Source organism: Electrona antarctica, assembly GCF_951216825.1.
Source record: "Electrona antarctica genome assembly, chromosome: 9".
Taxonomy (NCBI): domain Eukaryota; kingdom Metazoa; phylum Chordata; class Actinopteri; order Myctophiformes; family Myctophidae; genus Electrona; species Electrona antarctica.
Window position 1 is genome coordinate 15,718,028 of NC_136790.1, and position 144,179 is coordinate 15,862,206.

The window sequence follows — 144,179 nt, forward strand, 5'->3', positions numbered from 1 at the left end:
CACACACACACACACACACACACACACACACACACACACACACACACACACACACACACACACACACACACACACACACACACACACACACACACAGCCAATCTAAAAGCTCATAGCGCATTGTGATCCAAGATCGGCTATTTGTTTACCGCACAACAAGGCGCACGACCAACTAATCAGGCAGTCCGTAACTTCCTTAGTGTAAACTGGTTAATGGTAATTATGGAGTAATCATTTGATTTCCTGGCTTTGATTACCGTATAACTTTCATTTTGTGTCTTGGATTGGACAACTGATTGCAACAGCTATCCAGACTAGAGATGATTGCTTTGCCTGTTCTATCAATAGTAAGACAATTACATGCAAGTTAGACATCATGTCAAAAAGCCTGTGATTGCTGTATGGCTCAGAAACCATGCAGTGTGTAAAATAGCTCGAACCAGTGCTGATTATTTCGTTAGGACCCGCTACAGTGGTGTTCGATACGAACTTAACCGGGATGTGGAAACCAATACTTCAATGCTCTACGAGTTGCTTAGCCATTAGCCAGTTATTCTGTCTCATCTAGAAGACTCGTACCCAAGGTAATACAAGCCATTCAAGGTATGGGTTGTAAAGCCAGATACCTTGATTCGTATATGTTGACCTGTTGGAGATACCGCGTGCGTTGCCTGGAATCAGGTTTAGAAGCCATGGGAGCCGCCTTTTATGCTGTGCAAGTCTAGTGTTACGATGAGGTCACCACAGTGTATATCCATCTTTGGAGTTTCTACATTAATCTGATGTCAGCGCTGGATATCGCTGTTGTCTCCATATATGGGACTATGGGTTATCCCATATATGGAACTCTAAGTGAAAGCCTTCGCAACACAGTGAGTGGCATTCCCAGGGAGCTTTACTGGCATGAGAAAACATATGTTTACATTAAGAAAGCAAGTGTCAAAATATAATAACGATTGAAATTGTGGGAAGTATAAATACAGCATGGAGGCGGGGGTACAGCATGTGTAAACAGAGCTATGTCACATATACATGTCATCATGTTTTATACAGGGTAATGGGTATATAACGCTATTTTCAAACAAACAGCAGCAAATCTTTTGCAGCCACTTTGGGACAAATAAGCATTTTTTTCCTCAAGACCATTTCATTTAAATAGTATACAAAAAAACTCCTCAGATTTAAGATGTGTTTAACCCGTTTAGACCTGAGGACGATTCTACAAATGTCTTCTAAATCCTGACAGTTTTTTGAAAAACTTACAGTATGTTTCTATGTTAGTCGTTCTCAAACATTTTCATGTCAAGGACCCCCCCCATTAGCAAAGATTTGAGTTAAAAACTTTCACTCAGAAATATTTTTTTCAAAAATAGCAGACTTACAAGCTCGTAGCGCGGCACTCGGTGCCACGCTATGAGCTTGTAGATCTGCTCTTTCTCAATAGCTAAAAGTATAAAATAATGCTTAAAACACCAAAAGGGATTCCCGCCCAGAATGGGTTAAAGGTAGCAGGTAGCTGCCTGTCAACAGTCTGCATATATTGACCACGCATCAGCAAGTCACATGTAGGACTACCCTTTACAGTTCTAGCTTCGGCACCCAGGCTTTCAATTTTTTGTGAGCATTCGGCTTTCTGACAAGCCGTCAACAAAGCTGAAGAGAAGAATAATGGAGCAGTCTTACCAGATGTTGTATAGCGGCCTATCACCATGACAGTGCAATGCCGTGACAAGTTGTTTTGACAGCTTGTACAGTCCGTATCAGATGGCCGCTGTATAAAGAGACTGGCATATTTCAGACATGCATAATTAATTTCAGCTGGTTCTTATAGGGCAATGATTTTAACCCATTCTGGGACGTGAATCCCTTTTTGGTGTTTTTCAAGCATTATGTCGTACTTTAGCTATTGCAAAATAGCAGATCTACAAGCTCGTAGCGTGGCACTCAAGCTTGTAGATCTGCTATTCTTTTTTTTTTTGAGTGGTGCAACCACTCCCTTACGGAGCTGTGTGTGGCTGCTTGGCTGGGTATGAGCACGAAAATAGCATGGTTGTTTTTCACCACCTGTGCGCAACCTAACACACACACACACACAAAGACACACGCACATATTAACTGCATATATGATGATTTCGGGTGTGCCAGTACAGTACGTGACAGTACAGTAGAGGGACCCCCACACGGTAACTCTGTCATTCCTCAACCGTTTCAGACGTGGGGCGGCTCGCCGGAATGGGCCCGGCCCCCTGGGCGTGTTTCTGGATGTTCCGAGGACCCCCCGGGGACCCCAGAGACCCCCACATGGTAACTCATTTCTCTACTGTTTCGGACGTGGGGCGGCTCGCTGGAACCGGGCTGGCACCCAGGCTGTGGTTCTGTGGGTCTAGAACTTCCGGGGATCCCCACACGGAGTTGCACCACTCACTTTTTGAAAAAAAAAAAATGAAAATGTGGTGGAAATCTTTTAATATATATTCTTTCAGAGCAGACATTTTTAACTCAAATCTTTGCTTCTGGGGGGGGGATCTGTTGTTCATCGCAGGGTTTTTTGGGTTCCCGTGCAAAGCAATGCTCTGTGATATAGTTCCCTCAAGGAAAAGATTAAGTTAGATCTCTGACCATGTCATTCAAATTGGTCATCCATGTCTTAGGACATCTGCAGCTTCAATCATTTAGGACTTTCTGGTTCTTAACTTGGACAAAAGGCTGTCATGGTTGTACAGTACCTTTTGGAAGAGGGACAATTTATGGAATGCATACTAGCACACATTCTGAGGAAGAAGATAGACCTCCTGTGGTGGGAAAAGTACCCACATTGCTTTCACTCAAGTAAAAGTATACGTCAATACTGCTAATGTACTGTAGAAACACTGCTACAAGTGAAAGTCCCAAAGTATTGGTATTAAAATGTACTTAAAAGTTCCCAAAGTCGAAAGTACTCGTTGTACAGAATGTCTCATTTCAAGTTTTGAAATGTATAACAATATTTTGAAAATAGCAGATCTACAAGCTGAGCTTGTAGATGGGCAAAAATGTACATAGGGCTTAAGTGGTTAATCATAACGATTGTCTTGTAATAATAACCAATATCTAAAAAGTAACTAAAGTTTTCAAATATATGTAGTGGAGGAAAAAGTACAATATCTAGATCCGAGATGTAGTGGAGTAGAAGTAAAAGTATTGGAAATACTAAAGTAAAGTGCAAATACCTCAAATATTGTACTTAAGTACAGTACTTTAGTAAATGTACTTAGTTACTTTACACCACTGTAGGCCTCCCTCTGTGTTCCAACGATGGGGGTATTCGATCCCATCATATTCACTCGGCCAAACTCACCGTTTCCAAAAGGGAGAGAGAGAAAAAAAGAGGGGGATTTCTTCAATAAGAACACAATCTAAATCCTAGCACACCTGGATCAAACAGTAGCTGTTATTTGCAAATACCTCAAGCTTTAGTTGTGTTACGTGCCAGATGGGTGGGATTTACTAAATTACTATTGTAGGCCACTGTGCTCTTCTGTGACTTCCAACTTAACCTTGGTAGGCTACTACATATTGTTCCCATCAGGCATAACTTGCCTTGTATCTCCATATTCCAAAGTTTGTTTTTTCATAAACCAATGCCTTACAGCAGTGGTTTTCAACCAGTGGTCATGGGGACCACCAGTGGTCCGTGAGGGGGTGCCAGGTGGTTCCCGTAAAATGAAAACATTTCCATACGGGTCCATTTGGTTTCATGTTACGCTCTCAAGAGTTAAATTATTGTTAAACATCAGCATTACTTGATTTACAAGACGACTACATATTAGAAAAAGTGGAAGAATTGTTATTTTGCTTGTTTGCCTGTTATCTCTCCTATGTTGCCACATCAATACAGTGAGGAATGGTTTTGGGTCTGAGAGGCTAAAGGTGGCCTTACACTAGCCGATAATCGGGCATTTTTGACGCTCGGGGGGTGCCCGACCGCTCAAAGCGCGATCGGGATCGGCCCGATCAACATCAAGAATGTTTGATATTTGCTCTGCCCCGTATCCTGTAGTGTGTGGTGCTATCAGATTGAAAAAAATCGGCTAGTGTAAGGCCACCTTAAATCCCATCAAATGGTGGTCTGTGGTTCAAATGCTGAATAAAAAAAAAAAAAACGGGCCTCGATTTGAAAAGGGTTGAAAAAGTGTTGTACAACAGTAGCGAAAAGAGACGATTACATGGGCTCATAGATCTGCCATTTTCACTTTATTTAAAACATTTCAAAAAGTTAATGCCCATGTCTGTGGGCTTAATAAATATTGAACCAATGAAAAGTATTAACAAGAGACTAAATAACGACATTGGCTGCTGCGACTGCATGTATTATCCCATTGGTGGTAAACCCTTCACCAATTTGACACTCCAAGGCCAAGCACACAAACAGAAAATAAAGTACTGCAGCTATTTGAGTTCTGCACAGACACCACGATGCATCAAAGCACCTTCCCAGCTTCGTTCAGCTCATGGAGTGAGTGCTTGTTTAGGCAGAGCAGACCAGGAAAGAAATCATTTTTATTTAATTACCATGGAAAATTGTCAATCTTCCAGTTTGTTTCACTTTTGCCGAGGAGCGAGGCAACCTTATCCGCTTCGATCAAAAGTGTTTTTCCCCCAGAAACCTCTCAATGTTTTTCCGTTCAGTAGTAGACAAATAGGGTGCGGGGTGAGTTCCATCAGAAATTGTTGGAAAATGTGTGTGGATCGTTCCTAGGTCTGGTACCCAAGATAACAGCCTGCTGCTGCTGCCTCCCCGAAGTCCAAGCGTCGTGGATCTTTGAGCCAGGCATCGCACTCTGCTGTGGGTTTGAAACACAGAGTGACATGCCTGCTGTTCCAGCCGGGATAACCCGTTTTGCAGCTGTGTGTGGGGAAGGAAGGAGGCGCAGAAGAAGCGAGGGGTGTGTGTGATGGAATGTGCAAATGTCACGTCACGGTGATGTGTCCAGTGGCGTCTGTGACGCCGCATTGGAAATGCTCTACAACCTTTGACTGGGTGTGGATGGATATAGTCTTTGTCAGCGAGTCTCTGCATTTGGGGGTCAGAGTCACTCAAGTCTCTGCCAGCGCTGCGTGATAGTCCTATTCAGCCTCCAAGGCAAAGCAGGTTTTCAATCACACGTTTGTGCCCGAAAGCGTTCCAATTCACTCTCCCTCACACGCAGATGCAACCCCCTCCCCCTGTTTATTTATTCCCGCTCAGCCTTTATCAGGCCGTTTCTAAGAAACCTATTACTTCCAGTTTATTGAATTAGACCGCCACCCCACAATGTGCGCGAGCACACAGATCGATGGGAGAGCTATAGGGGCTCCGTCAGAATTACAAATTGCCACGTCTGTGTCACAGCTCTGATAATCGGAGGAAGCAGCAAACAAGACACACATGACGCAAACGCCTGAAAGGAGAGGAGTTTATCTGACAGCCAAACACAAAAGGATAAAGGGGTTTTAGTTTGAGTCATTCATACAGCCGCTATTCAAATATCTAGTTTACAGCAACCAATACAAGTCCCAGTGTGGAGCTTTAGCCTTTTTTTCTTTTACCAAATCTTTATCCCACAATTTTTGTAACCCATTTTTTTTTCACACAGGCCCCTTTTCCACCAGTTGGTTCCCAATGGGAACCGGTTCAGTTCTTTTTGGTTTTTAGTCCATGAGCCAGAGTTCCAAAATTGGAACGTTAATTATGAATTGAGTGGGCAAATCCATAACTATATTAGATTGTTATCACCATGAAACTTCCAAAGTTGAGTACTTACACGAACACAATGATTTTTTGTATTACAAATTTTTGAATTTTTGAATATGCAAATGGATCATAAGGGTTATCATGTATTAATTTACTTGTATTGATCCTATAAACAATGTAATATAAGTCTAGTTTTTCCCACCAATTTGGAGCTAATTTGGACTAAGAACCAAAAAGAACTGAACCGGTTCCCATTGGGAACCAACCGGTGGAAAGGGGGTCCCAGTGTCAATTGTCAACTCTAGTGCAATCCTGGGCGCTACACTCCCTCTGCCAACCTGGGGAGAGCAATGGACTGAGCTAAGTACTGACCCATTTTGTTCCTTCCACACGATACGTCCAACCGGGGAAAGTCCCCCCCTGACTTTCCCCGGTTGGGCGTATCGTATGGAAGGAACAAGTTATTCCAACCAGTTCCTTTGCCCTCCATCTGGCCAGGGGGACGCAGTATCGAGACCAGGATTACTGCATGTTTTTTGTGAGGGTACTACCTACCCTAGGGGACACGGGGAGAACATGCAAACTACACACATTACCGTTTTAGCTCAAACATTTGTTTTTGTGCCTCAAGGCTCAGTTGAAGCTGTGAAATGACAGGAGTATGACAAACATTTTTAACAATGACCTGTATTTTTTTTGACTGTATAACAACTGACTGTATAAAACAGAATTTAAAAATGAAAAACCCCACAAAACAAAACAAAATCATTTTGATCTCCTCAGCGGTCTTCTCTTAGAGTCTTGCACTTGCGTTTGAGGGGGATGAGAGGGTCAGCGGCATCTTCCTCTCTGGAGCAAGAAGCCCTCTTTCGGGTCATCATGTTTCTGAAAGGAAATAAACACAGTTGAGAATACTTTTTTTAAATTCCCCCACTGACTCATGTTGATACTGTAATTTATCTCAGTACATTTCTATTCTGCTCCATTACCCACCAGGTCTCAACTGTGGTTTTGTGAATGTATACAGTATGTCAGGCACACAGAATTCACACGACAAAATAAATAAATAAGATTATCCCTCGATTTTGCAACCCATTTGTTCACCCAGTGTCAATTATCTAATGTGCGTGGAAAGAACACGTTATTCCGACCTACCTACCCTAGAGGACACGGGGAGAACATGCAAACGCCACACAGAAAGGGCCTTTCGCCAACCCCGCCTCGGGGCACTGATGGATGAGGAGCGAACACGCCCCCAGCGCCCCCAGCGGGAATCGAACCCAGGGCCTTCTAGCTGTGAGACGACAGCACTACCGACTGTGCCACTGTGCCCCCCCCCCCATCCACGACAGACAAACTTGAACCCCCCAGAGTTTGGTTCTTGCCGATATGATGTGCAAATTGTGCATCGATCATATTCACTTAGTTGGCCTAACTGACTAGCACTGTCCAGTCACACCCCCAAAGAAGTGTCAGTGCCACAAAACTACTTGCTGGCTGTGTTAAATATTGGTACTGGTCATTCTGAAATTGATAACCACGTGAAATAAATCGCAGAAACATGCTTATTTCAGCCGTCTAATGAAGATGAAATGCATTTTAAATGAATTAATACTTGAATTCTGTAGGTGTGCAATTTAAAATGTATATTTCCCAAATCTCCTTGAAGTTGCCCATTTCTCTCTTTCCTCTTGGCGGTTAATAGCAGACCAGGTGGTAATCCCAAGGAGTCACATGAAGGATTTGAGAGGAAGGAGAAAAAAGAAAAAGAAAAAGAAAGAAAAACTTTCCAGTGTAATTAAAAAAGAAAAATAAGCCGTTTACAGGTTGCAAATCTGCCAAACTGACTTTTCACTATGCATTATTCCAGGTGGATGAACTCCAACAGAGATATGAGAAAACGAGTACAAATGAATACAAATCCCCCTTTGGGGCTCTGTGTAGCCACCAGTCAAGTCATACAGTCAACAGTAATATTCATAGCCCCCCTGTGTGACTGCAAGCGCCTCCAAGCACTCTCAATCTGGGGGCCTTGTTTTGGGCATGTTTTAAAGGCAAAAATGTTCCAAAATAGCAGCTCACAGGGTTATTCAGGGTTAGCTCACAATGCGTTACTTGCACCGTGACGTGTTGTGAGCTTGTAGATAGGCTGTTTTGACTATTCATCATCGTACGACTAGGGCTTAAATTGGTAATGAAATCAAAAGAACTAGCCATGAAGCCCATGGGGCAGGAACTAGCCTATCTCCTGTTTCTGTAGCTTTCAGCTTGATGTACAAGAAGTACACCCCCTGGACATGACGCAGGGACTTGCCCCCAATCCAACTTTTGATGCTGAGAGCCAGACAGGGAGGCACTGGGTCCCATTTTTCGGAGTCTTTGGTGTGACCCGGCCGGAGATCGAACCCCGACCTCCCAGTCCCAGGACAGACACCCTCTACAAGGCCACTGAGCTGGTAAAAAGAACTAAACTAAAATAACTAAACTGGCCGTAGTAGAACTCCATTCTTATGCAGCTCATGCAACATAGGGGTTGGGTTTGTTGGCATTTTGTTTTGGAGCATCTATTTATAGAATAATTATGACAAGGGGGAAGAAAGCCTCCCAAATATTACAATGGAAGCTCTCCATCAAAAAGACTAAATTATTCCTCAAGCGTATTATTCATTCATCACACAATATTGTTTTAAGTGAAACATTAATTAATATGCTATCCTGCTGGGCGTCTGGAGGGCCAGTTTTTAGTACATCATAAGTCATTTACTGTGATCATAGAAAGTCAAAGTCATTTCCTAGATCATTAGGAACCAACTATGAGGTTTCAGTGCTAAAACTACAAAAGTGCGCTCCTCAAAGCGTAGATCTCTGCCAGGACGGGTTGCCTATCCAGGGCTGTGTCACTCACGGGGTACACTAGTGATCGAGGACACAAAGAAGCAGCGGTTGGAAATAATGTACAAACGACATAGAGTGCAACTTTGCGCACTTGTGGCGACCCCTTTGGGCAGAAGTGAAAGCGCTTTCGGAAGGTGCGCTCGCCGCTCTATAGAGTGTCGCAGTCCCGCCCCCTTTCATGACGACGCCAGGCCCAGGAAATAGTTCCCAATGCATTTTTCCCATAGACATTTCAAAACTTATTTATTTAAAGACCTTAAAAGCGTCGTACAAAGCCAACTCGAGTCGTGACAAATCATGACAACAAACACGATATTTTGGACCAAACAAATAATTACAAAGAAGAAAAACAAAAAAAGTGTTAATTAGAAAAAAGTGCCGTTTTCTTCTTTCTAATTATTTGTTCAGCCCGAAAAATTGTGTTTGTTGTCATGATTTGTCACGACTCGAGTTGGCTTTGTCCGCGGCGTAACCGTCTTTAAATAAATACTTTCTGAAAAGTCTATGAGGAAAATTAACAGGGATTTCTTTTCCCCGGGTCTCACGAGGGGGCGGGACTGCGACGCTCTATAGAGGCCCTGTTGTCGTTCTCCACCTCGTTGCAAGTAGCCTGATTATCAGACTGTAGCTTTCTTGAAGCTTCAGTCTGACATTGTCTCCTGTCTGAGCGATTTCAAGGGGGAGGGGATTAGAATTTCCCTCAACCAGTAGCCATTGGTGTTGTTTTCCCCTCCTTCCTCTGTGTGTTGCGCTGCGTGATGACGCTGAAAACGGGACTCGGCGCTGATTGGTTCATGTTCGTTAGACCCACCCCCACCACCGATTCTCATTGGATAATACATTTTTGTACCGAAGAAATTATAGGTTCACAGTAAATGGTAAATGGTGCATTTATATAGCGCCTTTATCCAAGGCGCTTTACATAGTGCATTACATTCACCCATTCACACACACATTCATACACCGATTGCGGCGGAAGCCATGCAAGGTACCAACCAGCACATCGGGAGCAATTTGGGGTTGAGTGTCTTGCCAAGGACACTTCGACATGTAGACAGGAGGAGCCGGGATTCGAACCGCCGACCCATGGATCATTGGACGACCAGCTCTACCTCTTGAGCCACAGTCGCCCTACAGTGCAACACCAGACCAAGAGACACAGTCCACTCAGAGAGTGGGCGGGGTCTTTGGGCTGGATCCAGGCTACGTTGCAAGGACGTTTCAAGGAACATGTGTAGCCTTTATGCTGTACATGCTGTGGGCCTTTTGGGTCAGTGTTTTAGACATAATAATAATAATAATAATAATACACTTCATTTATAAAATTTATAAAATTTTCAAAACAAGAGTTACAAAGTGCTTTACAGTGGAATATAGAAATGCAGTACACCAGCTTAAGGGACACTTGGGTGGAATATAACAACAATAAATCGTTAATGCAGTACACAGAAGCAGTACAATAAAATAATATCACATAGTAAAAACAATAAAATAAATCTAGGGGAAAGCCTGTGTGTACAGGTGGGTTTTTAAACGGTGATTTAAAAAGGAGCCACTGAGGTTGCATCCCTCAGATTCTGGGGTATAGGGTGTTCCACAGATATGGTGCCCTGGCTGCGAAGGCCTTTGTTTTCATGGGAGTCAGGAGACCCCCCTCCCCAACGATCTGAGGGTACGCGGTGGGTTGTACGGCTTAAGCATGGCCTCAGATAGGTAGGGGCCAGGCCTTGTATGATAACGCTAGTCTTCATGTACAGTAGGGCATTAAGCAACTAGTCAGCAACTAGTGGATTTACTAGTCGACTAGTAAATCCACTAGTCGACCTTGTTGGTACTAGTTGACTAGTTGATAAGAAAAGTAAAAAAAAAGTTTATTTTTTTCCCCCGATTTTCCTAAAAAAAAACAAAAACATAATAGGTGGTTAAACAACTAGTCGACTAGTAAACTAGGCAACTAGTCAACTAGTAAAAATGACTAGAAGTGAATGCCCTAATGTACAGGTAATATACTTTTGATTTGTGTTTAGACCACACACCCAAACATTGTTTGTGCCCATCATGTTCTTGACTTGCCTGGAACCTACAGTTAAGTCTATAACACAAACTTCACAAAGTCCTGTCTGTCTCCATGTCCTGACAGACAGCCAATAAGGTTCCATATGGTGAAACTCCTGAGCCAGCTATAGATAGTTCAGTACACTGGGTAAGTGTCTTGCCTTTTCAGCACGGAAAAAATGCTTTGGTGGACGCAACGGGTCAGCATCATTATTACGACGGCGCGTTAGTCCGACTTGCCCAATTATAACTCTGTCCCTTTCAAAATTTCGAGCGGATCCCGGCCGGACACAGCGCCTTATTGAGAGCATCACGTGTTACCATTTCATCTACTGGTTCCCCCTCCCTCAATGTTAACCCATTTTGACCTGAGATCAGATTCTAAAAATGTCTTCTACATCCTGACAGTTTTCTGAAAAAGCTATGTTTCTATGTCAGTCGTTCTTCGATTTTTCAAAAATAGCAGACCTACAAGCTCGTAGCGCGCCACTCGGTGGCGCGCTATGAGCTTGTAGATCTGCTATTTTTCAATAGCTAAAGCATAACATAATGCTAACACCGAACTCGCCATTCAAACCATGTAAAGACTTGCACTAAAGTCTGTGGTGTGCTCTCAGATGAAGCCTAGTCTCATTCTATGAGGTTGATGTTCAGAAGCAGCACCTATCTTGGCACGCCCATGCATAAAACTTGAAAGGTTACACTACAGTTTACATGGAAATGAAATGTGCTTCAGAAAGGACCATCATTTTTCAAAACAAATGCAAGGCAGTCACATAAGACATTGGATATAATTCAAAGGAACTTGTAATAAGCCAAATGAGTTTAGCTTTAGCTAATTCCGCCTCAGCTGTATCATCATTAAATCCTCTTGAGTGAATGCCACCCTCTGCGAGTTACAAAAGGAGAAGCAGAAAATATTACAAGGCCTTGAGTTCATACCCATGCCATTACTTTGCCCATAAATTCAGCAATTATTTAGTACTCAGTGGGGAGTTGGGACAAGTCCGTAGAATTCATGGATGGATATGGGAAAGGAAATAAGCCAGCAGTGGAAGGGGTTCCAGGGGATCCTCAGCAAGAGAGTTAACCCATTTTTGAGGCGGGAACCCCTTTTGGTGTTTTAAGCATTATGTTATACTTTAGCTATTGAAAAATAGCAGATCAACAAGCTCATAGCGCGGCACCGAGTGCCGCGCTACGAGCTTGTAGGTCTGCTATTTTTGAAAAATCGTGAAAATGTGGTGCAAATCTTTGAATATATATTAATTCAGAGCAAACGTTTTTAACTCAAATCTTTACTTCTGGGGGGGTCCCTGGAACAACATATTTTCAGATGGGGGTCGGAGGCCAAATACATATATAATTTTGGGGGTCCTTGACATGAAAATGTTTGAGAACGACTGAAGTTTTTCAGAAATCTTCAGTTGTCAGGATTTAGAAAACATTTGTAGAATCGTCCTCAGATCTAAATGGGTTAAAATAGCATCAAAATCTGTTGGACCAATTTAACCCTACTTTGTGCTTCAGCAGCGATTCAAAATAGCCGATTTGCAAACTGTTATTTTGTGATTGATTTGACATTTTGAACAATCATGAAATTGGAATAATGGTGCCATTTGGTAACACAGATTGTCTGTTATGAGGGCCCTGGCAACAAAACCCTTACAGATGGGGGTCCTATGATCCTATCCATGGTCAAATACACAATCAAGTTGGCAGTCCTTGACGTGAAAGTCAATAAACGGTGCTAATGTTCTTTGCATTGAAGTGTCAGACTAGAGCAGAGTGGGGAGCGCGGCGGCGTCGGGACAGATGGAGACACCCCGGTGTGAGGCAGCGGCGGCGGCTCAAGTGTCTCACTAGTGTTAAGTTATGGCACCATTTCACATGAACTGACAAACACCGGGCGAGCTCTTGAGGTTCTTGGCCCTGTGTACGACACTCTCACAGGGAGAGGCACGCAGCGTTTGATGGAGGCCGAGGAGGAGGAAAGAGGGGAATGGAATTACTTTGCTCTGACAGGGAGGAGGAAAAACTTCTCTCTCTCTCTCTCTCCTCTGAAGGAAATGCTCAGATAACAGAACTCCCCCAGGAGTGAGAGGGGGGCCCCACGAACCTCAGTTGCCTTCCTTGCATGTGGAACTATTTAGGTCTCAACATGAAGGCTTTCTAGAGTTGTTTACCCTACAGACATGTTACCCTGCAGTCAATGACTTAAGTCCTGTGCCATGCTATCTCGACGGGGTGAATAGTAAAAACAAAATTCCACTGCTGGAATTTCTACACATGAGAAATCCACATGAAACAAAAAGGTAAAGATGTGCCCTGTGTACTGTACCACGTAAAAAGTCAGAGCTTTCTGTAGCCAAATTCCTCGCCGTGTTAAGAGAAAAAGCTCGAGGATAGAAGCAGTTTGTGTTTGCTGTTGGCCAAATTTCCTTTCACACTCATCACAAGACAATAAAATCATCTCCCGCCACCCTTTTGAGTCAACACGACATTCCAAGGTTCCAGCACTAAAGGGATATGAATAGCTATATGGAAAATGTGTTGTGTGGAACTATGAGACATTTAGGAATAAACAGTGGCCGGTTTTGAATTTACCAAAAGGTCATAATGACATTGACGGAGTGGAGCCTTGGATCTTCTGCAAGCACCACGATGGAGAAGAAATACAGTGACCTTAGGCAGACACACTGCACTGGCCATTATGTTTTATCATGTTCCCACTTGCCTTTCACTCAACCGAACCTTGAAGCAAATGCTTCCATGAGCATCCTTTGATTTGATCGCATCTGTCTTTGGAGGATGTCAGCTGTCAAAACATGTATAGGGAGCCTATAGAGCGTCGCAGTCCCCTTTCATGGCAACGACTGGGGCGACTGTGGCTCAAGAGGTAGAGCAGGTCGTCCAATGATCCATGGGTCGGCGGTTCGAATCCCGGCTCCTCCTGTCTACATGTCGAAGTGTCCTTGGGCAAGACACTGAACCCCAAATTGCTCCCGATGTGCTGGTTGGTACCTTGCATGGCTTCCGCCGCAATCGGTGTATGAATGTGTGTGTGAATGGGTGAATGTAATGCACAATCTATGTAAAGCGCCTTGGATAAAGGCGCTATATAAATGCACCATTTACCATTTACCATTTACCAACGCAAGGCCCAGGAAATAATTCCCAATGCATTTTTCCCATAGACATTTCAAAACGTATTTATATAAAGACCTTATAAGCGTTGTACAAAGCCAACTCGAGTCGTGACAAATCATGACAACAAACAATATTTTGGACCAAACAAGGCAGCTTCATCATGACTACCCATGGCAGTTTACTGAAGAGCTTAAAACCTGTGAAGTGTTATTTTAAGTGTATGAAACTGGCTACAGTTAAAAAAACAACAAAAAAACAACACCATCTCAAGTGGTACCAGGGACAGTGGTTTGCAAACATTTTCATGTTTTTCAGGCAAGTGGTGCATTTATATAGCACTTTTGCCCAATACAAGGCGCTTTCATAGAACCATGCAAGGCACCAACCTGCACATCGGGAGCAATTAGGGGTTCAGAGTCTTGCTCAAGGACACTTCAACACCAAGGCTCGACGAGAACGTTGTTCATAGAAAACGGTAAACTAAAGTATGTTTGCTGGGGTCCCTTTAGACGAGAACGGCGTTTTCGGGAGAATGCAACAAAGTGAAAACACCTTCCAAAGTGGAAATCTTTGAAAATGCCCGTATCCTCCCGTCTTCATGTAAACGGGCAAAACTATGAATCCGCAAAACCTGTGACAATCATGGCTCACGTGGGCTCACAACGCATATGTTTATTACATTGAAGCAGAGCCGTAGGTGATATTTGGAGTTCCTAGAATGAGCAAACGCTCCCTCGCCCCCTCCCTCGATTATTGGGACGTCGGACTAAGTAACGCTACGCACCCATTTAAATGTATTTTGCCAGGGACCCCCCCCCCCCCGTTTGAAAAGATGCTGTGCCAGGGAGAGAAATAACTGATAACAAAACATTACAGATCTACAAGCAGATCTCCCAACGTGTCGTAACTCGTTTGTAGATCTCAAAAATAAAACAGGCCTTCCTTAAAGGTATATTCAGTAATTTGACTTAATTCAAATATCACTTATTTTTTCTTTTTTTCTGGATAATCCTCCCTACTATAGAGTGTGCTGACCATATAAGGAGTTCCTCCCTGTCCCCAGTGAGCCCCTGGGGCTAGTTTCAGTTTTGGTGGCGGGTGGCAAAACCTTCATCCAATCAGGATGAGAGGGGCCTTCCTCCAATCATGATCGAGTGGGGGCGGGCCTTGGTACACATGCTGACGGCCTGTTGCACTTCCCCCCACTGTAGAGCGTGCATGTGCACATTTTGTTACCGGGGCGGACTGGGTGGTTTTCCAAATCACCCAAATCACTGAATGCTCCATTAAGCATTTAAACTGTTGCTCATTTTGCCTCACATTTGACCTCACTTCGAGACCAGTGGTCTTGGAGACTTAATATTCATGTTTCAAAGACTAGGGTACAGTATTCAATTTAAAACCGACGTCATGCCCAGGAAGTAGGCCTGCCTGTGTATATATTATAACAGCCTGTGTTTGTATTGTTCGATTGTGGCTGCCAGGACACACTCCAGTGCTTCTTATCAACAGCCGTGACGTCATCTACCCCAGCAGTCAAAGGGCCTGATTGAACCATTCAATCCAATTGACGGAGAGCTCCAAACTACAGCCACTACGATAATAATAACAACTGTGCAGAATCAATTTCCACCACTCTGGTCACACGTACAGTATACAGGAAAACATTGTGTTCCTGTCATCAGAGGACCCGCCAGCCGCCAGGGCGCTGTCATGACAGGTGGGGAGAGAGAGAAAAAAACCGGTGACAAGTCAATAAGTCATGGCCAACAGCACATTGGAGGAGATATTCATGATGGAGAACCCAGCTGTGTAAAGAGCTACTTTGTCCCTCTGTCAAAAACAAATTAAAGCTACACCTAGACTTAAATTGAAACTGTGACAATAGTAGCCTCGATTCTCTTCCTTCTCACAGACGTCTGACAGACAAACATAATGGTTCAGTGCACTTACTGGCCGAGTCCAATATTTGTCCTAAAGTAAATTGTCTAACACGTTTTCCTACCATTTTCTACAACTAGATAATTATATACTGTCTGGTTGGAAATTGTAGCACTCTTACCGATGTATTTGTCCTCCATGTTAAGGTGCTTTTACTATATATATTGGAGTGTAAAAGTATGAACATTTTTGTATAGTAATTACAGTACCTGTATAATAATGTAAGACGCGCGGACGCGGAAAGCGAACGCAGCTCGTAAATTGCAATAACAACAATTAGAATAAATTACGTACTTTAAGGTTTTTTTAAAGTTATTATTATTATTTATTTTAAGATACGTTTTTTTTTAAGTTAAGTTTTTTTAAGTTAAGTTGTTTGTGTGTGTGTGTGTGTGTGTGTGTGTGTGTGTGTGTGTGTGTGTGTGTGTGTGTGTGTGATACAGCTGTGCCCTCTGGTGGCGGGCGGGCGGTGTTGCAGCGTGACACACAGACAGACAGACAGACTCTCATAGTTAGTGCTCACTGCGTTCGCAATCAATATTTGTTTATTCAATCATATTTGTTTATTTCTGAGGTCCTAATAACTTGACCAGGGTTTTGGATTTGCACACTCTGAGTTAAAGGGACCTTGCAAATGAATCAATTGAGAAATAGGGATGCACGGTTAAATCGGTAATTGGCCATAAAAATGTCATATAGGTATCGGAATGGTCCCAAAATAGTAGAGATTATTTAATCGGTTTTTACCAGCAAAAAAAAGAAAGAAAAAAGGAAAATAATTCCACATTTAATGTGTGTACTGTACTCATCTCATTCAGTAGTCATTCAGTTGTGAAAACAGACACTTGGAAAAGAGTATAGGCTATTTATTGTTTGATTGGATACTTTATTAACAGGCTTTGGGCTAAGCTCCTATAGGGCAAAGGCTTGTTTCCATTGTGGTCCTCTGTATAATATCGGAATCGGTCAGAATCGGTATCGGCAGATATGACCCTGCAAATAATCGGAGATCGGATATCGGCCATAATTTGATAATCGTGCACCCCTATCGAGCGTCGCAGTCCCGCCCCCTTTCATGAAGACGCCAGGCCCAGGAAATTAATCCCAATGCATTTTTCTCAGACATTTCAAAAAGTATTTATTTAAAGACCTTTTAAGCATCGTACGAAGCCAACTCGAGTCGTGACAAATCATGACAACAAACAAATAATTACAAAGAAGAAAATCAATAAAAAAAGTCTTTTTTTTCTACTTTCTAATTCTTTGTTTGGCCCAAAACATTGTGTTTATTGACAAGAGTTGGCTTTGTCCGCGGCGTAAACGTCTTTAAATAAATACTTTCTGAAAAGTCTATGAGGAAAATGAACAAGGATTTATTTTCCGGGTCTCTCGAGGGGGCGGGACTGCAACGCTCGATTGAGAACCACTAGTTGTTGGACTCAGTGACCACAGTGTCGTAGTAAATAAGTCTCATACATTTTCTGAACAAAACCTGGAGACTTGGCATTCAGTAATTGTGTCTTATGATAAAAAAACAAGAACACGCAAAAGCCAATGTTCCCAACAAGCCCATTGACATTTCGTTAACTGCAGTACTGTGAGCACCATCATTATTTGGAAGCGTCACATTGCAATGTATAAAAATCTAGGCGTTCAGTTCAGAGGCCATTGTCGATATGATGATTTGACATGCCGTGCGAGATACAGTACATAAACTAATTATAGAGTACGTTATGTGTTGTGATCCAGTGGGTCAATCTCTATAATCCATCGTTTGCAAGGGGTTGAGTTATGGCACGGTGTGTTAATGAGAGAGAAGACTGCAGACTGCAGGGAGAGTAGAGGGCTTTTCTGGGGTGGAGGAGGATGATGATGCATAAATACATATTCACACCAGATGTGTCAATTCATACAGAGCTGTCCGAGCTCACTGAACACATACTTTACTGTCTCTTCTAGATACTACAGCACTGTGGTCTATTAAACTAGAGGAATAAAAAAACAAGACGGCCGGGAGCTAATGGAGTCAGAAGTATGGCTATCGAGTTCTCAAATCGGTTCTCGTGAGCAGAAAGAATCAATAATAAGCAGACTTTAGAAAGTAACAGTTCAGTAAAGAACTTGGGGGTCATTATTGATTCTGAATTGAACTTTAATTCACACATTAATCATGTTACCAAGATTGACGTTTTTCACCTTCGAAATATTGCACGAATCAGAGCCTATTTGTCATTGGACGATGCAAAAACGCTGATCCACGCCTTTGTTTTTTTCTCGGCTTGATAACTAAAATGCACTTTTTTTCTGGACAGAAAAGAACTGATAGATTACAACTTGTCCGAAATGCGGCAGCCAGAGTTTTAACTAAAACTAAGATGAGAGAACATAAAGCTTCACTGCATTGGCTTCCGGTTGTTTTTAGGATTGATTTTAAAATGATTTTACTTGTTTATAAAGCTCGCAATGGCACCTTCCTACCTACATGACTGCCTGCCGAAATATGTCCCAAACCGCCCCTTAACCCTTAGAAGAGCAAAGACGACAATTTGCGTCAAGTAATTACATTCCGGACGAGAGCAATGACGCCAATTGGCGTCTTTCTCGTTTTTTATTAATCTAAACATATTAATATGCTCCGGAGCGCTGTTTAAATTCCTGAGCTTATATTTCAACTCCATTACCCAGAAAACCCGTGTCACGTGACACACGTGTATGCTTTCCTATTGGAAACCCAGCCCCCAGTGAACAGGGGGTTACTGAAAAACTTTGGGTCATCATTGTTCGGTGCGTAGATATTTACCTGCAAAAAGATTACCTTGAATTATCAAATATCGCCCCATTTTATCGGCAATTACCTTAGTAACATTAAATGGGATAGATTTGTGTATAAGAGTCATGACCCCCCTAGCCTGGGAAGTGAAAGGTGCTGAAAACACCTCCCCTCGCCATCTTTTCCTAATCCTAATATCCTCATTCAGTATCAAATGCGTTTCCTGGAGAAAGACAATACTCGAGTGGATATATTTTAACCTTCCCATCACCTGCTTAACCTTTTTGATTTTTTGTAAACCCCTACAATTCCATGAAGTGAATTTAACCTCCAATTCTCTAGCCATAATCACATATCTCAAATGACTTTTCTGAACCTGAATTTAGAGCAGTGCCTTCAACAAACAAATAAACACATAACATGAAAACAAAGGCTGCGACAGTGAGCCTGAAAAACAAAAACCCCAAAACCCCTGAGCCCATCGAGTAGGCTTGCCCCCCCCCCCCTGCTTCCCACTTCAAAAAGGTTAAAGACCACTCCACACAATGTGAGGAATGACCCAGCATCACCATTCGCCTCGTGATAAACTCTCCCTCCCCCAATATAAGTGAAAACAGAATTTAAACCATAGTATTAGACCTTGAGCAGAAAAACAAAAACAAAAAAAACCCGATGTTCAATCTTTTCCCTTCCCCCATCTCTCTTTTTTTTTTTTTTAAATATATAATATAATTATACTTTATTTTTTAATAAATTATTTTTTGTATAATAATACTGTATATACACATGCACATACACGCACATGCATGCATATACATACATGTGCACACACAACCCTTAGTAGTGAACTATCCAAAAACATAGTTTTCCTGGTTTTATTAAATCCCCCCCCCCCCCACCCATTGCCTTCTTTTAAATTTAGATTGTGTATTTAATGTAAAACGAAATATAAATGTGTACCAAAAGAGTACACTATTCTGCAATCTATCCCTTCAAAGTTGTGCCATGAAAGCCCTGTGGCAGGGGACACTACACAAAATGCTATACTATAAATCCGGGTGTAGTACCGGAGGGTACCAGCAGTGGTGCTCCCTCAAAATTAAGATGACCCTTAGGTCTGTACAATGATCCGGAACTGAAATACAAAACCGGGACCCAGATGCATCATGGGAAATTGAGTCCCGTGCCGAGACACGGTACTATAGTGTCAACATTTATCCCCAATTACTATAATAAGTACAAACCACACGATCTAGTTATAGGATAATAATAATATAAAGCTTCCCCAACCAAAAAAAAACATCAGCCTGAACCATAAACAAAGACGGGGAGAAAAAAAGAACCCCCACGGCCCCCAACATATTAGCCTTCAGCTAACAGTAGCTCCAAGATAACAACAAGCTAGCATATCATTCAAAACAAATCGAGACACCAAAACCAAAACATTTAACGTCATTCAGAGTACAACTCAGTATAAAATAATATCGCGTGCCGAGCACAACTATGATCTGAATATATCAAAATTATATCACGGTTTACTGTATAGGAAAAAAATACATTAAAGGGATATATAAAAAGTTCTGTGCCCCGTGTTGGTTTAGCTGCCTCGGGCTAGCTAGCTAGCCAGCCTACCTCACATCCTCACTTCTCCGCGGCTCCACTGCTGACTGCTCCAGACACGTCTTTTATTCGTCGAATAAAGTCATCCACGTCCGCTGGTTTGTCAAAGGACTGAGTTTTGTTTTTATATGTCACCAATAACCTAGCTGGAAACATTATTCCTTGACGTAGCCCAGGGATCTCTCGAAGTTTTTGTCGGACCGAGTCAAAAACTTTTTGCTGCTTGCGCACCTCATCGGTTAAATCGGGATAAAGTTTTATAGATGTATCCCCGTGCTTGATTTGGCCCTTGGTTCGAGCAGCCCTCATCACCTTCACCTTGTCTCTATTGTCCAGGAATTTCATGATGAGAGTCCTCGGAGGAGCGTTGTCTTCTCTTCTCGGCCCAATCCTGTGGGCCACTTCAATGGTTAGCTTCGACGTTAAGTCCAATGTTTTTACCAGCCACTGCTCGAGAAAGTCACAAGCATCAGAACCCTCTGTCTTCTCTGGCAAATTTACCAATCTCACATTGGATCTTCTGGACCTTGTTTCTCCGCTCAGAACCTTTAGCTCCATTTGCTTGTACTTCTTTTCCAGGTCCTGGACCTTAGCCTGTAAGCTAGCAACAATGTCCTCAGTGCCAGAGATGCGAGTCTCCGCACCCTTGACTCGTTCTTTGCAATCTCCGACCTCTTTCTTCATACCTTCAATCGCCGACATGACTGAATCTAACTTTTGTGAGAATTCGGATTTCATCTCCTTGATAGCCTCGAGAATAGAGCAACTTGCACTCTCTGAGCGACGGCCCGTGTCTTCCATCTCAGCTCCCGAGCTCTCAGCCCCAGCCATGTTGCTAGCATTAGCTTCCCCGCTTTCCTTGGACCCAGCAGAACCAAAGCTCAACTTGGCTTGGTTTTTGCCACCTCGTTTGGGCATTCTTTTGTTATTCATCATCAGGTTGCTTAAATAAAACTGCTCACTTTTCCATTAGTCTGTTTTTTTTGTTAAATAATTTGTAACAAGCTGCGGAGTTGAGAGACACACGTCCGTCTAGCTTGCCGCCATCTTGAAAAGCAGTGAACAGGGGGTTGGTTGACTCCTCCGAGGTGGGAACTGGAGGAAGAGTTTTTCAGCCAGGTTTGCAGTCACCGCAAAAAAAACAATCTGAAAAATGATCCATCCGTGTCCAGTGCTTCATATATACTCTAAGGTCCAGTGGCATTCTCCAGTCCCAGACCGTTGTCCGGGCTGCAACATCCACCCTCGCGGATTACACGTGTGCAATGTTTTTTCTTCTCCCCACCGGAGTTACCACCAAGGCTGATGCCTTCGCTAAAAGGTAATTTTATTGTATTTGAAAATGCCCTAATATGATGTCTAGTAAGACGATCCCTATATTTCGCCCGAGCCGACCTAGTGCTGATATCAGATAGATGTGGTAGAACCATATATGGATAGATCTAACTGGTTTAGTCATCGTGACAGGCAAATACAAATAGATGCTTGTATGTATAAGTAGTATCACGATAAAATAATATGGCGACGTTAGAATGAAACACCAATGAGTGATCGCGGGTAATGTAGCTAGCTGCCCAGGGTATATCCAGCACCATCGCGTCACCACATTCCACTGGCTGTTGGCTGGTACTGGCTATTTGCCGGGCCACAAGCCCGGGCAATAGCCAGTACCAATGTTGCTGGGTGATTGCGACGCAATGGTGCTGGATATACCCTGGGCAGCTAGCTACATTACCCGCGATCACTCATTGGTGTTTCATTCTAACGTCGCCATATTATTTTATCGTGATACTACTTATACAAGCATCTATTTGTATTTGTCATGCCACGACGGCCCACAAAGACACTGCACAATAAAATCATTTGATCGCTAGCAGCCGGGTAAAACACCATGTAATAGTAGCATGCACTGACTACAGCTAAAATGTTTATTTATTTTTATATATTTAGAACTGAGGAGGAGGATGAAGGAGGAGGAGGAGGATGAAGAGTCAAGACTGCGATGGTGTTCTCCGACACTGAACCGGATTCTTTTTTTTAATTTAGCCTACTCACACATAACCTGACTCCGCCAGATGGGGCAGCAGAGAGTACACTGTGTTCCCCCCTCCTGCTCCCATCTGGGAACTCTCAGGCAGACTTGATGCCCGGCCACAAAACGGCCTGGCCAATCAGCAGCAGCTTCTAGCAGCTTCTAGCAGCAGCTTCTAGCTTCTAGCTGCTGCTGATGATTGGCCAGGCTGTTTTTTTTCCTGGAAGCAGACAAGTCAAGCTTTCTCTGAAGGTCTTTCGTTGTCACACATTCACAACAGAGAATTTTCAATAAATCATTCAAAAACGGGATTATGCCATAGAGAAGTCTACCTACTATATAGAAATCCTTGAAACTCTCAAAGAGTTAAGGTCTTCCACTGCTGGCCTGCTTGCTGTGGCTAAAAAAAAAGACAACTAAAAAAACACGGTGAAGCAGCTTTCTGCTTCTACGGGCCGACGGCGTGGAACAAACTCCCACTATACCTTCGACAGGCAGACACTGTAGACATTTTTAAAGCACAGCTCAAGACCTACTTCTACACTCTTGCTTTTAATTGATCTTTTAACCCTGCAAGCCCCAGCGAATCAGCGATGCTTTTGGTCAACATCTATTTTAATTAATTACTTAATATCTTTTTCACCTAAACATCATCATTGATGTTCATTGTTTAGTCTTGCAATGCCATTGGTCATGATATTTGCATATAAATTAAATACCCCCCACAGAGGCAGAAATTCACACAACTTCAAAATCTCTGGACAAATCTTTAACACATTTTAACCTTTGACCTTTAACCCTGAAAAAAGTAAGCGAAATGCCTGTAATATATATTTGTTTGTGATCAATAGAATGTCTGGAACATGTACATTTATTATTGTGAAAGATATCCCCCAAATGTAAATTATAAATGTATTATTATTTTAATAATTATAAATGTGCATAAATTTATTTATTTTTTTACATAATTTCCTCTGCAAAGTCCTAGTAATACAAAGTAGTAGTAAGGTTGAGATATCTTTTTTGCAAGTAGAAATATATCCGGGTCTCGCTATTCCTTGTTATTCATGTCCTCACTGTATTGCATTACTGCTTTAATTTCAATGTTTTATGCCTTGCTTTTTTCTTTTATTTTTCTCCATTGCTCTGTAAAGCACTTTGAGCTGCATTTCATGTCATGAAAGGTGCTATACAAATAAAGATTTATTATTAAGCCATTTTGGACTGAGGTCGATAAAAAAAGGCTTCTAAATCCAAAAAAAAATCTGAAAAACCCATGTTTCCATGTCAGTGGTTCTCAAACATATTCATGTCAAGGACCCCCAGAATTATCTCTATTGGGCCACGGACCCCCATCTCAAAATATGTAGTTCCAGGGACCCCCCCAGAAGCAAATATTTTAGTTAAAAATGTTCGCTCTGAAATATATATTCAATGATTTGCGCCACATTTTAACGACTTTTCAAAAATAGCAGACCTACAAGCTCGTAGCGCGCCACTCAGTGGGGTGCTATGAGCTTGTAGATCTGCTATTTTTCAATAGCTAAATTATAACATAATGTTTAACACACCAAAAGGGGTTTCCGCCCACAATGGGTTAATGACAGCGTGGCTTCCATGTGGATCCTTGATATTATGATGCAAAGTTTCGGTTTCAGCCTAGTCAAATTTAAGTATAACAATATTGACCTAGCCTCGGTCCCAGCCTTACTCATTTGCGAAGAGAAAAGCCTGGTCACAGACTGACAATATAAGGCAGAGATTGTATAGCCGGAAATGTTGGCCCGGAATATCCGCCAGATGTATTTCCCCCAGATGCGATACCAATCACAACAATTGTTTCATTCACGGAGAAATGTAAACAGATTTGTAAAGCGTCAATGTCATTTCTTTGAGCGGTACTTCTGCCAAAAATCCCACAACTTCCGCCAAATTCCAGCAATGCACTCTACAGCGTAGGTCTTGCCCAACGTGATTATGTGAAATGTATTCAGGGATTGCTTTTCTTCCTTGGACTACTAACTGGCACTGTGCAATAGAAATTTGGCGCTGATCGGTCCAGTGGTTTTGGGAGATTGTCACGGACACAAAAACAAGACACATATAGACCCTGTATTGTTGGTAGGCCAGTCGAGCCAGTCGAGGTTGTGTTGCGTTCCTTTAAAGAAGCCCAGATCAATAGCATGCTTAGACTGGCGAAGAGCATCTCCTCTGGCCCCTTACATGTTTTAATTGATGAATATCAACTGTTGCCCTCCATGAGGCGGTTTAGAGTCCCAAAATATAAGAAAAACAGGCTAAAGAACTCTTTTGTACACCAGTCTGTTCTGCTTTTAAACCAAAATCGGTAAACCAAGAGGATATGTTCTATTGTTCTTGTTCCTGTCTGCTTCTGTGATGTGTGTCCTGTAATGCAGGGGTTCTCAACCCGTGGGTCGCGACCGCTCGAGGGGTCGCCAAATTATTTTAGGGGGTCCCCAAATTATTTTCACGGTTTTTCAATAATAGCAGACCTACAAGCTCGTAACGCGCCACTCGGTGGCGCGCTATGAGCTTGTAGATCTGCTATTTTTAAATAGCTAAATTATAACAATGCTTAAAACACCAAAAGGGGTTCCCGCCCAAAATGGTTTAAGGTTATTGTAGCAGTCAATTTATATTGGGGGTCGGGAGGGGGCGGGGCGGGGGTCCCGAGACATTGCCAAAGCATTTCCGGGGGTCCCCGGCCAAAAACGTTGAGAACCCCTGCTGTAATGTACCCTGTGTAATGTATTGTGTATGTCCTGTCTGTATCTTGAACAGTGACGTCATGGACGCAAAGCACATTTCAGTGAAAGCTGACAATAAAGTTGTATCGTATCGTACATCAAAACAATGTCTACACTACTCAGTTTGTTTTGCTTTTAACCCATTCAGGCCTGACGTCGAAATTTAAAAAAAAAAAGTTTTCTAAATCATGACAATTTTCGGAAAGATTTGAGGCACATTTTAACGATTTTTCAAAAATAGCAGACCTACAAGTTCATAGCGCGCCACTCGGTGGCGCGCTATGAGCTTGTAGATCTGCTATTTTTCAATAGCTAAATTATAACATAATGTTTAAAACACCAAAAGGGGTTCCCGCCCAAAATGGGTTAATGGTTAATGTGGTTAAACGCTAACGTGACATGGATGTGTTCCAGGTCTCAATGGATTAATTGAGTGTCAAAAATCTGTGGATAGCTGCATGCCTGTATGGACAAATTACAGTATTCTGTAATTATCTGCAAAGGCAATCAAATGCATGAGCAAAAAAGTGTTGGTTCTACAAGAAACCTTTCGTGTGTGTGCTGTACCTGTCCTGACTTCAGACATGGCCAGCTCAGCAAGAAAAACCTTGTGTTTTTCAGCAGAAAAAAATGTGAAATGTGGTTTTAATTCACTATTCATATACCATGAAGAAGGCAACCTGTTTGCCGAAACGTTGGAATAATAAAGTTTATAGCATCGTGACACATTTTTGGAACAACAATGCCTCAAATCATCCAATTGCCATCCAAGGCGAAAGAAGAAATGTCACCCTTTTTCACATTGGCCTATTATAGCGCCACCAGGAGGCCACAACCTGACCTGGCCTGGTGGAGACCTGTGCCCCGAGGGGCACTTTATCTAGGTTTGCATCATGCCATGTTGAGTAATGGAATTCATAGGACCACAATGGAAACAAGTCCCCAGGAAACGTTGGAATAATAAAGTTTATAGCATCGTGACTACGAGCTGTGCGGCCTCTTTCCTTTCTTAGTCAGGGTTTTAATTCACTATCATTGAATGGCATTGATGCATACAAGCGTCACTTCAAATCCACCAGTTTGTCTGCCATCGATGGAGATGTGTCAATAAACACTTGGAAGGATAAAAGAACTACTCACTCAATCTTTGGGAGAGGCTCTGGTTCAAAGACATCTGGAAGGGAACTAAAAGGTAGAGGAGAAAAAAGAAAACAAAAACCGATGATTAAATCTTGATGACTAAGTAAGCAGCATTTGATTGAAGCAATTTGAGATAGCTGTGGCTTCGCCGCCGTGTAGACAGGGCCTTTAAATCACCAGCGAGAACTCAAAAGGAGCAGCACTCTATAAATGCATCTGAATGCTCCATGATCCATCACTGATAGCCATACTTTGTGTTATGACATGATAAATCACCTTTAGTGGCTGGTTTTTAATCTCATTCTCTGGGTCAGTGTTCTACTAGCCTCTCCATTTCTTCAGACAGCTACTGTATGGCTGATAGAATCAAAACTACATCATATCTAGGTTACCGTCATGAGACCACAAGGGGAGGTAAATGGACCTATGTAGATAACACGTATTATTGTGCTAATTGTCTCCACCAGGCCGAAAGCATGGGGAGAGTATGTTTTGCACTCCGTCCGTCCGTCTGTCCGTGAGTGTGTGTCCGTCCGTCCGTCCGTGAGTGTGTGTCCGTCCGTTAACAGCTAATCTCCGGCACCGTTAACTTGGTCGATGCCTAATTTTACACACACACTCTCTGGATGCCAACGATGAACCTCTGCCCCAAATTGTCCAGAACGGCCCGTTATAGTGCCACCAGGAGGCCGACTTTTGGAAAAAAACATTGTTTGATATTACTCCTCCAGATTGCAGCATGCAATTTACGTGAAATCTTTCACAGACTTTTCTACTAGGCTGAGGAATATATCCCACCTTTTTCACATTGGCCTGTTATTATAGCGCCACCAACAGGTGGATTTTTGCAAAACACATTTTTGGAACAACAATGCCTCAAATCCTCCAATTGCCATCCAAGGCGAAAGAAGAAATGGCACCCTTTTCACATTGGCCTATTATAGCGCCACCAGGAGGCCACAACCTGACCTGGCCTGGTGGAGACCTGTGCCCCGAGGGGCACTTTATCTAGTTTTGCATCATGCCATGTTGAGTAATGGAATTCATAGGACCACAATGGAAACAAGTCCCCAGGACTTTTTTTCGTGTCATCCTTTTAGCTTTAGATGTCTAGGCTACTTCCTGCACACACAGTAACATGCCATTTACATTTCGGACTAGTAAAGTATTCAATCAAAAGAAAGAGGGTTAGACTATTACTTTCAAAATGTAGTCAGTTACAGATTAATCCTTACCTGCATATGATTTTAATTTGGAAATATATATAACCCGTTTGTAACCCTTGGTTAACTTACTAGAATGTTTTATTTTGGAGCAATCTAAAGTACTGAAAGTAATCAGATTATCCTACTGTACTTAAAGGGGCATTCCACTCATTTTCAACATTTTACTGACATATGTCATTAATATACCTTAGAGCTGTTGTGTGGAAATAATAAAAAGTCCCCCCAATCTGTGTTTCCTAGAAGTATGAAAAAAAATCATTAACATGGTGAAATGTTTCACCATATGAATGAATTTTTTTCAGATCTCCAGTTCTAGGAAACACAGAATGGGGGGGACTTTTTATTATTATTTCCAGCTCTAAGGTATATTAATGACATAGTAAAATGTTGAAAATGAGTGGAATGCCCCTTTAACCAGATTACTGATTACAACAATATGCAGGTATTTAGGTAATCTGTTGCCAAATACAATTTAAAACGAACACAATCCCCCGTCAAGAAGGCCCGTGGCATAAGCAGAGAGGCTGGATGTGCAGCTGTGCTTGGCAGTGCCTGTTCAGTTTATTCGTCGAGTTTTACAGCACAGAAGAAAAGTGATACTCGCACTTTGAGAAAAATTATTACAAACATTTCAAAGGGGAAAATAATAACTGCGCAATACCACAGACTGTGTGTGTGTGTGTGTGTGTGTGTGTGTGTGTGTGTGTGTGTGTGTGTGTGTGTGTGTGTGTGTGTCACCGTGGGGGAAAACATTATAAACACAAGATGCAGAACAGCGGTTGGGGTCAGACTCAGCGACAGCCACATTCTAGGCCCGGGAAACTGCGGAGCCTCATCTCTTTAAGCCATTCAGGCCTGACGTCGATTCTACAAATGCCTTCTAAATCCTGACGGTTTTCTGAAAAACCCATGTTTTCTATGTCAGTGGTTCTCGACCCCCAACAATATATGTAATTGGCCGCCGACCCCCATCTGAAAATATGTTGGTCCAGGACCCCCCCCCCCCCAAAGAAACGTTCGCTCTGCGCCACATGTTCACGATTTTTCAAAAATAGCAGACCTACAAGCTCGTAGCGCGGCACTCGGTGCCGCGCTATGAGCTTGTAGATCTGCTATTTTTCAACAGCTAAAGCATAACATGATGCTATAAACACCAAAAGGGGTTACCGCCTAAAATGGGTTAAGCCATTCAGGACGGGAACGCATCCGTGTCGCCTTAAAGCTTTTAACCACTTTAACCATCATTTTAAACTTTAGCCGTTGAAAAACAGCAGATCTACAAGCTCATAGCGCGGCACCGAGTGCCGCGATACGAAGCTTGTAGATCTGGTATTACGTTTTTAAAATCGTGAAAACATGTGCAAATCTTTGGATTGTACAGTATATATTCGTTCACAGCGAACATTATTAACTTCATATCTTTGCTTCTGGGGGGTCCCTCCCTGGAACAAAAATATTTTCAGATGGGGGTCGGCGGGCCGATTACATATGATTTTTTTTAGGGGTTGTTGATATGAAATAGTTTGAGAACCACCGATATATAATAACACATACAGTAGGTTTTTTTCTAAAAATGATTTAGAATATATTTATAGAATGTGGTCTCACAAAGTCCTAAATGGGTTAACCCATTTTGGGCGGGAACCCCTTTTGGTGTTAGCATTATGTTATGCTTATGCTTTAGCTATTGAAAAATAGCAGCTCTACAAGCTCGTAGAGAAAAATCGAAGAACGACTGACATAGAAACATAGCTTTTTCAGAAAACCGTCAGGATTTAGAAGACATTTTTAGAATCTGATCTCAGGTCCTAAATGGGTTAAGTACACAGTGAAACGCGCGAGCACAATAACAAGCAGCTCGGAGGTGAAAAGGGCTAGGACTCTGGAGACGTCGCGGGTTGCATGGTAATGAAGCATGTTTCAGGAGGAGATATGCAACAGGGGAACAGGGGGGTGTGATGCCACTGCAGGTTGCATGGTAATGAAGCATGTTTCAGGAGGAGATATGCAACAGGGGAACAGGGGGGTGTGATGCCACTGCAGGTTGCATGGTAATGAAGCATGTTTCAGGAGGAGATATGCAACAGGGGAACAGGGGGGGGGGGGTGATGCCACTGCAGGTTGCATGGTAATGAAGCATGTTTCAGGAGGAGATATGCAACAGGGGAACAGGGGGGTGTGATGCCACTGCAGGTTGCATGGTAATGAAGCATGTTTCAGGAGGAGATATGCAACAGGGGAACAGGGGGGTGTGATGCCACTGCAGGTTGCATGGTAATGAAAGCATGTTTCAGGAGGAGATATGCAACAGGGGAACAGGGGGGTGTGATGCCAGTGCAGGTTGCATGGTAATGAAGCATGTTTCAGGAGGAGATATGCAACAGGGGAACAGGGGGGGGGGGGGGTGATGCCACTGCAGGTTGCATGGTAATGAAGCTTGTTTCGGGAGGAGATATGCAACAGGGGAACAGGGGGGGGGTGTGATGCCACTGCAGGTTGCATGGTAATGAAGCATGTTTCGGGAGGAGATATGCAACAGGGGAACAGGGGGGGGGGGGGTGATGCCACTGCAGGTTGCATGGTAATGAAGCATGTTTCAGGAGGAGATATGCAACAGGGGGACAGGGGGGTGTGATGCCACTGCAGGTTGCATGGTAATGAAGCTTGTTTCGGGAGGAGATATGCAACAGGGGAACAGGGGGGGGGGGGGTGATGTCACTGCGGGTTGCATGGTAATGAAGCATGTTTCGGGAGGAGATATGCAACAGGGGAACAGGGGGGGGGGGGGGGGGTGATGCCACTGCAGGTTGCATGGTAATGAAGCATGTTTCAGGAGGAGATATGCAACAGGGGGACAGGGGGGGGTGATGCCACTGCAGGTTGCACGGTAATGAAGCATGTTTCGGGAGGAGATATGCAACAGGGGAACAGGGGGGGGGTGTGATGCCACTGCAGGTTGCACGGTAATGAAGCATGTTTCGGGAGGAGATATGCAACAGGGGAACAGGGGGGGGTGATGCCACTGCAGGTTGCATGGTAATGAAGCATGTTTCAGGAGGAGATATGCAACAGGGGAACAGGGGGGTGTGATGCCACTGCAGGTTGCATGGTAATGAAGCATGTTTCAGGAGGAGATATGCAACAGGGGAACAGGGGGGGGGGTGATGCCACTGCGGGTTGCATGGTAATGAAAGCATGTTTCAGGAGGAGATATGCAACAGGGGAACAGGGGGGTGTGATGCCACTGCAGGTTGCATGGTAATGAAGCATGTTTCGGGAGGAGATATGCAACAGGGGAACAGGGGGTCCCGGGGGGTGATGCCACTGCGGGTTGCATGGTAATGAAAGCGTGTTTCAGGAGGAGATATGCAACAGGGGAACAGGGGGGGGGTGATGCCACTGCGGGTTGCATGGTAATGAAAGCATGTTTCAGGAGGAGATATGCAACAGGGGAACAGGGGGGTGTGATGCCACTGCAGGTTGCATGGTAATGAAGCATGTTTCGGGAGGAGATATGCAACAGGGGAACAGGGGGTCCCGGGGGGTGATGCCACTGCGGGTTGCATGGTAATGAAAGCGTGTTTCAGGAGGAGATATGCAACAGGGGAACAGGGGGGGTGATGCCACTGCAGGTTGCATGGTAATGAAGCATGTTTCGGGAGGAGATATGCAACAGGGGAACAGGGGGGGGGGGGGGGGTGATGCCACTGCAGGTTGCATGGTAATGAAGCATGTTTCAGGAGGAGATATGCAACAGGGGAACAGGGGGGGGTGATGCCACTGCAGGTTGCATGGTAATGAAGCATGTTTCAGGAGGAGATATGCAACAGGGGAACAGGGGGGGGTGATGCCACTGCAGGTTGCATGGTAATGAAGCATGTTTCAGGAGGAGATATGCAACAGGGGGACAGGGGGGGTGTGATGCCACTGCAGGTTGCATGGTAATGAAGCATGTTTCAGGAGGAGATATGCAACAGGGGAACAGGGGGGGGTGATGCCACTGCAGGTTGCACGGTAATGAAGCATGTTTCAGGAGGAGATATGCAACAGGGGAACAGGGGGGGGTGATGCCACTGCAGGTTGCATGGTAATGAAGCATGTTTCGGGAGGAGATATGCAACAGGGGAACAGGGGGGGGTGATGCCACTGCAGGTTGCATGGTAATGAAGCATGTTTCAGGAGGAGATATGCAACAGGGGGACAGGGGGGGTGTGATGCCACTGCAGGTTGCATGGTAATGAAGCATGTTTCAGGAGGAGATATGCAACAGGGGAACAGGGGGGGGGGGTGATGCCACTGCAGGTTGCATGGTAATGAAGCATGTTTCAGGAGGAGATATGCAACAGGGGAACAGGGGGGGGTGATGCCACTGCAGGTTGCATGGTAATGAAGCATGTTTCAGGAGGAGATATGCAACAGGGGAACAGGGGGGGTGTGATGCCACTGCAGCAGCAGTGGGCGGCACTGCATAAGGAGGCTGGCGTGACAGAGAACCCTGAGAATTAAAGCTGCAGGAAAGCAAAAATAAGCTTTGCAGAGTTGACTGGACTGTCGGGTCAACATAAATCTACGGGACCACATGGAGGGACCTGGGAAAACATCAGCTATTTCTGCATTCATTTTTTCTCCCCCCCACAAGGGGATTAGGTTTAGGACGCGAGGCTTCTCTCAAATCAAAAAGGGAGTACTTTAACATTTTCTGGAGTCATTACAACTATTGTAGACCTTTTCAAAATCATAATTCTCTTATCTGGTTGCCGTCTTTGACCAGAGCTAACCCCAGAGCACACTAGCCCATCTGATAAACTATCCTGTAGCTATTCGCCAGTCATTCTCCATCTACATAAATGAAAACACAACACGGAACAGCCCAACAGAGGCTGCCAGAGGCTGCGAGCCAACATAACCACCTAAGAAACTTCTTCTTTGTGGTGATGCAAGTTAATCTGTATTAGCAGGGATAATGCACATTAATTAACAGGTTGAGGGCCCAGGACGGAGATGTCCGCCCGGGTACTTAGTACGGTCTGGTGCCCGAGACGGAGATTGATAAAAAACGACGGAGATTAATGATATCAAAACCGGTCGCATCGCTCCACAGCCTAGGAGCGCTTGTTGCGCAATCCTCGATGTTGCGTAACAGTGAGACGTCATTGAAAATGTCCCCCCCCCCCCCTTTAGCCGACGACAACGGAAATCTTAAAACGTTAATAATAATCTAAATCATCCCGCCTAATTATTAAACAAAAAGTTATGTGTTAGACGGAACCCCGCTGTCCAGTCGCTACTCACGTTAGATTTAACCTCCCGTTGTTGTCGATCGCATCGATAGTTTTTTGGCTACACTTTAAGCTGCTACAGCCACATCCAGAACAACATCCGGTCCGTCTGTAAAAGTGCTCCGGGCGCTATAAACGCTGGGCACATTGTATTAATGGATTAAATAACCCCGGGCAATAAATGTGTTAACTTCGCTATTCTGTGACCTAAAGTTGACATTAACCCATTTTGGGGCGGTGTGAGCATTATGTTATGCTTTAGCTATTGAAAAATAGCAGATCTACAAGCTCATAGCGCGCCACCGAGTGGCGCGCTACGAGCTTGTAGGTCTGCTATTTTTTAAAAATCGAAGAACGACTGACATAGAAACATAGCTTTTTCAGAAAACTGTCAGGATGTAGAAGGACATTTATAGAATCCGATCTCAGGTCAAAAAGGGTTAAAACAATGGGAGATGGGAAGAAAACACACAAGGCGGTGAGAGAATTGGAGAGGAAGATGGAGTGGAGAAACAAGGCCCCTGCAGAGACGCCCTGCTGTAATATGAGACCGTAAGCCATGAAGTACTGCAAAGGAGACACCAGCAAATCATGTCCGCGTAACGTCGCCAGGGCCGCCGTACATCAAAGCACATACTCCAGATGATGTGGCAACGAAAACCCAGGGAAAGACATTGAGGTCTTTTAAAGTGACAGGGGTCATTAAGGGCATTATGGAGGACCACACCGTTCATGCCATATATGGAGAGGCGCTGGGGGCAAATATGACAGTCAAGATAAATCATAGTTATGCGAGGGAACGTTTAAGGGGCCTATAGACATCTGGCCGGTCCCAAACCACACATAGAAGCTCTCATCTCAGAGATGCACGGTCGTAAAATATTTTACTTTATGAATTCCTGCGAGAACCGACTTAAAGCTCCCACAGTATAAATCCAACCAATGTATAGTGCAACTTATCAAAGGAGTAGTAAAAATAGACTTTCATCTATCAGGATTTTTACTCCAAAAGGTGTTTTTGGGAATTAAACTACACCCCTCTTTTGTACGATTTTATTTTATAAAAAAATAAATAGTTAAAGGCTCTAATTAACAGCAACAGTGGGAGAGAGAGGACAAGTAAAAATAAGAAAAAGTAAGAAAAAATAAGAAAAGGCTGCACACTCGTAGCCACGACGCTGTATATTTATTGACAAGAATCAACCGTTTGACATGCAATAGAAGACATGAAACATGCAATAAAGTTGCGGATTCAAACCCTGGCAGGCTGCGCAAGTACCGAGTCTCTTGTAGCACCCCCTTCTGTACGCATGCAATGCAATGAGTAATGGTTGCGTTCGCTACACAGTTGACCTGTACTATCATAGCCAACGACAAACAGGACGAGGGAGCCAATTTCTGGCCAAAAACATTACTATAAAAAGCGATAGTCATGGGAGAGCATTATCGAAAGCCTCCAAGATTCTAGACTTGGTGCATGTGTGTGTGTTCAAGACAATGAACAGACACACACTATCTGCGTGCACACTCCTCGAAACTGCCAGCAGTTACCCCTGACAAATCAAATAAGACAGATTTCTTTGTACTGTTAAAAGGAACATATTTCATGAGGCCTGTCTAGCCCAGCTTAACCCGTTTTGGGCGGGAACCCCTTTTGGTGTTTTAAGCATTCTGTTCTACTTTAGCTATTGAAAAATAGCAGATCTACAAGCTCATAGCGCGCCACCGAGTGGCCGCGCTACGAGCTTGTAGGTCTGCTATTTTTGAAAAGTCGTGGTGCAAATCTTTGAAAATATATTTCAGAGCGAACATTTTTAACTAAAATATTGGCTTCTGGGGGGTCCCTGGAGCTACATATTTTGAGATGGGGGTCCGTGGCCCAATAGAGATAATTCTGGGGGTCCTTTACATGAAAAAGGTTGAGCACCACTGACATAGAAACATGGATTTGTCAGAAAAATGTTAGGATTAGAAGCCTTTTTTTATCGACCTCAGTCCAAAATGGCTTAAGGATAGTAGTCTTTTTGGTGTAAATGGAGATTTGGTTGATAAGACAACACAGAGATGAGACGACGGCTTAGAACAGAACCTCAGCGGTACGGATGGGGATTAATGTGTATCGACACAGATACCTTTTGTAAAAGAATACGAGTTAAATAGATCTTTAATATGATAGTAAACGTTGCTATAGACTACAGTGTTTGTTCAAAAACAGGGCTCTCCATATCTTGCCAGCTCTTTGACCCACTTTGGACTGAGGTCGATTAAAACTAACTGTTAGGCTCACTAACAGTTATGTTTCTATGTCAGACAGTGGTGCTCAAACTTTTTAATGTCAAGGATCCCCAGAATGATCTCTATTGGGCCACGGACCCCCATCTCAAAATATGTAGTTCCAGGGACCCCCCAGAAGCCAATATATGTTCGCTCCGAAATATATATTCAAAGATTTGCGCCACATTTTCTCGACTTTTCAAAAATAGCAGACCTACAAGCTTGTAGCGCGGCACTCGGTGCCGCGCTATGAGCTTGTAGGTCTGCTATTTTTCAATAGCTAAAGCATAGCGTAATGCTTAAAACACCAAAATGGGTTAATAAACAGAAAAGACATGTTCAGGTTATGCAAAATTGACTGGTATGGGAACACTAAAAGCTCATGAATGGGTTCTCTCTCTCCTGACTGGATGACAATGAGGACACCCAAAGCAAGGAGTATTCCCCTGACACCAGAGTCTCAGTGACCTGACCTCATCCCTCTACTGTAAGTACAGTACGCACTAGTCTCGCTATTGAAATTGGTGTCGTATTCAACTGAATCCAAAAACTGTGCCGACTCACAGACACCATTAAGCCATTTAGACCCGAGCTCGATTCTATACAAATGTCTTCTAAATCATGACAGTTTTCTGAAAAAGCTATGTTTCTATGTCAGTCGTTCTTCGATTAAAAAAAAAGCTCGTAAAAAAGCTTGTACAGTTGGAGGCCATCGATATTGTCCTTTTCTTTTTGCTGAGGTTTGCGTGATCTGCGCAAAACCCCTTTTGGTGTTTTAAACATTATGTTATAATTTAGCTATTGAAAAATAGCAGATCTACAAGCTCATAGCGCGCCACCGAGTGGCGCGCTACGAGCTTGTAGGTCTGCTATTTTTGAAAAATCGTGAAAATATTTATTTCAGAAAACTGGAGGATTTAGAAGGATTTTTTAAAATGTTGAGGTCAGGCCTAAATGGGTCAAATGATAAGGGACAATATTGGTGGCACCCAACTGTAGATCTGCTATTTTTCAATAGCTAAAGCATAACATAATGCGAACACCAAAATGGGTTAAGCCATTTAGACCCGAGCTTGATTCTATACAAATGTCTTCTAAATCATGACAGTTTTCTGAAAAACCTCATGTTTCTATGTCAGTCGTTCTCAAACATTTGCATGTCAAGGACCGCCCAAAGTTATATGCAATTGGCCGCCGACCTCCATCTGAAAATATGTTGTTCCAGGGACCCCGCCCCCAGAAGCAAAGATTTGAGTTAAAACGCTCTGAAAGAATATATATTCCACCACATTTTCACGATTTAAAAAAAAATAGCAGACCTACAAGCTTGAAGCGCGCCACTCGGTGGCGCGCTATGAGCTTGTAGATCTGCTATTTTTCAATAGCTAAAGTATAACATGATAATAATAAACACCAAAAAGGGTTCCCGCCCCAAAATGGATTAATACATGTGATGGGAGGTACATGGTCCTACATTGTGTGTCCAGTCGGTTTCTATTCACCCGTTTGACACATTTTAATATGGGAAAGTGAAAATGAACAGGCAAGACATCCATTTAACATTGGGTCGTCTAGAGTACTAGGGGTTCTCAACCTGTGTGACCCCTCTGGAGGTCGCCAAAGTATTTTGGGGGGTCCCCAAAATATGTTATGCATGTACTATGTGGACTATGTAAACTCTTAATTTCCATTTTCCAGCCATTCAGTTGCTAACAAAAAAAAAAAAAAAAAAAAAAACTTCCTTAAAAAAACGTTCCTTAATAATCATATCTGGTTTCAGTACTTATTTATGATGCATTTTCTCTATTATTAAGGTTATTGACTGTAGCGGTCAATTTGTATTGGGGTGTGGGGGTGGGGCAAGGGGCCAGCGAGGCTATTCAACGTTGAAGCTCTGGGTCCTAGTGGTAGGAGGAGGGACTACAGGCGGACCCGTGGATTCATGACCGGGAAACCCCGTGCAGCTGGGCTTTAACGTTGAGCGCTCGGTTGCCCTACGTCACTCAGGACCTCAAAGTTGAGGTCCGGGGAGGGACTTCCGGCAGTCTTCCGGGTGCTTCAAAACGCCACTGAGCAACTTCCACTGACATGAATAGCTGGGGGGGCGGAGCTTCGCGCCAGTTCAGTCTCTATTATATATATACTCTATGGGGTGGGGTCACGAGACATGGCCAAATAATTTCCGGGGGTCCCCATGCAGCCAAAAAGGTTGAGAACCCCTCGTCTAGAATAGTGTAAGGGAAGGGTTTCCAAACTTTTTAAGACACGACCCACCACAATAATTACATTTGAACAGGAGATAATTGACAATTTGGCCAATGTTTGACCATTTTGGATAGTTTGTTTGACGAAGTAATGGTCTTATTCTTTTTGTTTTATTGTAGAGGAGTTAAGGTCTTTAAAAAGGGTGCTTACACTGTATACACTTCTAGAGCAGGGGTTCTCAACCCGTGGGTCGCGACCCCTTGGGGGGGTCGCCAAATTATTTTAGGGGGTCCCCAAATTATTTTCACGATTTTTCAAAAATAGCAGACCTACAAGCTCGTAGCGCGCCACTCGGTGGCGCGCTATGAGCTTGTAGATCTGCTATTTTTCAATAGCTAAATTATAACAATGCTTAAAACACCAAAAAGGGTTCCCGCCCAAAATGGTTTAAGGTTATTGTAGCAGTCAATTTATATTGGGGGTCGGGAGGGGGCGGGGCGGGGGTCCCGAGACATTGCCAAAGCATTTCCGGGGGTCCCCGGCCAAAAACGTTGAGAACCCCTGTTCTAGAGGAGCAACTTGGACACTCAGGCATGAAGGAAGCATGAGTTCAAGTCCGTTGCTCTCCCCATGTCCCCCATAAATGAGGACTAGGTTGGCGGAGGGTGTGTGGAGCCCAGGATCACATTAGATATTTGACACAGGGGTGAAAAATGGGTTATAAAATCGTGGGATTACAAAAAAAAGAAAATGTTAAATAAAAAAAACACTTCTAGAGTAATATCCAGCATTACACAAGTAAATAAACACAACAACAGGATATGCACAAAGCTCTGCCCGTGAGAAGACAAACTACATGGTCTGCCTGGGCTAAGCTTGCACACCTGCATGATTTCTTAACCAGTACGTACGCACTGGTCTCGCTATTGAAATTGGTGTCGTGTTCAACTGAATCCAAAAAACTGTCGACTCACAGACACCATTAAGCCATTCAGGCCTGACGTCGAAATTTAAAAAAAGGTTTTCTAAATCATGACAATTTTCTGAAAGATTTGAGGCACATTTTAACGATTTTTCAAAAATAGCAGATCTACAAGCTCATAGCGCGCCACCGAGTGGCGCGCTATGAGCTTGTAGATCTGCTATTTTTCAATAGCTAAATTATAACATAATGTATGTAACACCAAAAGGGGTTCCCGCTCAAAATGCATTTGTATTCTACAAATGTCTTCTAAATCATGAAAGTTTTCTGAAAAACCCTATGTTTCTATGTCAGTCGTTCTCAAACATTTGCATGTCAAGGACCCCCAAAATTAAATGCAATTGGCCGCCGACCTCCATCTGAAAATATGTTGTTCCAGGGACCTCCCCAGAAGCAAAGATTTGAGTTAAAACGCTCTGAAAGAAAATATATTCCACCACATTTTCACGATTTAAAAAAAATAGCAGACCTACAAGCTCGTAGATCTGCTATTTTTCAATAGCTAAAGTATAACATGATAATAATAAACACCAAAAAGGGTTCCCGCCCAAAATTGATTAATACATGTGATGGGAGGCACAGACATATATACATAGACGCCCCTTCCGGCTCTGAGGCGTGTGTCACCATTGAAGGCGGAAGCAAAGCGGAAGCTTGTCAAGCTTCCGCGTGCGTAACATAAGTCCCGGAAAAGACACGCTGTGATTGGCCAGTAGTCACATGAGTGACAGCGAGAGACGTGGAGGAGTCACATGAGTGACGTCACTTGGGCAGCGACGCAGTCACCTTCAGCAAATGCCTTCAGCACTTCTAAATAAGAAAGCTGCGGAGAACTGTTGCTTTGTGTTCACTCTTTAATGTTTTCTGTTAGTAATCTAATCCCCACTGGCTCTGATGTTGTATTGTTAATAACTTTGTTGTTTGTTTGTCTTGTTTTGTATTGTAATGTATATTGTCATGACTGTTATAAAGATTTGTTAAAAAAAAAAAAAAAAAGCCTTCAGCACTGCACTTCCGCCTTCATTGGGATACACGTCGCTCCAATGAACTGCAGCGGCAAATGAGGCATCTATTTCTTATAATATCTATGATGGGAGGTACATGGTTCTACATTGTGTGTCCAGTCCGTTTCTATTCACCCGTTTGACACATTTTAATATGGGAAAGTGAAAATGAACAGGCAAGACATCCATTTAACATTGGGTCGTCTAGAGTACTAGGGGTTCTCAACCTGTGGGTCGCGACCCCTCTGGGGGTCGCCAAAGCATTTTGGGGGGGGGGGTCACCAAAAGTTTATTTTTTATTTTTTTTAGCAACTGAATGGCTGGAAAATGGAAATTAATAATCATATCTGGTTTCAGTATTTATTTATGATGCATTTTCTCTATTATTAAGGTTATTGACTGTAGCGGTCAATTTGTATTGGGGTAGGGGGGGGGGGTCACGAGACATGGCCAAATAATTTCCGGGGGTCCCCATGCAGCCAAAAAGGTTGAGAACCCCTCGTCTAGAATAGCGTAAGGGAACGGTTTCCAAACTTTTTAAGACGCGACCCACTACATTAATCACATTTCAACAGGAGATAATTGACAATTTGGCCAATGTTTGACCATTTTGGATAGTTTGTTTGACGAAGTAATGGTCTTATTCTTTTTATTTTATTGTAGAGGAGTTAAGGTCTTTAAAAAGGGTGCTTACACTGTATACACTTCTAGAGGAGCAACTTGGACACTCAGGCATGAAGGAAGCATGAGTTCAAGTCCGTTGCTCTCCCCATGTCCCCCATATATGGGGACTAGGTTGGCGGAGGGTGTGTAGAGCCCAGGATCACATTAGATATTTGACACAGGGGTGAAAAATGGGTTATAAAATCGTGGGATTACAAAAAAAAAAAAAGTTAAATAAAAAAAACACTTCTAGAGTAATATCCAGCATTACACAAGTAAATAAACAACAACAGGATATGCACAAAGCTCTGCCCGTGAGAAGACAAACTACATGGTCTGCCTGGGCTAAGCTTGCACACCTGCATGATTTCTTAACCTATTTATGCCTGACGTCGAAATAAAAAAAGTCTTCTGAAAGAATATATATATATATTCAAAGATTTGTGCCGCATTTTCACAATTTTTCAAAAATAGCAGACCTACAAGCTCATAGCGCTATGAGCTTGTATATCTGCTATTTTTAAATAGCTAAAGTATAACATAATGCTTAGTTAAAACACCAAAAGGAGTTCCCGTCCAGAATGGGTAAATTCTCTCAGATGGACTTTGTGTGATCATCGTGATGTAGGAACAACGCAAGCATTTAGCAAATCCAATTTGCCTGAGCTCAAGGACCTCAGACATGAATAGTAAGTCAATAATTAAGAAAAAAACAACTATTAACATAAAATGTGTTATTTAGGTCAGGGGTTCTCAACCCGTGGGTCGCGACCCCTCGGGGGGTCGCCAAATTATTTTAGGGGGTCCCCAAATTATTTTCAAAAAAAAAAAGAAAAAAAAAAGATTTTTTTAAAATTTTATTTTCACGATTTTTCAATGAGCTTGTAGATCTGCTATTTTTCAATAGCTAAATTATAACAATGCTTAAAACACCAAAAGGGGTTCCCGCCCAAAATGTGTTAAGGTTATTGTAGCAGTCAATTTATATTGGGGGTCGGGAGGGGGCGGGGCGGGGGTCCCGAGACATTGCCAAAGCATTTCCGGGGGTCCCCGGCCAAAAACATTGAGAACCCCTGATTTAGGTCAAAGTACTGGCCTGTACGTTATGAGTTCACCATGTCATCAACAAGTCTTGATGTGCTCATCAACAAGTCTTGAACCCGTCTCTCCCTCTTTCTGACGCCGTATAATCGTATATGAAGCCTAGGCTACTACCTACCTACTTCCTGGATATAGTCAAGGTATATTAAATGGAGGTAAAGTCACCAAAGTCATTTTCGCTATCACGCAATTCCAGACGGCAGATTCAACGCACCATGAGAGCCAAACTGCACCCAGAAGTTTGGCAGAATGCACTGGAGTCAATAAGAGCTTAGTGAGAGCTCTGTGACCAGCTCATGAACAAACACTATTTCTGAATGACAGATCTTTTGTAAAGCAAAAAATAACAGAAGACATCTAACACATGCGTCTGCTGTGTTGCGTTTTGCCGTTTAAATCCTCAAATAAAATTATGTACTGTGCACACATCGAAAAGTAAGTGAATAGAAAACAACCTGTGATACGTCTTCTTTTGTATGCCTGAACCGATTATATGACACAGGTCTCAATGGTTCATAAATAATGTTTGTTATGAGCTGGTCCTGCCGGCTCCATCCACTGCTTTGTATTCCTGTAACTTCCCGTGCAAGATTTGGCTCCCATGAAAGTGTCATGGCGCAGCACTGTCACGTGACCATGTCACTTCCTTCTCTTAACTTCCTTGGATAATATAGTTCCCTCACGTCACGCGTTCTTGGAGATGCCGATGACACACAACTGTTTCTATCCTTCCCCCCCTCTGCCACCCAGGTGGAAGAGCGCATCACTGCTTGCCTGGCTGACATCTCACAGTGGATGTCCTCCAACCACCTCAAGCTGAACCCAGACAAGACTGAGCTTCTCTTCTTCCTGCCCGATGCGGGAGCTAACTATTTCCGTAGACAACGCCCTGGTAACGTCTGTCCCAACAGCCAGGAACCTTGGTGTTGTCCTGGACAGTCAGCTCTCGTTCAAAACTCACATCACAGCTGTCACTCGATCCTGTAGGTTCACACTCTATAACATACGACGAATTAGACCGTTCCTCACCCAGGAATCATCCCAGCTCCTAATCCAGACAACAGTCCTGTCAAAACTTGACTATTGTAACTCTCTCCTTACTGGCCTACCGGCATGTGCACTGAAGCCTCTCCAACTGATCCAAAATGCCGCAGCTCGCTTGGTCTTCAACCAGCCAAAATTCTCACATGTCTCCCCCCTGCTCCGCTCCCTGCACTGGCTCCCGGTCGCTGCCCGCACAGAATACAAAACTCTGATGTTGGCATTTAAAGCAACCAAAGGTATGGCTCCCCCATATCTTGCCAGCATGATTGAACCCTACAAACCCTCCCGCGCACTCAGATCAGCCAACGCAGGGAAGCTGGAAGTACCCTCACTAAAAACGCCGGGACAACGCTCCACACGTCCCAAACTCTTCTCCCTTCTGGCCCCAAAACTGTGGAATGCACTTCCCGTTGCAATCAGAACTGCAGCATCACTCCCGATCTTCCGCCGTAGTCTGAAAACCCACCTTTTCAGACTCCATCATGGCCCATAGCACTTACCCTACCCCCTTAGACAGCACTTCTTAGACTTATATAGCATTTGAAACAGACTTATAGCATGTCATGTAGACAGCACAATAAGTGCATTGTATGTAGTCATAGCACTTCATAGTATATATGTACAGCATAGTATAGCATATATGTGTAGTTTATATGTATAGTATCATTATATAGATATGTTCTAGTTATAGTTTATATGTATAGTGTCATTATATAGATATGTTCTAGTCACGTTCTTAGCTTACGCATGTTTCGCGATAAATGCATTTTTACATATGTGATGTATTCCCATGCTTTTTGTTCTTGCCTATTGTAAGTCGCTCTGGATTAAGAGCGTCTGCTAAATGCCTAAATTGTAAATTGTAAGACACATGGTCACGGTATTTTGAACATACTAAATTGCTACCTAATCAATAGAGCGTATGCATGTGTGACATCATCATCAGATCATGCCACCCGGAAGTTATGCGGGATCACCTACTGAGTGGCAAAAAAACGACTTTCTGGCCTTGACAGCCCAAACATAAGTCCTATCTGATGGCGTTAAACAACGTTAAACTCACTTTGCCACTCACTTTATGCACGCGCATACCCTCTATAGCTCTATGCATACCCTCTATAGCTCTATGCATACCCTCTATAGCTCTATGCTTTAAACATGTAGTTGTTCGCACTAATTAAAAAGCCCAACCTAGACCCAGCAGCCGTTAATAACCTCTGACTAATTTGAAAATTACCATTTCTATCAAAAGAAATCTAGAACAGTGATGTGAATTTAATAATCAAAATGAAGTCAAACCGTTTTCAAGGTCATTAATTGAATAAATGATAAGGATATTAACCCATTTTGAACTGAGATCAGATTAAAAAAATGTCTATATCCTGACAGTTTTCTGAAAAAGCTATGTTTCTATGTCAGTCGACATACAAGCTCGTAGCGTGCCACTCGGTGGCGCGCTATGAGCTTGTAGATCTGCTATTTTTCAATAGCTAAAGCATAACATAGTGCTAACACCAAAAGGGGTTCCCGCCCAAAATGGGTTAATAACCGTTTATCATTAACATTTCGATACCGCAGAAATGCAAGAAAGACAAAAAAGAAAAAAAAAATCAATTTAGGGGGGAGGGGAGCCCTGAGCGGAAAAAAAAGTTAATTTCTAACTCTGTGCTGCAGAAGAAAAAGATAAACAATCCCGCAGCTATATGAGAGTAAGACTAAGCTTTATCGTATTTGGTCCCTCTGACTGCATCAGAGGTTTAGCAATTAAACTGGGGCTCTGTCCTCAGATGTGAAGCCACATGCAAAAACATAATCGTGTTATCTTTGCGTCTGCCCTAAAACTTAACCCATTTTGGGCGGGAACGCCTTTTGGTGTTAGCATTATGTTATCCTTTAGCTATTGAAAAATAGCAGATCTACAAGCTCATAGCGCGCCACCGAGTGGCGCGCTACGAGCTTGTAGGTCTACTATTTTTGAAAAATCGAAGAACGACCGACATAGAAACATAGCTTTTTCAGAAAACTGTCAGGATGTAGAAGACATTTTTAGAATCTGATCTCAGGTCAAAAATGGGTTAATAATAAGATAAATAAATGCTGTTGGGTTGTGGGTCGCTTTTTCAAGGTTCCATTGCTATAATATGAAAGTGTTTTTCTCGTTTCCTATCTGGAGATTGTTTCTAATTATATATTTGCCATTGCTGCCTGGAATGCACTCTCAAAAACACTCAGATGACCCCACCCTGCAAACCTGCAAAACCCACCTCTTCAATATTGCTTTCCCCAGCTAACTTTTTTTTTTAAATAGATTTTATTCCTTAACCCCCCCCCCTCTAATAAAGTTGTTTTTATTTGTTGCTTCCTCTTGCCCCGACAGCGTCCCACAGCCCAAAGCGTCTTTGGGTTCTCAGAAAATCACTATATAAGTTTGAGATATTATTATTGTATATTATGTATTGTATTATATTGTTTTTGCCTGGCCTGACCTACATAACGCTTTAGCGCCTGCTAAAATAAAAAAACGTTATGCCCAACAAGTGACCCCTTGTGAACTTGTGAACTTGTAGGTCGGCTATTTTTGGGCATAAAGTATAAATCAGTCAACATGCATCATTACATGTTGACTGTTTTTGTAGACCCAGTACATGTTCTACGTTCTTATGTAAGGAGGATAGGCATACATAAGCTTTAAGCTTCTGCCTATTCCTTTTCGATCGTGTTTTTAAAAAAATGAAAAGAAAAATGTTTTGTAATTGTCTAAACTGAATAGATCGAAATAAACCATTCATCCAAAATACATTAATAAAAAGTATAATAATTTTTCATTATGGAAAAAAAAAAGATGCAAAAAGGGGCAGGCATATCATTGAACATCTTTGCGAATAGGACCAAAGGGCCAATAGCGGATACAATTGATTGTACAATTAATGGTGCTATCTTTGGCCCTGAAGGAATAAATACCAGCACTCACGTTATCCGTTAGGATTCTTGTTTTATTTCAGTTTTCCCGAGCAGGTGTAACAACAGACAGACGGACGTTTCGGCCGGGTGGCCTTCTTCAACTTTAACAACTTTACATCACTACATGGAATGATGGAACTATTCAACTGAGTGCTTGCTCTCGCTTTCTTCTTAAAGCTATCTTTGGCCCGCAATCTATTCATTGTGGAGTCGTGCACAGGAGTCTAAAACCCCTGCTTGTCCGTCAGACATAGAGTCTGTGCTGCTCCTTCCTTACGTTTACGCCCGACTACAGATCTGCTGAAGGGTGGCGCTAGAGGAAAATAAATGAGGGTCGCAACATAAGTAGGCTCCTGGAGTCCTCCAATTAGATCGTGAGATAGCTTGTGAGAAGATAATATTTTGGCCCGAGGCTTGAGGTCATGAGATCACTCAAATAATATTCCAGGGAGCATATACGTGCACTCACATCATGTCCCTCATGGCAAGTTTCATCATGGCAATCTGCTAGATTTTGAGAAGAGGCCACTTTGGCCTAAGGGTGGCACCATAGTAAAAACAAAGGCTATAGGTCATCAAAATCAGTATAGGTTGCTCAGCGGATTAAGTTTCCTGACAATCTAGGCAGTAGCTTTCGAGGTATGTTTTTTGGGACACTATTCACCACCAACAACAATTGTATTCAGCTCAATTCAGCTAACCAACACTTTTAAAATCTCATAAATATATATAATAAATAAATAATGGTTTGCAATGCAAACCATTATTTAAATTTATACACGTTTTGTCTGATTTGAGTTGTCTTGACTCTAATTGAATAGCAATTTGGTCAACGTTTGTCGTTTTTAAATGTGCTTCATTAATCCATTGAGACCTGGAACACATCCATGTCACGTTAGCGTTTAACCACATTAACCATTAACCCATTTTGGGTGGGAACCCCTTTGTGTTTTAAACATTATGTTATAATTTAGCTATTGAAAAATAGCAGATCTACAAGCTCATAGCGCGCCACCGAGTGGTGCGCTATGAACTTGTAGGTCTGCTATTTTTGAAAAATCGTTAAAATGTGCCTCAAATCTTTCCGAAAATTGTCATGATTTAGAAAACTTTTTTTTTTAATTTCGACGTCAGGCCTGAATGGGTTAATACATTTACTCGACTTGTCACGTAGTTAGCATAACTTTAATTTACAACTTCCACATCAGCCACATGACGACTGTTTATTCCAAACGTCTAATTCATAGTCTGGTTGGTGCAGATAGATTTGTGTCTCATGATGATACACTAGTAATTGTCAGCCATCACCCCGTCCAGAATCTATTCTGTGCAGATGTATTCATTATTCTCCTGGACACAGGCCAAGAACCAAGCTCTGCATTACGCACTACAAATGTCCCAACGACAATAACCGACCGTAAAACGATACAGCAGAACATTATAAATGCTGAAAGAACTCTGTCCAAGGTCCATACTGTACGTTATGAAAGCAATAATCAAATACTCCCACTGAGGTCATCGCAGAGAATAAAAAACAAAGTTTCCTCTGTATTATCCCATTCAGGCCTGACGTAAAAAAAAAAAAAAATGTTTTCTAAATCATGACAATTTTCGGAAAGATTTGAGGCACATTTTAACGATTTTTCAAAAATAGCAGACCTACAAGTTCATAGCGCGCCACTCGGTGGCGCGCTATGAGCTTGTAGATCTGCTATTTTTCAATAGCTAAATTATAACAATGTTTAAAACACCAAAAGGGGTTCCCGCCCCAAAATGGGTTAATGGTTAATGTGGTTAAACGCTAACGTGACATGGATGCGTTCCAGGTCTCAATGGGTTATACACGGTCCAGACACTCTCCCGTTCATGTAGCCCGAAATGTGAAACTCCTATAGCCGTGGCCTGTGCCTATACCTTCCCACCGCAAAGCAACCAAAATGTCAACGCAAATGATGGACAGGTGCACGGATAATAGCACCCGATACATTGTAGCAGGAGGTCTTTGATAGACAGGAAAAGGCATATTAACCCATTTTGACCTGACGTCGAAAGAATTTCGTCTAAATCCTGAGAGTTTTCTGAAAAACCTTATGTTTCTGTATCAGTGGTGCTCAATATTTCATGTCAAGGACCCCAAAAATTAGATGTGCTATGCCTCCGCCCCCCCCCCCCCCCCATCTGAAAATATGTTGTTCCAGGGACCTCCCCAGAAGCAAAGATTTGAGTTAAAATATTGTAGTGTAATAATATATATTCAAAGATTTGAGGCACATTTTCACGATTTTTCAAAAATAGCAGACCTACAAGTTCGTAGCGCGGCACTCGGTGCCGTGCTATGAGCTTGTAGATCTGTTATTTTTCAATAGCTAAAGCATAACATAATGCTTTAATCCATTGAGACCTGGAACGCATCCATGTCACGTTAGCGTTTAACCACATTAACCATTAACCCATTTTGGGCGGGAACCCCTTTTGGTGTTTTAAACATTATGTTATAATTTAGCTATTGAAAAATAGCAGATCTACAAGCTCATAGCGCGCCACCGAGTGGCGCGCTATGAACTTGTAGGTCTGCTATTTTTGAAAAATCGTTAAAATGTGCCTCAAATCTTTCAGAAAATTGTCATGATTTAGAAAACTTTTTTTTTTAATTTCGACGTCAGGCCTGAATGGGTTAAAACACCAACAGGGGTTCCCGCCCAAAATGGGTTAACCCATTTAGGCCTGACTTCGAAATTTAAAAAAGTATTTTTAAAATGTATTTTTTTTCCTGAAAAACCTCATGTTTCTATATCAGTGGTTCTCAATATTTCATGTCAAGGACCCCAAACATTATATGCAATTGGCCGCGGACCCCCATTTGAAAATATGTTGTTCTAGGGACACCCCAGAAGCAAAGATTTGAGTAAAAAACGTTCGCTCTGAAAGAATATATTCAAACATTTGGGCCACATTTTCACGATTTTTCAAAAATAGCAGAGCTACAAGTAACGCGGCACTCGGTAGTACCGCTCTATGAGCTTGTAGATCTGCTATTTTTCAATAGCTAAAGTATAACATAATGCTTGAAACACCAAAAGGGGTTCCCACCCAAAATGGGTTAAAGTCACATTCATTTTAACAGTCCGTTTTAGCACCGTTGTCATTATAGCGTCCAAACCTTTTCTGGATCAGGGCCCACTTGAAAAATGTCTGGTGTTTTGCGGTCCACCAATGTGATCTAAACACAGCTGACCATAAAGCTTCACTATGAAAGTTTCATGTTCTACCCTGGATTTGAACCCGGGTCTCCTGCGCCCGTAGCACTTGCCATAGCCTCGATGACCTTACAGGTGAATGCATTAGGCTCAACTTATGTAACTTATATAGCATTTGTATGTAGATATAGCACTCTATAGTGCAGGGGTAGGCAACCTTTGCACAAAGGTGATCACTGGCACACTGGCATACAGCCAGTGTGTGAGAGAGGATTTTTGGTTTAAAATAAACTACTTAAAAAAAATGTAGTCAAGGCCCCCACATTTGCATGTAAATTACATCCTGCACATAATTCTACATTCATTAAAACTCTGAACTCTGACTGGGAAGGGAGTAGGAAGGGAGTCTGGGAGATAGGTGGATTATTTCTCTGAGTCTAATGATAACTATATATTATATAACAATGTGAAAGAAAATATTTAAAAATAAGGGAAAAGGTTATATTCTTTCTTGGACAATCAAAATATCTTGGAAATGAAGGTTGACAAGACACTCCGACTATCTGGAAAATAAAATCATGGCACTTTAGAACCGCTGCTCCTTCGCCTGGAAAGGAGTCAGCTGAGGTGGTTCGGGCATCTGGTTAGGATGCCTCTCGGGCGCCTCCCTAGGGAGGTTCTCGACGCACGTCCCACTGGGAGGAGACCCCGGGGCAGACCAAGGCACAGTTGGAGGAAACACATCGACTCACTGGCCTTGGAACGTCTCGGAATCCCCCAGGAGGAAGTCACTGATGTTGCTCTGGAGAGGGAAGTCTGGAGCACTCTGCTGGAGCTGTTGCCCCCGCGACCCGACTACGGATAAGCGGTTGAAGATGGATGGATGGATGGACACCCATGAAGTTCATGTGACAATAAAGAAACCTGGGGATTCCAAGTAACTTTCCGATTTCTACGCAGCGCCCATTTCTCAGCATTGTAGAACAGATCGCACAGAGCACGTCACCCCCCTCAGTGGTGCATGGATATCAACTTAACTTTTGACACATAATTTGACAGAACTATGTGAGGCAACACGGTGCAGTTGTATGGCTCTCGATAGGACAGAACTATGTGAGGCAACACGGTGCAGTTGTATGGCTCTCGATAGGACAGAACTATGTGAGGCAACACGGTGCAGTTGTATGGCTCTCGATAGGATATGAACTATGTGAGGCAACACGGTGCAGTTGTATGGCTCTCGATAGGATATGAACTATGTGAGGCAACACGGTGCAGTTGTATGGCTCTCGATAGGATATGAACTATGTGAGGCAACACGGTGCAGTTGTATGGCTCTCGATAGGATATGGACAAGCAGAGCTCACCTGCTGACGGAGGAGTCACTAGTAACATCTCCCCCAGTCTCGTCCGACGTCATGCAGTCCTTCTGCTCTGCAGCTTGCACTAAAGGAAGAGAAATAAATCAGTGGTGGATTAAATAAAACTAAGTACCAATAATACCACAATGTACCGTTACAAATAGGTGTGGGTCCCGAACCTCCTATGCAGTATGCACGTGTGTGTGTGTGCGTGTGCGTGCGCGTGCGTGGTGTGGGTGTGAGAGAGCATGGAATGTGCTCAGCTGATTGGCTGAGCACGGAATGTCATGTACTGTATGATGATAAGAGCGCCCCTCACTTCACACAGGTGTAATTATTACAATACTTGATTGCACCAGTGGATCAATTTGCCATATTAGGAAGATCAACAGTTATCAGCTTTCCCCTCATTGGCCAACCCAACTGATCGGCTCTGTGGATTGGCCAAACTTTGCGTGACATTCTTGCCACTGAGCCAACATAAGCCATGTATAACGAGGACATCTGGGACTCCGTTGTTTCGCAGTGCGAGACTTTATAGGACTCTCGAGTGAGGCGATGTTCTGCTGGACGGTACTTCTGAACGGAGGGCCAAACACATTCCGCTGTGCCGCGGTTGCGGTGAAGCACAACGTGTTTGCCTTTGGAGGAGGTTGCTACGGAGACAGTGTTCAGATGGACGTGCGCGTCTTCAACACAGTGTCCCTGCGCTGGAGGAAGTTGACCCCGGAGACGGACGGAAGAGGAGATGGTCACCCCGTCCCCGAGGGTCCCTCCAATCGCCAAGGCCATACGGCTGTGCTGATAGACGACGTCGTCTACATCTGGGGAGGCTGTGGGAGATGGGAGTACTCCAACGTGCTCTATGCATTCGATGTGGACACCCATCGTTGGGTCAGAACTGAGGCGTCTGGGACTGTTCCAGAGCGGAGGGAGAACCACTCGGCCTGCGTCTTGGGGAAGGTCATGTATGTCTATGGAGGACGGATCCAGACTGGATACGCTAATGACGTCAACAAGTTGGACACCGCCACGATGGTCTGGACTTTAATTAACGCCAGAGGAACTCCGCCAACTGCTTCGTCACGTCACTCTGGCACCATCATCGGGAGAAAGATGTTTGTATTTGGGGGCGGGAGAAAGATGTTTGGATTTAGGGGCGGGTTGTATTTGGGGGCGGGTCAGACTCAGTACTACAACACCATCAGTGTGTTTGACACAGAGACCGACCTCTGGCTGAACACACCATCCACACAGCTCCTTCCAAAAGGACGCCTTGGTCATTCAGCCTTTACCTACAATGGAGAGCTGTACATATTTGGTGGCTGGGACGGTCGGCTCTTCAAAGATCTGTGGAAATTCACTCCAGAGACCTTCTCCTGGAAGCAGGTTAAGTCCAAGGGACTTATACACCCCTCTCGGATGTATTCGAGCTGCTGCTGCATTGTGGGAGATCGTATCATCCTGTTTGGAGGTTCCGGTGATGACCTGTTTATCTTAGACTTGAGTCCTAGTCTGACGGCATTATGCAAGATAGCAGTTATTCAGTGCAGTCTGGATCAGTCTGAACTCCCACACAACCTCAGGTGGGAACTGGCATCCATGACTACAGTAGTCAAGAAATCAGCCCACAAATAAAAAGAACAAAATAAAATAGAAACATGAGTCATAAACCATAGATCACCTGACCACAGTCCATAATGCTCTATTGTATTATATGTTACAGTGGAACCATTAATAAGAACGCTTATTGTTTGGTACCTGCACCAAATGCATTTACCATAAATAACGAGGCCCAGGCCCGGACGGTTAGCTCAACCGTCTGGGCACCTAGGCTGCTAAGCCAGCCTGACGGGTTCGACTCCCGATCCGGAGAGCCTTTGACGCGTGTCTTCCCCCCCCCCCCCCCCCCCCATCTCTCTCCCCATTTCCTGTCAGTCTACTTTCAACCTATAAATAAAGGCAGAAAAAGCCACAAAAAAAATATCTTAAAAATAACGAGGCCCAGGTAGAGTCTGATGTTCCGATATATAACTGTAGCGGTCGTTGAACACAAAACAAAATAATGCAATGGCATCCCTGGTTTTAAGGCTAAACAACTGTTTCTTTTTGAGGGGCACTGGCCCCTCCAAGGTCTATGAAAATGTTTTAATGTTTGTTTAGAGCACTTTAATCCAACATAACCAGGCGCCCCTCACTTCACGTGTGTGTGTGTGTGTGTGTGTGTGTGTGTGTGTGTGTGTGTGTGTGTGTGTGTGTGTGTGTGTGTGTGTGTGTGTGTGTGCACGTGCAGCTATGACTATGAGAAGTGCCACCTATACCATACATGGGCAAGTAAATATCAGAATCCTGATTATAGATTTCAGCTGTTAAAATCCAAACATGACCCACTTTAATTACTTTGGTCTATATTAGTAGCGAATGACAAGTAATAAAATGTTGTTGTAACATTTATTGTAAAAATGTAATTGTATTTATTTCATAAAGATAACTAAACTATGCATTTGAAATTAAATAAAAAAGGAAACCTTTCAGAATTCCAATTCAAAAATAGAAAAAAAATATTCAGTATTCAAATATAGCAAAAATAGCAGATCTACAAACTCAAAACGCGGCACTGAGCTTGTAGATCGGCAATATTTGCTATTACAGAAATATTCAATGTGGCCCCTCTGGAGTGAGTGTGGGACTATAGTGGTCCTCTCCATCGTCAAAGTTGCTCCACGGTACCTGCAGTCTGTGCATCGCTGACCTCCTCCCCTTCCTCACAGTCTTCCTGTTTGCCCTGAGAGCATCTGTTGCTCTCCATGCGACATCGGACCTGGGTGATCAGGCGAGAGAACTCGCTGCTGTGTTTCTTTCCTAGGAGAATAATGAGGGAAGTCTCGATTAGCACAAGATACTTCCCGTTGTTTAACTCATTTACCGCCAGGATCCTTTTCCGACGCCTTCTGGTCCAAAACGCCCTAGTCGCCGAGGTCGCATTTTGACGTGTTATTGTCTCCACAAGGCTGAAGGCATGGGGAGAGAGTATGTTTTGCATTCCGTCCGTGTGTGTGTCCGTCCGTCCGTCCGTCCCCAGCTAATCTCCGGTAACGTTAACACGGTCGATTCCAAGTTTTCCACACACACACTCCCTGGATGCCAACGATGAACCTCTCCCCCAAATTTTCCAGAACAGCCTGTTATAGCACCACCAGGAGGCCAACTTTTGTAAAACACATTCTTTGATATTATACCTCCAGATTCTGTCCAAAAATCCTGCAAATCGTTACAAATCACTTCATTTGCGGCTCGGGGGTGGAAGAGTTGGGTACACAAATGATAGATGAACAATGTAAACACATTTTTAATGAAATTCACAAAACTACCAATTCCTTATTTCAGATGCAGAAGCTCCCGTGTTGCCAGATTCTGTGAGTGAAACAAGCAAACCAGGTCTTTGAAAACAAGCCCAAAAGAAGAAACCAGTTTCACCACTGAAGCCCTAATACAGTAATACATCAGCGATTTTCAAAACGAATCGTGAAAGCAAGCCCAAATAAGCAACTACACTTCAGAAACAAGCCCAACCTAAACTAAAAGCAACCGGCAACTAATAAACTATGAATATGTAAGCGACATTACAGGAACAAGCCCAAAGTCGCTTATAATAAACAGACCTGGCAACACTGCAGCCCAGCACTGCAGGCTACAGTACTTTGCGGGGGTGGCTGTGGCTCAAGAGGTAGAGCAGGTTGTCCAATGATCCATGGATTGGCGGTTCGAATCCCGGCTCCTCCTGTCTACATGTCGAAGTGTCCTTGGGCAAGACACTGAACCCTACGTTGCCTCCAATGAGTCGGTCGGTGTGAGCTCGCCACCGTTGGTGTGTGAATGTGGGAAGTGAGGACGCTGGCGTCGACTGTTCGCCGCTTCACCTCCCAATGTATGAATGAATGGACCATTGTAAAGCGCTTTGAGCACTTGGAAAAGCGCTATAAAAATACAATTCATTTGCATGGGCAAAAACAATGTTTCATCAGCCAACTGGTTTGTGCTGAACTGAAATGCTAGTTTGTTGCACTCTGTTGGGGTTGGAAAGAGTATGTTGGAGTTGGAAACAGGTGAAGTGCCTGAGAGCACTTTGTAACACAGTTCTGAATGGTGCTATACAATAAAAGTATATACAAGTTTTATTATTATTATTAACAGTGCTGAAGGCAATGTGGTGAAAGAAATGCAACCAAGAGGTTCTTTATAAAAAAGAAATAAAATAAGTATGATTCAAGAATTGCAGCTTATGGAGAAGGTGAGAATATGGAAGATGTGTACGAGATAATGTGGGCTTTAGAATGGAAATTATAGTTACATCATCAAAATGACATCATCATGTAATTTACCAGTTTGACTATGTTACTGAATATCTGACCAAAATGCGTGCGTGCATGCGTGCACATTTTGTGATAGAGAAGTGACTGTAAATTTCTGGACAAAATATGGAAAAACCTGATGGCAGCAGCATATCCCTGGGAGGCGAACCTTTTAACAAATGTCACATGTTTGATGTGGTCCTAATCACAGAGTTCCATTGTGATTGTAACTAGAAGTGATTATCAGTCAGCAGCGCGGCGCAGGGTGTCACAAGTCTACATGCAAAAAAGGTTAATGGGAAGACCTCTGCGGTTGTTAACCAATTTAGACCTGACTAAAAAATGTCTTCTAAATCCCTTGTGTTGTTTCTGTTTCAGTGGTGCGCAATATTTCATGTCAAGGACCCCAAAAATGTATGTATTTGGCCTCCGACCCCCATCTGAACATATGTTGTTCCAGGGACTCCCCAGAAGCAAAGATTTGAGTTAAAAACGTTCGCTCTTAAAGAATATATATTAAAAGATTTATGCCGCATTTTCACGATTTTTCGAAATAGCAGATCTACAAGCTCGTAGCGCGTGCCGCGCTACGAGCTTGTAGATCTGCTATTTTTCAATAGCTAAAGTATAACATTTCAGCTTTAAAAACACTAAAAAGGGTTCCCGCCCTGAATGGATTAAAATATCACATTCTGCCTAGAAAGAGATGGTTTCGGCGGAGAACAAAGACAAGGAGAGATTAGGGAAATTGTGTTTCTAGGTGACATGTATTACAGAGGTAATACTTTCACTACCTGACATGGATGAGCAGCATGGATAAAAGGCAGGCAAAAGGTGGTAAGAATCCCAGGATAGATTTCATTAGATAGTATTTTTGACACGCAACAACGGTAAGAAACAGACCATAGAAGAAAATAAATAAGGGGAATGTCACCCCCTCCCAACTGCTTAATATTTCCTTAAATAAAAACAATCACACCCGTGTGAAGTGAGTGGTGCAACTCCGTGTGGGGGTCCCCAGGGGGTCCCCGGAACTTCCAGACCCACAGGAACGCACCCAGGGTGTGCCGGCCCGGTTCCGGCGAGCTGCCCCGCGCCCAAAACCGTTGAGAAATGACAGTTACCGTGTGGGGAGGTTCCCGGAACATCCAGACCCCCAGGAACTCACCCAGGGGGCCGGCCAGGGTTCCAGCGAGCCGCCCCACATCCGAAACGGTCGAGAAATGACAGAGTTACCGTGTTGCAGCTTTCCGTGCTCGGACAGACATACATAGATACACACTTTGCTACGTAATGGAGCGATTAGTCACCGCTCAAAAATAAGGGGAATGTCACCCCTCCCAAAAAAAGAAAAAAAACACACCCGTGTGAAGTCATACGTCATCTCTTATTGCTCTTATCATACATCATCTCATTCTGGCCAATCACAATTTGCCTCCTCACTTTTCCCGTCTTCACTTTAGTCGTCAATGTTTGTGTGCGCACAAACCCGGAAAGCTGGGCATAGAAGGGGCTAGCGCCCCTCGATAATCTGTTAAAATGTGTTTTAGAACAAGTCATTCATGATCATTTGTGAGTGACGGCCAAAATCAAGAATGTTATACCGCCATGGATGTGGAGTTCCTGTTGGGTGGCAGCATTACTACTTTGGGTGCATCATGGGAGTGCCTTGTGTGTAACCAACATTTGAAGTGAACAGAGCTCCTGACCTGTCTAGTTGAGTAAGTAGCATTATTTTGTATTTTAGCAAACTGCTGGTAGTGTTACTCTAAGTGCTTTTGTATTAGTATTATATTATTAGCTTGTGTGGTAGTCAGTAGTTTATAGTTGTATTGTTTGTGTTCAAACAGTAGGCTAGTAGACTAGTTTAATTAGTTTCACCCTGTAATAGGCCACTTGATAAGTAGTATAGCCCACTTGATTTCCTTGTGAAGTGTGAAGTGAGTGGTTTAGCCAGCACAGCTCAAGGGATAAGTAGCCAGGTTGGGAGTATTCTATTCAGTGTGTAACCAACATTTGAAGTGAACAGAGCTCCTGACCTGTCTAGTTGAGTAAGTAGCATTATTTTGTATTTTAGCAAACTGCTGGTAGTGTTACTCTAAGTGCTTTTGTATTAGTATTATATTATTAGCTTGTGTGGTAGTCAGTAGTTTATAGTTGTATTGTTTGTGTTCAAACAGTAGGCTAGTAGACTAGTTTAATTAGTTTCACCCTGTAATAGGCCACTTGATAAGTAGTATAGCCCACTTGATTTCCTTGTGAAGTGTGAAGTGAGTGGTTTAGCCAGCACTCCTGGCAGACGATTAGCAATCAGTTGGAGTGGCCTTATACCACCAGCTGAAAGCGTCAGCTGTTTAGCGGCGGCCAGCAAACGAAGGCGACAGGCGACTTTGTCAAAGTCCGACTTCGGCACTGAACGATAAGCTGTAGCATTGATTAGTGACATATATAGTCGTGTGATAGATATAGTAGTGTATTGTAGTATATGTTTAGTGATCTACAATGTGTTTTCTTCCTATTCCTGTCCTCTCTTCTTCCTGGCGGTCGCACAAACACTGGGTTACACCCAGATGTCGCGACACAACTAATCTCATCTATCCTACTCTTTCAACTCACGTCGAGCAAGTGGTAACGGGAGGGCTTTGGAATTGCCACTCGGCTGTGGTGGAAGGCAAATCTGCTTTCATCTCAGCCTACGCATCCTTGCTCTCCCTTAACTTCCTTGCTCTGACTGAGACCTGGATCAGACCAGAAAACACTGCTACGCCCGCGGCTCTGTCAGATGTGTACTCTTTCTCTCACACTCCCAGAGCCGTGCGGACAGGTGGTGGGGTTGGTCTGCTAATTTCCAGAAAATGGAAATACTCTCCTGTTTCACTGTCACTATTCTCTCCTACCTCATTTGAATTTCATGTGGTCACTGTTTCTCATCCAGTCAAGCTCACCATTGCAGCTGTTTATCGCCCACCGGGCCCTGCTGGTGGCTTCCTGGAGGAGCTGGACCATCTAGTCTCCCACTTCCCTGTCGATGGCTCTGGATTCATCCTTCTGGGTGACTTCAACCTCCCGACTGAGAAGCAGCTAGACCCACTACTTTCGTTTCTCGCCGCCTTTGACCTAGTTATTTCCCCATCTCCTCCTACCCATGAGGCGGGCAACCAACTGGACCTGATCTTCACCAGAGGCTGCTCTATTGCTAACCTGTCTGTCACTCCTCTTTCCAGTGAAAAGGGTAAGAAACTCTCTGATCACTACTTCATGTCCTACTCTCTCTCTCTCTCCTCTCCCCCCTCACAGCCCCTCCCTACCCACATGATTTCCTCACGTCACAATCTTCGCTCACTTTCCTCCACTGATCTTTCCTCTTCTGTTCTCTCTGCTCTCCCTGCCCCTGAATCCTTTGCTCTTCTATCCCCTGATACCGCCACAGATCTTCTTTTCTCTACTCTATCCTCTTCTCTCGACCATCTCTGTCCCCTCACCACCAGGCCTGCACGCCAAACTCCACCTGCCCCCTGGTTGTCGGACTCAGTGCGGACTGAGAGACGGAGCCTGAGAGCGGCTGAGCGCAAATGGAGAAATGGCAACCTCCCGGAGGACCTTCTCACCTTCCAATCTCTCATTCCTACTTTTTCCTCCTCTCTATCAGCTGCTAAAGCTGCTTTTTTCTGCACTAAAAATCAGGCTTCTGCTTCCAACCCTAAAAAACTCTTTGAAACTTTCTCCTCTCTCCTACAACCACCACCCCCTCCTCCCTCCTCGTCCCTCCTCCCTGACGATTTCGCCAACTTCTTTGACAAGAAGGTGAACGATATCCGATCCTCCTTCCCTCCTCCCCCGGCTGGTGCCCTGCGCACTACCCACACCCGTCTGCCTGCCACCCCCCCCTCTCTACCTTCATCTACTCCTCTTCCCCCCCCCATCCCCTCTCTATCCCACTTCTCTCCCCTCTCCCCTAACGAGGTCCTTCTCCTTGTTACCTCTAGTCGCCCCACCTCATGCTCTCTGGACCCGGTCCCATCCACTCTGTTGCAGTCTATTGCACCTGAACTTCTTCCCTTCTTAACCCACCTTATTAACACCTCTCTGACATCTGGCTACTTTCCCTCTACTTTCAAGACTGCCAGAGTCACCCCCCTCCTGAAGAAACCGACACTTGACCCCTCTGAGATCAAGAACTACAGACCGGTTTCCCTTCTATCCTTCCTATCTAAAACTCTCGAACGTGCTGTCTTTAAACAACTGTCCTCCTATCTCCACAAGAACAACCTCCTGGACTCCAACCAGTCTGGTTTCAAAGTGGGTCACTCGACAGAGACTGCCCTGCTGGCAGTGACGGAGTCGCTCCATGCCGCTAGAGCGAACTCTCTCTCCTCCGTCCTGATACTCCTGGACCTGTCTGCAGCGTTCGACACGGTGAACCATCAGATCCTCCTCTCCACCCTCGAGGGGATGGGTGTCTCAGGCTCTGCACTCTCCCTGTTTGCATCCTACCTGACGGGTCGCTCCTACCAGGTGATGCTGAGAGGGTCTGTGTCAGAACCACACAGGCTCACAACTGGGGTTCCCCAAGGCTCGGTTCTGGGTCCTCTTCTTTTCTCTCTCTACACTACATCTCTGGGTGCTGTCATCCACTCCCATGGCTTTTCCTACCACTGCTATGCCGATGACACCCAGCTGATCCTCTCATTTCCCCCCTCTGATACCCAAGTGGAGGCACGCATTGCTGCTTGTCTGGCTGACATCTCGGCGTGGATGTCGACAAACCACCTGAAGCTCAACCTGGACAAGACCGAGCTGATGTTCCTCCCGGGGAAGGGCTGTCCGCACCGAGACATGGCCATCACCATTGATAATGCTGTGGTGACCTCAACTCGGACTGCGAAAAATCTGGGTGTGACCCTGGACGATCAACTGACGTTCTCGGCAAACATCGCATCAGTGACAAGGTCCTGCAGATTCCTCCTCTACAACATCAGGAGGATTCGCCCCTTCCTCACGGAGAAGGCAGCCCAGGTGCTCATCCAGGCTCTCGTCATCTCCCGCCTGGACTACTGCAACTCCCTCCTTGCTGGTGCTCCGGCATCTGCCATCAGACCTCTGGAGCTTGTTCAGAAAGCTGCGGCTCGTCTGGTGTTCAACCGCCCCAAGTTCTCCCACACAACCATCCTTCTCCGTTCTCTACACTGGCTCCCCGTAGCGGCCCGCATCCAGTTCAAAACCCTGGTGTTAGCCTATAGGGCAGTGAAAGGAACAGCTCCTTCCTACCTCCGGGCTATGGTCGATGCCTACACCCCTGCCCGACCACTTCGGTCTGCCACCTCGGGGCGACTGATTGCCTCGTCACTCAAGGGTCCTTCTGGCCGATCCACACGGTCACGACTCTTTTCTGTTCTGGCCCCACAGTGGTGGAATGAACTCCCCACTGATGTTAGGACAGCAGAGTCACTGCCCATATTTCGCCGCAGGTTGAAAACCCACCTCTTCAGGAAACACTACCCTTCCTCTCTGCCTGACCTACTTGTTGTTAACTAGTTGTACGAACGCTTGTTTTCTATTGTTGTATTGTTTATTGGATCTTGTTTAGTCGATACACTTAATTGTTTTAGCTCATGCTCATTTGATTTAGCTATTTTGTCTCATCTGGTTAAGGAAATAGGTAGCTGATATATTGCACTTTTACCTTAGCGCTAGGTATACTCTTGGTTGCTTGTTTTTGCAGAAAATGCACTAAAGACTTCTGGTGATTAGTAGTTTTTGTTCCCTACCTATGTTGAATACACTTATTGTAAGTCGCTTTGGATAAAAGCGTCTGCTAAATGACTGCAATGTAATGTAATGTAATGCTACATCCGAACGCAAACCCCATTGTATATAATATAAAAATCACACCCGTGTGAACTGAGTGGTGCAACGTGTCGTCACATACTGACCATAGCAACCATGCTCGTTTTTTTGGTACGAACAAACACGGGTACACGGGTACAAAGCCAGTTGTTGGAGTGGTTTGCACCACTCAAAAATATGCAAGTTTGATTAATGACAGCCATAATTAAATGGAAAAAAACTAATCATCCCGTGTCCCAAGAAAATGATTAAGTTTTTTAACACCAGCTCTACAGACAGTTATGTCAAAGTTACAAAGTCATGAATGCCACCGCCGGTAAGCGTTTCCTCAGTCAAACTAAAAGGCCATAGTCTAATAATAACGCTGTGTGCCGAGCCCCCTATGCAATGTTTACCTACTAGCAATAGCAGGTTCCTTGTTGACCTTGACCTGCCAGGTGACTAAAGATAGTCGGGGGAGAGTCTTCATGTTAAAGAGGGAGGGTACGACGAGGGAAGCAAATGGGTAATTCATGAATCGTGAAACGAAATGGGATCCGATAATCCGCACTGAAATAATGACATTATAATTATAGTGTAGCTGGAGAAGAGACCCTCGGTTCACATAGTGTATGTGTCGAAGTGCCCCTGAGCTTAATCCATTCTGGGCGGGAACCCCTTTTGGTGTTTTAAGCATTATGTTATGCTTTAGCTGTTGAAAAATAGCAGATCTACAAGCTCATAGCGCGGCACCGAGTGCCGCGCTATGAACTTGTAGGTCTGCTATTTTTGAAAAATCGTGAAAATGTGGCGCAAATCTTTGAATATATATTCTTTCAGAGCAAACGTTTTTAACTCAAATCTTTGTTTCTGGGAGGTCACTGGAACAACATATTTTCAGATGGGGGTCGGCGGCCAAAGACATATAATTCTAGGGATCCTTGACATGAAATAGTTTGAGAACCACTGACATAGAAACATAGGTTTTTCAAGAAAACTGTCATAATTTAGAAGACATTTGTAGAATCGTCCTCAGGTCTAAATGGCTTAATGATTCACAGACCTGGGAGGACGACGTGTGGTTATTGAATCTGAAGCGATTATGTGTAATACCGGTGGACGCTACGGGCTGTGAGCTTGTAGTGTAGGTGCACAACATCGCCCTGCGACAAAGTACGGCTGTATTCATAAAAACTTAAAAAGGTCTCCCTCCCCGAGTCTATTGGTCTCCTGTGAAACGGGTCACACCTTTCTATGGGTCACGGGTTTAGGGGGCTCGACCGTTCGGCGTTGGCGAATCGCTTCGTATTGCGTGTTGGTAACTTTGCGCTTGCCTCAGCCTGTAACATCAACTCAGCATTTTAAATCAAAGTTACAGCAGTAGATGTGTTCGCTTTGTCAAGACGGCATGAATTATTACCTCTACAATAAACGTAATAATTTGATTGGACTGTCTGTGCAAGGAAACACGTGTGAAACATGTGTGATCCATCATTATCTGGCAGGGGTTTCAAATCCACGCTGTAGGCTACAGTGAGTCAGAAGGAGAGAGGTAGGAAACCATAATTAATTCAATTTAATTCAACTTAATTAAAGTACACGCCACACGCCGGAAACAGATACACAAGCCCACAACACACACACTTGTATATCTGATATTTTAAGAATCCCCGTTTATGATACATCTTAATTTATGCACATGTCTTGCGCTGGAAAAAAAAAGATGTACAAGCTTACACAGTTCATGAACACACACTTCCTTGAACTCATCAAGGCCGTACTAAATTCAGAAGAACGTCAGTAGCCATAATGCAACTGTTTTTCTTACTCTCCAAAGATATTTACACTACAGTGTATAGAGGCAGTGTTGCCAAGTCTGCTCATAATAAGTGACTTTGGGCTGGTTTTCCCATGTAAAGTTGTTTGTAAAATTTGTGGAAGTTGCGTTTTATTTTTATATTGCTTGACTTTGCGAAAAGCTGCTATTTTCGCTACCACCACACACTGAAGTATGTTGTGGGGTCTCGATGGGGGACCTCCAACCAGGTAGGCTTTTTACGAGTTGCCAGTTCTCTTCTCCACCCGAGCAGATTTGGCGCCTATTAGGCGGCAAAAGAAGTCTGATAGCGTCTGATGAGTGTAAATACTCCACTGTCTATGAAAACAAGCCCAAAAGAAGCAACCACTTTCACCACTTGAGCCCCATTACATCAGCCCAAATAACCAAACAAGCCCAAATAAGCAGACCTGGCAACACCGCAGACCAGCACTGCAGGCTATACTTTTCCAGCAAATGTAATTAGTGTTTGTCATGTCAAAATAATGTGATTATTTGTGAAAAATGTCCCCCCTCCTGTAAATGTTGGAACTTGGAAGGCAATCATAGGCAATTGGAATGGAATGTGAAACATCTAAATGATACATGTTTATCACATGCCTTGCCAGGTATATTACAGGCAGGTGCAAACAAACAAAAAGACACAACACAAACACGATTAGCAGACACTTCAAACAAAAAACTGTTTGTATAGCCTTGTTTTGTGTTGGCAAGAATTTTTCTTGTGGCAACAGATAATGAGTGCCAATTTGGATGGGTTTTGGCTAAATCTGTAGAAGTAATAGTAAAAACTGGTTTGAGGAAAATGCAGAATGGCAATATGGTAAATGGTGCATTTTTGTATATAGCATCTTTATCCCAGGTGTTTTACGTGTGCATTACATTCACCCATTCACACGGCGATGACGGGGGAAACCACGCAAGGCACCAACCTGATCCATCGGAAGCAATTAGGGGGTCAGTGTCTTGCTCAAGTACACTCGAGCCACTGCCGGCCAAGTATGGGGAGCATGTGTCATCATGATCATTGTACTGATTCATTGTACTGTACGTACAGCTCAAGAGTTATAAGCTAAACTATAAGGCAGCAGCCTGTTATAGCAGCACCATGAGGGTGGAGGTTATTCCTTAGCCCCCCTGGGGTGTCCTAGGTTGCACACACACACACACACAGGTGAAACATAATCTTCACCTCCCGGCCTAGAGGATATAATGACATCTTTGACAGCTGGTATAGTCATGCTTGCACCATACTGATTGACTGGATACTTTAACATAATGCGAGCGAGGCCAGTGCCACCAGATGGTGAAATTAAATTTGCTCTCAATACCAGAGTGACCATACATACGTCCATCATGCCCCACACACACACCCACACCCACACCCACACCCACACACACACACACACACACACACACACACACACACACACACACACACACACAATAACAAACGAGAGCAGTGGACAACGGTTTCTGTTACAAATGGAAATCCGTTCCTCAGATTAAGATAAAGGGCTGTTGCGTGTGCGACAAACACACACTGGGCAGTGCGTCATCCACAGCCTCCTCTGATAAAGCCAGCAGTCATCACAGCACTGCGGCTATAAATAGAGCTTACCTCTCTTACCAGTGAGTCACTGCCCTTTTTCAGACCCTCTACGGAGCTATATAACGCTAGGGGGGAGGGGGGTTGGGGGGGGGGGGGGGGGGGGGACCTACCTCAAAGAGTCACATTAAAAGCCAATTCAAACAGATCATGTACTGTCTGTAGCCGCTATGTTAAGAGACAATAAAAGTTAATATGCGCTCCTTAAATACACTAGATTAGACACTCACACAAAAAACAATTATACACAGCAAAGCGTGCTGTGGATGCCGAGCAGTCACAAATCAGTTGATTCCTAATTTTTGAACAAAAAAGTGGACATCTGTAAGCCTCAAAATGGAGTTCTTGATGCTCTTTTTTAAGACCTGCGTCTTAAAAAAAATACGTTTTAACATATTCTTAGCAAACTCTGGTCTTGCCGTATTGTTGAAGCTTGCCTGTCAGAACACAGATTAATTTATTTAAATTGGCTTGACGGAAGTGGGAACATCACATGATTAAAGCTGGATTAAAGCCAGCATTTTAACTACTAAACTATTACATTTTACTGTGGGAAATCCATGAAGCACGTACAGGAGTTGATGACCCGAAAACTGAAGCAGTCTCTGTGCACGGGAGCAATTAGCTCCTTGCTCGTTGTCTTAACCCATTTAGACCCGAGGACGATTCTACAAAATGTCTTCTAAATCCTGAAAAACCTATGTTTCTATACATTTTCATGTCAAGGACCCCCAGAAATATATGTAATTGGCCGCCGACCCCCACATCTGAAAATATGTTGTTCCAGGGACACCCCCCCCCCCCGCCCAGAAGCAAAGATTTGAGTCAAAAAAACTCGCTCTGAAAGAATATAATTCAATAATTTGCTTGTAGATCTGCTATTTTTCAATAGCTTCAATTAAAACACCAAATGGGATTCCCGCCCAAAATGGGTTAATCAGCGACAACTGGGCAAGGAGCCTGAGGGAGCCGTCTACTGAGCCGGGGACTGAACCTACCAGGTACCTTCCAATTCCCGGAATGCCACTCTACCTCCTGAGCAACTGACACCCAAACATTGACCAGCTGTTGTCAAGGAGACATGGCATTTCTAATCAAACGTGCTCGCTAGTTCTTCACCATATTGGCTGTTGGGAACTTGTCAGCCTTGTCATATGGGTGCACATCAAATTACACATCAGAATATTTTGATTTAGTCTTAGTGTTTTGAACACACCGTCTTCTGAAATTGGAGGGAGGTAACCATAATGAATTCAATGTAATTAAACTTAATTAAAGTACATGCCGCACGCCGGGAACATGTATGATTTGAGGAATCCCCTTGAAAACGAGTTACTGCAAGGGATTATCCTCTAGGAAGTTTCAAAATGCCGGTAAACAAAATGAACACTGATGTTCAGACATTCTAAAAATGAATGATCAGTGATCACTGAACAAGTTAGAAGAAATGTACCGACTTGCAACGGTCGATTGTGTAATACCCGTGTCAGGTCAAAGTCTGGTTTTGTTAAAGACATCTTTTTTTCTAGGAAAAGAGGCACCACTTTCTGTGGAACCCGTCCCTAATCTCATGTTAACATGGCATGTTGTTCCACTTCCACAGCCTCCCTGCTCTGACTCAAACTCTGGCTGGGGATGAAAAAAACAAAATCCTCTGCCTAATTGTATGCCCGAGTGCACACCTATGAACCCAAAGCTAGTAGTTTCCTAAAAGAGACACTTCATTAAACACTCGCAAATAGGCATGTAACGATTCACTCAACTCACTATACGATTCGTATCACGATATGAGGTTCACGATACGATTTTTTCACGATATTAAAAAATATATATATTTTAAAGAAAGATTAGTTTTTTAAATTTTATATAATTTTAATTTATCTTCCCCCCCTGATATTTTTTATTTAACTACATTGCAAAAACATAGCATTACTTTTGACAGTGCAGAAACGTAATTGCCTTCCTTGATGAGTATCAACGACCATCATCACCTGGGCACAGTCACAGACACACACACAGCTCCCCTCTACAGTGCTCTACTACTCTCCAAAAGCACTTGAATATGATGGAATATGACTAAAGCTCACATTTCACCCCCCCCAAAAGCCCCCCCCCCCTCATTATTTCAATGAATAGATTCATATCGTCGGGATTAATATCGATATACGATATATCGTTACATGCCTACTCGCAAATGCATGTCTCTGTGGAAGTCTCTCATGCGTCTCTGCCTCAGCTGTATTGCATGTTTCCACCAACCACCAAGAGGCCAATTTATGCTTTGAGTGACAAGTGTCGACCTACAGTAACATTGCACATTGAAAAGGAACCTCAACATTATGTCTGCCAACAGTGTTGCGTGTCTTTACAGATGCTTTCGTAAAACAGTGTCGTATTTGTGTCGGATTGGTTGGGAAGATGCACGAGACCAAATCCGCTTCCCGTTTACACGTTGTTGTGGCTACGCTGCCGCGTCAGCGAGTCGCTGACGAGACACTTAAGTGTGACGTGTCGGTCAACACTATCAGAAATACGGCAAGGTCTTATTTTGTTCTTGACAATTGTACTGCAAAGTGAAAGAGTATTGCAGGTGGCTTGATAATGAACAGTGAAGAAGGTAAGATCAATACAGGGACCTGTTGTGTCTAGCGAGCCACCTTTGGCATCGATTGGGAAGCTCTTTGGAGATTAGCAATCCCAACGTGGTTCACAACCCCACATGAACAAAATTGCTTCTTGGTAAGAAAGCACTCTTAAAGCTGGAGCACCACTCAAGGTGAAGTGGGGAACAGAATATTGTAGCATTTTCCAATGATGGCTACGGCTTCCAAGGCAAATATAAAGCGCTTTAGGATCTACTGCATTTTCCAGAACTCAAAATACGTCAACTAAACACTATTTTGGGCGGCTTGGGATGTCGTTTGATCATTTTCGTTTTTCACCTACCCCATTTGTCTTCCTGCAGAAAGATTTAAAACTCAATGATTTCAGTAACTGATTTCAGTAACTGATAGTAGTCTATCCACAACCAATTGTCCATTTCCAATTTCCCAAGAGAAACTTAGACTGATTGAAAATTCAGAAATGAAATGCACATGTACTACCGTAGCCGAGGAGATGTCCTTTTCATCCTTTATGATATGAAACAAACCAAAAAGCACTCTCAAAAGAAAATGTGTTTAATGAAAACGTATTCGATATTCTAATCTAATGTATCTTTCCCCCACCCTGGCGAGCGCCGCATCAGCCTTTGTTAAGAGTTGTTTTGACACATTCACTTAGAAAGCTCCCCGAGTGAGGAAGTAGCCAATGTTAGTTCCTGGCTTATAGATAATAAGTTATCTTTACACTCAGGGAAGACAGAATCAATTCTGTTTGGCTCGAAAATCAAATTAGGAAGAAGCACAGACTTCAAGATCAAAATAAATTCGGAATACATAGCAGCAAAATCATCAGTGAAATACCTGGGTTGTATTTTGGAGGGTAACTTAGACGGCCGAAGTATGGCCAGCAAGGTGCTAAACAAAGTCTCCGGACTGACTAAGTTTCTAGCTCGAACAGCAACATACATGGATAGGGAGACAAAATTAGTGGTGGCCAACTCCCTTATCCTGTGCCACTTTGATTTTGCGTGTACATCGTGGTTCGAGGGCTTGATTAAGTCTTTTAAAACAAAGCTACAGTCAGCCCAAAATAGACTGATCAGGGTTATACTAGGGATGGAACCCAGAACCCATATAGGAAGGAACCAGTTCAGAGAGCTGAACTGGCTCCCAGTAGAATCCAAGGTTACAATGGCTAGACTAAACATGGTCCATAAAATTAAATACGGAGAGGTCCCAGCAGTTTTAAGAACATGTTTCAGGCAAGTAAACGAGGTACACAACCATTTCACCAGAGCCAGTATTGCAGATGTGGTGCTCCCTGCTTTTAAAAGTAAAGTGGGCAAAGGCTCATTCATTTATATAGGAGCCACACAGTGGAACAGCCTGGAAACCAGTGTTAAACTGACCTCCAATTTGAGGACATTTAAACAGAAGACTAAACAATGGCTACTGGAAAAGGTTCCCCTATAAAGGGTCATCTTAGAGGGATGGATAGGGTCGTACTTGTTGTGTTGTGTATGTAATGTATATGTACTGTTATGTATTTGTGATGTATTTTAAAGTATTGTTCCGTTCAGTGTGAGAGGACCCCAGTGGAAATAAGTCTTTGGACTTTTCTGTGTAATCCTTGAATCGCTGATTATAATGTTGTATTATGATTGCTTTTTCTAAATAAATCAAAATCAAAATCAAAATATATTATGCACTATGCATATAGAGCGTCGCAGTCCCGCCCCCTGTCATGACGACGCCAGGCCCAGGAAATGAATCACAATGCATTTTCCCCATAAACATTTCAAAAAGTATTTATTTAAAGACCTTTTAAGCGTCGTACGAAGCCAACTCGAGTCGTGACAAATCATGACAACACACACAATATTTTGGACCAAACAAATAATTACATAGAAGAAAAACAACAAAAAAAGTGTTGTTTTTTTTCTACTTTCTAATTCTTTGTTTTGCCCGAAAAATTGTGTTTGTTGTCATGATTTGTCACGACAAGAGTTGGCTTTGTCCGCGGCGTAACCGTCTTTAAATAAATACTTTCTGAAAAGTCTATGAGGAAAATGAACGGAGAATCATTTCCTGGGCCCTGGTAGGGGGCGGGACTGCGACGCTCTATCCCGCCTCCTACCCTGGACCAGGAAATGAAACCCAATGCATTATTCTCATAGACATTTCTTAAAGTATTTATTTAAAGACGGTTACGCCGCGGACAAAGCCAACTCGAGTCGTGACAACTCATGACAACACAAACAATATTTTGGACCAAACAAATAATTAGAAAGAAGAAAAAAACACTTTTTTTGTTGTTTTTCTTCTTTGTAATTATTTGTTTGGTCCAAAATATTGTTTGTGTTGTCATGAGTTGTCACGACTCGAGTTGGTTTTGTCCGCGGCGTAACCGTCTTTAAATAAATACTTTAAGAAATGTCTATGAGAATAATGCATTGGGTTTCATTTCCTGGGCCCTGGTAGGGGGCGGGACTGCGACGCTCTATTGGGAAAAGGCATTTGGATTTATAATTCTATACACCCTCTCCACCAAATATGCCCCGAAGTAACCAACCAACCGAAGCCCGAAACTGAAGGTCAACAACAACTCAACGATAAAAATGAAACTGTCACTTACTATAATTGGAATGCATGGTATCAATTTCTGCTTCGGGTTGATTCTTGGAGAAAACCATGACCTGGTGAATAATGAACGGGACAAAAAAAAAAGAGCATCCTGTTACCCAAAAGCCAGACAGATGGCAGCATAAGGCAAAAGAACGGAAAAAGAAATTGCAAACCAGAATTATAGAAATGAATTTGAATCATAAATGACTCTAAACCAGAGTTGTAGACAGTCATTCTAATCATACATTTTGGGTCCAATGTGGCTCTGTAGTTAACCCATTCTGGGCGGGAACCCCTTTTGGTGTTAGCATTATGTTATACTTTAGCTATTGAAAAATAGCAGATCTACAAGCTCATAGCGCGCCACCGAGTGGCGCGCTACGAGCTTGTAGGTCTGCTATTTTTGTGAACAGGAGACATTTTCAGACATTAAATGGTAAAGAATAATGAGCGTAAATGTGAAGACAAACGGATTTTTTTTATGTCATGGAAAATCCTTCTAAGTTTTAAGTAAAATACACACAGGCTTGGCTTTCCGCTGCAGTTGACTTCTGGTCTTCTCGTTGGCCTCCAATTCTTTGGCAACATCTTGAGCTGTTGGACAAAGTGTGAGGAGAACTCTGTGATCCTTGCAACACACACACATTGTTTGGTACATTGTTTGTACTGTATATACGGGGCAGCAGTGTTGTTTTTGGCAGCAAATTTTGATTTTAGTTTTAGTCATAGGGCCCTATTATGCGTGTCTTAAGTACCAGGTCTTATGACTTAACTTAAGACCTGGAGGCGTGGTCAATGCTGTTTGGCCACTCAGAATAGCCAAATGGCATTGATCACGCCTCCAGGTCTTAAGTTAAGTAATAAGACCTGGTACTTAAGACATGCATAATAGGGCCCATAGTCTCTTCAATTAGTTTCAGTCACATTTTAGTCAGCCGGAATGTTTTAGTGTTAGTCTAGTTTTAGTCGACTAAATATCATAAGATTTTAGTCGACTAAATCTACAGTTGATTTAGTCGACTAAAATGTAGTTTGGTGGGCGTTGATGCCATCGTAATGACTGTTTTTATACTTGCTGAAAATAGCTGATCTACAAGCCCACAACGCGTTGTGAGCTTGTAGATCGGCTATTTTCAGCATGCAGCATGCAAGTGTAAAATGACTTATACTGGATCTCTTGTCCACTACTTCCTTTGTTGACGAAATTGTCAATATATTTAGTCATACTTTTAGTCATCATGGCTTAGTTTATTTAGTTTTCATTTAGTTTGTGAAAAAAGGTAGTCGACGAACATTTTTCGTCTTAGTTTCAGTCGACGAAAACAACACTGTTTGGTACATTGTTTGTACTGTATACGGGGCAGTTCTTTTCTCCATACAAAAAAGGACTTAGCCCACAAGGTCACTGCTCAGGAAATGAGGGCATCCCAGGAGATGCAACATAGTAAGAAAACAGGAAGCCGTGAGATCAAATAAAAAAAAACCTGTGCATATAACCTGCAGATTCCTGGCTTATACAAACACTTTGTGTTCTGGGAAATTTTAAATTCTATTATGTCCAGAGGAACTCTGAAGTGTGAATGTGTATGCAACAGGGGGTTTACTGATAAGAGCGCGCCAGCACACACAAAATGTCTATGGCCTGGTTTATATTTACTTATGTGTCCATGTCACGCACCGAAAATATCCCAAATACAAGCTCACAACGCACCACATGCTGTGAGCTTGCGTAACGGCTATTTTCACAGTGTGTGGCGAAATGAAATAAAATCAGGTACAAGGAGAACATTCCCAGCAAGAGCCTTTATCAGAATCTCTGCTCTTGAATTCCAAGTATCACTAAGCAACACCTGAGAGAGAGAACTGCTCCCTTCAGGGCTAGAGACGGATTAATATGTCTTTCCCCGAGTGTTGATTTCAGTCGGACATTCACACTGTCATTCTGTATCCAAGGCTCTCTCTCTCTCTCTGCAGTTTCAGGGTTTCCGTGAGGGAGAGATGTATCTTTCTTTATGCTTTGTCTCGTAGTGTACTGTAACCCATTCTGGGCGGGAACCCCTTTTGGTGTTTTAAGCATTATGTTCTACTTTAGCGATTGAAAAATAGCAGATCTACAAGCTCATAGCGCGGCACTCGCTGCGAGCTTGTAGATCTGCTATTTTTGAAAAAAAACGTGAAAATGTGCCGCAAATCTTTGAATATATATTATTTCAGAGCAAACGTTTTTTAACTCAAATCTTTGCTTCTGGGGGGTCCCTGGAACTACATATTTTCACATGGGGGTCGGCAGCCAAATACAGATATTTTTTGGGCGTCCTTCACATGAAATATTGAGAACCACCGATATAAAAACATGAGTTTTTTTCCAGTAAACTCATGATTTAGAAGACATTTTTTTAATTTTGACGTCAGGCCTAAATGGGGTAATATGCTTCACTGCCTGCCTGTGAAGCACACGTATGTTTGTATGCTTCGTCTCGTACTGAGATATGCTTCACTGCCTGCCCGTTTCTATTTTATGTTTTGTGTGTGGACTGTGGATGAAAAGTAGCATCTTTGGGAAATCCGGTATATATTTACGTTGCATTTGTATGTAATGTCGATTAACCCATTTTGGGCGGGACCCCCTTTGTGTTTTAAGCGTTAAAACACAAAAGATCTACAAGCTTGTAGGTCTGCTATTTTTAAAAAGTCGTGAAAATGTGGCGCAAATCATTGAATATATATTTCAGAGAGAACATTTTTAACTCCAGGGTCCCTGGAACATCATATTTTGAGATGGGGGTCCGTGGCCCAATAGAGATCATTCTGGGGGTCCTTGACATGAAAAAGGTTGAGCACAACTGACATAGAAACAGGGGTTTTTCAGAAAACTATTATAGGATTTAGAAGCCTTTTTTTTAATCGACAAAATGGGTTAATATGCGCCGCTGTCCCGTCGAAATAAATAAGTATGTGCATAATCACTTATTAGAGAAGCAGACATACGCAATGTTCCAACAGCGTACCGTCTTCTCTCTTACTCAAGCCCGAGTAGTGATATTCTACTGTTGTCAAAGAGAAATCAACCAAACTGCTAGAGAAAAATAGGGGGGGGAGGGGGAGTTTTTTTTTTACAGGATCTAGTTTCGAATTGCAGCGGCCGTAAGTGCTCTTTGAGAGCAGTTCTGAAGGAGTCTGGGGATTCGCATGTCTTAACAGCTGTTGGTAGGGCGTTCCACATTTTAGTGGCATATAGGAGCGAAACGAATTTAACCCCTCGTTGGAGCCGAATCCGTGTTGAACGTGGTCGTAGGGCGGGTAAATAATGCAGAGGATGAATTTCACCCTTTGGCACCAACTAGCTGCGGACCTGGGGAGAGTTCCTACCCTTTGGCACCACCTAGCTGCGGACCTGGGGAGAGTTCCTACCTGACTTGGGAGTGAGCGAGTCGCACTGGGCGTTGTACATGTGGACAAACTCCTTGTGCTTCCTCTCCAGCTGTTCCCGAGAGCCGTCCACGGAGAGGTGGCACTCCTTCAGCTTCTTCTTCAGCTTCTGCAGGGAGAGGAGGTGGTAGACTAGCTTCCCCAGCGGACGCATCCTAGAACCTCCAGAACTGCAACAGAAAGATATATACCATAGATATGGAACGCGTGTGTGGAATTTTATTTAAAAGTCAAATCACGACTTCACAGAATACGCTACAGGGCTTTTGAAACGGGTGGAAAACCAATGGAATTTTCCTGCGGTCTGAACGAAGCCATTGTTGTCATTTGCAACCGCAAGAGCACATGGTAGTGATGCACATGATGCACATGATGATACTGCATACTTATAGTCTTTCATCGGAAAAAAACTTTTTATCATCATAGCCACGTTGATAACGTTTGTAATAAAAACCAACCCGTTTGAACCCAGATCAGAACAGTAGGCCATCATGATATTATAATATTAAACAGTTCTGGAATGTGATGTTAATTAACCCATTTTGACCTGAGATCAGATTCTAGAAGGGAAACCTGCCTAACGATGATGTCACTGGTAGACGGGTTCTGAGACACAGGCCGAGTATACAAACATTGTATTCATTGATTGAATACTTTGAACAATTTGCAGATTGTACAGAGGTATGTATGGTTTACAAACTTTGTTAAAAGCAGAACACAAAACGTCCTGGGGGCTTGTTTCCATCGTGGTCCTGTTGCGGTCATCGTTTTCCTTTGTTTTTTTTAAGTCAAAAGTTTTGACTTAAAAAAAAAAAAGGAAAACGATGAAACGGGGAAATGTTTTGACTGGAAACATTTCCCCGTCTAAAAACTAACAGTGAACATCCTTTTACTGCGAGTACAATAATAAATGTAAACGTACTTTTCGCCACCGATATTAAAAGTCGTACTTCCAAGTAATTCTACTGCTACTCGTCACTCAGGGCATATTATATAATAAACCCACTAGACACTTGGGTTTCTAAGATTGGCCTGCAGCCCTCTCTCTCGCTCTCTCTCTCTCTGGTCCATTTTTCACTTATACAGTCCAGTCCAAGAGGAGAATAAAACACACTACGCGAGTTGGAAGCATAGAACTTCTCTCCGTGCTGTCTCATCTGGAATGATGCCTTCCTCTAGAGAGACTTTAAGGGAGCAGAAACTTACGCAATTCATCATTATGACATCAAGGTCCGCCGTAGATCAAGTGTGCTGTGCCGTTACACAAACATGCCCAATCATCACCAGAACCGCAAATTGACAAAGAGTGTATTTAATCTTCGTGGAAAATTCACCACAGACAGCCTCTTACCGAGATGAACGAAAAAAATATGTTATTTAAACCATTTTGACCTGAGATCAGATTCTAAAAATGTCTTCTAAATCCTGACAGTTTTTCGATTTTTCAAAAATAGCAGACCTACAAGCTCATAGCGCGCCACTCGGTGGCGCGCTATGAGCTTGTAGATCTGCTATTTTTCACCAAAAGGGGTTCCCGCCCAAAATGGGTTAATGCGTCAAGACATCTGTCATGGACTATACAATCAAGCAATCTTATTAAGTCTCGATACTGGAAAAATATTGGAGGGATTCAAGACGTGGAATGTTTTAAACATCCAAACATTTTAGTTATGAATAATGATCAAAAACGCATCTGTCTTTAATTAACAGAGTATACTCAAGTTGATATAAATGCCATGTGCTACTACTGGCAAGCTACTTTCTGAAACGGATTCCAAAAATATACAATATAATCATCAAACACTACGGAATCTGAAATAATGTCCTATGAATGTATCCTTTTGACTTTATTCCAGTGAGACTTAATCCATAGTAACATCTTAATGACACAAAATGGTGACGACATTTACAACCTTTGTTTCCCTTGGCTACAGATGTGCCATTTCAACTCTTGAAACGCTTTCAGGATCGTTTTTTCTTTTTTTTTCCTTTTTATCCCACGATTTTGTAACCCATTTTTCACCCTTGTGTCAATTATCTAATGTGATCCTGGGCTCCACACACCCTCCGCCAACCTAGTCCCCATATGTGGGGGACATGGGGAGAGCAACGGACTTGAACTCATGCTTCCTTCATGCCTGAGTGGCCAAGTTGCTCCTTTACACCTGACAGGGGGGAGTTTCCCTGGTTGGACGTAGCGCGTGGAAGGAACACGTTATTCCAACCAGTTCCTTTCCCCTCCATCAGGCGCCCCGGCTGGCCAGGGGGAGGCAGTATAGAGACCAGTCTAGAGAGGATCGTTTTTCAGGATCGTTTTCTGAAAATGCATTGTTTTCCCTGCAGGTTTTTTTTTTTTTACTACTGAAAAGAAGTGTTCAGCAGAGGAACTCGGTATCTATTCAGGGAATCTGAATAGAATGAACATATAACACCTTTGCAAATGCCCAACTTTCTCACTGACGATGTTCCGTTTCCGACAATCTACTGAATTGCCAATGGCAGGACATGTGACGTTCTTAAAAACGGCACATATGTACATTAACCATATTCACACAGCAGTCATTTTGCACCTGTCACACACCCCTATGACCCCATCAAGGCCAGGCTTCCCACGCCCGAGCATGACCTGAGCAAAATGGCCATTGTGTGAACGTCAAGAACTATCACAAATAGTAAGTGAGCAAAAAGGCACCATTCAGGGGAGACAATGCGTTCCGTTACTATTGCTGTTACATCTGGACTTTAAGGTGGCCTTACTAGCCGTTTTTTTTCCAATCTGAAATCTGATAGCACCACACACTACAGGATAATCGGAGCGGGGCAGAGCAAATATCAAACATTCTTGATGTTGATCGGGCCGATCCCGATCGCGCTTTGAGCGGCCCCGAGCAGATCGATTGAGTCGGGAGCACCCCCCGAGCGTCAAAAATGCCCGATTATCGGCTAGTGTAAGGCCACCTTTACTCTTCCTAAATCTCTCATCTTTCACGTCCACATTTAAATTCCATGCCGTCTCAATGACACACCCTGTCCCTCTCTTCATCGTTGTGATCTAGTGTCCCCCAGACACACCGAGTCGTTTTCCTCCAAGAGCTGGACACGCTTGGAAGATGACACTTCTCTCATCACACTAGGTGACCTAGGTTAACCCAGTGGTTCCCAAAGTGTGGTCCGGGGACCCCCAGGGGTCCTTGAGGGAGTTCCAGGGGGTCCCCAGATAAATGATAAGTTAGGAACCAAATGGACCCTTATGGGTCTGTAACTCAGTGTACAAATGCAAATGTGTACACTCTGAGTTAAATTAACATTGATTTCACAATATAAATTGGGGATCCCAGAGATAGAAATGTTATCAAATGGGGGTCCGTAGACGAATGCATGTCAAACTGACATGTCCTTGAAATTAAACGGGTTGAGAATCACTGCTAGAGCCGTAAAATTCTTCTATTATGGGGTCTCTGGCATAGATTTTTACGTGGGGGTCCGCGGCCTAATTAGTGTCAATTTGGGGGTCCTTGACGTGAAAAAGTTTGGGAACCACTGATTTAACCTACCTTCAGAAAGTGATGGAAGTACAGTACTCACGTTTTACTTAAATAAAAGTATTAATACTGCAATGTAGATATATTCTGTTACAAGTAGAAGTCCCATAGACCCATACTCAAAATGTACTTGAGTAAAAGTACAAAAGTATTGCTATCAAAAAATACTCATTGTGCAGAATGTCCCATTTTACAGGTGAAAAATATTTTGAAAATGGCCCATCTACTGTAGATCTGCCATTTTCAAATATAATTCATTATAATTCATTTCCGAAATATATCATGCCCCTCATGCGGAAGGTTGTGGGTTCAAACCCTGCCTGGGGTCGTCGTCAGCAAGGCATCGCATCGCAGCAGGTTTCTTTCTTTTTATTTTTAGCTTTCACCTTTATTTTTTATGGAGGGATAGACAGTAGCCTGACAGGAAATGGGGAGTGAGATGGGGGGCCGTCGGGATCGGCAGTCGAACCCACAGCACACTGCCAGACTGGACTACCAGCCAAGGTGCCTGGACCGCTGGGGCCACGGCCCAGGCCCCCAGGCCCGGGTTCCTAACGCCAAAACAAATGGGTTCAGATCTGAGCCAAGTCTCCTGAGGAGGCACGTCTGAAGCCTGTCCTGGGCGTAAAAACAAATCCATATAGGGCTGCTGAAGTGCTTAGTGTGTTTTTAAATAATCAAAATCGAGTAACTACAGTTTTTCATAGAATTAGTAGTGGAGTAAAAGTACAATATTTTCCTCTGAGATGTATTGGGCAAGTATCGAAATTGTAAATACTAAAGTAAATACCTCAAATTGCACTTAGTTTACACCACTGCCCTCAGATAAGCATCTCCATCAGGGGAACAAACGTAACAACCTAAGAGGCTGGAACGTTCATACCCATCTTTCAGCCCTAGCTGCCATTTCTCGTTTCTCTCAAACTGTTCGAATAAAGTCTTAACGAGAAAAACACAAACCACAGATCCAGAATGCCTGGTATTCAGCCTACCTAAACTTTTCATGTCTCCCCACTTCTGCGTTGGGCTTCTCTTCTCACTTCGGCTTTAGGTTTCGTCAGTGACTAAACTCCTCTCCCTCCTCCTGGCTTTAGGTTTCGTCAGTGACTAAACTCCTCTCCCTCCTCCTGGCTCCGAAGACGTGGAATGAATGACCTTCATCACATCAGTCAGCACCGACTTACTCCCCCCTTTTTTTTTGCTGCAGTCTAAAAACTATACCTCACACATTGGTTCTGTATGCACATTTAGGTAGATGCTAGCTACTAGCTAGCTATTTACAAGGCTCCAGACTTCCCAAAACAAACTGGTCAGGCTCCTACTTGGCCTCACCCCCCGAACCCACCTGACCCCTGCCCACTTTGACAGGCTGGAATGGCTTAGGGTCGACGACAGAGTACAGCATCTTGCAATGGGTCTGGTCCACAAGATTCGCTACACCACCAAGATACCCATGTACCTGTCTAGATACTTCCTTAATGTTAACAAAGTCCACACCCACAACACCAGAGGGAGCTCAACAAACCATGTGCAACCCAGATTCGGCACAAACAAGGGACTAAATTATTTTCGCTCCTATGCCACCAAAATGTGGAACACCCTACCAACAGTCATTAAGACATGCAAATCCCTTGACTCCTTCAAAACCGCTCTCAAAGGGCACCTACGGACGGCTGCAATTCGAAACTGGCCCCCGTAAAATCTGTATATGTTTCTTTTCCCTTTTACCTCCTTTATGATTAATTCCTGTTTTCTTTTTTTTGGCTATATAGAAGTGTCTATTTGTACGTCTCTAAATGTTTTGATGATTTGAACAAGGTGGACCCTCTTGTAAACAAGTGCAATGCTTTACTGGGTCGTCCACTCACAGTTAACAGTCTTTGTATTGAGTTGTGCTTGAAATGTACTGTCATTCTGCAAACTGTTATTTCAATCAATCAATCAAACACTATGGAGATGTATACTAGTTACATGTTCACATGCTAAATGCTAATAATGTGATTTAGATGGCGTGTCGTTTAGACAGATGCTTGGTTTGATGGATACCTGGCAGCCCATTTTCTTTGTAGCACCAAATTATTTCCTTTGCACTCTTAATTACTTCACCGTTTACCGTTGTTTGTTTGTTTGTTTGGCTCATGTCACCAACTCTGATCTTACATTAGTGTCTGCTAATGCCTAACTAAGTTTAAGTGCTTCCTTTCAGTACCTCCTTAGGCTATTCTTCTTGGGTCCACTGGCGAGGCACGTGTCCAAGTGCTTGTTGATGAAGTTTGAAGCGATGCCTATGGAACACACAGGGCACTCCACTGAGTAAAAAGGAAAGAAAAGAGGAAAAGACAAAATAAAATCCCAAGTTGGGAGATAAATGTAATAAATGCATCACCTCACACAGCACTAAGTCATCACCCGACCACTCAACAGCACTTACTAAAATATAAAATGTAAATGTAAACTCGGATATTTAACCCATTTTGACCTGAGATCAGATTCTAAAAATGTCTTCTACATCCTGACAGTTTTCTGACAGGACAGTTTTTCTATGTCAGTGGTTCTTTGATTTTTCAAAAATAGCAGACCTACAAGCTCGTAGCGCGCCACTCGGTGGCGCGCTATGAGCTTGTAGATCTGCTATTTTTCAATAGCTAAAGCATAACATAATGCCAACAACAAAAGGGGTTCCCGCCCCAAAATGGGTTAATCCAGGACTTACCGGTATTTGAATGAATAAAACATTTTAATGCAATCTGTATGGTAAGAGTAGTGTTAATGAAGAACAACCAACACATTTGCAGGTTGTTGGAGGTGGTGCTTTTCCTTTTTGCATACATGTGCACTTGCCAATTAATTCCTCCACACACGTTTCTGTGTTGCCATTCACATTTGTCTTTGAGTGCCAAAAAAAACATTTTGTTTTTAAATCAAATAATACGCCCTCACTTAAAGGAGCATTCAGTGATTTGAGTGATTTCGAAAACCACTCAGTCCGCCCCGGTAACAAAATGTGCACATGCACGCTCTACAGTGGGGGGGAAGTGCCACAGCATGTGCACCCACCCGCCCCCACTCGATCATGATTGGAGGAAGGCCCCTCTCATCCCGATTGGATGAAGACTTTGCCACCCGCCACCAAAACTGAAACTAGGGTTTTTTGACCCCAGGGGCTCACTGGGGACAGGGAGGAACTCCTTATATGGTCAGCACACTCTATAGTAGGGAGGATTATCCAGAAAAAATGAAAAAATAAGTGATATTTAGATTAAGTCAAATCACTGAATATACCTTTAAACCCATTCCACACCAATGATTCGCAATGTAACTCCTTGCAACATGCAACTACTTGCAACCATTATCCCCAATGGCAGTTGCAAGGATTTGCATTGGTGTGGTTGTACCTTAGAACCGTTTTCTTGCAAGTGGTGTGGTTTGGGCTTTAGTTGGCAAACAAATAGCTTTTCATTTAATGGATCACACGTGACAAAATACAAAACTCTTATGAACCGGATCCTCCATATTTTCGGATATTTAACTTTTGTTTTGGCTCTCTCTCACCCTGATGAATACTCATTAACTAAGCATTATGTTATACTTTAGCTATTGAAAAATAGCAGATCTACAAGCTCATAGCGCGCCATCGAGTGGCGCGCTACGAGCTTGTAGGTCTGCTATTTTTGAAAAATCATGAAAATGCGGCACGAATCTTTGAATATATATTCTTTCAGAAGACTTGTTTTTTATTATTTCAACGGCCTATTTCAGGCCTAAATGGGTTAATTCACCTTTAATCACTGGCTTCTTGTCTTCTGATGGAGAGAAGGTCTCGGCATTGGATGGTTGTGGGGCTGAGATCGGGTAGTCCAGGTCCACGTTCTGATTGGATGGTTGCGGAGGTGAGATTGGGTAGTCCAGGTCCACGTTCTCCAACTTAACAGACTTCCGTTTGGGAGCGCGTACAACCTCTGATGCCATTGGCTGCTCGTCTGCAGTGAGAGCAGGTGGAGCACTTTGTTCATGCGGGAGGTCGCCATTACTCGTGATCTGGGTGTGCGTTTTCTTGTTGCCCTGCGGAACACGGGGAGCAGCGAGAGAAGCCTGCTGCGCGTCTGTAGTGTCGAGGGGTTTGGGACCCTTTGTAGTGTCGAGGGGTTTGGGACCTTTTGTAGCGTCGAGGGGTTTGGGACCCTTTGTAGTGTTGAGGGGTTTGGGACCTTTTGTAGTGTTGAGGGGTTTGGGACCCTTTGTAGTGTCGAGGGGTTTGGGACCCTTTGTAGTGTCGAGGGGTTTGGGACCCTTTGTAGTGTCGAGGGGTTTGGGACCCTTTGTAGTGTTGAGGGGTTTGGGACCTTTTGTAGTGTTGAGGGGTTTGGGACCCTTTGTAGTGTCGAGGGGTTTGGGACCCTTTGTAGTGTCGAGGGGTTTGGGACCCTTTGTAGTGTCGAGGGGTTTGGGACCCTTTGTAGTGTCGAGGGGTTTGGGACCCTTTGTAGTGTCGAGGGGTTTGGGACGCTTTTGTGAAAAGTGACTGAGAATGGAGCCGTCCTTCTTGGGGGTCGTTCTGCAACCGACGGCTGTTGTTGGCGGCGTTTCTGGGAATAGTGGAGGGGTGTCACCGATGGCTTTTGACAAATGCCGCCTGGAAGATGAAGATAAAAAACAAAAATATAATTTGTACGAGCAAACTCATAAGCATAAGGAAGTTACCCACGTCATCTTTGACATTGATGGACTGCCAGAAAAAGAAGTGTGTGTGTGTGTGTGTGTGTGTCTGTGTGTCTGTGTGTCTGTGTGACTGTGTGCGTGTGACTGTGTGCGTGCGACTGTGTGCGTGCGACTGTGTGACTGTGTGCGTGCGACTGTGTGCGTGCGACTGTGTGCGTGCGACTGTGTGCGTGCGACTGTGTGCGTGCGACTGTGCGCGTGCGACTGTGCGCGTGCGTGCGTGCGTGCGTGCGTGCGTGCGTGCGTGCGTGCGTGCGTGCGTGCGTGCGTGCGTGCGTGCCTTCCACATCCATTTTCAAAGCTGAATGTACCATGGCACCAATTTAGTGATATTATCTCATCTTTCACTCACACAGATTCAGAATAGTGGGACATTTATTTTATAAATGCAAATAATCCACATTAAATAACAATATTTATATATGTATACAATGTATCACAGGCACACGCCACCCATATATGTATATATATACACCTGACCTGTTAAAAATAGGAAAGAATCTGGCAATAAATCCTGCCGACAGTAATGTGAGCTCTTTGACGTAAACTGTAAAATGTTCAATTATCTTGCACTTTAACTGAGGAAGAATAGAGCAGTTGGCCACAATCTTGGGACGGTGGAAAGCAAACAAATTGCTGCAGGGCCATTACTGGGTCATAAAATGGAATCAATGAGGTGTGCAATGGTCCGCTTTCCATATTGAAAACTTTGTATTTGTCCTCATCCCCCCCCCCCCCCATTAGGAGGGCTCTGCACGCACATACATACCTGCATGGATCCCCTGCTCAAATAATGCAGTGTGGAAATAAGGCCATGTGTTGTTGCCTCTATGCAGTTTATCCCATTTAGGCCTGACGTCGAAAAAATGTAAATGTCTTTTTTTCTTAAAAGCCTCATGTTTCTATATCCGTGGTGCTCAATATTTCATGTCAAGGAACCCAAAACTTATATGTAATATGCCTCCGGCCCCCAATCTGAAAAAATGTTGTTCCAGGGACCTCCCACAGAGGCAAAGATTTGAGTTAAAAACGTTCGTTCTGAAAATAATATATTCCAAATTTGTGCCACATTTTCACGATTTTTCAAAAATAGCAGACCTACAAGCTCGTAGCGCGCCACTCGGTGGCACGCTATGAGCTTGTAGATCTGCTATTTTCCAATAGCTAAAGTATAACATAATGTTTAAAACACCAAAAGGGGTTCCCGGGTTATTTTGTCGTTACATAAAACCATTAGTCCTTTGAGAGACGTTTCACTTTTCAAAACAAGCCTTGCACACCTACAGAGCGAAAGGTACACGCAAGAGAATGCAAAAATAGTCAGAGGATATTAAAAAAATTTTAGAACCCTAGAAGTTGAACTGGAACCAAAAACCCACCGGCTGCCGGTTCCGTGAACGCACCAAGGTTCCAATAATCTAGAACAGAAACAGTCCTAGAACCCAAAGTTTGTTCGGTCGACTTCATCTCGGTGTTTAAAACAAACCACAACTGGACCAGTGACATTAGGGAATATTTTTTCCTTGAAAACAATGTCTGAATTGGAAAATCTTATATTTTTTTAAAACCTTTATTTAACCTTTATTAAGTAAAGTAACTAGTAAGTAGTTACTTTCACAATTTAGTAACAAGTAAAGTAATTAGTTACTTTTTCAGACTAGCAACTATAACTAATTACTTACTAAAAGTAACATGAACAATGCGTGTCGTAACATTATCCCTTGCTTAACACGCACACAGATTTCTGTAATTTACAGATACATTTATTTTGTCATCGTCAACATAGCCACAGCTTGCCTGCATGTCCTGGAGAAGTTAATCTTGTATTTATCTCTCCACCACAGTACCAGTGTCAAGCTGTTTTCATCATGGCGTCAGTAATGAGGCTTGTAGTCCAAATTGAATAGAGCCATCATGGTTATCCATGTGAGGCACATCGTGATTGGATTGTGTTGAAACAATCAAGAACGCAAATCAATAGAATTTAATTGTCCTCAATATGATGTTCGGGTTTTTAAATGTTCTGCGTACAACAACTCCTCCAGCTATCATAACCCGTCCCAAGTCAGGCAAGTTATTTACCATCGCCAGTCGCCACTGTTGTCTTTCATCATTAGCCCATTTTGGGCGGGAACCCCTTTTGGTGTTAGCATTATGTTATGCTTTAGCTATTGAAAAATAGCAGATCTACAAGCTCGTGGCGCGCTACGAGCTTGTAGGTCTGCTATTTTTTAAAAATCGAAGATCGACTGAGATAGAAACATAGCTTTTTCAGAAAACTGTCAGGATGTAGAAGACATTTTTAGAATCTGATCTCAGATGGGTTAATGTGTACTAGCGTAGACCAACTCTGCCAATCTTTCTGTGAGGACATGGATTTGACTGGAGCATTCTTGGCACAGAAAAAAAACAAATCTCTCATTGGCTTAAAATAAGATGTTACAAGGAAGGGCATATTACCCACCAGGACCTCTCCAGGCAATTGAGTCAAAGCCAAAGGCCAGATCCCTTCAGTACATGTGCAATTGCACTACTTATAAGTTTAAAGGATGTTGCTCTCAAGCGAGGCACTGTGGAATATGAATGGCTTTTGGGCCCCAGTCTGTGAAGATCAAAGACAATATAACTCTTCCTCCACCACTGCTAGATGAAAAGAAAAGACACATAGGGGGGGGGGGGGGAACACACAATAAATGCAATATACAATAAACAAGCAATCTAGGGCCTAGAACCAGAGTAGACTAATTGAGACATAAATAGAAAAAAGTGCTCCTAAAAGTGCACAGGTCTCAACCAGGTCAGGTAGGTTATCGTGGCCTCCTGGTGGTGCTATAATAGGCCAATGTGAAACGGGTGCCATTATTCCAACAGCAATTGGACTTCAAATTCATGTGTTTCGCAAAAATCCACCTGCTGGTGGCGCTATAACAGGCCAATGTGAAAAGGTTGGGATTTATTCCTCGGCCTAGTACAATTTAGGCTGTTGGATACATTTAGTAGGAATGTGCGAGCAAGATTTCACGTAAATTGCACGCTGCAATCATCATTTTGTTCAAAACGGGCCAATCCTGTAAAACTTTGGAAGCCAATGTTAGCCAATTAGGATGGAATATAGAAAATGGGACCGATCCGTGTTGATCACATGACTATGTGTACTGTGCAAAGACCTTCATAGTGGAGCAATAACATGCCATTCTGGAAAATTCCGATTTTTTAAAATCTAATGGAAAGGAGTCAGCTGAGGTGGTTCGGGCATCTGGTTAGGATGCCTCTCGGGCGCCTCACTAGGGAGGTCCTCGACGCACGTCCCACTGGGAGGAGACCCCGGGGCAGACCAAGGCGCAGTTGGAGGAAACACATCGACTCACTGGCCTTGGAACGTCTCGGAATCCCCCAGGAGGAAGTCACTAATGTTGCTCTGGAGAGGGAAGTCTGGAGCACTCTGATGGAGCTGTTGCCCCCGCGACCCGACTACGGATAAGCGGTTGAAGATGGATGGATGGATGGAAATAAAGGATTTTTCTACCTCAACTGCACAGAGCTGTCTTGGATCCTCTTTAAAGTTGGCCACCTTCTTACTCTTATACCTCCTTCCACATTGATCTTTACTCAAAGGTTTAGAACTTTTAAAGAACTCGTATTATTGAAACCCTCTCCAAAGAGCACCTGGCTGCAGTTTTATACATAAAGGACCCACGAAGCACTTCTTCTTTTCTTTTTTCTGGAAAAGTCTGAATTGGCCTCCAGGGAGTGTGTGTGCAGTTTCGTTGAGACGGGCCAAGAGTTTAGCTGGTAACCGACAGAAGAACGGATGGACAGACGGACGGACGGACGGACGGACGGACGGACGGACAGGGGCAAAAATATATTCTCCACCATGCAATCGCCTGGTGGAGACAATAAAAGCCTGAGACATTTAAGGCCACACTGCTGTCATAATGTTGTCTGTGAGGATACACGTTTTTCAGTCACTATTTATAGCCCTTTCTTTTGACAAAGCTTTTTGGCATAAAACAGGTCTGACAAAAAGAGTCAAAAGTGAATAACGAATTAGCATTTTTCAGGCTACAAATGTACGTAATGAAGATGGGGAATTCGTGAGCCATTTCTATCACCGAGGAGGGCACTACGGCTAAATGACTACCCCCTCAATCTCCATCTGTATTGCCAATTTGCCACACAGCCAACCCCAGCACTCACAGAGGACATTAGTTTACAGAGTGCTTTGAGAGTTTGTGTCCAGAAGGGAAACCATGAGATAGGAGTCAGTTTTAAGCCTAACATTTTTACCCGTCTGCAAAACAAGTGCTCTTTACTTTCCAGACAACGGATGCAGCCTTTACTATGGTGAAAGAAATGCAAATGCCACACTCCTTTCCATGCTGTGCCGGAAGGCAGCATTCAGGAGAATTGCTTTTTTTCCCCAGAAGTCTCCTGAACTTGAACGCAGCATTTTGCATTGAACAAATGTGTTTAGAAATCCATGTCGTAATTATGTATGCATGTATTGTATTGTGTATGTGTGTATTTATTTTATTTCCTCCAGACTGTTTTTCCGACTATCCTTGGGATTGTGGGTGGGGGGAGGGTGGGATAGGGGATTGAGTTTTATTTTTATATTTTATATGTCTGTTTAATACTTGCCCCTGGGCTACCGTTACAAAAACCTGAATAAAAAGATTTTGAAAAGAAAGAAATCCATGTCGTACACCGCATCTCCACTAGCTAAAGAGTGCTGGGTTGCGTCCCGAAAATAGCTGATCTAGAAGCTCACAGCGCGACGCGTTGTGAGGTTGTAGACCAGCTATTTTAGCTATTTGTGTCCAAAAGTGCCCTCTTAACGGGATTTCAGCCCCTGCCTCTCTAACACTCTCTGCACGTCCCCGATTATCTGACACTATAAACGGAATATAAAGTCAACAGTGCATACCACAGTCACAAACAACACATATTTAGCTAACGAATTTGGAAGACTAATGCCGCGTTCACACCAAAGGAAGCTAGGGAAAAAAAGCTATTCATTCCAAGCTTCAAAACGAAAACGCTGGTATAAATAGAGATAACATGGGAGCACGAAGCAAGAAGCTGCTTCTATAGCTTCCTCGGTGTGAACGCGGCTTTAAGCTTGAGACCTTATAGGTCTGCCACAGTTTAAATGGTGGAGAAAGTAGTTGGAGAAAGCTAAATGTTATCGCTATATAACTACTTGTCAACTACATGTATGAATGATTGCAACTGTTTAAGAAGCTCAGACCTACTCGTCAACTAAATGTATGAATGATTTCAACTGTTTAAGAAGCTCAGTCAGAACTAGACAACAGGAAATTAAAGGACAGTTGGAAGAGCGGCTCCATAATAACCCATTTTGGACTGAGGTCGATTAAAAAAAAGGCTTCTAAATCCTAACATTTTTGTTTCTATGTCAGTGGTGCTCAACCTTTTTCATGCCAAGGACCCCCAGAATTATCTCTATTGGGCCACGGACCCCCATCTCAAAATATGTAGTTCCAGGGACCCCCCAGAAGCAAATATTTTAGTTAGAAATGTTCGCTCTGGCCTGGGCCGTGGCTCAGCGGTCCAGGCACCTTGGCTGGTAATCCAGTCTGGCAGTGTGCCGCGGGTTCGACTCCCGATCCTGACGGCCTTTACTGCATCTCTCTCCCCATTTCCTGTCAGCCTACTGTCTGTCCCTCCATAAAAAATATAAAATAAAGGCGAAAGCCACAAAAAAAAAAAGTTTTCGCTCTGAAATATATATTCAATGATTTGCGCCACATTTTAATGATTTTTCAAAAATAGTAGACCTACAAGCTCGTAGCGCGCCACTCGGTGGCACGCTACGAGCTTGTAGATCTGCTATTTTTCAATAGCTAAAGTATAACATAATGTTTAAAACACCAAAAGGGGTTCCCACCCAAAATGGGATAAACCACTCACTCCAAAAACCACTGATGGCAAATCTGCAATCCTGCAGCTTGAAAGGAGCCCTTTCTTTCAGTGGCGACAGACGGCACGATGCTGATTGATCCACAGAGGCAGCAGCATTGTGGCCTGCAGACACTACAGGAAATTGATTTTGTGGGAGTTCATAAAACTCCATTGAGGCAAGAATATTGACTCGTGAAGAAAAGGAGGGCACAAAAGGCATTATACCGTGTATGGCATGTTATGAGGTATTGAGCAACATGTGACATCGATAAGATGACTGACAACTCTAAGGGACGATTCATACTCCTATTTTACCGCTGTTTCGGCTCGTCAGAAATTTTCAGTAGCACCGAAGAGCCGACTTTAAGACGGTTGGACATATGACGACGATACACGAAAGAAGAAGAAGTCAGAGTTAACACTAAACACATGAACCCTAGTGACACTAATCTGGGCGTGCCATAATAATTTCAGTGAAATGATCAGATCTACAAGACAACCCCATAGTCCGGCAGCTGACAGGCTTCTTTTGTTTAAAGTGGGACATTTGGTACAGTATATTTTTATTGGCCTAAAATATTGTCTATATATACATTCATGAATCCACTTGCTGACCGGCTGTCAGTATTGGGCAATTATTTTTTATAGGGGTTTCTTGTGACCCTACCATTAACATCCTAAGGCAGGCAACATTGTCAAAAATGTCAAACTTTCCTTATGCTTTAATGGTAGGATACTAGGGTCACAAGAAACCCCTATAAATAAAATTACCCAATAGTGACAGCCGGTCAGCAAGTGGATTCATGAATGTATGTATATAGACAATATTTTAGGCAAAAAAAAAAGACTATATACCAAATTTCCCACCCGTCCACCTGGACTGCCGGACTGCCCATACCTTCTAAGCTCAGATCCAATCCTAGAACCTCAGATCAGCTAACACAGGGAAGCTGTCTGAACCCGGGACAATGCTGTCTGAACCGGCTCCCACACTGTGGAACAAACTCCCCATCGATTGCAGTTACAACTGCAGAGACTCGCGCCCAATTATCCGGTCAACAAAGTATAAAGGGATTAACCCATTTCGGCTTGACGTCGAAATAAAAAAAAAAAAAAGCCTTCTGAAAGAACATATATTCAAAGATTTGTGTGGCATTTTCACGATTTTTCAAAAATAGCAGACCTACAAGCTCATAGCGCGCCAGCTTGTAGATCTGCTATTTTTTAACATAATGCTTAGTTAAAACACCAAAAGGGGTTCCCGTTCAGAATGGGTTAAGTGGTTAAGGAAACTGGAAGAAAATAAACTGTTTACTCCTACAACGGTCTAATGAAGGAAAATACCAACCATCTAAAATACTAGGACATTCCTTTATCCACTACACAAGCTCTGGGTACAATTACATTCACCCGTTCTTTTTTTAATTAAAATTCAAGATGTATAGAAACAATAGGCCCCTAAGCTTAAAAAACAGACAACTAAAAGAGACAACATTGAATGACCTCAAGTTGATGAAAATGAAATCCCCCATTTTATTCACGAAAAGACCCCTGGATCCAAGGGTGGATCAAGATATGATGACGACGACGGGTGTTTCTCAAATACACATACTGTAAAGTTAGGAAATTGGTCTCCCGAGGGATAATCGTCAATAAGGATAGCATCCTGTGAAATAATCCGTTAATCTCATTTATCAGGGTCATGGTAATGTACAGTCAGGAACGACTGTACGAAACGAAAATGTAATGCTTTGCATGCAGGCCCACCCAAAAACCAATTTGAGTGCCTGGGACGTCAGGGGAAATAAAAAACGAGAAGGAAAATGAAAACCTATCCGAGCTGAGCCCCTTAAACAACGCCATCCCTCAGACAGTCTAGAAAACGAAAACAAAGCGAACCCCAAACTGTCTGTAATTATGAGATCTTCTATGCCTTTACACACTGTAAAAGCCACGTTAAAACTTGATACTTTGGAGTAGTTGTGCAAAAGCAACTACTCATTTAAGTAGAAAATCCACACCCGTGTGAAGTAAGTGGTGCAACTCCGTGTGGGGCCTGTGGGGGTCCCCGGGGGTTGGGGGGGGGGGGGTTCCAGACCTACAGGAACGCACACAGGGTGCCGGTGAGCCGCCCCGCGTCCGAAACGGTTGAGAAATGACAGAGTTACCGTGTGGGGGTCCCTCTACTGTACCCTCCACTGTACTGTACTGTACTGTACTGTACTGGCACACCCGAAATCACCATATATACAGTTAATATGTGCGTGTGTGTTAGGTTGCGCAAACTTGATACTTTGGAGTAGTTATGCAAAAGCAACTACTAATTTTAAGTAGAAAATCACACCCGTGTGAAGTAAGTGGTGCAACTCCATGTGGGGCCTGTGGGGGTCCCTCTACTGTACCCTCCACTGTACTGTACTGTCACTGTACTGTACTGTACTGGCACACCCAAAATTACCATATATACAGTTAATATGTGCGTGTGTGTTTGTGTGTGTGTTAGGTTGCGCACAGGTGGTGAAAAACAACCATGCTGTTTTCGTGCTCAGACCCAGCCAACCACCCAGCCACCCAGCCACACACAAAGTCACTTAAGGAAGTGGTTGCACCACTTAAAGATCGTTGGTAAAATATTGGCTAAATGGTTACCTGACAACTTGAAAGTTCACAATCATTTCATCCAATGTCCGGTTGTTCCGTAGATCCTGTTCTGTCATTTGCTATAGCAGAGGGAAAAGAAGGAAAAAGGGCCTTAATCAAGAACTGGAATGAGCTTCAACTTGAAAAGGAATGTTTGTTGTTTATTAGTAAAACAAGACAATCAAAAATTGTAGTACAGCATGAACACAAACTTGGAGAACAACATTTACATTAACAGTAAAATAAGATTTATCTGTCCAAAAATACCAATAATAATAATAATAGGCTAATCTAATGTCCTTTCTGATTATCGCTTCCTTAAAGATGCCATGATTTCTTTCCACCCTAAAACATGACCATCAGGTCTTATTGTTATATAAGGAGGAATATTTTTTTCAAAAAAGTGTACAGTATTTCTTAAAATGTTGTTTTTGTGTGGGCACGCCCACCAGTTCATTAAGTATGCCTGGATTGCCTGGTGGGTGGTGATGGGTGGTGATCAAGGGGCCAGTGAGGCTATTCAACGTTAAAGCTCTGGGCCCTAGTGGTAGGAGGAGGGACTACAGGTGGACCCGTGGATTCATGACCGGGAAACCCTGTGCAGCTGGGCTTTAACATTGAGCGCTCGGTTGCACTTCCGCATTTGACCACCAAAATTTGGTGGTCAAATGCGGAAGTAGACGTTCTGAGACGGTACTTCCGGCAGTCTTCCGGGTGCTTCAAAACGCCACTGAGCAACTTCCACTGACATGAATAGCTGGGGGGGGGCGGAGCTTCGCGCCAGTTCAGTCTCAATCCTTTTATATACTCTATGGTGGTGATCCACCTGAACTGCCACAAATTGTGGCACTCATTAAGTTCGTTTTTGAAACAATTTTATTTATCTAGTTGGAGTCAAATGTGGGAGGAGGACATCCCAGTATGCAATGGCTCTGTTCATTAATTTTGGCTTGGTCTTCAACCAGCCAAAATTCTCACATGTCTCCCCCCTGCTCCGCTCCCTGCACTGGCTCCCGGTCGCTGCCCGCACAGAATACAAAACTCTGATGTTGGCATTTAAAGCAACCAAAGGTATGGCTCCCCCATATCTTGCCAGCATGATTGAACCCTACAAACCCTCCCGCGCACTCAGATCAGCCAACGCAGGGAAGCTGGAAGTACCCTCACTAAAAACGCCGGGACAACGCTCCACACGTCCCAAACTCTTCTCCCTTCTGGCCCCAAAACTGTGGAATGCACTTCCCGTTGCAATCAGAACTGCAGCATCACTCCCGATCTTCCGCCGTAGTCTGAAAACCCACCTTTTCAGACTCCATCATGGCCCATAGCACTTACCCTACCCCCCTTAGACAGCACTTCTTAGACTTATATAGCATTTGAAACAGACTTATAGCATGTCATGTAGACAGCACAATAAGTGCATTGTATGTAGTCATAGCACTTCATAGTATATAGTGTATAGTAGTCATAGCACTTCATAGTATATATGTACAGCATAGTATAGCATATATGTGTAGTTTATATGTATAGTGTCATTATATAGATATGTTCTAGTTATAGTTTACATGTATAGTGTCATTATATAGATATGTTCTAGTCACGTTCTTAGCTTACGCATGTTTCGCGATAAATGCTTTTTTACATATGTGATGTATTCCCATGCTTTTTGTTCTTGCTCATTGTAAGTCGCTCTGGATTAAGAGCGTCTGCTAAATGCCTAAATTGTAATTAATGTTTTCACAAGTGCATAATTGGTTCAGGGCAGAGGTAAAGTAAAGGGACCACTTAGTGGCCGTGCCCTGCGTCTAGGATTAGAGCTGCAAAAACAAACTGAAGGGCTTCTGTGAGGAACAGAAGTTCTTTAACCATTTAAACCTGAGGCCGATTCTAAAAGAAAATGAAAAATAAATTTTCTAAATCCTAAAAGTTTCCTGAAAATCCTATGTTTCTATGTCAGTGGTTCTCAACCTTTTCCATGTCAAGGACCCCCAGAATTATCTGTATTTGCCCGCGGACCCCCATCTGAAAATATGTTGTTTCAGGGACCCCCCAGAAGCAAGGACTTGAGTTCCCTCTGAAAGAATATATATTCAAAGATTTGCGCCAGATTTTCACGATTTTTAAAAAAATAGCAGATCTACAAGCTCGTAGTGCAGCACTCAGTGCCGCGCTATCAGTTTGTAGATCTGCTATTTTTTCAATAGCTAAGGCATAACATAATGCTAGTTAAAACACTAAAAGGGGTTCCCGTCCAGAAATAAACAAAAACAGACTAAAAGGCTGCATGCCAGTCTTTCATCCACCCTCATCCACGGCAGCCTGGCATAGCATAGCATAGCATAGCATAGCATAGCATCCACACTGCTTCTGACAGAGCAGTGAAACGCTTTCACCTAAAGAATATTTACTGCTAACGTGGAATCTAACTCAGTGGTTCCCAAAATGGTGCATTTATATAGCGCCTTTATCCAAGGCGCTTTACATAGATTGTGCATTACATTCACCCATTCACACACACATTCATACACCGATGGCGGAGGAAGCCATGCAAGGTACCAACCAGCACATCGGGAGCAATTTGGGGTTCAGTGTCTTGCCCAAGGACACTTCGACATGTAGACAGGAGGAGCCGGGATTCGAACCGCCGACCCATGGATCATTGGACGACCTGCTCTACCTCCTGAGCCACAGCCGCCCCAAACTTTTTTATGTCAAGGACCCCCAAATTGACACCAATTAGCCTGCGGACCCCCATTTCAAAAGATATGCCAAGGACCCCCATGAGAGAATGCTCTAGCAGTTATTCTCAACCCGTTTAATTTAAAGGACCCTCAGTTTGGCATGAATTAGTCTACGTACAGACCCCCATTTAATGGCATTTCTATCTCTCGGACCCCCAATTTATATTGTAAAATCAATGTTAATTTAACTCTGAGAGTGTACGAATGGAACCAAATTGACCCGTTAGGGTCCATTTGGTTCCATTTGTACACTGTGTTTACAGACACATAAGAGTCCATTTGGTTCCCAACTATCATTTAGCTGGGGACCCTCTGGAACTCCCTCAAGGACTCCCACTATGGGAACCACTGATGGAACTAAAGTGAGGAACCTGGTGAAGATAACAGCATCTGTTTGTTTGTTTATGCAACATTCCTACTTACCGAGTTGCACACTGGACAATGCAACTTAATTGCAAGATTCTTCCTGATGCACAAAGAGCAAACTGTAAACGTAAACACAAGATTACCATTACTTTAACCCATTTAGGCGAAATTTAAAAGAAATGTTTCTAAATCATGACAATTTTCGGAAAGATTTGAGGCACATTTTAACGATTTTTCAAAAATAGCTTACCTACAAGCTATGAGCTTGTAGATCTGCTATTTTTCAATAGCTAAATTACAACATAATGTTTAAAACACCAAAAGGGGTTCCCGCCCAAAATGGGTTTAATCAGTTAGGTTTAACAAGGGTGAATTCATGTTTCTTAGGGGCTGACTCCAGTTCTAGGCAACACAGAATGGGGGGGGGGGGGGGGCTTTAACACACACACACACACACACACACACACACACACACACACACACACACACACACACACACACACACACACACACACACACACACACACACACACACACACACACACACACACACACACACACACACACACACACACACACACACACACACACACACACACACACACACACACACACACACACACACACACAATCATTTCAAGTGTAAAATGTATCTTGCCCTGTTCTCTCCTGCAAAAAAGGTATAATTTAATTGCTGATCTGTTTCATTCATTACCCCAAATCTACAGTAATAGTGACCACCAATGTCAAGATGACACACAAATACTCACACACAACACACTCACACACAACACACACACACACACACTCACACACAACACACCGAGTGCAGAATCTAGAATGTAGCTACTGTAAATACAGCCAGCAGCCTTATTTTATCTAGTCTACTAACTATTAAACCCCCATGCATTGATTACAGGTTGTATAATAATAACGTGTTTATAGTCTGCTGGGATCCCGCACCTCGTCTTAACCCAATTTTATTTTAGGACCACACGGTCGTGTGTAGACATTTTCAGATCTCTACAAGCTCACAACGGTGGCGAGGTAAAAAAAATGACCAAATTCGGAATGAAAATTGTCGCTGCATAATATTCACATCCTGTGTGGGTGTACTGTACACACAAACAGAAATTGCACTGGTGTGTAAGGAACTTTAAAACGACAAAAGTAGTTCTTAGTAGTATAGTTTTCAGCTACATAAATGTTTTACTAGGCCTACGCATGACCAGCTCAGTGGCCTTGTGGTTAGAGTGTCCGCCCTGAGACTGGGAGGTTGGGGTTCAATCACCGGCCGGGTCATACCAAAGACTTTAAAAATGGGACCCAGTGCCTCCCTGCTTGACACTCAGCATCATTGGGGGGTAAGTCCCTGCGACATACTAGCGTCATGTCCAGGGGGTGTACTTGTACATCAAGCTGCCTCACGCTACAGAAACAGGAGATAGGCTCCTGCCCTATGGGCCTCATGGCTCGGCAAGGCTACTTACTTACGCATGACCATCAAGACCTCGCACATTTCAGGGGATAACCATGGCTGACTGCTTGTATACTTACAGTTATGGGAGCATTTTGTCATCATTGCAATATTCAGGAAATCAAAGCAAATGGGACAGCGGAGCAGGTCATCCATATTCTGTAAAAAAAAAAAAAAAAAGAATAAAGAAAATAGAATAAATTGCATCAGTCAAACACAGCATCGATTTGTTGTATTGCAATAAATACATTATACAGTATTATGTTGAGTTGAAGGGTTGGCCTTGCTATTATCGGCCTTGTTTCAGATCATCTGTTTTCGCATCAAAAAAACCATCGCTGCTTAGATGCTACTGTATATCTGCATGTACCGGTAAGTTAAGTTGCAACCCTTGACGGAATGACAGCCCATTCATGAAAGAGAAAAGCCCAATCGGATTGTAGTAAGCGACTTTAATTAACCCATTTTGGGCGGGAACCCCTTTTGGTGTTAGCATTATGTTATGCTTTAGCTATTGAAAAATAGCAGATCTACAAGCTCATAGCGCGCCACCGAGTGGTGCGCTACGAGCTTGTAGGTCTGCTATTTTTGAAAAATCGAAGAACATAGCTTTTTCAGAAAACTGTCAGGATGTAGAAGACATTTTTGTCAAAATGGGTTAACTAAGCATTATTTAGCTATTGAAGAATAGCAGATCTACAAGCTCGTAGGTCTGCTATTTTTGAAAAATCGTGAAAATGCGGCACAAATCTTTGAATATATATTCTTTCAGAAGACTTTTTATTTATTTCGACGTCAGGCCTGAATGGGTTAAACTCTCCAGCACTGCACCTGTACAGAAGGCTTGGTTTATCCTCCTTGTCTCCGTCAAGTCTTGTTTCATAAAAATCCACGTTCAACTTTCCGTCTATAGATTCTGTGCAGCGATTATCTTTCTGTGTGTTCAGGTTTGGAAGCACCCTCCGGCATTACGTGCAATTTCGATTCGGAATGGTACGCAATGGCCATTTAGTGATGTCCAATGATGAGCGCTTCCAAACTAATCACTGCACAGAATTAATTGACAGAAAGTAGGTCATAACGTCATGTCTACGCCGGTGGATTTTTATGAAACAAAGACTTGACAGATACAAAGAGGATAAGCTTTCCGTAGAGCTGAAAACTTGGCGGGTTTAACCCATTTTTACCTGGGAACGATTCTATAAATGTCTTCTAAATCCTGACAGTTTTCTGAAAAAATGTTTCTATGTCAGTTGTTCTTCGATTTTTCAAAAATAGCAGACCTACAAGCTCGTAGAGCTTGTAGATCTGCTATTTTTCAATACCTAAAGCATAACATAATGCTTGCACCAAAAGGGGTTCCCGCCCAGAATGGGTTAACACAATCAGATAGGACTTTCCCATTCCATGAATGAGGTTGGTATTGCAACTTAGATGCAGATAGCATTATAATAGCATCCGAGTTGCTTGTGGGGCTAAATACAACATGGAAAACTCCCAGAGTCAGACTTGGCTGAGGAGGACCCAGTGAAACGTAGAACGCTACAGTCCTTCTCATTCATCTTTCCTGTAATCCATTCATCCGCCATCCTGTAATCCATCAGTTCTTTTTCCCTCCAAAGTGGTTTGCTCGAGTCTCAGGCAGCCTGTCTATCCCTTGCTGGTTTTTCCTAGTGCCTAGCCCAGTGGTGCCCAAAGTGGGGTCCGGGGACCCCCAGGGGTCCTTGAGGGAGTTCTAGGGGGCCCTCAGCTAAATGATAGTTTGGAACCAAATGGACCCTTATGGTCTGTAACTCAGAGTGTACAAATGGAACCAAAGAAATCAACATTGATTTTACAATATAAATTGGGGTCTCCGAGATAGAAATGTAATTAAATGGGGGTCCGTAGACTAATGCATGTCAAACTGGGGGGGGGGGGGGGGGGTCCTTGAAATTAAACGGGTTGAGAAGCTCTGGTACCCGACTCCCTGGCATATCTCTTCAAATGGGGGTCCGCAAGCTGATTAGAGTCAATGTGGGGGTCCTTGACATGAAAAAGTTTGGGAACCACTGTAGCCCACTCTTATCTCTAGTCCAGTGATTCCCAACCTGTGTGCCGCGGCACTTTAGTGTGCCGTTTGATATGTCCAGGTGTGCCGTCTGATTCGACAGAAAGTAACACTAACCCTCCCCCGAAAGCAATATTATAGCTACTGGGCTGCAGGCTTCCTATTGTTGCGTTGTTGTTGTCACACGTCTAACCATTAGACGTGCGATAACAACAACGGAACAATAGACTCTAAACGACCCTCGGCCATTGAAATGTTAATGCTAAAGAGATGCATCCAGAAGACGCTACATTTCGCTCCCTCCAGAAAGACACCACCAGAACCCGACAGCAGCACACAGTGCTGCCTTCCAGCTATAGCTGGAAGCCTATGTAGCAGGCCTCGCCTCGGTAGGAGAGATGGTTTCCATTCAAACTCTTTATTGCTGGCTCATCGACATAAACTCAACTCAGCTGCTTGCCATGCATTAGGTATAAGCTCCAAATAGTTATCCCCACATGGAGGAGGAAGAAAAACATGGTAGAAGCCAGAGCAGATGTCATCATGACTCGTGACAGAGGCTTTCTGTTTCACCCTGCGTGCGTGCGTGCGTGCGTGCGTGCGTGCGTGCGTGCGTGCGTGCGTGCGTGCGTGCGTGCGTCAATCCGTCAATCCTGGGGAAGGTTGATTTATCCTGATCTTATGCACATCCACACATCCAATTAGTCTGACCTACGGCCACGGCCAAGTGTCAACTTGACACCTGGGCTGGCCACCCAAACCAATGGTCACACATTCAAATTTCTAGCCTGGACACCAGACAAATCTGCCAGTACAAAAAAAAAGTATTATGTTGAGTTGAAGGGTTGGCCTTGCTATTATCGGCCTTGTTTCAGATCATCTGTTTTCGCATCAAAAAAACCATTGCTGCTTAGATGCTACTGTATATCTGCATGTACCGGTAAGTTAAGTTGCAACCCTTGACGGAATGACAGCCCATTCATGAAAGAGAAAAGCCCAATCGGATTGTAGTAAGCGACTTTAATTAACCCATTTTGGGCGGGAACCACTTTTGGTGTTAGCATTATGTTATGCTTTAGTACAAAAAAAAAACTTGTGTGAAGTGAGGGGTGCTTAAAGGACCACTTCACCACTTTTCAACCTATCTTCATATAATAGGTCCTCAGTGTCCTCACTAATAATCATGATAAAGATTTTTTTCTACTCAGTCTGTGTCTCATAGGAGGGCTGTGGGCAGTTTAGAAACCGTCTTCCAATGACATCATCATTAGGCAGATTATTTTTTAAACAAGATTGTTTTACAAAAATGTTTAGATTTTCATTATCGTGAGAACGATGGCTTCCATTTTCGCATTGCAACTTTTCAAGACTAGAAAGCCTGCCGTTTTTATTAGCTTGCATTTCCCATTGATGTCGTCACTGGAAGACGGTTTCTGAACTGCCCACAGCCCTATATGAGACACAGACCGAGTAGAAAATTTGCGCCATTTTTTCATGATTATTAGTGAGGACCTATTATATTAGGTTGAAAAGTGGTCCTTTAATATCATCACACATCACAAGTGAGCACCTCCCGTGCTCTCTCTCTCTCACACACACACACACACACACACACACACACACACACACACACACACACACACACACACACACACACACACACACACACACACACACACACACACACACACACACACACACACACACACACACACACACACACACACACACACACACACACACACACACACACACACACACACACACACACACACACACACACACACACACACACACACACACACACACACACACACAAAGCTGTGCCCTTCAAAAATGCCCTCGGCAGATTTTATCTGGCACCTGGGATTTCACTCCATCCGAAGTAGTGAGGGACCAATCAGAGCCCAGTAGTACACAAATAAGGGGCAGGTTCATCACCAGAGGCTTTTTTTAAAAATTAATAAAAGATTGAATAAAAATCACACCCGCGTGATTTATTTTTGTGATGGGCGCTCTTGTCGACATACATCATCCAATAAAAAAATGAATATACTTCATGAATTAATTTGTCAACTTATGTTCTCTTTTTTTTAACCATGATACAACAATGGTTTTTTTTTTTTAACTTAGTTAGTTGCTGCGAGAGTGAGGTCTAGCCAACACCAACTGGGGATTATTGGATCACTGCCCTCCACAATTTCCTATCCAACATCAGGTTCTTGAGCTCTGCAGTGTTATATACGTTTGATATCGCTTTATATGGATATGAAACGGTTTTGCTAAAACACTTTTTACTTTTAGCCCTGAGCCTGTTGCTAGGCAAGTAGGCAACACCTTGCTCACGTCCGCCCGCACGAAAACATGCGCGTGCATCCGTGCATCCATCGAGCCCTCTTAGAATTACGATCTTCTGTGGCCGTTTTCTCAGAAACCACGTCACTGGCCGTGTTGTTGATCATCTATCAGAGGTTCGGATCTGATTTATGATTTTTTTTCACGGCAATGACGGCATCAGTGATGCAAATAGCCTGCATCCTAAGGCATCACTCAGACCTTTACTGCATTGCTGTATGCTTGTTGGATGAATGTTGTGTAGTGTCATGGCCGCCCCAATGCATTTCCAATGGAAGTCACATGGTTTGTAGTCCACATTTTGGACTACAAGCTGTTGTATGGCTTTCGGCTGTGTTTCGACTGCGCCCCTCCCCCTCATACAACACAAATGTTGTGTCAAACCATGTGACTCCCATTGGAAATGCATTGGGGCGGCCATGACACTACACAACATTCATCCAACAAGCATACAGCAATGCAGTAAAGGTCTGAGTGAGGCCTTAGACTCACAAAAATTGAGAAAGGCATGCCCCTGCCTGAGGACTACAAATCAGTGACTACAACATGACGTGCGTTACCATCTGCTACCCCGACCGGATCATAAACCAGAGAAGGAATACTTCCCAGGCTAGCCAACGCCAACTCGGGACTCCTGGATCGCTGCCCTCTGCCCTCTCATATCTAACATCAGGTTCTGGAGCTCTACGGTGTTGTTAGCTAAGCTGTCGCGCCTTATTCAAACTCTCACTGTCTACTGCAGATTAATATATTCAGCTGACATTAAAATTACCATGGCATATCGCCATGGGTAATCTATCTCACAAGAGTTTCAGAAAATAATATGTCTATTACATCGACTAGACTTTACCCATCTAGTATTTTTGCCTACGTTGTTACACTACTTTGCTATAGCTGATTTATGACAAAAAGCAATATTGGCATTAAAAACACATTCTTTCCAGTGGCGCCTGGCTGGAGGGGTTTTGAAATGTGTCCAAGAAAGGAATGGAATGCCGTTTACATCCCTAGGTGTCTGAAGTGAAATCAGTTGGCCTAATTACATTGACATGCCAAGAGATCCAGATTTCTTTTCAAAACCTTACTACTCCACCCCTTTTTTACAAATGATAAAATACCAGACAATTTTAATAGAGCTGAAATAAACATGTTAAACCTGTCACCAATAACCATTTGGTGATGTAGTTACTGGGCTGCAGGCTGTAGAAATAAAATAAATGTAGTTTACTGTGTTGGCAGCTTTCCTTGCAGTGATGGTGGTGTGAGGGGAGGGGGGGGGGGGGGGTGGCCTGCTATTGATCAGCTACTTGACATGAAGCATTCTCAAAGCATTTAATCACTATGGGGGTCAAGGCTACGGGATGCCACTCATTCACAGACAGGCTTTCAGAGAAGCTTTCTGATTCTACCCCAGATCTGAACCCAGCCAGGTCTCCTGTGACATTCTAACAACGGAGCTATGACAAAAACGTCATAGCAGGGCTCTTAAACTATCGTCAGAGCCTTCATACCCCTTATCCCTAAAACTTCTTTGACTTTAACCATTTTGAATAACTAATTACTTGATCAAATAACCGATCTACAAGCTCACAACATGTCGATGTAGATCAATCAGTTTTTTTTATAAAGCAGAAGTTTAGAGATAAGGGGTAAAGGCACTGACGAAAATAGGGCACATATTAGGGATGTTAATCGTTAATCGATTAATCGCCGTTAAGAAATTAGTCGTTAACATTTAATAACTAATCGTAATGAATCGAAAGTTATGCAGTTCTATAATTGGGTGGGTTTCTGTGAATGTAATGCTGTCTGTGTGCGCGCGTGTGGCCGAGGAACGCACATACAAAGATGCCATTGCCCTGTATCGTCAAAGAAATATTTGATTAGGGAATATAATATGCCTTTTGTATTATTTCTGTATATCAGCAAAATGTAGATTTGTATGTTAGACATTGAGCCGGGAAATTAAGATTCTCCGATTTTTTACAAAAACGCCACCTTTCAACTAACCGGTTAATCGTCCCTAGCCCATGGCATATAGTGTGTCATAGTCATTGGCAGCCTTGTTTCAAATTTTGCCCTTTATTCCAGTTATAGAGGGTTATGTGCGTGACATCATCATCATACCTGGAAGTTATGCGGGAACCAGGCTCGGAGCCAGGAATTCTTGAACCCATTTTGGGCGGGAACACCTTTTGGTGTTAGCATTATGTTATGCTTTAGCTATTGAAAAATAGCAGATCTACAAGCTCATACGAGCTTGTAGGTCTGCTATTTTTGAAAAATCGAAGAACGACTGACATAGAAACATAGCTTTTTCAGAAAACTGTCAGGATGTAGAAGACATTTTTTAGAATCTGATCTCAGGTCAAAATGTGTTATGGCATAGCCAATACAAGGTAGGCAGGCACCCGGCCGGCCACAGTGCCGTGGTGGTGGTAGCCTAAAATAAGTTTACCCTGGCCTGAACAAACTTTTTTTTCTTTCTCCGGTGCTGCTATTGCTGTGTCTCTGCTCTCTCAACAATCAAATGAAGAATGAGGTGACGCACTGACGGTGTGTGGCGTTTAATTGTTTATACTGTACGTCGTCACTGTGAAGAGGGGCGGGGGGGGGGGGGGCATTTCACACCAGAGTGTGCAAAGACTCAAACCCCTCCAGACACGCTGTGACGCAGGAGGACACACAGAGAATAGAATGTGTATTCTTCTGTCTGATACACTGTCGTGTCCGCCTTGAGTAGCAGCTATAGGCGGCACAGGTCTCCACCAGGGCAGGTCAGGTTGTGGCCTGCTGGTGGCGCTATAATAGGCCAATGTGAAAAGGGTGCCATTTCTTCATACGCCTTTAATAGCAATTGGATGATTTGAGGCATTTTCTTCCAAAAATGTGTTTTGCAAAAATCAACCTGTTGGTGTGTGTGCAAAGTTTGGCGTCGACTGGGTTAACGGTGCCGGAGATTAGCTGGTAACAGACGGACGGAAGGACACACACACACACACACACACACACGGACGGACTGCAAAACATACTCTCTCCCCATGCCTTCGGCCTGGTGGAGACAATGAACGGTTCTTTGGAGGGGAGGCAGAAACGTAGCCATGGGAGGCGGCTGCCTGCTCTTGCCTTTAGTAGATCCGCCACTGGCGGGAACGCCTACCGAGTGGCAAGAAACTGCTTTCTGGCCTCGACAGCCCATCCAGATTACAGTACATCCAAACAGAAAAGTCCTATCTGATTGTATTAACCTATTTAGACTCGAAATTAAAAGAAAATGTCTTCTACATCCAGTTTTCTGAAGTACTATATGTTTCTATATCAGTGGTGCTCAATATTTCATGTCAAGAACCCCAAAAATTATATGCATTTGGCCACCACCAACCCCCATCTGAAAATATGTAGTTCCAGGGACTCCACCAGAATCAAAGATTTGAGTTAAAATGTTCACTCTGAAATATAATTTGGGCCACATTTTCACGATTTTTCAATAGCTACAGTATAACATAATGCTTAAAACACCAGAAGGAGTTCCTGCCCAAAATGGGTTAAACAACGTTAAACTCCCTTTTTTGCCACTCACTTTAATGCTACACCTAGAAAGATATTCTAGACAATTTACAATTTAGGCATTTAGCAGACGCTCTTAATCCAGACTCCAGAGCGATTTACATTAAGCAAGAACAAAAGCATGGGAATACATCACATATATAAACAGCATGTATCAAGAAACATGCGTAAGCTAAGAACGTAACTAGAACATATCTATATATAAAGACACTATACATATACGCTATACATATATATTATACTATGCTGTACTGTTATTGTGCTGTCTACATGACGTGCTATAAGTCTTTTTCAAATCCTAACTAAGTCTAAAAAAGTGCTGTCTAAGGGGGTAGGGTGGACAATTCTTTCCAACAGTGTGCTTGTCTTTTGTGGAACCGGAACGCCATTTCATGTTGCAGAAAGACATTTGCAGCAGCAATATTCCAACTAGTGGGAAAAGTCATCAGAATAGTATAGAAAATCTTATCGTAGCAAAGGGGGGGTGGGAGGGGGGTTGGGGAACGACTCCCCATCAATGCCTGTGATTTGCTTCCATTTAGCCACAACTTAAACCATTAATGAGGTCAGACACTCATGTTGGCCAATTAGACCTGGCTTCAGATTTGCCGTTCCAATTCATTCCAACAGTATTTATTTGATAGGGTGAAGGTCAAAGTCAGGGCTTTGTGCAAGCAATTACAGTTCTTTCTCACTCATCTCAACAACGCAGTTCTGTATGGGGGAGCGTGGGAGGGGGGGGGGGGGGGGGGGGTAACGGGAACCAGCCTTCCACAAACTGTTACACAAAATAATGGAAACACACAATTGTCTAGAGAATGTCATGGCTTACTGGCTATAGTGTTAAGACTTCCATTTCCTGTGACAAAGGGCACTCATTAGAAACATTAATTAGAAAAATTAACATATAGTGTATTGGACACTACTATACAGATAAAGAGACGATGATGATGATGATGATGATGAAGCCAAGTACGATGAACACAGTGCTCTTTCCATTCTTTGAGTGCAACATATTCATAATAGCACACCGCCTAATTCTAAATGACGGAGCGGTTGCGCAAAGACCCGCCCGACAGCACTGTTTAACCCATTTTGGCCTGACCCATTTTGAATGTCTTCAAAATCCTGACAGTTTTCTGAAAAACCTTGTTTCTGTATTAGTGGTGCTCAATATTTCATGTCAAGGACCCCAAAAATGATATGTAATATGCCTCTGCCCCCCCCATCTGAAAATATGTTCCAGGGACCTCACCAGGAGCAAAGAGCAAAAAAAACCCACACACATTTAGACCTGAAGACGATTCTACATGCCTTCTAAATCCTGACAGTTTTCTGAAAAGAAAACAGGTTTCTATGTCAGACCGTCAAAACATTTTCATGTCAAGGACCCCCAAAAATATATATAAATCGGCTACCGACACCCTTTTGAAAATATGTTGTTCCTAACTTCCTCCAGTGACACCCCAGAAGCAAAGATTTGAGTTAAAAAAAACGTTGAAGTTGCACCCCAGCCGGTCTCCTGCGCAAGTGGTGACATTTTTTACCAGTGAGCTAATGGAGCCTGTCTGCATACTCAAATGTTTGACCTTCAGTCCACAATTCATGTCAAACCAGAAATAGGATCTATTCTAAATATCTCGATTCCAACAGTCCTGCACAACTCCCAAGACCCAGAAGCAAGCAGGAAAGATAACATGTAAAGGTGGCCTTACACTAGCCGATTTTTTTCAATCTGAAATCTGATAGCACCACACACTACAGGATAATCGGAGCGGGGCAGAGCAAATATCAAACATTCTTGATGTTGATCGGGCCGATCGCGCTTTGAGCGGTCGGGCACCCCCCGAGCGTAAAAAATGCCCGATTATCGGCTAGTGTAAGGCCACCTTAATTCTTTCTGAACATCACCTCAACTACCATCTAAGCAAGAAACATTGGTGTACCAAGACAATAACAAAAAAACAGCGTTTTCTTCCACATGGCAGTGGGGCTATAGGCCCGTCACAAATTACATTGTCCAACATATATCAATCATTTATGATTTTGCATAATCGTCATGATCCTCATCATAATCTTTCCATGTTGAAAAAATGTCAAAGATTTTCCAAAAAATAGCTGATCTACAAGGTTACTTACAGTTACAACACATGACTTTGTGACGTTTTGTAAGCTTAGATCAGCTGCCTATTTCCACTATTTTTGAGGGGCGCTCGCTAGTTATTATTGTAGATTTTCGTTTTACACAAACATTAAATTCCCATCGCCATAGAATGGAGAATTTACGTCATATGTAGATGAGCAAATATCGGCTATTTTTCTCCTACAAGAGCGCCCCTCACTTCACACATTTTTAATCGCGGGCATTTGTGTGACAATTAATCATCAACTTAAAAATGTGTAATCGTGACAGCTAGTGGCGTTCTACAGCACAAACAGCTGCCCATCACTGACCCCTAAGACAAATACTAACACACCCCTCAGCACTACGCTTAGAATGAGCGCTCAGCGTAATGCTGAGGGAACATACAGGGGCTAAGAGCATCTCAGCCTCAGGTTAGTTTAATTACTGTCTATATCGTCTACTTGCCAGCCCATAGAGCCCCATTGTGAACCCGGACATGTTGAGTACACCAAGGTTTTATGTTAGAAATGTTTAGTATGGGTCCCCAGCATGTAGAGACTGCCGGATGCTAACTTGCATATGTTGAGCAATTTTCATAATTGGCATGATATGTGACCATACCATTAACAACCTATAGAAGGCAAAATATTAAAAATGTCATCATGCTTTATGTAGCATGTGATGTGTCAAACTTTCATGATGCTGAATCCATTTCAAACATTAGTTTTGCAAAATTGGGCTAAAAACGGCCAATGCCGTCATCACAAATGTGATGATGTCAGCACATTTGGTCAAGTGGGCATGGCCGTTTTAAAGGAGAATTCCATACTAAAAGGCTTTCTTACCTTTCTTTGTAGTTGTTACGTCCCCACCAAAGAGGTCCAGGTGTTATTTTGTGCAAAAGCTCCTTATTGGCTATTTCCCCTACCATAAGCCATAAATGAATTGCATTGAATGGGAATTGAATGGGGCTATGGGGTGTTGTGCTAATTTGCTTATTTCCATCGCTCAAATATATTTTTTTTTGTATATATCCTCTTCATAATCTAAATAATATCCCAAGCAGCACACTTTACTACTTATTTCGATGGAAATAAGCGAATTAGCACAACACCCCATAGCCCCATTAAATTCCCATTCAATTCAATGCAATTCATTGAGGGCTTATGGTAGGGGAAATAGCCAATAAGGAGTTTTTGCACAAAAAAACACCTGGACCTCTTTGGTGGGGACGTAACGACTACCAAGAAACTAAGCCCAATGAGTGTTTATTTTGCAAAACTAATGTTTGAAATGGATTCAGCATCACGAAAACCCCCTAGTTTGACACGTGACATGCTACATAAAGCATGATGAATTTTTTAATATTTTGCCTTCTATAGGTTGTTAATGGTATGGTCACACATTATGCCAATTATGAAAATTGCTCAACATATGCAAGTTAGCATCCGGCAGTTTCTACATGCTACATTTGATGAATTGAACAAGGTGGACACTCTTGTAAACAAGTGTAATGCTTAATTGGGTCGGCCACACAGTCTTTGTATTGAGTTTGTGCTTGAAATGTACTGTAATTCTGCAAACTGTTAATAAATATTTCAATCAATCAATGCTGGGGACCCATACTCAACAGTTACAACATAAAACGTTGGTGTACTCAACATGTCCGGGTTCACATTCTGGCTACTAGACTAATAAGCTTGTGGGGTCTTAAGTGCATGGTTAAAGAAAAAGGGGAGACGTAAACTATGTACAGTTCTTTGTACACAAAACCAGCTGCACTGACATTTCTGTCGAATGCATTCAACTGCTAAGTAACATAGTTAGCTAGCAATAGCATGCCATGCATTACAAACGTTTGGAACCCACTACCCCCTTTTCGGGACCCTATAGACCCTGTATTCGGGACGTCGGTACCGAAGGGGCTACAGTAGGAACCCACCTCACAGAGTGAGCTTTCAAACGGGGCTAACGTCTGACTGTTGTTAATGAAACTTACTTTGAGGCAACGTGGGGACTCCGCTTCATTTCGAGAAGCCATGCCTAATTCTTCTGTGTGAAGCCCGTGTGGTCTTACTGGTCTATGGGTTGCTTTTATTGTGGACAGGAGTCAGGACAGGACAGTACGCATCGCACATAAACAATAACAACAATTTCAGTCCCGCGCCAACTGACTTCCGTTTCCTTTATAGACCCCGTGACATCCGGTGGTGTCTTCAACAAGAGGTCCGGGACCCCTAGAGCGGTCCTCAATACTAACAGGGGCGGCCGCAACACTTTGTGTGGGAGAGGAACTTATTTAAGTTGTTGTTTATGATTGATTGATTGATTGATTGATTGATTGATTGATTGATTGATTCATTCATTCATTCATTCATTCATTCATTGATATTAACAGTTTGTTTGTTTGTTTGTTTGTTTGTTTGTTTGTTTGTTTGATTGATTGATTGATTGATTGATTGATTGATTGATTGATTGATTGATTGATTGTTTGAAAGTACTTATTAACAGTTTGCAGAATTACAGTATACATTTCAAGCACAACTCAATACAAATACTGTTAACTGTGAGTGGACGACACAATAAAGCATTACACTTGTTTACAAGAGGGTCCACCTTGTTTGTTCAATTCATCATAACATTTAGAGACGTACAAATATACACTTCTATATAGCCAAAAACAGGAAATCATCATAAAGGAGGTAAAAAGGGGGGAAAACATATAGTCTACACTACAGTTTGCAGAATGGTTACAGTTCAAGGAAATCACAGGTCAATACAAAATCTATACACTTCTATGCAAAAACTAAATAAAATCCTCATATACACCGTTAGAAAAACAGGGGAAACGTGTACAGTATAGAAAAATAGGGGGGGTGGACTTGACTTGAACTTTTTTTACAGGGGCCAAATTGCAGCGGCCGCAAGTGCTCTTTGAGAGCGGTTTTGAAGGAGTCTAGGGATTCACATTTCTTAACGGCTGTTGGTAGGGCGTTCCACATTTTAGTGGCATGAGAGCGAAATTAATTTAACCCCTTGTTTGGGCCAAATCTGTGTTGAACGTGGTTTGTGGAACTCCTTCATGGTGCTGTGATCGTGGACTTTGTTGACATTAAGGAAGTATTTTGACAGGTGGGTCTGATCTTGGTGGTGTAGCGAATCTTGTAGACCAGGCGGCCCATTGCAAGTTGCTGTACTCTGTCCGTCGTCAACCCTAAGCCATTCCAACCTATCAAAATGAGCAGGGGTGAGGTGGGTTCTGGGAGTAAGTTTGTTTTGAGGAACTTTTTTGAAGACCATGTCACCCATTTTGTCACACCCTATTTTATTAGGCCTATATCAGGCCTGGACTGGCCACTTGACGTACAGGGCAAATGCCTGGAGTCGAACCCCGATCTCCAACTCAGTAGACAAGGCAAGCAACAAGCCGCGCCAAGAGAGCTAGCTCACTTGGAGGAGCAAGTTATGGCCGGGTCTTTCGCAGGGTCGTTACACTACCCCCTCCTTTCTGAAGCGCACCCCCGCGCTTCTCGCTTCACTCCTCGAGTCCCTCATGTCCCTCGTGAGGGCCTCGAGGAGTGAAGCGAGAAGCGCGGGGGCGCGCTTCAGAAAGGAGGGGGTAGTGTACCTCCACATGCGTTAAGGATACCCTATGAGGCTCTTAACTGTCAGGTGAAAAGAAGATGGTACGGTCAGGAGACTTCACATTTCCAATGACCTATAGGGTTAGCAGCCAGGAGAATGAGACTAGCGGGACACTGCCAAAGGCAAAAAGAACTGCCGCCAGCAAACTGGTGCTCTGGGAACCAACACACGGACATCGATCACGAGGACGTCCCACGCTAACAGTAGTACCAACGAACTGGACAGATGTATGGAGAACCGGGATGACTGGAAACGACGATGGAGGGCTCGTCTGAGGACGACCTAGAGAGTTATGGATCATTCGTAGAGAGGCAGGGGAACTGGGAATTGGCTTATTATCAAATTGGGATATGAAGGAGAGAAAACATTTTATTTTATCTGTGTGGCGTGTTCAGCAGCATAGACTCTTCATTATTTGTTTTTGTACCTTGTACATGCAAACAATAGACCTCTGATCTTATGTTGTATCTGCTTTAATCTGTCAATTTTACCTAAGGAATGGGATCTGAGATCAGATCATAAATATAATTTAGTGTGTGAGTGCGTGCGTGCGTGCGTGCGTGCGTGCGTGCGTGCGTGCGCACAACAGAAGCCTCTGTCTGATTCATGTGTGCCTTGTGCTAATTAAACCAGACAACATTAAACTGTCTTAATGGTGACCATGATTCCTACAATGAAATCAGAGAGCGGAAAAATGAACACGACGCCATGGTTGCTCCACCTCGACAGCCTAGTTGCTACATAATGCAGTTCAAACAGGTAATTGTTTGAGCCGTCAGGCTCGAGGAGGCCAAACCCACTTACTGTAGCCTACGTCAATTAGATGAAGACTTGATGTTAAAGCATTAAAAGGTCCGACCACATTGCTTAGTCACTGTGTGAGTATTGGATATTATATGTCAAGAAGAAGTGCCATTTTAATAAATCCACCATGTGGTTACAACTTACACCTAAACCTTATAGCTTTAAGGCTTTGAAGGGGTCACACATGGTATATAGAAAACAAAAAAATTCCACAGGGAAAATGTATATCAGCATAATGCTCTTATATGTAGGTAATTCTATTACTCCTATTGCATGAAATATTATACAAAACATATGTTCCTAAAGAGGGCAGAGAGCGTTTTACGGCATTGCTCTGTCTGTGTCTGTATGTGTGTCCAGAGATTATCTCCCAAACCGCTGCATGGGCCGATCGGTGCCAGACGTCTGTGTGCACGATGGCAGTATAGCCGAATAAGTATCTCCTCACGTTGTTTTATCCTTTTGAAATATGTAATTTTATATTGGAAGTCATGGGGGCTCGGGTCATCACAGACAATTCACGTCGCAGGCTGGCCACATGAAGCCCCAGATTCACATCAGGGCCACACCATTCCCATTATGGATCCAGAGATTGCACACAATTCGATTTCTTACTGCGTGGCTCTGTGGGTATAGCCATCTATGAGAAGGTCTGTATCTGTCTATTTTCAGAGCTTTTTTCACAAAATGAAAATGACACCACAGGCTGTTTACATGGAGTCTGGGATCCCAAATGGAGACAAGCCTGGGATCCACTTTAGAGCCATGGCGTGTCTGTGTGGACATTTCTTCATCCACTTAGCTAAGAGACAGAACAGACAACCTACTGTACTTAAATCATTTATGCAATACTCACTGGTATTCATCCCTCTACGACTGTAGGATTAGGTAGTGATTGACTAAATTGTATTTGATACATGATTGAACAATCCCTGGCAGATATCTCAGGTGAACCGTTTTACAATATAACAGATGTGATGAAGCTTTGGTCTTCCCACAACAGCACGGCAAGTTCACATAAATCTCACATGTGGGATGGTAACTTGAAATAGGAAAAAAAATACTTTTAAAGATAGCCTCTTCTCAGCTGACACGTAAAGGCCAACATATCACTGATAAATATCATCGAACTCCATGACTGTAGTTCTAGGAACAATGATCTCCTTATTAGGTCTTCCCAGCTCAACTGGGCCTATCCATCAGAGGAACACAGTGAAATCCCGACTGAGACATTTAATTAACAGATACACATTTTTACATTTACAGAGTTAATTTTACTCTGCATAGAGATGAAAATGTATTGTTGATTGAGTGCGTACGGTGTCTCTCCAGGAAGAAATAACCTAGCGTTTGGGCCATGGAGGACCATTATTTCAATTCCAACGGAGATCTTTCTTCCCGGGAATCAATCTGGACAGCGTCAGTTCCTGTTCCAGGTTAATGTAGAGAGTATGTGAAGTTCCGTACAGACAGACGAAGGACCCGGGGGCCAGAGAGAGAGAGAGTGATGAAGCCCTTCCCTGGGAGCGTACGCTATATCTCCGCACTGTTTACGTGACAAGACATGCAAGTGGATAGATAACTATAGGCAGCAGTCCAAAAAAGAATAGATACAGCTGAACAGTTCAGTGGAAAAATCAAATTGCAATATATTTAATTAGTTTAACTTGTTTTATTTTTCATCCCTGTGCTGTTCTTCTTCCATAGATAATGAAAAGAAAGTACTCGCACACTGTGGGCTCCGATGCTCGTGAGGTGCCTTTATTTGCACAAAAAAGTTGACTGTGACGTTTCGAGCGCAATGCTCTTCCTCAGACAGTCTGAGGTCTGCAGTCTGAGGACGACTGTATTGGGTTTCAATGGAATCGTAAATGTCAAAACCAGTCTGCCCTCTCCTGTTGTATTTATTGTGCTACATCTATTTGATTAAATAGATGGAGCCAAAGACAATATCTAGCTGAAAGAACTGTCCTGAATGAAGTTTTGATTGTTGGAGAAACTGCACAGCCATGTGTTTTTAATCCCTTCACTTCAGGTCTTTAATCAACTATTTGAATCCTGTAGTCCTGTAATATATCAGTAGGGCCTTAAGTGAAGTGGAATATAGGTAATAATAATAATAATAATGGATTTTATTTATAACGCACTTTACATTCCATGGAATCTCAAAGTGCTACAGCAAAATAAAAGCAGAAGAAACAACACACCATTAAAAACATCTAATAAAACAGGAACATTTAAAACATAAGGAACATTTAAAACATAAGGGTAAGGCTATAAAAATGCTTTGGTAAAAAGGAAAGTTTTTAGACCTCTCTTAAAAGTGTCAACCGACTGTGGGGCTCTCAGGTGGGCGGGGAGAGCGTTCCACAGTTCGGGGGCGACCGAGCAGAAGGCCCGGTCACCCATGGTGCGTAGGTTTGTTTTTAAGGGGTTGAGGAGGTAGGCCTGCTCCTGTGGAATTTAGGTAAACAGAAAGATGAACAATACATGGACCAGATACAGACATACTGTACAGTACTGCACATATATGGGTCTTCATGTTTAAACAATAAACATGGAGTGCCGTGATTTTGAAGTATCCCGAGGTCATCAGGGTTTCGTGTCTGTCGAACATCATACCCCTCACTCAGGCGACCCAGCCAGGGTTGATCAAGTCCCGACTTACGTCCCAGTAGCTACCCTCGATCAGTTATTATTATATAACTGATTATATAACATCAGGTGATGAAGGCCGCCTTCATCACCTGATGTTATATAATCAGTGTTATATAATCCTGCGGTCGAAACGTCGTGTCTTATACTATGGTGTTTTAAATAAAAGAAAAACACCATTGGAGCAAACCTGTGTGCGGACTCTCTTCTCTTCACTGTACTTACCTTAGTCCAGCACCAGCCAGGAACCGATGTGCGCAAGCCACCTGCTTTTTAGTCATCCCGTACACTCTCACACAGAAAGCTGTGGAGACATTGCTGATAATTATTTCTGGTACAGTGATAATAGAGTATACTGTCACCACTTTTCTTTTCCAGTGGAAAATGCGTTATCATTGTTGAGCAAAATGTCACTGAAGCATCATCATCATGCGTTTTTGTTCCGTGTTGCATATGGGTTATCAGTTCGGTATTTTCGGAACTGTCCACAGCCCTAGCTCCTCTGAGACACAGCTAGACCATGTAGAGTAGACAAAAATGGTACCATATTATCATGAGCATTAGTGAAGACCTATTCTGATGCTGGTAGTGCACGGGATATAGGTTGAAATATGGTCGCCCGTTAAGTGTTGACTTGCATTAGATAATGATCTAAATTCATGACAAGCTCCTCTTATAATGGTTTGTAATGAAAGCAATGACTTTCATTCGTTTTGACGCAAAAATCGTTTTGACGCATGCAGGCCTTGGTCTAGACACACTAAACACAGACAGAGCTGCATGCCGTCTCTATAGTATCGACAAGCTATATATTGTGCTTGCCCTGCTTATCTCTTCCTATATGTGCATTGATGCTTAATGAGGTTGTTAGCAGGTGAGTCATACGACCCATAGAGCACCAGGGACGCTTGAGACGGCAAATCATTGAAGCCAAAGTTATACCTCGGGCCGCAGTTCATGTTTGAAAGGTTTATGGCCTAAATGAATGATTCACTGTGGTGGAAGGTATATAAAGTATACTGTACAGTCAGGGACGTGCACACATAGACGTCAAAGGGGGCTTAAGCCCCTGCCCTTTTTACCCGTCTGTAAAACAACTGCCCTCTCTTGAGCCCCTGCCCTTTTTACCCGTCTGTAAAACAACTGCCCTCTCCAGACCACGAATGCAGCATTTACTATAGGTGAAAGAAATGCAAATGCCTTTTGCATTGAACTAATTTGTTTCGAAATCCATGTCGTATGTACACCGCATCTCCAGTAGCTATGGAGAGTGCAGGGTTGAGCCTCGAAAATAGCCGATCTACAAGGTCTCAACACGACGCAGCGCGACGCATTGAGAGCTTGTAGATCTGCTATTTTTGTCCAAAAGTGCCCTCTTATGGAATTTCAGGCCCTGCCTCTCTAAAACTCTCGGCATGATACTGTACAATTTTGAGGTACTTTTACTTTACTGGATTATGTCCAATTTCCAATACTTTTACTTCTGCTCCACTACATCTCAGAGACAGATATTGTACTTTTTTTACTCCACTGTTTGAAAACTTTAGTTACTAGTTACTTTGTGGATTTTGATTATTGGCTATTACAAAACATGCATTAACCACTTCAGCCCTATATTAACTTTGGCTATTTGAAAACAGCAGATCTACTGTACAAGCTCTACAACACGTCGCGATATGACCTGTTGTGTGCTTAATGCTTATAGATCTGCTATTTTCAAACAACTAGAGCGGTGCCTGTTGGGCACTGGCCTACTTGGAACGATGCAAGTTGGAAATGAATGCCCCAACCAGATATTATGTCTGTGTCCCTTTATGCTCTTATATGGAGTTCTTTGTCAGGCATGCCCAAATATGTGAGTCTATGCAGACGTCAGAACATCCTTATGATGCTCCATATATGGAGATCTAGGGGTGATCAGGTGTGATCAATAGAGGCCGGGCAGGGGCCCTGTGTGTCCAGAGGCCAGGCAGGGGCCCTGTGTCCAGAGATCAGGCAGGGGCCCTGTGTCCAGAGGCCAGGCAGGGGCCCTGTGTCCAGAGGCTGGGCAGGGGTAGCCTGGCTAATAAGCCAGACTCAAATCGTGTGGTATTTGAGTCTGGAGATGCTGTGTATGGATCTTGTTTCCCGGGGGGCGGGTTCAAACATTTTCTCTTTGACACAATTGGTCAGAGCTACTGTCAGTCAAAGGTCTCAAGCATTGAACGTCACTGTACCAAAGCCCGCCCATATTGCATACCGTGTCCCGATTGGCCACACCAGTTCTCTGGTGTAGGAAATGGGCGTACAATTGAGCCTCTCCAGGCCGTAATCCGCCGGCAGGCAATTTTTTTTTGCCAACGGCTGATTCGGTCTGGCTTATTAGCCAGGCTAGGGCAGGGGCCCTGTGTCCAGAGGCCGGGCAGGGGCCCTGTGTCCAGAGGCCGGGCAGGGGCCCTGTGTCCAGAGATCAGGCAGGGGCCCTGTGTCCAGAGATCAGGCAGGGGCCCTGTGTCCAGAGATCAGGCAGGGGCCCTGTGTCCAGAGGCCGGGCAGGGGCCCTGTGTCCAGAGATCAGGCAGGGGCCCTGTGTCCAGAGATCAGGCAGGGGCCCTGTGTCCAGAGATCAGGCAGGGGCCCTGTGTCCAGAGATCAGGCAGGGGCCCTGTGTCCAGAGGCCTGGCAGGGGCCCTGTGTCCAGAGGCCGGGCAGGGGCCCTGTGTCCAGAGGCCTGGCACTGCACTCCCTGTGGTGGTGTGGAGCGCGTGTGTCAAAGTCGGTGGGGTGAAAACAAGCGTTCTCGAGTTACGTGGATTACAGACGTACACGTACAGAGGCGTGGTGCATTTATTGATAGATAGATGTTTTAATACATTTTTCACATTTTTCACATTTCACATACGTTCTGCATAATGACTACTTTTACTTTTGGTAACAATTTGTATATTTTGATGCCAATACTTTGTATTGATAATGTAAACTTTATACTAAGATAAAAATGTGAGTACTTTTTTCCACCACTGATGATTCCATTCCAGAGCAAGAGTTGGATTGGGGGTATAAGTTCCTGCGACATACTAGCGTCATGTCCAGGGGGTGTGTACTTGTACATCAAGCTGCCTCACGCTACAGAAACAAGAGATAGGCTCCTAGCTGCCCTATAGGGCGTCATGGCTCGGCAAGGCTTACTTTCCAGAGCAATCCTAAAGGCTACAGCAAAAACCTATATTTGTTCTAGGTTAAAGATCAGGTGTCTGTTTGTCTGACAAAGCATGGCTACTTAAGAGTAATCTGTCATGCACTTCCTTCCTTGAGTACAACCAACTGCCAAACTTTATCTGCTTTTTTTCTGTTCTTTTTTTTTTAATCAAATGTATCACTATCAGTGATTTATGGCAGAATTAAGTTCGTTGCCATTTTCAACTAAATTGCGGATACACAGCTAGCAATCATTTTCTGACAGCTAAATTATCATGCTCCATTAGCCCGGGAACAAAACACTGATATGCGTTGCTTTCTGGTCTGGAAGTGTTATTTTCAAAACTGATACTGAAAATTCGTGAAAAATGTGTTTATCCAGTTTCCACTGGATTACACAATGTACATTACATAACACCATGGAATATCATTTACAAGTGTCATGATTAAGAAAGATACATTTGATGTTTGTAAGGGTTTTCTGCTCAATTAGGCCTCACTCAGACCTTTACTGCATTGCTGTATGCTTGTTGGATGAATGTTGTGTAGTGTCATGGCCGCCCCAATGCATTTCCAATGGAAGTCACATGGTTTGTAGTCCACATTTTGGACTACAAGCTGTTGTATGGCTTTCGGCTGTGTTTCGACTGCGCCCCTCCCCCTCATACAACACAAATGTTGTGTCAAACCATGCGACTCCCATTGGAAATACATTGGGGCGGCCATGACACTACACAACATTCATCCAACAAGCATACAGCAATGCAGTAAAGGTCTGAGTGAGGCCTTTGACTGGGCAATTTCTATAGAGAAAGGAATGGCTTATAGAGTCAGATTCATTCAGAGCAACTTTGTGCACCTCAGGGGTCACTAATGGGGATCCTAATAAAACAATAAAATAAACAATAAAATAACTAACCAGAGGACTTTAATATCATTCAAAGCTCAACTGATACTTTATTCAGAATTTTTGGAAGGTATCCCAGACATCCTTCTACATAGATTAATATTAAGAAAGAAAACTCCCTATTGTCCACTAGGGATGCTTATGGGATTTCTTTAATTTGGAATTTTATTTCAACTAGGCCAAATGCCCGTTGAGAACGAATGCCCCTCCAGTTATGCAATATCCGTTGTCAGAGTACCCATTGTACCCGTCGTTGCCAGAGTGCTACTTACAGCAGTAGCCAGCATCAAAATCAGTAGCAGCCGCTGGTGGAAAAATTAACGTACTCGCATTTTTGAGCGCTGCCTAACCGCTCCAACTAACAGCTGCTGTATGTGTGTCTCTCTGCCCGTCCGTCCCAATGTACAGTATGTATGTCCGTTTGAGTACGGCAGTACCGCTGGGTGACCTGGGGTGGCACTGTTGGGCGGCGTGGCGTGTGAACCTCCTAATTGGGACAATCAACAGTCCAAGTTAACATTTTTATTTAAAAAAAAAAAACAGTACAAGGTTTGGTGATGTTCTATTGTCTGAATCAACTTTGTTTGTGTTTGTCTTTGTGTTTGTTTACATACTTACTTTTATACTTACTTACTTTTATACTTACTTAATCTCTTTACGCTGAGGAAGGCCTCTGGGCCCAAACGTCCACACTGTTGTTTGCTGCTGGGGGGAACAAAATAAAACAAGAATCCTATAGGATACAACGTGAGTGCTGGTATTCATTTCTACGTACAGAACCCTTGGAACTCCCTCAATGGCACCTGGGGGTCCCCGGACCCCACTTTGGGAACCACTGGCCTATATGGCACAGCTATTAAACTTCAGTTTGATTTCTCTCTCTCTCTCTCTCTCTCTCTCTCTCTCTCTCTCTCTCTCTCTCTCTCTCTCTAACCTGGACGGACCATGTGTGTCTGAGGGTATTAATAATTCACAAATATAACATACATTAGTTGTCGAAAAGTTTGTTGTTGAAAAGTTTTCAGGGATCGTTTTTCTTGGCCTGCAGCAACTTGCTCACGAATGAAGATGCTGTTCAGTATTTTAGTTCAGTGGTTCTCATATATGTATGTCAATATTTTGTTGCAGGCAACACAATATTTTCCAATGGGGGTCCAACGCACCCACCCACCCACGCACCCACCCACACACACACACACACACACACGCACACGCACAAGCACAGTCGCACACACACACGCTTTCTTTTCTTTTTTTACCCCGTGGCGACTGTGGCTCAAGAGGTAGAGCAGGTCATCCAATGATCCGTGGGTCGGCGGTTCGAATCCGGGCTCCTCCTGTCTACATGTCGAAGTGTCCTTGGGCAAGACACTGAACCCCAACCTACTCCCGATGTGCTGGTTGGTACCTTGCATGGCTTCCGCCGCAATCGGTGTATGAATGTGTGTGTGAATGGGTGAATGTAATGCACAATCTATGTAAAGCGCCTTGGATAAAGGCGCTATATAAATGTACCATTTACCCCATTGCGTTTCTGCAGTGATTGACCCATGCCCACCCATGAAAAGAATGTAACTTCTTTCTTTGTACACAGCACACGAGTTCTCAAAGATCAATCCACTTTATTTATATAGCACGTTTCAAAACTCAGGGTTTACAAAGTGCTGCACAGGAGAAAATCAAAACAAATACACTATAGCTAACACACAACAAACTACAGCAAGAATACAAAGTACAAACAGTGAAACAAAACTGAGACACATCACAGAAAAGTACACAAGACGCAACAGCGCCAGACAGTGAAACAAAACAATGTGGAGGGAGGTGAGAAGCTGGCAAACTTTAAAGAGGAATCCAAGGCAGCTCTGTGCAGAAAAATCTTTATTTCATTACATTTTAAAGAACAAGGGTTAAAAAACGTGTTTCGGGCCTGCATGGGCCTTCATCAGGGTCAACTGAAGATGACTGCATGGAACGTCATGAAGTAGTAAAAGTGAGAAGAAAAAAGTACTGCCGAAGCAGACAACCTGCAACACTCTAGGTTAGAGAAAAGAATCCTTCTAGGTGCATCAAGGCTCGATGATACATGAGAGAAAGAAGAAAACGCTCGCTGAGGAAGGCCCACTATAGGCCGAAACACGTACGTTGTCTGCACGTCAGGAGGTAAATAAATCATATGAAAAGGACATAATGAGTGCTGGCCTTTTCTTCTTTCTATTACGTCATTAAGTATAGTGCCAGCAATCAGCATCACAATAGATCACATGACTTCACATCATAATCAGAACAATAGAGAACCGAAGTCTGACGTCAATATCGGTCGAGGGCGCAAATCCACGGGTTCATGTACTTTTCATTTGCATTGTAATCCCCATAGGGGGATTTTTAGATCGCCTCATATAAGAACTTTGTTTGAAAAATAAACAAATCATCCAGGCCTCTTCACTCATATGGATATGAAGAATCAACTGACTGAGAGAAAACGCTATTGTTACTGCTACTGAATTAGTTACATTTTCGCTAGAAACAGACTGTATCATATATGAGTGACTGACGGTCGCAAACGATAAAGAGTCACCTCCCTATTTTTGGACCACAATGCTTTTAAGATGACCCCATGTTATTCTCCATAGAGGAATTACTTCCGTGAACCAGGGGAATCGAGGGGACGAGCGAGTGACGTCAGGACTTCGGCGCTCCTATACAAAAGCACAATAGCACCTGGGTGTGTGCACACATAGCCTCGCTACCCAGGCTTTCATTTTCGTCGTGCACACATAACTTTTACAGTCTAGAGTAGACCACCACAGAAAACTGTACACTATATATAATAGATCAAGTGGAAATTCAATAAATGGAAAAATAAAAAATGTATAAATGTTAGTAGCCTATACTATGTACAGTATAAGGGTAGAGGGGACTGGAGAGAAGTCAGTATATATAGGATATAGAATATAGGAAACTTCAAAGGAAGGGAGAGAAGTCAACGTCATCATTTAGACCTGGGAATACTGTTGCTTTCAGAGTGACTATCCAAAACAACAGTCTAGTGCAGGGGTTCTCAACGTTTTTGGCCGGGGACCCCCGGAAATGCTTTGGCAATGTCTCGGGACCCCCGCCCCGCCCCCTCCCGACCCCCAATATAAATTGACTGCTACAATAACCTTAAACCATTTTGGGCGGGAACCCCTTTTGGTGTTTTAAGCATTGTTATAATTTAGCTATTGAAAAATAGCAGATCTACAAGCTCATAGCGCGCCACCGAGTGGCGCGCTACGAGCTTGTAGGTCTGCTATTTTTGAAAAAAAGTGAAAATAAAATTTAAAACTTTTTTTGTTGTTTTTTTTTTAATAATTTGGGGACCCCCTAAAATAATTTGGCGACCCCCAGAGGGGTCGCGACCCACGGGTTGAGAACCCCTGGTCTAGTGTACAGTTTCCTGTGGTGGTCTGTAATAGTTATGTGTGCACACTACCAGGTGCTATTGTGCTTTTGTATTGTTCTTTTTATGATGTTAACCCATTTAGACTGATGACGATTCTACAAATGCCTTCTAAATACTGACAGTTTTCTGAAAAACCCTGTTTCCCCTATGTCGTTCTCAAACATTTTCATGTCAAGGACCCCCAAACATAATATGTATTTGGCCGCCGACCCCCATCTGAAAATATGTTGTTCCAGTGACCTCCCAGAAGCAAAGATTTGAGTTAAAAACGTTCGCTCTGAAAGAATATATATTCAAAGATTCGCGCCACATTTTCACGACTTTTCAAAAATAGCAGATCCACAAGCTTGTAGCGCGGCAGCTTGTAGATCTGCTATTTTTCAATAGCTAAAGTATAATGCTTAAAACACCATCATGCAGGGTTCCCGCCCACCGTTAAGTCATGTTCATCTTCAGTTGACCCTGATGAAGATGCAGGCCAAAACGCCTTGGTCGTTTTAACCCTTGTTTGTTTTTTTTATCTAATGAAATAAAGGATTTTTCTACCTCAACTGCACAGAGCTGCCTTTGGGTCCTCTTTAGAGTTTGCCACCTTCTTATACCTCCTTCCACATTGATCTTTACTCAAAGGTATAGAACTTTTAAAGAACTCTTATTGAAACCCTCTCCAAAGAGCACCTGGCTGCAGTTGTATACATAAAGGACCCACAAAGTGCTTCTTCTCTTTTCTTTTTTTCTTCTTTATTTGTATTACTGTAACCCACATTCCTAGATGGTTTGAAATGTGATTAAAAATAGTATTTCTAAAGACGTGTCTCAGTCTGGACATGTGGACGCTGTCTGAATACACAACTGCGATGGTCTTATACACACAAATAAAAGTGTGGACCAGAGGCGTATCTACAATAAGGCGAGGGCAGGCGGCCGCCTGTCCAAATCCATTTCTGGCCTGGCCAAAATCCATACAATGAGAAAAAAGAGGACAAAAACAAGACATGAGAACTATTAAAATGGACAGCTGATTGGCCGTTGCGGTAGAGCGCGACCCTCAATCACCCATTGGAATGTAAATGCATGCCTTTCAGCCTTTGTATCCCACTCGTCTGGCAGGTATATCTCTTTGAAAACCTACGATTGTGCGCGGGGAGACGACAATTAACATATCTTGCCTGGCCAAAACGTAATTCCTGGATACGCCACTGGTGTGGACACTGGACAGTCAGTCCAAAGGGTCCTAATTCAGAAACAAATGGGGTTTTCCTGCATTGTGAACACAGTATCCAGCCAGTGGTGGCATTCTGAAGAACAAAGTCACCACTGCTCGACACCAATGTTAGGAAGAGAGAGAGAAAGAAAAAGAAAAATCAAACAGCAATATAATTGTTGTATAAACAAATAATACTTTCCCCTTACCCAAGACCGCACTGTCTTGAAAGCAGCTCTGTTTTTGAATTGAAATGAATTATCTATATATATGCACCTCCATGGCCCCTGGAATGCTAGCACACACACTGAGTGTCGTGTCGGTACAAAGCATGAAAGTGTACTTGAAAGCGTCCAATGATTCATGACCTGAGTTCAGTCAGTCGCCGTGAGCAGTGAGCTTCAGTCCCCCTGTGGGGGCACGCTGCACTGTTCCCATGCACAGCAGGGGGTCACTCAGACAAAATTGGTTCAGTTGCTACCGTGTCTTTGTGTTTTTTAGCCATCCGTGTTTTTCTGATTTTCTGATTCTTATTGAAGGCACAAGCCCCTTGAGATGGCAGCGTCTCGTTTTCAACAGAAACAAGATACATAAAACATACAGTAGGCCTACACACAGATACAGAAAATATACAGATGCATACATACATATACACAGACAGCTTGCTCACCCTCTACCACCCACCCTGCACCAACCACCACATCATCGGCTGTTAGGCAACAGAAGAAAGTAGGGGACCGTGCAAGTACATCAGTGAATGTGGCATTTTTCCAAAAATGACAATTATGTCTCATTTTATAATTCAAAAATAACGTCTACAAGCTCACAAAGCCTCACATTGTGAGCTTGTAAATCCGTAGCCATGGTTCACATGACGCTCGTGTTTCAGGGCTAGTAAATCCGCTGTGTTCCAAAGACATTCTGGAACTTTTCATGACATGCCAAAAGGGATATGCCAGCATTCAAGTGGTTAAAGGAAACAAAATAAATGGTGGAGCCATGATTGTTGTTGCTCGTCGACGTCATCTACTTGTATTGTAATCTAGCATACATTCATGTCCTGAGTTGTTTTGATACTAAAATGCAAGCAGCAACTCACTGAATATAAATGTTTTGTTTTGTCTGCTTTCGCTTACGTTTCTTAGACAAGACAGAACGCACACACAAACAAATGCAGCAAGTGAGGGGCGATAACAAGATGTCTGTAGTAGCTAAGGGGGAGAGGGAAATAGATAGGTATTTTATGAGTAATAGGAGACAATTTGTCCTTGGAATTTATAGGAAAGCCAAACAATATGTGCAACAACATCATCAATCATCCCACTTCTATTGTTGTAAAGCACATGTTGTATTTCAGGCAGTTCTCACCTAAATCTATAAAAGTACTAGTGTATACCTCCAGTATAGATAAGGCCTGAAATACCAGTAAACATTTGTGCCCAGGTGATTTGAACAGAACTGTATACATCAAATAGATTTTTAATGCTCTCTCACCAAGTGGGAGATAGAAATGGAATTGTGGGCCTAACTTAAACTAATGTACAGTATAGCCTACTTGTGTCATATTGGATAACTAGAAAAAGTGCCCTTCTGGGCACAGGTCTCCACCAGGAGGATGTGTGATGTTTGGCAAAATGTTTAGGAGCAATGTAAACGTGTGTGTGTGTGATGTTTGGCAAAATGTTTAGGAGCAATGTAAACGTGTGTGTGTGTGTGTGTGTGTGTGTGTGTGTGTGTGTGTGTGTGTGTGTGTGACGCGGCTTGGCCTGTTGTAGCGCCACCATGAGGCTGATTTGAAAACTGTCAAGTGGCATTTCTTCCAAAAGCCTAGTGGGAATATGCACGCTGTGTACCGATTTGCGTGAAATTTGGATAAAATCTGAAGGAGTAATATTAGAAAATGTGTTTTACATATCTCGGCCTCCTGGTGGCGCTATAAAGAGCAGATGTGAAAAATTCCAGGCAAAGGTTTTTCCTTGGCCTCTAGGGAGTTGGCATACAAAGTTATCCACAGATCCGTGCAGTTAGAGGAAAAAAAACACTTTTCGGCGAGTTATAGCGCCACCATGAGGTTGAGTTGCAAATGTTCATGTGGCATTTCTTCCTCGGCCTAGTGGGAATGTGCGTGCACAATTTCACGAAAATCACACGGTGTGTTCATGATTTGCAGCAATTTGTTTGAAACTGAGCACTCCTGCGAACTTTGGAAGCCAATCTTAGCCAATCAGGATGGAGTCTGAGAAATCGTAGTGCGCCACTCGGTGGCACGCTATGAGCTTGTAGATCTGCTATTTTTCAATAGCTAAATAATGCTTAGTTAAAACACCAAAACGGGTTCCCGTCCAGATGTTTGAACAAAATCTGTAGGTGTACTGTCCAAAAACTTTTTTTGCACAAAGCGGCCTCCTGGTGGCGCTATAACAGGCCGTTCTGGAAATGTTTAGGTTCATCGTTGGCATCCCGGGAGTGTGTGCAAAATTTGGCATCGACCGGGTTAACGGTGCCGGAGATTAGCTGTTCACAGACGGAAGGACGGACACACGGACGGACACACGGACGGACGGACGGACGGACGGACGGACGGACGGAGTGCAAAACATACTCTCTCCCCATGCCTTCGGCCTGGTGGAGACAATTAACCGGAAATATATTTAAAACAATATTTAGAACCAATGACAAACTTAAGTTATTTATTTGTATAATGTTTTTAGGGGCCCTAGCCCCTCCTATGCCCAGCTTTGTGTGTTTGTGTGTAGCAAATTTGTGATGATTTGATCATGAGCATGGAATGTGATGTATGATGATGTAGGAGATAGCATCATAAGCGTTTCTTACATATGAAGGAAACCAAGCACAAAGGATCAAAATAGATTGCAATACATTTAAGTTGGTCGGGCTCCATATATGGTCACGCCACATGACATCACGCCTCCATATATGGTCACGCCTCGTGACATCACGCCTTTATATGGTCACGCCTCGTGACACGTCACGCCACCATATATGGCCATCTCCATGAAGATCACGACACTGACCTCATCTAACCCTGGATAACCATACATGGAGAAGATTGGATCAGTCTATCTGCATATAAGGCCAGTACAGAATTCATTGCATATGTTGATCTGACACCCACATGCTAAAGAGTGGGTCTAGATTACAATATGGTGCAATACATGAAATAAAACTTGAATGCAATCCCTTGTTTCTAATTAAATTTATAATTAAAAAAAGAACTGCAACCAAACATTTTAACAGTCTACTGTGTGTGGTCCATGCTGCAGTTTCTCCATCATGTGGCCACATTAGGAATTACAGCACTTTTTCTCTATAGTCTCACGATTACATTTGCTTCAAGTATTTAGTAACTTAATTAAGCACCTCTTGATTTGTATTGTTTATTATAAATAATTACAATTTGCTTTTCACAACTTCCTCTGCCATGCATTGTTTTTCAAACTTAACTTTTACTGATTCAGAATCATTTTAAACTTAAGGTTAGCCTACAAATTATTTTACTTATACTGAATATGCATGTAATATTACTAAGTAAGGGGCGGCGGTGGCTCAGGGGTAGAGTTTCCGGATGGTAACCTCAAGGTCGCCAGCTCGAACCCGGGCTCCCCCAGAGTTAGTGTCGAAGTGTCCTTGAGCAAGACACTGAACCCCTAATTGCTCCTGATGTGCTGGTTGGTACCTTGCATGGTTTCCGCCGCCATCAGTGTATGAATGTGTGTGTGAATGGGTGAATGTAATGCACAATCTATGTAAAGCGCCTTGGATAAAGGCGCTATATAAATGCACCATTTACCATTTTCGTAACAAGTGTCTCTGACAACAACAGAAGGCACTGCTCTGAAGGAAGTAAAGGACTTGAGTACCTGGCAGGCTGGGCTCATGGGTCAACTCAACGGAGCAAGATCTTAAAGTGAGGAAGGCACTTGCACGGAGGGCCCTGAACCACCAGTGAATGGCACTCCAACCTCCCCCGTCAAACCAAACTCAGCTTCTTCTATCCAACTGTAAAGTCTGTTCTGCTATACGGCAGTGAATGCAGCCATCAAGCAAACCCTGCAGAAGTCTCTATACCAGAATGTTGTGTGCAGTACTTAAGGCCTGACGTCGAAATAAATAAAAAGCCTTCTGAAAGAATATATATTCAAAGATTTGTGCCACATTTTCACGATTTCTCAAAAATAGCAGACCTACAAGCTCGTAGTGCGCCACTCGGTGGCGCGCTATGAGCTTGTAGATCTGCTATTTTTCAATAGCTAAATAATGCTTAGTTAAAACACCAAAACGGGTTCCCGTCCTGAATGGGTTAACATCAGCAAGAGTACTACATGTTACCAACAAGAATCTGTATGATGAAATGCCAATGAAGCCAGAAAATAGCAGCCAGGAGAATGAGACTATAGCAGGACACTGCCAAAGACATCGAGAGCTGCCAGCCAGCAAAGTAGTGCTGTGGGAACCAACACACGGGCAAGGGTCACGAGGACGTCCCACATTATGTGGATGTATGAAAGATAGCCAGCTCAGTGGCCTTGTGGTTAGAGTGTCCACCCTGAGACTGGGAGGTCGGGGTTCAATCCCCGGCCGGGTCATACCAAAGACTTTAAAAATGGGACCCAGTGCCTCCCTGCTTGACACTCAGCATCAAGGGTTGGATTGGGGGTAAGTCCCTGCGACATACTAGCGTCATGTCCAGGGGGTGTACATCAAGCTGCCTCACGCTACAGAAACAGGAGATGGGCCTCATGGCTCAGCAAGGCTAGTAGGCTACTACGAAAGATAACAGGAGCGCAAAGCACCAATGAGCTGGCCAGATGTGGAGAGAACCGGGATGACTGGAAGATGGGGACGATGGAGGGCTGGTCTGAGGACCACCTAGAGAGAGAATATGAAACATAATTTCGCAGCAGAATTGGATCATAGAGCAATATGTTTTTTTATTTAGACAGGGTTCTCAACATCCAGACAGTGGTATTATGTACGTTTACATCACAGGGTTTCCAACCAACCACACACTCATGAAGGAAAAAAACAAACAAATAAAATAAAAAAAACAGCATCACTAGACAAAATGTTTAAAGATCAACAGTATGACAACACCTCACACTCAGTCTGCTCTCTTATGGTAACTTTCTGCTGAAGCTTGTATTCTGTCATATTAATAAACATACAAACAATGCACATATCACTAATGCGCATATTATCAGCATACATTCCATGAACCAAAAAAACCCACAATGCTTAATGGAACTTCACTTGTGACAAAAGAAAGAGAAAAAAGGAGAGTGGACCAGGGGCCTTATTATAAACCATGCAGGACTGTTTCAGTCCCGTTGATACCAACAATACTGCAATTATTATTATTTTATTTTTTTAGGGGGTGGGGCGGGTGTCATGGGCCACGGGTCAACCACAGCACAGCGACAGGCGATTCACGGGGAAGTGGAGGAATAATAGCCTGATTATCAGACTGTAGCTTTCTTGAAGCTTCAGTCTGACATTGTCTCCTGTCTGAGCGATTTCAAGGGGGAGGGGATTAGAATTTCCCTCAACCAGTAGCCATTGGTGTTGTTTTTCCCTCCTTCCTCTGTGTGTTGCGCTGCGTGATGATGCTGAAAACGGGACTGATTGGTTGTTTGTTAGACCCACCCCCACCACCATTGGATAATACATTTTTGTACCGAAGAAATGATAGGTTCACAGTGCAACACCAGACCAAGAGACTCAGTCCACTCAGAGAGTGGGCGGGGTCTTTGGGCTGGATCCAGGCTAGAGGAATAAGGGATGAAAGCGTTTAAGGTGGTTGCACACTGGGCACATTTTTCGGAAAACCAATGGAGAAACGCCGCCAAAAATCAGAAAATTGCGCTCGGTGTGTGGAGACCTTTACTCTGAGATGATTCTCTGAACCGTGTCAGTAGCATGTACAGTATCGTCTTCATCATGTGAGGCCTTTCTGTTTCAACAAAAACTGATAAAATTAAGACCATGATGATTTCTCTGTAAAGTGACAAAAAAAACAAAAACAAATGTTTTCTTCTTACAATGATGCACTACTGATTATTTCACGGGGGGTGTTTGTTTATCACAAAAAAAAAGCACTGGAAAATGAGAAATAATCAATAATCATGAAAAACATGTTTGTATCAAACATGACAACTAAGAGACAACATACTGCAGTTTAAAAAAAAACGCACAAGGGTAAATATAAAAGTCCAATAAAAACGGATGTTGTGCACAAAAGGCACTTTGAAATGTACTCCTCCTAGACAATGGGTACTATATATACTGTAAATTAATAAAAATGCTTAAAACATCTCTATGTGAAAACAGTTTGAGTCAAACGTGCTTTTTTTTGTAAAATAGACATAGGCTAATCTGTGTTTGGCAACATTATTGTCATAGTTTGCCATCGGGTACACAACTATACCGAAGAAGATGGATAACAGCAAGATGATCCTGTTATTTCAAATGAATCGTTGGGAGTATCAGCTCCAGATCAACGTCATAATGCCCAAGATAGGTTTCCATTACCACTGGCTATCAGGTATGAGTAGAAATACCAGAAGGTGTTGTAACTGTACTGCATGACTGTATTTAAATATGATATTGCTTACAGTATATCTCTAGACAGGCATTCCCACAGCTGTGTATATGTGCTGAGCTCTCTATTCTTATAAGAACAGTGTGTTAGTTAACGTTGCTGCTGTAACTTTCACGTTGGTGTACATGTCATGCTGCTACAAATGTTTATTTCAACTAGCTGCTGATTCAGGCGTTTTGATATTATGATTTGTATCTAAATTATATTTTAGTAACTACGACACTAGTAGGGCATCATTCATCATTCCCAAATGCACCCCCCCCCCCCCCCAAAAGAATAAGCCCTCCTCTTAGATACAAAAGGCCAATAATAAAAGTAATCTGCGTTGTGCCAAGGCAAGGCACCACATAGGCTACAGTACAGCCATTGCTTATTATAAGTCGGATAGTACGGCCTCGAAACATGCAGGAGGAATCAGGCAGGCTCTTTGGGATGCTGAGTACAGGTCTGTGGCACGGAGAGCCTGGGAGGCAGGACTAGAGCTATGAGCGATTCAGAATGGCAGGAGCTACAGCAGATATAATAACATTACGTTGATATTCAGCTAGCACCTCTCTAGGAAGTATTGAACGAGATAGGATGAACGAGACTGTGGGCCATCAACTAACGAGATGAAGCAAAAAGTAGCCAATAAGGTAAGGAGTAGGAAACCACAATAATAGAATGTCACATGTCTCTAGGTATCACATTTGAGATTTTGATCAATAAACAATGGCTGAAAACCTACAGTAATGTTTTTTTTTCTTTTTTGCACTAATGGCATTATATTATATAATGGCAATAAATCAGACAAGTTAACTGAAGGAGGGCCATGGGGTCAAAAAAACAACGAAGGGAACAGTTACTGTAAATTCAGCTTTTCAGCTATTTGACATACTGTAGAATGGTGGTCGATCAAGCTTTATATCATACTGTACAATTACAGAATGCGATCTTTACGCCAACGCAGTCAGGGAATGTATCTGCTGTGTATTGTTGTAGCAGGTGGAAATGATACAGGATTTATTTTATTTTTATATTTTTTTAGGTTGCTTTGAAACTTAAATGCCATTCATGGTCTATCCCTGTTTCATGTTGTTGGCCTGTACAGGATTAACACTCACAAATATTAATTGAAAAAGACAAAAAAAAAAAAAAAAACAGACAAAAAAATAACACAACCTACAAATAAATTATGTACAAGTTTTAACTACATTGTTTTCTTTACCACAGTATTCCTACAATCAGTTGTTACATTAGTTTTCTTGCATTTCATGTACAGGTTATTATAGACACATTCTAAAGACACAGACATAAATCCTCCCCACAGTCCAAGTGATGGTTGAGGATGCAACAATAATAATGGTCACAGTTCTTCTGCCTACCAACGGCTAACGTATACTTCATGGTACGTCTGTGTCACACCACAGAGAATAAAGCAGGCTTTATTCACCTATAGGTCAGTCCCATTCCAAATGACCACATAATCTCCATTTATGTGTGACCCCCCAAGTGTTGACCAGATGCATAACATCAAAATAACACAACAGCAATTTCAGTAACCAAGTAGGATGGACAATACCGTAAGTATTACGGGTGGTTCCTCCTGGAATGAATTCTGAAGCGGCACTAAGTCGTCATTGTTGTTGTGACAATTAAAGTTCAGGTGATTTGCAGTGAGTAACGCTGACCTTGTTAACTAAAGGAGAAGATTGAATCAAAAGCCATGACAGATGAAATGGCGTCCCAAAACCATTACCGGTTCTCCTGTCGCAGAGGGGATCCTTAATAATAATTGGCCATATCCAAAATGACTGCCATTTTGCTGCTACAGTATGTTATACTCTGACGCTGGGGAAACCGAGACGCAATGATACAAGGAGCAAAATGGCCCACCTGTGTGACAATGTGTCAATGGTGATGACATTTCATTTTCTCCATACCCTGCATTCAGGAGTTTATATTAATGTTCTCAGGTTGCTACTTTTTGCTGAAGATCACTTACAGTATGCTACAGATGGGCGTGACAACTTCAAGTAAGTGTTTTGTGTACAGCCCAGACGTCCCAACTTGCCATGCATGGACACACACAGTCTCCTAGAGCAGGGATCTTCAATGTTCTTCAGCCCAAGGACCCATTAGCTGAGCAGGGCCCCACTCACTATACTATACATATACAAACACCTCACAGCGCGAGCCGAGGCATATATTCGGCTATTTTAGTAACTCTGAGGACCCCCTAAGGGGTCCCTGGGTGCATGTGTTTGGTCCGACATACTAACAGTGCTACAGTCATGAGTCCGACACCCTAAACCTAACCTCACAGCAAGCCACGGGTTCGTTTTAACCCGTCACGGGTTAGTTGTAAGCTGCCATGCATGTCGGGACCCACAGGTTAGTTTTAACCTGCCATGGGTTAGTTTTAACCTGCCGTGCATGTATTGTAGGGAGCCACGGGTGAGTTTTAACCCGGCCACGGGTTAGTTGTAACCGGCAGCGCATGTCGGGAGCGACGGTGTTGTCGAAACGAATGCCTGTCGGACTGTTAGTATGTCTAAACCAACGTTATGCACCCCAGGGGGGGGGTGTCCGACTCCCCACACGACACGGACCCCCTGTGGAAGATCCCTGTCCTAGTATATAGACTGAGTGTTCCAAGTGGGTCCAGATGAGGGGGTTCATACCAGCATGGTTGGCTGAAGCATCATCTAGGACGGTAGCCACCAGTGCAGGGTGAAAAGTAATACCAAAAAAAAATATTGCTTCTCTTGCGTTCGTTCGACGTTAAGTCTGAAAGAAGAAGCCGGCCAAACGTGTAGGATTTCATGTTCATCCTGAGGTAAAAACTGATTTTTTTATTTCTCATCTTTTGAGGTTAATTCTACTCGTACTCTGCACGGCTGCATTTAAATCAAGCTTCACGGAGGGCTGAGGTTGATACGTTATCAAACCCATGCAGCTTTCTCTGGCTGCTCTGTCACCATGGTAACAACGGGGCTCACTTGAGGAGCTTCCTGAATTCATAGAGTTCAATCAAAACGGAGAGAGAGAGAGAGAGAGAGAGAGAGAGAGAGAGAGAGAATAAACGGCTGCTTTTCCACACACCAGTAGCTCCCGTTTCACACAATGCTTTCATCTCGCTCTGCACAGCCAAATCCTCAGTGTTAATTAAACCAAGTGGGTCAAACCCCCAGATTGATATATATATATATATATATGTGGCCCCGCGGCCATCCCACATCTTAAAATAGTTTTGCGTGGGTCTAAAATGTTCAAATGTTAAAACACGATTCCACATAATTCACTTAATTTTTCAAACATTTGTTCAAAATAGCCGAGGTATATAAAATAGATTTGAACTAGATTTTGATTAAACAATTTGGGTGGTGGGGACCCACTGGAACCCTCCCAAGCCAGGACTCCTGAGTGCCCGCCCGGACCAACACTTTGAGAACCACTGAATCGACTCTCGGCAGCGTTAAAAAAGAAAAAAATAAGAAATGGACCCAAATTGGGACCCTTACAGGTTAAAATAACACTGGGGTGTTTACTGTGTGTGTGTGTGTGTGTGCGTGCGCGTGAAAACCGCTTCCCTCGCTATAGCTTCCACCTTCGCTACATGGTACCAGACTTCTCGCCCGCGGCGCCGTTGGCAGCGTTCCCACCGGCGGCGGCGGCTGCGGCCGCAGCAGCAGCGACCGCCGCCGCCACCACCCCGGTGCCAGCGCCGCTGCTCGGGAACATCTTTTCGGTGGGCGTGACGGCGGGGCTGCCCACCCCCGAGGAGCTGGAGCTGCTGGAGCGATGGTGGTGGGTGTGGTGGGGGGCGGGGCCGGGGGGGAGGCCGGACGACAGCAGGGGCGCCGGGCGCACCGGCCTCATGGGCGGAGGGCGGAGCTGAGCGCCCGCCAGGCGGGCGGACAGCGCCGGCTTGAAGGTGGTCATCATCTCCGTGGTGGAGCTGCTGCTGCGGCGCATGGCGGCGTCCGGGTCGCGGATCATGATGGTGTGCAGTGGGCTGCCGGGCTCCGAGCCCCCTCCTCCCCCGCCTCCCCCTCCTGCCGCCACAGGGTGCTGCTTCATGGCGGGCTCCAGGAGTGTGTCCAGGACCACGTCGGGGGCCTGCTTGGCAGTGGGGTTTTTTTTTTGGACAGCAAAAGTTTGATTTAGGTTTTTTAAGTCATAGTCTTTAGGTTTTTTTTAGTCACCTGAAATGTTTTAGTGTTAAAGTCTAATTTTAGTTGAAATATATAGTCATAATATCATAAGATTTTAGTCAACTAAATCTACAGTTGATTTAGTCGACTAAAATGTATTTTGGCGGGCCTTGATGGCGTCGTAATGGTTGATTTTAGTCTTGGTTGCATGCTGAAAACAGCCGATCTAGAAGCTCACAACGCGTCGTAGAGCGACGTGTTGTGAGCTTGTAGATCTGCAATTTTCAGCATGCAACCAAGACTAAAATGACTTGTCTTTTAGTTCTACTTGATCTCTTCTCCACTAGTCCCTCCCAAACATTTGTGTATAGTTTCTATGTGTTAACGAAAAATTATATTTAGTTTAGTTTTAGTCATCGTAGCTTAATTTTTATAATAGTTTTTATTTAGTTTTCCTTGATGAAAAAAGGTCATATTTGGTCAAATCAACGCTACCTGCTTGGCGCTGTTCTGACGCTCCAGCTCGCGCAGCTCGTGGAGAGCCGTGGTCATGGTCTTCTCTATGTCCTGAGGAGAAAAACAGAAGGAAAATAAATACTCGCTATTGCTCACTATTTTATTGTTTACATCGGCGGTCCTCAAACGCTTTCGTGTCGAGGACCCCTACATTTGGCCGTGGACTCTTGAGAGCGTAAAATGAAACCAAATGGAGTCTCAAGAGTTAAATTGTTGTGATTTTGATCAATGTTTGCCTGTTGTCTCTTATTGTGGACAAAATCTTATCCAACGACAACAACATACATAAGTTTGGGGTCTGAGAGGCTACATCTCATCAAATGGTGACCCGTGGCTCAGATGCAGAATAAACAATAGACCAATTATTTGTTTACAAACATTGGGACTGGGCGCACGGGTGACTGTTTCATGTAATCAATTCTCAACAGATCTCCAAACCTATTGTTTTGGGGAGCGCTGGTTTCAGTTCATTCAACCTCCTCTTGTGTGTTGACTAGTGAGGTGCACCCTAGGAGACATTTATACTTCAAAGCCCAACAGTATTGCGCACAGAGAACAGCTGATATACAAGCTCACATCGCATCACAGATGCGACTGTTGTGAGCGTAGAGGTCTGCGTGCGCGACACCATCACGGGACGAAGCATAAATTACATTTGATGGCCTGCAGGTGCGCGTGCAGCCGTGCACAAATAGGCTCTGCTGCCGTGATCATGAGCGCACCTCCCGTTCTTATGACAGCGACTGGAGGTGTGGTTTTGAGGACAACTGTTTTGAATTGCTAGCATTGTTCAAACACAACAGAAACCAAGGATTATATATTTCAAGTGTGAGAGATCACAATAAAAATCCTAATCATTCTTCCTCCACACTGGGAGAAAAACAGCATCTGAAAGTTTGATGGGGCATTTTGTACACGTGAGTGCAGTTAGAACTTTTCCATTGCATCTTATGAGAGGAAGGGTTCTTCTGCTGCCTTTATGCGCGCGCATGCCGTTTGTTATCAGTGTGACGTCGTCTGATAAGGCGTCTATGAGCCTTGATGTAAAAACCTCCCCTCTTCCCCTCCCTCCCCCTCTCTCTCATTAGCAGGCAACAGTGCAGCACTATCTCTCTCTCTGTTTCTGGCACAACAGCGCCCCTACTGGTACTCATAGTCAATGAGTCACACACAAACAGTCACATAGGTTAACACGGACATTGCTGTTCCTTGGAGTGGTTGCTCCACTCAAAAAGGTTGAAAATCACTGCACTAATGGAAAGAAAAGAAAGTGGCGCACAGCCTTCCTTCTGTGCTCATTAGCTTGTTATTCAGCTCCCTGACCCCACCACGTCCCAGAGGTGTGTCTGTCTCAGCTGCAGTCTGCTGGCCCTGACATTTACAGCTGGTTCCTTCCAGCTGCTGCTGCTCTCAGACAGACAGACAGACATGGCTGTCAGGCAGCCAGGACGTGCTCGCCCACCCCTCAGACCCGCTCGCCATGACTGTGCTGCCATGATTGTCTCACACTTCACCAAACGCAGCCTCCAGACCAGAGATATGGGGACAGAAGATATCGACTATCAATTTCTCTGGGCCCTATCTTTTTTTTTATAGAGGGATCTTTTTTTTTAATAGAGGGATAGACAGTAGGCTGACAGGAAATGGGGAGAGAGATCGGGGACATATGCTGTAAAGGCCGTCAGGATCGGGAGTCAAACCCGCGGCACACGGCCAGACTGGATTACCAGCCAAGGTGCCTGGACCACTGAGCCACAGCCCAGGCCCTATTTTGCCATCTTTTACTATTTTGAAAAACATAAAAAAATAAAAATAAAATCAAGTTTAAATAGCCAATATACAAGCTCACAGCCTGACGATGCAGATCGGCAAGCTGAACTATTTTAAAATGTCTGCAATCCATCTTTTGTGCACTTGCAAACACATTTGCAGACACGCTTTTCCTTTTTGAGTGGTGCAACCACTCCTATAGACAGCTATGTGTGTGTGTGTGTGTGTGTGTGTGTGTGTGTGTGTGTGTGTGTGTGTGTGTGTGTGTCCGAGCATGAAAGTGTCCGAGCACGAAAATAGCGTTATAGCCTTTGTTCACCACCAAGTGTCACTGTTGCACAGCCTAACACACAGACACACAGTCACACACAGGCCAGGGAGGAGGGTTTGTAGCAGTACAGTACAGTACAGTACAGTACAGTACAGTACAGTACAGTACAGTACAGTACAGTACAGTACAGTACAGTACAGTACAGTACAGTACAGTACCACTCGAGGCACGTCCCACTGGTAGGAGACCCCGGGGCAGACCAAGGCGCAGTTGGAGGAAATACATCGACTCACTGGCCTTGGAACGTCTCGGAATCCCCCAGGAGGAAGTCACTAATGTTGCTCTGGAGAGGGAAGTCTGGAGCACTCTGGTGGAGCTGTTTCCCCCGCGACCAGACTACGGATAAGCGGTTGAAGGTGGATGGATGGATGGATGGACAGTACCACTCACTTCAGACAGGTCTGATTTTTCTTTTTAGTTTGTTGCCTCACATGCCGGGGATTAATGGCTGCAAAATGAATCATTTCTTTTGTAGAATGATAAGAGAAGACCAGATAAAAACCTCACACACAATGTTCTCACACCTGAGACTACTGACAGTAGGACCATACAGTACACCTGAGACTACTGACAGTAGGACCATACAGTACACCTGAGACTACTGACAGTAGGATCATACAGTACACCTGAGACTACTGACAGTAGGACCATACAGTACACCTGTGTTGTTTTTGGCAGCAAATTTCCATTTTAGTTTTAGTCATAGTCTCTTGAATAGTTTTCATTTAGTTTTCGTCACATTTTAGTCACCCAGAATGTTTTAGTGTTAGTCTAGTTTTAGTCGACTAAATATAATACGATTTTAGTCGACTAAATCTACAGGTGATTTAGTCGACTAAAATGTATTTTGGCGGGCCTTGATGCTGTCGTAATGGCTGATTTTACACTGATTTTACACAATAGCATATCTACAGCTTGTAGATCTCCTATTTTCAGCATGCAAACCAAATGTAAAATGACTTATACTGGATCTCTTGTCCACTATAGTCCCTTCCTAACATTTTAGTCTAGTTTTTATTTGTTGACAAAATCGACAGCATATTTAGTCATAGTGTTAGTCATCATGGCTTAGTTTTGATGTAGTTTGTCAGTGAAAAAAGGTAGTCGACAAACATTTTTCGTCTTAGTTTTAGTCGACGAAATCAACACTGCAGTATACCTGAGACCACAGTCTCTGATAGCATAAGGTTCATTATCATTACAGCTAATCGTTCAGACATTAATTTTTCTAAACGTTCTCTCCAGTGGGCACACAGACACAGAGCTGAGTCAGAAAGTCATTATCAATGATCATTTGGCCTTGTTTTGTAGCCTGGCTTCTTGGCCAGACTCATATCACACTGCCGAAGGCAATACTTTTTCGTGCCACCGGCAGATTCGCGTCTGGCCACTGCAAGGCTATTTTTTTCCCCGCAGCTGGCGTTTCAGAACAGTCACATAATTCTGTCTGGCTCATTGAATGACATACATTTATCTACCGACGGTACTTAATTTGCATTAATTTTTATCCCACGATTTTGCAACCCATTCTTTCACCGTGTTAATTATCTAATGTAATTCTGGGCGCAACACTTCCTCTGCCAACCTGGGGGGCAGCGGACTGACCTCATGCTTCCTTCTATGCATGAGGAGTCCAAGCTGCTTCTTTTCACCTGACAGGAGGGGAGTTTCCCCGGTTGGACGTAGCGCGTGGAAGGAACACGTTATTCCGACCAGTTCCTTTCCCCTCCATCAGGCTGGCCAGGGGGAGGTAGTTTAGAGACCAGGATTACTGCATGTTTTGTGTGAGGGTACCTACCTACCTACGGGGAGAACATGCAAACTCCACACAGAAAGTCGCTTTCGCCAACCCCGCCTCGGGTATGGGCACTGATGACACGGAGGAGAGAACACGCCCCCAGCGCCCATAGCGTCCCCAGCAGGATTCAAACCCAGGACCTTCTAGCTGTGAGGCGACAGCACTACAGACTGTCTGTGCCCTACCGACGGTACCTTTGAATCAATGCTATCAATCAATCAATCAATCAATCAATAAGAGAGCCTCACCTCAGCAAGGGCCTCGGCCTCCAGTGACTTGTGGTCCCCTAGGCTGCTGTGACGAGTGGCTCCCGGCACGGGCCTCAGCGGGTGGCCCTCGGGGTAGGTCTTCCTCTCCGGGTAGTTGATGCTGCCGGCGCTTCCGAACGTGCCCTGGCGCCTCTTCTCCGGGCTCTCCATCCTCTGGGCCTTGCTGACGGGCACTTTGTGGGGGCTGCTGGGGCAGGCGGCGGCCCGGGGCGGGGTGTCGGCCACCCTGGTGGGGCTGTGGGTGTCGCTGCTGCCCCTTCGGCGAGGGATCGGAGCTCCGTCGGACCGTAACCTCACTCTGGGTGTCAAGTAAAAGATGGATGGCACAAACGGGTCAGTGGAAACTGGCAGTGGTGGAAAAAGTACTCACAATTTTAAGGACTCACACGTTTTGTACTTGAGCAAAAGTATCAATAGAGGGTATGCGCATGAATAAAGTGAATGTAAAATCGAGTGGCAAATCGAGTGGCAAAGTGTCTAACCAATGACTAGTCTAAACTAAGTATGCACCCCAAAGTGAGTGGTAAAGTCAGTTTAGCGTTGCCACTCAGTAGGCTTTCCCGCATAACTTCCGGGTATGATGATGATGTCATGCGCATACCCTCTATACTGTAATAAAGTCAAGTAAAAAAATCCGGAATTCAAAATTTACTTTTACAGTAAAAGTACAAAAGTATTGGGTATCACATTGGGTATCACATGCCGGGAATGAATGGCTGCAAAATGAATCATTTCTTTTGTAGAATGATAATAGAAGACCAGATAAAAACCTCACACACAATGTTCTCACACCTGAGACTACTGACAGTAGGACCATACAGTATTCCTGTGAGCTCTGCCAGAAAGACCACAGTCTCTGATAGCATAAGGTTCATTATCATTACAGCTAATCGTTCAGACATTTCTAAACGTTCTCTCCAGTGGGCACACAGACACAGAGCTGAGTCAGAAAGTCATTATCAATGATCATTTGGCCTCCCACGGGGCAGCACACCTAAACCTAACCTCCCACGGGGCAGCACACCTAAACCTAACCTTAACCCATGTCTAACCAATGACTAGTCTAAACTACCTGTAAGTATGCGCCCCAAAGTGAGTGGTAAAGTCAGTTTAGCGTTGCCACTCAGTAGGCGTTCCCGCATAACTTCCGGGTATGATGATGTCATGCGCATACCCTCTATACTGTAATAAAGACAAGTAAAAAAATCCGGAATTAAAAATGTACTTTTACAGTAAAAGTACAAAAGTATTGGGTATCAAAAAGTGCTTTATGTACCAAAAGTAGAAAGTACACTTTATATACAGTCTCATTTCAAGTTTTCAAATGTATAAAAATCTCACGATGCATTGTGAGCTTGTAGACCGGCTATTTTCAAATGGCCAAACTGCATAGGGCTGAAGTGAGTACTGTATGTGTCTTTGTTTTTTAATAATAATCAAAGTAACTAGTAACTAAAGCTGTCAAATAAATGTAGTGGAGTAAACAATATTTGCCTCTGAGATGCAGTGGAGTAGAAGTAAAAGTATTGGGTATTGGTAATACTATTGGGTTGGGTATTGGTAATACTCAAGTAAAGTACGAATACCTCAAAACTGAACTTAAGTACAGTACTCGAGTTACTTTTCACCACTGGAACTTGGACGCCAAACAGATGTCTAACAGTGGTACTGCTGTACATCTTGAATGCCGTACCCACCTCCCCACAACGCCAAACAGATGTCTAACAGTGGTACTGCTGTACCTCTTGAATGCCGTACCCACCTCCCCACAACGCCAAACAGATGTCTAACAGTGGTACTGCTGTACCTCTTGAATGCCGTACCCACCTCCCCACAACGCCAAACAGATGTCTAACAGTGGTACTGCTGTACGTCTTGAATGCTGTACCCACCTCCCCACGACGCCAAACAGATGTCTAACAGTGGTACTGCTGTACATCTTGAATGCCGTACCCACCTCCCCACAACGCCAAACAGATGTCTAACAGTGGTACTGCTGTACCTCTTGAATGCCGTACCCACCTCCCCACAACGCCAAACAGATGTCTAACAGTGGTACTGCTGTACGTCTTGAATGCTGTACCCACCTCCCCACAACGCCAAACAGATGTCTAACAGTGGTACTGCTGTAGGTCTTGAATGCTGTACCCACCTCCCCACAACGCCAAACAGATGTGCAACAGTGGTACTGCTGTACCTCTTGAATGCCGTACCCAGTACCCACCTCCCCACAACGCCAAACAGATGTCTAACAGTGGTACTGCTGTACATCTTGAATGCCGTACCCACCTCCCCACAACGCCGAAGTTGGTGAAATCGGGCGGCTGCTCGCACGGTGACGGGGCGTCGTTTTTGGACGAAGTCTTGTCGTCCAGCAGTGGACCGCTGCTCGCTTCACTGTCCGCCTTCTGGCTGAGGTTGTCGGAGAAAGCGTCGTCGCTGAGAAGCAGGGAAAACACAAACGAAAAGTAAAAGACCGCACAAATTCAGTGTGGTTTTGGTAATTAAATTGCACCAATACAAAGCAGTTTATCAATCATGTCACGCTCTAAATGGAGCCCTCACAAATGATCAAAATTAACCCATTAAGACCTAAGACCAGATTCTACAAAATGTCTTCTAAATCAGTTTCCTGAAAAACCTATGTTTGTATACAGTATCTGTGGTTCTCAATCTTTTTCTTGTCAAGGACCCGAAAAATGTATTTATTTGGCCACCGGACCCCCATCTAAAAATATGTTGTACCAGGGATCCCCAAGAAAAAAAAGATGCAAGTTAAAAATGTCCGCTGTGAAAGAATATATATTCAAAGATTTGCAGCTAAAGAAAAAACAGCTAAAGTTAAAAAAGAATGGCTAAAGTCAGTGGTTAAAAGCTAAAGTGACACAGATGCGTTCCAGATCTTAATGGATTAAACAACAACTCAGTGGTCGCTTTTGATACCACATTTAAAGTGACCTCTTGTGGTCACAGACAGACAGACAGACAGACAGACAGACAGACAGACAGACGACTCACAGGTCTTGCACCACGATGTACTGATGTGGGATCAGACCGTCGACGCCGTTGTGTCGGCCCTCCCACCAGTCCTCCGAGGCCCGGTGGTACAGCAGCAGAGAGGCTCCCTTCTTGAAGGACAGCTCCCTGGGGCTGCGGCCCACGTAGTCGAACTTGGCGATGGCCTCGATCTGCTCCACCTCTGCAGACACGCAATAAGGACCCACAAACACAAGAGATACAGGTGTGTGAATAATAATAGACACGATCTGCTCCACCTCTGCAGACACGCAATAAGGACCCACAAACACAAGAGATACAAGTGTGTGAATAATATAGACTCGATCTGCTCCACCTCTGCAGACACGCAATAAGGACCCACAAACACAAGAGATACAGGTGTGTGAATAATATAGACTCGATCTGCTCCACCTCTGCAGACACGCAATAAGGACCCACAAACACAAGAGATACAAGTGTGTGAATAATATAGACTCGATCTGCTCCACCTCTGCAGACACGCAATAAGGACCCACAAACACAAGAGATACAAGTGTGTGAATAATATAGACTCGATCTGCTCCACCTCTGCAGACACGCAATAAGGACCCACAAACACAAGAGATACAAATGTGTGAATAATATAGACTCGATCTGCTCCACCTCTGCAGACACGCAAACACAGAGATACAGGTAAACGTAGCCATAGAGTGCCCAAGTCCTGACGTCACTCGCTCATCCGAAAAAGAAGGCACTGGAGCAGCTCAGACGATTTAGGCCCTTGGTTTATTATAACAGGGTGCAAATAAAAAATGACAACGTTTCGATGTGTAAGTTACATCTTCGTCAGGTCATAGCCCGAGGGGGCAACACAGTAAGGCTTAAGTACACACATGGTACAGGGGGCAGGCCCTTAGTTACTCGCTCATCCCCTGGTTCACTGAAGTTTTTTCCGCTATGGAGAATAACATGGGGTCATCTTAAAATCGTCTCATATACTGTAAGAATTGTGGTCCAAAAACTGTCTCGGCGATACCGTCAGTCAGTCATATTTGATACAGTCTGTTTCTAGCGAAAATTTAACTAATTCAGCAGCAGTAACATTAGCGTTTACTCTCAGTCAGTTGATTCTTCATATCCATACTGTATGAGTGAAACGGCCAGGATGATTTGTTTATTTTTCAAACACAGTTCTTATATGAGGTGACCTAAAAACCCCTAAGGGGATTATAATGCAAATAAAAAAGTACATGAACCCATGGACTTAGTGCCCTCTACCGATATTGACGTCAGACTCACAGGTGTGTGTGAATAACTGAATATAGAGAGCAGCATAGACCTGCCAGTCACGTTGCTTTCATTACAAGCATTAGCAACATATTTGCCAGATAGGATAAACAATAATGGTTAAACAAAATGGCAATAAAGGCAAATGTTGTACCTTTTACTCCACTTTTGTTACTTTGTAGATTTGGATTATTATTAGAAAACATACATTAGCCAGTTAAGCCCTATATACTCTGGCTATTTGAAAATAGCTGAACTACAAGCTCAAAACAGCTCATTGTGAGAAGTGACAGAATGCAAAGGGATGCAGTGGGATTCCGGCATGAAACACAGTAATGTAAAAAGAACACAAAATCCATTGCCTTTCCTAATGACTTATTAATAAAAACACATTGGGAGTGGGATGGGATCAGGAGTCATTCTACCAGGAGTGGGACGTGATGGATATATTTTTTTCTCCGGGATTGGGATCCTCCTGTCTCATCCCTGTGCAATACCAGCTTATGTCCTCTAGGGAGGGCTATTGTCCCCCATTGCTCCTTGAAGCTGCTATAAGCAATATTATGTCAAAAGTTTAATTACTTTTTTTCTTTCTTTTTTTTCTCAGACAGCCAGCAATGGATAAAATGCTCCCAAAAAATGTAGTCTCTGTGACATATTATTGCTTTATAGCTACTTTAATATAATATAATAATAATGGGCCTTGATATGAAAAAGGCCACTGATTTATGAAAACAAAAAAAACATTAAAAGTTGAAAAAGATATATGAGGTTTCTGCCTGACAGCAACGCCACGGAGCATTGAGATGGCATGGGGTTACGTCATGCTTGACCCGCGCGACACACACACACACACACACACACACACACACACACACACACACACACACACACACACACACACACACACACACACACACACACACACACACACACACACACACACACACACACACACACAACTCTGTCAATTCTCACTTCATAAAACGACACCGAGCTATCTTTTATACCCTCGTTTTGGCTCGCCATGTCACGTCTAGCCGAGGCCATTTAGCTTTAAGGAGGAGCTCTGAGGAGAACCTGGAAAATACACAAAGGCAAAACGTCCCATGGGGCTTGTTTACCAACGACACTGAAGAGAGAGAGACTACCGGGGAGGAGGAGGCAGATGACAAGAGAGAGAGAGAGAGAGAGAGAGAGAGAGATGCAGCGATAGAGACAGTGGAGTTTGCCAACGGAATTTGGCTGACACGTTGTCTTCATCTTCACACAGATGACAGCCTTTTCAACTGTGAGCCTTGTTGTTGTTGTTGTACGACAGTACATGCCAGGCTCTCACCCTTCAGTACAAAGCCCAGCCCTAAAGGTAGGTCGCTACTAACTAAAAGGTACTTTAATCTACAGAGTCTTCTATCATCACAACACGCATTATTCCCATGTGAAATCTACATAATGCAACTGTACATGCTTTTTGTCGACCGGATGGTATGGATTTACTTATTTACAATTCAGGCTTTTAGCAGACGCTCTTAATCCAGAGCGGTTTACAGTAAGCGAGAACAACAACACATGGTGGTAATACATCAAATGCATAGAAATGGTCGTCAAGGATCATAAGAATGCTAAGAACCTAACATCTGTCTAAAAGTAGAATAGCTGTACAATGAAACTATGAGTATGCAGTGCACTATAGAATGCAATGTCTACATAATATGCTAATATCTAAATTACATAAGTTTAGCCTTTGCATACGCCGGCAAGGTCGCCGAGGCTAGGGCCAGCGCTACGGCCAGTGCCACGGGCTAAGATGGAGTCTGAAGAGGTGAGTTTTCAGACTACGGCGGAGGATTAGAAGTGATTCTGCAGTTCTGATTGAAATTCCATAGTTTTGGAGCCAGAAGGGAGAAGAGTCTGGGACGTTATTACACTATGTTTCAACGCATACAGTGCACCAAAACTAAATCCACATGTGCATTATTAATGTGCAATCTTTATGTCAATCGTCGTTCATGTTCATAAAACCATACAGGCATTATGATGATGACACTTATTCCTGGATTTGGTCTAAAATCACAGGGCAACCCGACCCATGGATATGCAGTTCACATGGTCACCACCAGGGGATGCTGAGGTCCACTTCTCGTTCATGACCACTTATACAAACTCATGGCCCTTCAACACTTGAGTCACGTGTCATAATAGCAGAGCAGCAGCAGCAGCAACAACAACAGAGAAACACTGGAGGAAAAGACAATGACAGAGCAGTGGTTCTCAACCCGTTTCACCTCAAGGTCCATTATGGATTTGGCTTTTGAGCCACGGACCACCATTTGATAGAGATTTATTTAACCTCTCAGACGCAAAACTTTGAATATTTTGTTGTCGTCGGATAATTTTGTCCACAATTCCATGTTGTATTGATGTTGATACCATAGGAGAGATAACAGGTAAAACATTGATCAAATTAAATAACAATTCTTCTACATTCTCTAATTGTGGAGACGTCTTGTAAAGTAAGTAATGCAGATGCTTAATAATAATGTAACTCTTGAGAGCGTGAAATGAAACCAAATGGACCCTTTCGGGTCCATTTGGTTTCATTTTACGCTATCAAGAGTTAACGATCTATAAGGGTCCATTTGGTTACCACGGCCTAGTTCACACGTACCAAACACCAATCAAGCAATGTTCGGTCGTTTTTTTGGGCCACCGCAATGCTTTTCCAATGGGAGTCACATGGTTTGATCAAACATTTGTGTTTGATTGCTGATTGCTCCCCCCTCATCAAACAAAAATGTTTGGTCAAACCATGTGACTCCCATTGGTAAATGGTAAATGGTGCATTTATATAGCGCCTTTTATCCAAGGCGCTTTACAGAGATTGTGCATTACATTCACCCATTCACACACACATTCATACACCGATGGCAGCAGAAACCATGCAAGGCACCAACTAGCACATCGGGAGCAATTAGGGGTTCAGTGTCTTGCTCAAGGACACTTCGACAGTAACTCTGGGGGAGCCCGGGTTTGAACTGGCAACCTTGCGGTTACAATCCAGGCACTCTACCCCTGAACCACCGAAAATGAATTGGAGCAGCAATCAAACAGCAATCAGACATCACACACGGACCGAACATTTGTTGTGTAGGTGTGTACGAAGCCCAACTCTCCCTCATTTAGCTGCATGGGGACCACCTGGAACCCCCTCAAGGACCACTGTGATAGATACAGTATGTTGAGGATGAGGAGGAGGAGTGTCACCTTCATCACTGGTGTGTGGTTCAGTTCCGTTGTCCACTTCCTCGATGGTTCCTGGCTCACTGTGGGGACTATCACTGCAAGACAATTAGAGACATTTGAAGAGAATTATTAATGAACCCATTAAAACCGGGAAAGCATCATGTGTCATATGACACATGACAATTCATAAAAAAATCTTTCTAACTATTTTCTAAATGTGGAAAAGTGCCTGTATCGGTAATGATAACCAAAAAAGTTCTAACAGACTTTTTTAACAGAGATTTTAACTTCACTCTGGATGCATGTAAAGAGATCTGCTAAACTGGTAGCCATCTTGAATGTACTGTCAGATGTGTTGAGTCATTCAAAATCTAACTTTATTTGCAATTCTCTGTGTGTATTTGAACAGTCCTTCAAAAATGTAGCGGAGGATGAGAACTGTGACCATGGCCGACACCTTTTTTCCCAATAAATATTTAATTGAAATGTTTTTTTTTCTAATGAATACATTTTATATTTTTACTAAACATAATTAATAATGTGAATTCAGTTTGAGTAAAATCCATATATCTTATCCAATCTAAAATACAGTCTAAGCGCCACTAAAATGAATGTCGCCGCATTGCGGTAATGAGAATTTCAGCTAAAAATGCATAAAAAAACAATAATAATGAATTTTCAGATCTAAATAAACCTCTGTATAAGAAAGAGAAAACTATTATCTTTAAAATGATAATTTTATTTTATTATCAAATTGTGACTTTGATATTGAAATGTTCACTGCCATGCTATTTCATTGGTTTCGTGAGAATGACCCATATACACATTTTAGCCATATTTTATGCTTTGGCATAAAACAGTGGTTTTCAACCATTTTCATATCCAGGCCCATTATTTATTCGGCATTTGAGCCACGGACTAGAGGGCAGCACGGGTCCATAAAATTGGACCCGGTCCGAAACGGGACCGGTGATATCTGAACCGAACCGCTACGGATCCGAGAAACATTCTAATTGGCCGCACCCGCCCGGAAACGGCCCCCGAAAGGGTTGGATCCGGTCCGAAATGGAGCCGAGAAGGATTGGACTGTTTTGACCCGGTCTGACCAAAACGGCGCTGATCCGATCCGATCCGATATAGATCCGGACCCATAGTGTGTTCTCTGCAATATTATGCTTCAACATGACATGAGACTGCTCTCTATGAGCAACGTGCACCCCGCCTCTCAAGGGTTGAAAACTTGCATAATATTAGTGCATTTTAGCGCACCGACATTCTTACAAGAGGTGTTGACAACAGCAAAACTTTCCCACATTGCTCGTTGCTTTGCTTTTCACCTCCTCAAGGGGGCCGCCATGATTGCATTAATATAGCCAGTGGGGTGTGTGTGTGTGTGTGTGTGTGTGTGTGTGTGTGTGTGTGTGTGTGTGTGTGTGTGTGTGCGCGCGCTGTCGGGATTGGGGTGAGAGAGACAGAGACAAAGCGAAAGAGAGAGAGAGACGGCATGTCGAGGTGCATGACGAGACCCAGCCCTCGTTGACTCTGTTCAACAGACAATATGGACTTTAGAATCTATTTTTGAAACCTATTTTTAAAGTTGAAGGGTTTAATATAGTATAAAGCTCGGATCCTCACAGGTAATTTCGGGTAACTGCATTTCAGACGATCCGAACGAGACCCACGGCAATTTGGAATAGATCCGACCCTGCCCGAGGGACAAGTCAATATTTTGGGCCCAAACCGGCTCGGTTCTCGGTTCGGCTCTCGGGTATTCGGTTCCGGGTGGACCCGTGCTGCCCTCTACCACGGACCACCATTTGATGAGATTTAGAATATGTCCACATTACCAGTACTCCTCTCCTCCGGCCATGCACTTCTCGTACACGGGGCCGTCGACTTCGCGCTGCCCGGGGAAGATGACCTCGTGATGGATGATGATGGTCTTGATGACTTCGTTAACCTGCGCCTGGCAGGACACGGGGTCCTGGCCGTCCGGGATGGGCATCAGGGTGGGGCCGAAACAGATCGCCAGGTTGTACGCGTCCATCATGTTCTCATCACTGTACTGGGAGAGACTGGAGAGAGAGGAGACGTCAATACAGAAACAGATCGCCAGGTTGTACGGGTCCATCATGTTCTCATAACTCTACTGGGAGAGACTGGAGAGAGAGGAGACGTCAATATGCGTCATGTATGTTATTTAC

General features: G+C 43.4%; 2 protein-coding genes across 7 annotated transcripts in view; both read right to left on the reverse strand.

Annotated features, from left to right (window-relative positions):
- Positions 1 to 6,419: 6,419 nt before the first annotated feature.
- rad18 (RAD18 E3 ubiquitin protein ligase) lies at positions 6,420 to 105,331 on the reverse strand. 5 transcript variants are annotated; one of them, XM_079510073.1, is made up of 13 exons: positions 105,172 to 105,331; positions 93,156 to 93,234; positions 91,656 to 91,717; positions 88,501 to 88,571; positions 78,984 to 79,837; positions 77,414 to 77,489; positions 71,645 to 71,832; positions 68,757 to 68,827; positions 68,244 to 68,304; positions 52,112 to 52,243; positions 49,388 to 49,466; positions 26,085 to 26,129; positions 6,420 to 6,598 (listed from the first exon to the last, which is right to left on the reverse strand). In XM_079510073.1, exons 1-13 carry the CDS (start codon positions 105,211 to 105,213, stop codon positions 6,493 to 6,495), a joined length of 1,866 nt encoding a protein of 621 aa, XP_079366199.1. In that variant the 5' UTR covers positions 105,214 to 105,331; the 3' UTR covers positions 6,420 to 6,492. The 5 variants fall into 5 exon arrangements, with proteins under 5 accessions (XP_079366199.1, XP_079366198.1, XP_079366201.1 ...); XM_079510072.1 differs by having other exon boundaries at positions 77,414 to 77,513; XM_079510075.1 differs by lacking the exon at positions 52,112 to 52,243 and having other exon boundaries at positions 77,414 to 77,513.
- A 20,649-nt stretch (positions 105,332 to 125,980) lies between these two features.
- Positions 125,981 to 144,179, reverse strand: part of srgap3 (SLIT-ROBO Rho GTPase activating protein 3) — a 140,688-nt gene continuing 122,489 nt past the window's right edge. For both annotated transcript variants that reach the window (XM_079510060.1, XM_079510061.1), the window contains 7 exons: positions 143,823 to 144,050; positions 141,997 to 142,070; positions 137,467 to 137,647; positions 136,738 to 136,887; positions 134,428 to 134,746; positions 130,260 to 130,331; positions 125,981 to 129,729 (listed from right to left, as the gene is read on the reverse strand). In XM_079510060.1, coding sequence (XP_079366186.1) covers positions 129,223 to 129,729; positions 130,260 to 130,331; positions 134,428 to 134,746; positions 136,738 to 136,887; positions 137,467 to 137,647; positions 141,997 to 142,070; positions 143,823 to 144,050 — 1,531 coding nt within the window. In that variant the 3' untranslated portion in view covers positions 125,981 to 129,222. The remainder of the gene's footprint in view (positions 129,730 to 130,259; positions 130,332 to 134,427; positions 134,747 to 136,737; positions 136,888 to 137,466; positions 137,648 to 141,996; positions 142,071 to 143,822; positions 144,051 to 144,179) is intronic.

Excerpts from the sequence above, each read along its gene's own strand:
- rad18 (XM_079510072.1), bottom strand. The coding sequence starts at position 105,213 with ATGGCTTCTCGAAATGAAGCGGAGTCCCCACGTTGCCTCAAA. Across the intron at positions 88,572-91,655 it reads ATTGTCCAGTGTGCAACTCG|CAAATGACAGAACAGGATCT; the intron begins GTAAGTAGGAAT and ends CCTCTGCTATAG. Across the intron at positions 79,838-88,500 it reads GTGAACTTTCAAGTTGTCAG|GCGGCATTTGTCAAAAGCCA; the intron begins GTAACCATTTAG and ends TTCATCTTCCAG.